Raw genomic sequence first — 127,957 nt, forward strand, 5'->3', positions numbered from 1 at the left:
TTGTAGGTGATTGCACAGGAGCAGTGAGGATTTAGTGGGAGTAGTAGAGTTGTAGGTGATTGCACAGGAGTCGTGAGGATTTAATGGGAGTAGTAGAGTAGTAGGTAATTGCACAGGAGCAGTGAGGATTTAGTGGGAGTAGTAGAGTAGTAGGTGATTGCACAGGAGTAGTGAGGATTTAGTGGGAGTAGTAGAGTTGTAGGTGATTGCACAGGAGTAGTGAGGATTTCGTGGGAGTAGTAGAGTTGTAGGTGATTGCACAGGAGCAGTGAGGATTTAGTGGGAGTAGTAGAGTTGTAGGTGATTGCACAGGAGCAGTGAGGATTTAGTGGGAGTAGTAGAGTAGTAGGTGATTGCACAGGAGTAGTGAGGATTTAGTGGGAGTAGTAGAGTTGTAGGTGATTGCACAGGAGTAGTGAGGATTTCGTGGGAGTAGTAGAGTTGTAGGTGATTGCACAGGAGTAGTTAGGGATTTAGTGGTAGTAGAGTTGTAGGTGATTGCACAGGAGTAGTGAGGATTTAGTGGGAGTTGTAGTGTTGTAGGTGATTGCACAGGAGTAGTGAGGATTTAGTGGGAGTACTAGAGTTGTAGGTGATTGCACAGGAGTAGTTAGGGATTTAGTGGGAGTAGTCGAGTTGTAGGTGATTGCACAGGAGCAGTGAGGATTTAGTGGGAGTAGTAGAGTTGTAGGTGATTGCACAGGAGCAGTGAGGATTTAGTGGGAGTAGTAGGGTTGTAGGTGATTGCACAGGAATAGTAAGGATTTAGTGGGAGTAGTAGAGTTGTAGGTGATTGCACAGGAATAGTAAGGATTTAGTGGGAGTCGTAGAGTTGTAGGTGATTGCACAGGAGCAGTGAGGATTTAGTGGGAGTAGTAGAGTTGTAGGTGATTGCACAGGAGCAGTGAGGATTTAGTGGGAGTCGTAGAGTTGTAGGTGATTGCACAGGAATAGTAAGGATTTAGTGGGAGTAGTAGAGTTGTAGGTGATTGCACAGGAATAGTAAGGATTTAGTGGGAGTCGTAGAGTTGCAGGTGATTGCACAGGAGCAGTGAGGATTTAGTGGGAGTAGTAGAGTTGTAGGTGATTGCACAGGAGCAGTGAGGATTTAGTGGGAGTAGTAGAGTTGTAGGTGATTGCACAGGAGCAGTGAGGATTTAGTGGGAGTAGTAGGGTTGTAGGTGATTGCACAGGAGCAGTGAGGATTCAGTGGGAGTAGTAGAGTTGTAGGTAATTGCACAGGAATAGTAAGGAATAGCACTCCCAATACACATGGTATGGTAGCCATATAACCAGATCAAGTTGATCACTACAACGTAATTGGTCACATGGTGTGGCAGCCATATTGGATTGAAGGAAAATATGAAATTATTATATCTCAGAAACAACTTACCCTTTCGATGTGAAACTTCACAAATGTCATCGAACACCATTGCTACATATACTTTGAAAATGACGACGCCGTAGCTCACGTGGTTTGCCAGCCATAGAAAACCGAACCTTCTTCGATCAACAAAAAACCTCACAAACGTTATCCCCTACTATACCCATAAATAGAGTACATTTTTGCTGTAATATGTCATGTGGCTTGCCAGCCATATTAGCTTGAAAGCAGATATTTAAAAACCCCACTTCTGCGAAACCGCTTTACTGATCGATGTGAAACCTGTCGTGGCTGGTAAAATCTGATACATGAGAGTAGCTGAAGGGATTTGAATCAAACTTGTTTATTTTTGGCAGTCAACGAGGGCATCTACCCAGTGTCACGGGCAGGGACTATGCGGAGACATATTGGCGACACAGTCGAATTGGTCGTTTTATAATTTAGGTATTTTTGAGATGACAATCCCATACACAAACAGACAGACAGGGGAGAAAACATAACCTCCATCCACATTCGGTACCGGAGATAATAAAATGGCAGACCAAAGTAACTTTGGGGTTGAAGAATGTGCAGGAATGAGCGTCGGCTCACAAACGACCTCGCAGAGGAAAGACAATGTAACGGCTATTCGAAAGAGACAATGCAATGCATGTATGTATGTATGTGTGTATGTATGTACGTATGATATGTTGGTATGTATGTACGAATGATATGTGTGTATGATATGTGTGTATGTATGTATGTATGTGTGTATGTATGTATGTACGTATGATATGTGTGTATGTATGTACGTATGATATGTGTGTATGATATGTGTGTATGTATGTATGTATGATATGTGTGCATGTATGTATATATGAATGTGTGTATGTATGTATGTATGTATGCGTGTATGTATGTATGTATGATATGTGTGTCTGATATGTGTGTATGTATGTATGTATGTATGATATGTGTGTATGTATGTGTGTATGTATGTATGTATGTATGATATGTGTGTATATGTATGTATGTATGATATGTGTATGTATGTATGTATGATATGTGTGTATGTATGTATGTATGATATGCGTGTATGTATGTATGTATGATATGTGTGTATGTATGTATATGTGTGTATGTATATATGTATGATATGTGTGTATGTATTGTTGTGGATATGAGAATGGTTTTTTTTTTTTGTTGTTGTTGTGTAAATTGTTGTAAAATATCGCCCTCCTTGCTCCAGTTATGTATAAAGGTCAAAGTGCGTCCCGTAATTAGTTCATAAACACCACACGTTAGCCAATCATAGATTTCCCCCCTTGTTGACAGTTATATCCTTATTATGTGTATTAGTGCAAGGCTGTGTCTTCCATTGATTGAAATACTCCATTGCACCAAGTGAAATAAGGTAGATTCCCTTCCAACCCCCCTTTCGTCTACTGCCAACTGCATTTGCCGCCATTACGGCGTGGTCAGCTCGGGGAAGAAGGGCGTGCCCGCCCATCGTCATCAAGGGCGGAGCCAGAGGGCCGTGCCGACCAATCAGGGCCGAGGCGAGCTGACCGATGGGCGTGTCCTGGACACTAGCGGCTTGATCGCCTGAGGCGCTATAAAAGCGCGCGCACAAAAGCCGAGAAGTTGTTGTTGGACTAAGCAAGAGAGGGAGAGGTGAATTAAAAGAGTTGCGCCAAAGGTTCCAAGAAGGAGTTGCGCCAGAGAGGATCCCTGAAAGAGCAGCGGCACGCAGCAGCTTCAGCCACAGCAGCTTCAGCCACAGCAGCTTCGGGGCTTTGACTGCAGTTTCGAGCGGGGCCGCGAAGGAACAGCGGCTGCTAAACGCGCCGATCGAGAAAGGGCGGTGGCTGCTCATCCCCGACCCGACCGTGCTGCGGTTCCAGCTGAACCTTCCGCTCCCTCCAGCCATCCACCTCCTGGCATTCCTGTCATCATCCCCCATGTAAGTGTGCTTGTAGTCTGTCTTTTGTCTTGTCCCTGGGTATAAGTAAGCTTGTATAAGTTAATATTTGCACTGTGCCTCCTTGATTCCTTCTGTCATTATTTTATTATCCTTCCTTCTTCCTTGGTTACTTTTGGTTGGAAATAGTAAATAAATTATATTCGTATTCCCTACTTCTGTCTTCTTCTCCTTCACATCCGTGTCACTTTTGTCTTTTCCATATTGAATATCTGTGGCGCGATTTTGGCCAACGTTCAGGAATCGGGATAGTCGGGGTAACTGTTAGGGCCGCGGCGCCATCCGCTCGGCAAATCAACATGTTATCCGCGGTCTGTAACAATTGGTGTCAGGAGTGGGATTGGACCCGAAGCGCGCTTAATGCGCTCAAAATTGCGAGCTGCCGAAATTTGTTTTGTTTAAAAAAAAAAAAACCCGAACTTTGAAATCGCGCCATGGCTAGTCGGGGCGGTCGGATGCCGGTGGGGGAGCTGGAGGAGGGGTTAGGGGTAACCCAGAATCAGAGGGAGGAGAACAATGAGGAGATGGTTGGGGGAGTTTCAGGCGCGCATGTGGCTGGAGAGGCACAAAATGGCGCCTCACACGAGGTTGCGGCAGCCGCGCCCGCAGCATTGGTGGATTCGAACCTTTTGCGACAAATGGAGGAACCTCATGCTAAAAATGGGTGAGCGAATAAGGGACGAAGCGAGGGCTAATAGTGAGCGAATGAGGGACGAAGCGAGGGCTAACAGTGAGCGCTTGGGGGACCAAATTAAAGAAATAACTGAGGAAATGGCGAGGGACAGAGTCGCATTTGAGGTAAGGGAAGCGGAGAGGGACAGAGACCGCGGGTTGAGCGAGCAGGTCCCAGGGGTGCACGAGGAGGTAACGCGGGTCGAGAAGCGCTGGTTGAGCGAGGCGGAGGAAAGCGCAGGTACAATGACGGGTATAGAGATCGCGACCTGGGGTATGGGGCAGCCGGCGACCGCTGAGGTAGGAGACGGAATTTTATTAAAGCCAGCGGTCGTTGAGGTGAATAAAGAAAAAGAAGTGCTGGGAATTAAAATTGAAGAGATGACGGAGGTAGCCCGGGAATTGCAGGGAGAAATGGAAAATGTGCAAAGTCCCTGCTCACATCACGTTGCTGTGCTTAATAACACCAATGAAAGTTTGCAGGTGGTGTTGGAGCGAAGGAGGAGGATCCCCCAGGTGAGTCGTGCTGTGTATTGTGCGGGGGGATTTGGTAGAAGGATGTTTGGCGACAAAAGGATTTTCGCGCGATTGGGGTCAATATGGCACCCGGGCGTTGGTGAAGGGTCCCGTGTGAGTGGAAATGGCACGCGTGTGAAAAAAAGTGTGCGTCGGCGAGTGAGCGTGTTATAAAGTGTGGGAGTGAAACCGAGTGCGAGCGAGAATGCACGTCGGGATGTATGGAGTGTGACACGAGGAGTGAGTTGGTGGTGGAGCGGGTGCGAGGATGCACGTATGGGATGAACGGCGAGGGTGTGCGAGAAAGCACACCTGAGTTGGTGGTAGCGCGAGTGCGAGGGAGCACATCGGAGCGCGGTAGTGGGTGGATGCAAGAGTGCACGCCCATGGTGAGTGTTACGGAGGACGTAACGGAGGAGAGGTGTGGACCGAGGTGTGCGAACGGCGAGTGTGCACAAGAGTGTGCGCGAGAGGTGTGGTGTGTAACAGGGAGTACGTTGGTGGAATGGACAGAGTGTGGGGGATGCACTGGAGGCGTTGGAACGCCGGGCTTTGTGAGTGTGAAACGGGTCGCGTGGTGTGAGCATGCAAGTAAAGCATCGACGTTGAACGGGGCAGCGTTTAGGGCGACGGATAGCCGATGCGAGCATTCGGGGCGCGGTGCGCTTTGTTGGATGCCAGGCCCGGCGCGGATCGATACTGCGTCGCTTCTCTTCGAAGCGTCGTTGCCGATTCGGGCTTGGCCCCGCCCCGCACGGTCGAGTCCGGGCCTTGTCGGGCGAGGCGACCGGTCCGGTTCAAGGGCGAGTGGGAGGAAGCGGCACGGTGCCCCCTCGCGGGGACGGGGTTCCGACCGGGCGAGCCTCAGTCATCGGGCCCGGGACCGCAAGGTACCGCGCCGAGATGGTGCGTGGAATCTCGGCCCGACCAAACCACCTCCCTTGAACCGAAAGCCGGACGGATTCAACCTGCAGGCGACCAAACCACCCACGTTCATTGCTCGGCTTTGCGAAGCCGAGTTTAATGAAGTCATGACGCACCGAGGCTAGGATATAGCGGGCTGTGATGATGGTGATACTGATAGTGTTTTTGGATTCGAAATTTTGGAATAGAAAATGTTTGATTGGTTGGAATTTGGAGAGCAAAATTGATAGTAGAAGATACCTGATGTGGTGGGATGGCAACTCTGCCATCTCTCACATCAGGGGCAAAGGAGCACTAGTTTTATGGGGTTGGCAGTTAAAACTAGCCCGGGAGGGTTAGGATATAGTGTGTAGGGACCTAGAAGATGACCTTAGGTAACGGTAAGATTAGGTAGTGACAATGATACCTGCAGTGGGGACGCAGGTAGATTAGTTTGGATGATAATGACGTGGTATGTGCTTAGTTTAAAGGGAAGATGGGGAGCACTAAGTTAGCAGGGCAACAGGTAGATGAGATGATGCCGTGTGTGTGAGGATCGAAAGTGTATTGAGCAGGGTATGAGTAAATGATTGTGATTGTGAGTTGTGTTGTGATTGCACAGGTGTGCAACTGAACAGGTGTATGGAGCAGTGTATGAGGGAGTGATAGTGATGTGTATTGTGCTGACCAAATGGTCCAGGAAGGAAGGAGGGTGCATGTGGCACCAGGTGTGATTGCACAGGTGTGCAACGACAGGTGTATGGAGAGCAGGTTGTATGGATTACATGGAGTGTGGAGTATTGGAATGGATGGTCGTGGAGTGAGTATGGGGGAAACTGTGGAGTGGAGTGGATGGTGCGAAGGTGTGAATGGGGGAAGAATGGACCCCCATCACGAATACCCGGGGAGGGTAGTGTAAGTGTTAGGTAGAGGGTACAGGTAAATTGTGGTTGGATATTGGCATCTGTGGTGCGAGGTGAAAGAATGGTATTTGGATGGGTGCATTAGTGACGTGGAAATGGCTGGGCGTGTAGCCTGTTAGTGTGTGTAGTTGGTTTGGGCACTCCACCACTGTGAGGATGTCGGCCAGGTGAGGCCGCAGGTGGGCTCTGGGAGCCGGTAGAGTTGTTGTGGATGGGGCCCGAGGATCCGGAGGACGGACCCGGGTAGCCCAGTGCCAGAGGGCACCAAGGGGTGACAGAGCCAGGAGGGGCCTTCCCCAATTAGATAGGTTAGGGTGAGGAGCTAGGTAAGCTCGGGTGGCAACTACAGTGGTGGAGGTGTGCAGGTGGGTAGACCTGCTGGGAGAGCTACACGCCCCAGTCCTGAAATTGTGCAAGGGCACAGGGAGTTGCATCGGGGGAGTGAGACCCCAAATTGAGAAGCACCACAGTTTGGTCAATGGGAATTGGTTTTTAGAACCCATAGTGTAAGTTGGCCAATGGATTGGCAGGGAAGACCCCGGGTAGTGTAAAGTGTGTTAATGTCACTTAGAGGATAGTTAGGATTGAAGTCTCCTCGCACCATCTGCATCCACTCACCTGAGGTGACAGGACTCCACACCATGCCATGTTTTTGTTATTTTGATGCAAATGTTTGGAATGTGAGACGCATCATGACGTGGGTGTGACATTGTGCTTTGTTGTTCCATCTCTCCCTCCTTATGAGGATTGATGATGAATTGGTGATGGCAAATTTTGGTTAGAGGGATTGTGGTAACGAATTTGGTGTAGGGGAAATATGGGGAGACGTGACAGTAGCGACGAATTTGTAAATGTGTAGATTTTTGTACATATGGGGTAAGGGCAAGGGTAGAGTAGGTGACAAGGGGGGTGACGTACGGTAGGGACGAGCTTTCTCACTTCGCTCTCCGTACGCACTTCGCCTTGCATTGCCTTGATTGATGTGTACCCTTGTGACCTTACCCCTCGCTCATGTCTTTTCCCCCCTTTGTCTCCCACATGAGGACCTGTGCGCCATGGGGCGCCGAGGGGAGCGTGCGTGAGTCCGCCATTGTGCGCCCGGAACTCCCAGAACCAGCTGTCTGCATCGATGCACCACATTATGGACCACATGTCTGTGGCTGAGCACCACTTATGGACCCCATGGGTTGGGGCATGGCCCCTCTGCTGGAACCGGCCATGAAAGCCCGAGATCTTGCTGGCGGACCTTGGCCACAGGGCACCGATGCCCCACAGGTGAACCACACTAGTCGGCCCTGGGGGCCATAAATAAATAAAAATGGACACGTTGGGTGCATTTTATTTCCACCAATAGGCCGCCAGTAAGAAAATGAAAGAAAGACAACTGGAAGAAAGCAAATAGCCAGCAGAGGGAGCCGAAGAGCAAGAGACCACCAGCAGGGTTAGGGGGTTGTTGTTTTTATTTTTTATTGAACAGTGATGACTGTGCACCGATTGGTGCTTGAGGGTGCGTTGGTGCGTTTTTGGGTGCTTTCATGGTGCATCGATGCAGGGCAGACTGTCCCCCCCCCCCCCCCCCCCCAAAAGAACGATCACAGGTCCTGGGTTGCGTTTTGTAAATAAAAGTAGAGCCATTGTAAATAACGCGCCCCCACCGTAAATGTATAGTTTGAAGACCATTCCGCAATTCGGTTAGCTGTGGGCGTGATTCTGTTAGGCAGGGTGCAATGGAGCAGCGGGACATATTTATTTATGTTTTAAAACTGTCGCACTCAGGGTCAGGTTAAATGTAGAGGGAACTACACCTTCGTGCCACACTAAAAGTTAAGGTAAGAGGCCCGGGACGTGCCTAAGAGGAGGAGGGTGCAGTGTTGTGGATATGAGAATGTTTTTTTGTTGTTGTTGTTGTTGTGTAAATTGTTGTAAAATATCGCCCTCCTTGCTCCAGTTATGTATAAAGGTCAAAGTGCGTCCCGTAATTAGTTCATAAACACCACACGTTAGCCAATCATAGATTTCCCCCCTTGTTGACAGTTATATCCTTATTATGTGTATTAGTGTAAGGCTGTGTCTTCCATTAATTGAAATACTCCATTGCACCAAGTGAAATAAGGTAGATTCCCTTTCAACCCCCCTTTTGTCTACTGCCAACTGCATTTGCCGCCATTACGGCGTGGTCAGCTCGGGGAAGAAGGGCGTGCCCGCCCATCGTCATCAAGGGCAGAGCCAGAGGGCCGTGCCGACCAATCAGGGCCGAGGCGAGCTGACCGATGGGCGTGTCCTGGACACTAGCGGCTTGATCGCCTGAGGCGCTATAAAAGCGCGCGCGCAAAAGCCGAGAAGTTGTTGTTGGACTAAGCAAGAGAGGGAGAGGTGAATTAAAAGAGTTGCGCCAAAGGTTCCAAGAAGGAGTTGCGCCAGAGAGGATCCCTGAAAGAGCAGCGGCACGCAGCAGCTTCAGCCACAGCAGCTTCAGCCACAGCAGCTTCGGGGCTTTGACGGCAGTTTCGAGCGGGGCCGCGAAGGAACGGCGGCTGCTAAACGCGCCGATCGAGAAAGGGCGGCGGCTGCTCATCCCCTACCCGACCGTGCTGCGGTACCAGCTGAACCTTCCGCTCCCTCCAGCCATCCACCTCCTGCCATTCCTGTCATCATCCCCCGTGTAAGTGTGCTTGTAGTCTGTCTTTTGTCTTGTCCCTGGGTATAAGTAAGCTTGTATAAGTTAATATTTGCACTGTGTCTCCTCGATTCCTTCTGTCATTATTTTATTATCCTTCCTTCTTCCTTGGTTACTTTTGGTTGTAAATAGTAAATAAATTATATTCGTATTCCCTACTTGTCTTCTTCTCCTTCACATCCATGTCGCTTTTGTCTTTTCCATATTGAATATCTGTGGCGCGATTTTGGCCAACGTTCAGGAATCGGGTTAGTCGGGGTAACTGTTAGGGCCGCGGCGCCATCCGCTCGGCAAATCAACATCTTATCCGCGGTCCGTAACAATTCGCAGTTCTCAGATCCGGATCTTGATCTTCACCAAAATGGAATCATTTCGTCCTCGTCACATACCCAACCTGTCCACCAAGTTTTGTTCGAATCCGTCCACAACTTTTTGAGATTTTCTATGCCTCTGCCTTTCTATGCCATTTTCAGGGTAGGCGCAGCATCCATGTCGAATGTTTTTTTTTAATGATAATTGTGACGTCATCGGTCACATGGTATGGTAGCCATCTTGGATTAAACACAAATAATTTAAAAATCTTTATTGAAAACCAGTGAATGGAAAAGTTTGAAACTTGGCACACTGTCAAGTATTCCCAATGGGGAACAAAGGCATGATAATGATGACTGACATTCGGTGAAGTGGTATACCAGCCGTAAATGTTTTAATCAAAATGTCTTCTCCTAAAAATCTGAAATTGCATGCACGTGATCTATAACCCATTTGTATTGAAATATTAAATGTATGACATCATAGGTCTCATGATTTGGCAGACTTACTGGATTTAACCGAGAACCTTAAAAAAAAAAACATTCTCCCAAATCACCAAAGTGATCGACTCGAAACTTTACGTGCGTCATCGACCAGACATGGCGATTAAAAGTTGATCACTACAACGTAATTGGTCACATGGTGTGGCAGCCATATTGGATTGAAGGAAAATATGAAATAATTATATCTCAGAAACAACTTACCCTTTCGATGTGAAACTTCACAAATGTCATCGAACACCATTGCTACATATACTTTGAAAATGACGACGCCGTAGCTCACGTGGTTTGCCAGCCATAGAAAACCGAACCTTCTTCGATCAACAAAAAACCTCACAAACGTTATCCCCTACTATACCCATAAATAGAGTACATTTTTGATGTAATATGTCATGTGGCTTGCCAGCCATATTAGCTTGAAAGCAGATATTTAAAAACCCCACTTCTCCAAAACCGCTTCACTGATCGATGTGAAACCTGTCGTGGCTGGTAAAATCTGATACATGAGAGTAGCTGAAGGGATTTGAATCAAACTTGTTTATTTTTGGCAGTCAACGAGGGCATCTACCCAGTGTCACGGGCAGGGACTATGCGGAGACATATTGGCGACACAGTCGAATTAGTCCAGTTTTATAATTTAGGTATTTTTGAGATGACAATCCCATACACAAACAGACAGACAGGGGAGAAAACATAACCTCCATCCACATTCGGTACCGGAGATAATAAAATGGCAGACCAAAGTAACTTTTGGGTTGAAGAATGTGCAGGAATGAGCGTCGGCTCACAAACGACCTCGCAGAGGAAAGACAATGTAACGGCTATTCGAAAGAGACAATGCAATGCATGCATGTATGTATGTGTGTATGTATGTATGTACGTATGATATGTGTGTTTGTATGTACGAATGATATGTGTGTATGATATGTGTGTATGTATGTATGTGTGTATGTATGTACGTATGATATGTGTGTATGTATGTACGTATGATATGTGTGTATGATATGTGTGTATGTATGTATGTATATGTGTGCATGTATGTATGTGTGTATGTGTGTATGTATGTATGTATGTATGCATGTATGCATGTATGTGTGTATGTATGTTTGTATGATATGTGTGTATGATATGTGTGCATGTATGTATGTGTGTATGCATGTATGTATGTATGTGTGTATGTATGTATGTATGATATGTGTGTATGATATGTGTGTATGTATGTATGTATGATATGTGTGTATGATATGTGTGTATGTATGTATGTATGATATGTGTGTATGTTTGTGTGTATTATATGTGTGTATGTATGTATGATATGTGTGATATGTGTGTATGTATGTATGTATGATATGTGTGTATGTATGTATGATATGTGTGTATGTATGTATGTATGATATGTGTGTATATATGTATGTATGATATGTGTGTATGATATGTGTGTATGTATGTATGTATGATATGTGTGTATGTATGTATGTATGATATGTGTGTATGTTTGTGTGTATTATATGTGTGTATGTATGTATGATATGTGTGTATGTATGTATGTATGATATGTGTGTATGTATGTATGTATGATATGTGTGTATGTATGTATGTATGATATGTGTGTATGTATGTATGTATGATATGTGTGATATGTGTGTATGTATGTATGTATGTATGATATGTGTGTATGTATGTATGTATGATATGTGTGTATCTATGATATGTATATATATATATATATATATATATATATATATATATATATATATATATATATATATATATATATATATATATATATATATATATGTGTATGGGTGCATGTATATGTATGTATATGTGTATGTCTGTATGTATGTATGTATGTATGTGTATGTGTATGTGTGTTATGTATGTATACAAGTATGTATGTGTCATCGAATCCTCCAAGAGGATTTTACTGAGGAAGCTGAAACTTTCAGGAATTAATGATGGCATGCTGAAGTTGTGCATGTGGAAGTTTCATTTGATCCCATCAAGTTTTGAAAGAAAACATTTTCTTCACCCATCTTGGCATTTTCTTCCTTTGGTGGTGTGGGTGTAATTATCTGAGTCATATAACCACGATGTATTATATATGAACAAAGACAGTATGCACGTTTTCACTTCATATACGTAACCCGGGTTACTTTTATTTTCGGGAGCAATCGATGCAGCAGTCTGTTGCCTATACACCTCCCAAATAAAGGAAAGTCAGAAGAACATGTTGCATGCTTGTAACAAGATCGCCTGTAGGGTGGGTACTCTGCTGTGGTATAAATAATCATAAAGATAACATGAATCCCCCATTCCCCCTGGCAGCTCCCACAGGGAGCATGTGCTTCTTGTACATGTAAATGACTAATGAAATAATCTTCTTTCATATGCAGCACAAGGCTGTGGGGTAGCATTATCGACTGGGGAGTGGCTGTGCCACCAATCCATTGCCCCCTGTAGGTTAGGGCAGCAATTTGGAATTGGCAATAGCTCGCCTAATCTTTGACCTAATGTAATTTAAAACGTTTATGGTCCAGCAATGGCTTTTTCCCCTTCACATGAGTGAATCTCATAGAAGAGAAAGGGAATGAGCGAACAGTAAAAGAGGAAAGGGTGGAGGAGAGGACACCCTGAAACCAGCAAGTAAGATGTTTGGGTTAGGAAAGGTTAATGAGGGTAATAAATATTATCCTACGTAAATATCATGGGTCAGAATTAGGGATGACAAGAGATGATGCTTGCATGAAGTTCTGGAGGGTAGAGCAAGACAGAACTGCAGCCTCTGGAAGGTAGTTCCAAAGACGGGACAATAGAGGAAAATGAGTTAAGGTGTGCCTTCAGCCTGGATTTTGGAAGATTTTGTCGACATGTCTATTCAACCTGTGGGTGTGTGGCCGGGTATGTGGAGGAGTGGGATTTTGCAGAGACTGTGGGAGTGTGGAGGGGTAGAAAGAAGATGGGGAAGTTGAAGGGTGGGCGAGTAGAGGCGGTGCGGAATGCGAGGGTAGGGGGAAGCTATATAACACAAGGAAAGCAATCATGTTGCACAGCACAATGCAATAACGGGTTTATTTGAACTGTAGTTCGGAGTTTATCCACAATCATCTCTGCGAGACAGAAGAGAAAGACACTATTGAGACACTGGAATGTTAAATTTACATTATAACATACTCGCCTAATGTACTTACAAACGCTTATAGTCTAGCAATGGCTTTCATATTTAATTTACCTGTCTATTTTTACCTGCAGCGAGCTGCTAAAAACTTGATGAGCTTTACCCTGTCAACAGCGTGTAATTCGAGCTAAGTAGTAGCTTTGAGGGGAATTCAAACCTCCAGCATGTGTACTGATGTCACGATTCCAATTCGACGTTATTCGACTAATTTATAACATCAGCCGAAAAATCAACCGTCAGGCATTCAGTGATGGTGTTGAGAACTTTGAGCTTTTGACATGATCTCTTCATACATGTTCATCAGCATGCAATGGAGAGGGTGACGGCGGACTGGGAGTTACTTCCACTGCCTGGGGATGAAAGGATAACCAGGTTGTCGGCAGATTTAACTTCGTCCACCCGTGGTGGGTTCTGCAAGAATCCCCGGACAGAAACATGGTCCCAGCCACCCTGTAAAAATTCGAGCAGTCAGGGCAAGCCCATACAACAGGAAGCTTTCCCACCTGGAATGGGAAGCTTTGGCATAACATAACTATCATTCCATTCACGTATTATCCAAGGAAAACAAAAGACATTTTCACCAATTTAACTTGAAAGAAAACCAAGAGGGGGAAACCCCAATACCACATTATCAGGGTTAAAGGTCAATGCTGCATAACACAAAGACTACGCTTGGCTGACAGCAGTGGTAGAGAGAACAAAATTGCAAAGCTGGAAGTCGGGCCTTCAATGCCGAGAAAACTGAAAATACATTTTGGTAAGAAATTGGGTAATTATTTAATCACCGTTTCAACTGACGAATGGTAAGCACGGCCCGTGAAACCCCAAACTTTACGAGTTTCTTCCTCAAATGCTCATTGGCGAACTCACCCCTATGCCATATTCCCAACGGGCTCCGGCCGGTGAAGCGGTCCCTGCCCCAGCGCGGTGTGCCACCGTTCCGCGACTCAAACTCATCGTGCCCTGCACATGGTCTGCAATGGCCCAAATCTAAGAGGAAACAACACAAGGGGATAATTTTGTCTTTCTGAGGTCACACTACAACAACTTCCTGGCACCACTCTTTTGTAAACAATTCCTTGACAATGGAAAATTCCTAAATTACATGATGTCATGGTCAAGTAACTCTCAGATATTTAATTAATACATTAAAAATATAGATCTGAAGACAAAAATAATTCTGAAGCGTTGATCTATGGCTCGTTGTGGAGCTTGTATGACGTATGTAAATCATATGCAGGACATGAGGATGTTCGTAGACAGAAAAGCATATGGGATCTGAACTTGAGTTTACCATATCATGAGCCATAGGTTCAAATGGGATTGCTAAACAGGGCAACATTTACCCATTTTTGCCTCAAGATATACGGTGCCGATAGAAAGTATAAACTCACTTTTAAAAATTCACCTTTTGTTGCCTTATAGCCTAGAATTAAATTGCATTAAATCAGGCTTTTCCACCTTTATTTACACATCGTAACCCACAACTTCCAGGTGATAAACAAATTCTACATATTTTAGAAAATTAATTTAAAATACAAAACTAGAATATCTTTGTTGGATAAGTGTTATAGCAAAGAAAACCCTTATAATAGCAATTGTAAATTAGCTCAGGTGTAAACAATCACCTTCAAAATCACACACCAGTTAATTGGCCTCCACCTGCATCAAATTGTAGTGATTCTGATTATTTCAGAATAAAATCAGCTCTTCCTGTAGGTTTCTTCTGCTGGGTAGTGCATTTTACAGCAAAGACACAACCATGAGCACCAAGGAGCTTTCAAAAGACGTCCGGGATAAAGTTGTGGAAAGGCACAGATCAGGGGATGGGTATAAAAAATATTTCAAAAGCCTTGACTATCCCTTGGAGCACAGTCAAGACAATCATTAAGAAGTGGAAGGCGTATGATACCACCAATACCCTGCCGAGATCAGGCCGTCCCTCCAAACTTGATGACCAAGCACGGAGGAGACTGATCAGAGGCCACCTCCCATCCATAGAAGGGAAAATGGATGGAGCCAAATAGAGAAAATCCGAGAGGAAAACCTGCTGCCCTCTGCAAGAAAGCTGAAATTGGGACAGAAGTTCACCTTTTAGCATGACAATGACCTGAGGTACACAGCTAAAGCTACACTGGAGGGGCTAAGGAACAAAAAGAGAAATGTACTTGAATGGCCCAGTCAGAGCCCCAACCTAAATCCAATTGAAAATCTGTGGCATGTATTGAAGATTGCTGTCCATCAACGCTCCCCATGCAACTAGACTGAACTTCAACAGTTTTGTGAAGAAGAATGGGCAAATATTGCCAAATCAAGGTGTGCAAAGTTGGTAGAAACCTATCCCAACAGATTTATAGCTGTAATTGCTGTCAAAGGTGCTTCCACCAAGTATTAATTCAGGGGGGTGGACACTTATCCAACCAAGATATTCTAGTTTTGTATTTTAATTAATTTCCTAAAATTTGTAGAATTTATTTTTCACCTGGAAGTTGTTGGTTACAATGTGTAAATAAAGGTGGAAAAAGTCTGATTTAATGCAATTTAATTCCAGGCTATAAGGCAACAAAAGGTGAAAATTTTGAAAGGGGGTGTAGACTTTATATAGGCACTGTAGCATTAACAAGATTATATATGCATGAGGATTCACAAGAGGTTACCTGATCGACGGGACCCACAGAGACTTTGCGAACATTGCCAGAGATTAGATTCCATCCATTGCCAGAGGTACCACCATTTTCCAGGCCTTCTCTCAGCCACAGGTTTCCTTAAGACCAGGAATGAGAGAAAACGATTATATGCAACTGCATCCTGAGTCAGTGTTTGGGTATTTTTGTTCCAACTCAAGGTAGTATATTTAAAAGGCTTACTTTTTCACTACCAGGTCTACCAGCATTTGAAATGAACAGTTGCTCAGGGTTATTGGTATACAAGCGTAAAAATGTGCTCCTGAATACTACACCTCGCCCTTCCATGAGGCCGAGATAAGTAAACAAAAACGTGAAAAAGTAAGTTATACAAATATATTGTCGTGCGACTCCCCCTTGGTTAAGACATGGGGAAATCGCGGATGGCCAAAATGAGCTTGAACTCCGAGGCGACGATCAAATATGGACTTCACTCTATGCGTGGGAGGAAGAAGGAAAGAGGAAGAAGCAGCGAGATTTACCTCACGGTCCGCGCGCGTCTTCAACCTGAGGGAAATAATTCAAACCGAACATGGATTTCGAATAGAAAGGGAAAATAATAAAAAGGTTTATTTACAAGAACTATTGGGACAAGGAAGCGCGACGATAAAGCTAAATGTTCTAAGTTGGGATCCCACACACCAGACACGTCAACAAAGGGGGGGGGGGGGGGGGGGGAAATAAACACCTTTAGAGGCCATTTTTCCCCGCAAGGCGGGGGTTGGCCTTTTTCGGGCACCGTGGTTGTTGTTGTTTTTGTTGGTCCCCTTTTTGAAGCAATGTTTTACGGCCGGATGCCCTTCCTGCCACCAACCCTTTTTGTCGCCTTTTACGACAAACAGGGAATTACCAGTGAACTGGTACTCAATTAGCCGACCTCGGAAGGATAAAGGAAGATATATCAAAAAGAACCGTTGCATTTGCGTTTGTGCTGGCTCATCTTTGTGCATCAGGAATCGTCCGGTCCCAGCACGTCTTCCGAACAAAGCTCCGGTTGGCGCGAACCGCTCGGTCGTTGGCGCGAACCGCTCGGTCATTGGCGAGAACCAGGCCCCGACACGCCCTTGCTCGCTCGGCCCCGATGAAGGCCTTCCGCGCGAGGCAAACGAGTGCGAAGCCCGCTACCCCAACCGTGCCTTTCCTCACGAACGCGGCACGGAAACCACGGCTCTTCGTTCTTGGGGCTCTGCCATTTTACGAACACCCCGCATGCAGTCTTTCCTCGGTTCGTAACCACAGGTCACGTCCTGCATACCGTCGCTCGCCAACGGCCGACACGAAGCGAGGAGAGTTGATTGCAGAGGAATACGCGAGGGCCAAGCGAGAGAAAGTATCCAACAACGAGACAGGAAGGAGAGCGACGTCAATGTTGACAGAGGCAAAATGTGACCGCTTGCTATGGGATCCAGCACAAGAAAGCGAAAATGTCAGCTCACGGTTCGTGGTGTGGCTTCTCCTCTGACGTCACCGGCCCTTCTTCGACCAATCCTTAGCAAGGTGGGCGTGGCCTCAGCCTGCCTGAACAATGAGTGTTGCTTTGTGGTGATGTAACTGGTGGTATCCCATCGGCAGTGCTCCGAACTGGCTTCCGGTGGGTTTTATGGTTATTGTGGTGGAGGGGGATTAATTAATGTGTGTGTTAATGGGAATGGAATCCTAATCTACGTGTCCATGTGTATTGCCATAAGACACAGGGATGACCACAGAGGGAACGACACACGGGGGCATTAACATATTCCCTACAACTACTTAACATGCCCCGCCCCATCGTGGCGGGGGCACTTTTTTTTTTTTTGCTTTTTTTTTGTATACAAGATCGAGGCTCGTGAAAGAGCTAACATTAATCACACAAAAAGTCAAACCGACAAATAAAACACAAAATAAGGTGAGTGGTCGACAAGATAGGGAGAGAGGGGGAAGGACACAAACACAACATTTGAGAGCAGGGACATCGAGAGAACTGTGGGAGGGAGAGGGCTTGGGGGGAGGTGGGAGAGGTATAAAACACAAGGACACTGCAAGGACTTCCAGGAAAGAAGTTGGAATTTCAAAAAAATGCATCTGGGGTGAATTAGCAGGGGTAGAAAAGATCAAGGTTTTAGATGGGGGAAGGTAAGAGATGGTGGTGAACAGCTGTTTTAAAGACCTGGAGGGAGGAGTGGGATTGAAGAGAGTGAGGGAGCTTGTTCCAGAGGCGGGAGAAAAGAGGAATGAAGGAGTGAAGGTGAGCAGAGAGCCTAGATTTTGGCAGTTTAACCATAAGAGGGTTGCTGGCAGATCTTGTGCGACCTGTAGGAATATTTGGGGGACAGAGCACAGAGAGAGCTGGCGGGGCAAGGCTGGAGAGGAGTCGGTAGAAGACAGAAAGACCACCAACCTGCCTGTGGTGAGTGAGTGAAAGGCCCTCGGAGTTAGGTTCATCGCAGGAGATTCCAATGATTCTGAAATCCAGGTGAATATGGTGAGGCGAGGGTGAGGGTAATGAATAAATATGTAATGGTGATGCAATATACAACTTAACATTTTGTTTTGAAGAATGGGAATAAAGCGGGAGGAGGGTGTTATGTCTGGTTGAGGACTTTGGGTGGTAAGAGGGCTTGAAGACAGATTTCTATCTTACGGCCACCATGTTGGTGCTCACTGCGATGTGAAGGCAAAGACGCCTCAGAGCTTTCATATTCACAATCACTATTCACTCCCAATATATATTCCCTTCATTGTAAAACTACCAAAGTGACAGTTAAAAGGATTTTGAGGCGATATGTGTTATGGCCTTGTGAAGATGGGCCTCAGCGATCAAGACACCTTTCTGTTAACTGATGCCCCACCCAAATAACTATGTGGCAGTCTCACAAGCAGAGATGAAACCCATGTCGTTTGAAATTTGCCGAATCATTATTTACTTTTAACGATGTGTGTATATACGAATCAGGAAGATAAATGGGTTTTGTGTCGTTTATCATTATGTATATGTTCCGCATATCTCGAGGGATTGACTTGGACAGGCGACCATGATGGGCCATGAACTGCTTATGGTTACATATATTTGCCGCATATCTCGTGGGATTGACTTGGACAGGCAACCATGATGGGCCATGAACTGCTTATGGTTACATATATTTTCCGCATATCTCGTGGGATTGACTTGGATAGGCGACCGTGATGGGTGGGGAAGGGGGTTGAAGGCTTGAAGTGTGCAGGGGATTGGCATTCTCTCAAACAGAGCTTAAACCCATGTCCTTATAAAAGGCCTTTGTCCAAGGTCATTATTTCCTTTTAACGATGTGTATACATGCATCAGGAAGAAGATAATTGGTTTCAGGTCATTTATTGTCACATATTTTCCGCATATCTCGCGGGATTATGAGTTGGACAAGGGAGCGTGAAGGGTGGGGAGGGGGTTTGAAGGCCTGGAACGGGGAGAGGATTGACACCTTTGGGTTGAGAAGGGGAAGGTGACGACTTGGTTTTGAGAAGTGGAGGTTGAGTACTTGGGGGATCGTGAATGAGGGGGAGGGAGGGAGGGAAGGGTGGGAATGGTGGGAGGAGTTGAGGGCTTGAAATTTCCACAGATCCATGCTGGTGTGTATATATACACAAAGAATTAAGTTAAGCACCCCCCCCCCCGTTTTTTTACAACCTCGCACATTACAAGTTTGTTGTCGTCAAAACAGTGTAATATACCCATGATATTGCTATATTTTCTGGAGAAGTGATATTATGGTCATATAAAAACATAACAATCATGCCGTTTTCAATATTTTATTCTGAATAATTTAAGGTGAAATTTTTTGGGAATTTTAGGCATATTTTCACCTCAATTTAAGTATGGAGCTATAGGTCCATCACGGACAGTGTGGATGACGTTTATGTTTTCTAACGTACAGTCATTGTTCTGAGAAGACCTCTAGCGATCTTTGCGTCAATAACGTGTGTAGGACCCACGTGATCGGATCACTGACTCAACCAATCACTTTTTTTCACTTTGATCACTCAATTTCATCAATGGATAATTGCTAATGTCATACCAATCATTATTTGATCTCACATACCTTAGAATATATGCCAATGTATACATATACACAAAGAATATATATTAGGGGGTGCTTACCTTAATTCGTTGTGTAGGGGTGCTTAACTTAATTCTTTGTGTATATATATATTTTTTGTTACAAAGTAGTAATATATCATTAAAGTGGTTGATCATATGGTTAGAGTTATAATGCAGTAAAACTATACTCTGATAAGTAAATTGTTAAAAGGGAGTCACTTGTGCCGAGGAGGTAAGTAATGTCAGGGCCGCTGATAAGAAGTAGTTGGGGGCTAGCGTCTGAATGACTAGGTGAATGTACTCCCACATGAAAGGGAAATAGACTGTATAAAGATTTGTTATGCGATACACCGAACTGAATCATGGCCACAGAGCTCTGCACTGGATCTTGGAATGCAAACATCTCGGCTAGACGGTGGCTCAGAGCGTTCATCGGCCTTGAAAACGCCATAAATTAGCCGCGGTGTGCAAAGCAGCTTCAGGAGAAAGGGAGGTGGACTGAGAGTGTGATCAGCTGTTCGCAGTTCATTCTGGCAAACTGCATTTTAAAACAGACTCCACCAGCAAAGAAGCAACTGGAAGTGTTTGATGAAAACCGAGACTGGTTCTGTGATTCCAAAGCCTTGACAAAACGCAGCTACTCCCCTGCAAGGCTGGCTACTCTTACCTGCTGGTCGGTGCTCGATGAATGCCGCCTTACTGATGCTGCGGGGACGACAAAGAAGCAAGAAACTCCTCTGGTCGCATCGATACAGGCAAAGAGCTTGGCCATCCACACTCTCTCTCCTTTCTTTAAAAGCACGCAGTTTCTGAATTCAATGTCGCTCAGCTTGATCTGGGGACTCGGATTCACCTGCTTGCTTCGGCGATACTAAGCTCACCAGGAGGACATTGAACGCAACTGGCATGGTCGGACTTCTACCTGTACAACCCAGCTGGACACGATCATTTGAACGTGTAAACCACCGACCTTTCCATCAAATTTATAACCTGCTGAAGTTTTATCAACTAATAACCGCATTGAGGTCTGTGATATACGTGCTTTATAATCTGGGGATTTTTAATCACTAAGTATTTCTTTTAATCAGTAGTAATTATTATAAGTATTTTAATTGCAGACAGTAGGGATTAATAAATATTGTTTTTAAATTAACCATCTGCCTCGTGTTGTATGTTGGTTTCACCAGTATAACAACAAAATGGGCATATTATTGTTTATAATTAATTAAAGCATTAATTAATAAGGCATTAATATAATAGGACCTCTACATATTTAAATAATAATTAACAAACAGTCACTCCTGATCTTTCTCATTCCACGCACTTACTGATATGGCTGATTACATTAAACTCAGGTTGATAGAAAGTAGTGCGAGAGCATAAGTACCCTGCTTGTCCACGCAGCAAACGGTGCAGTCACCGACAGACACCTGGCAGAACTGCTGCCTGGCAGGTGTACAAATCAATTCCCAATGAGTCCCTGCAGGGGCAGAAGGACAAGAAGCCACAAAACCATCTCCACACTCAACCAGAAGAAGACTGACCAACATGTTTTAGCCACTTCAAAATGTGCAGTATCGTATACAACTATCACATGATGTCAATGCTGCATGTGTCTGTCTGTCTGTCTGTCTGTCTCTCGCATCTAAAGAAACACGAACTCCTTTCCTAACCCCCTTGGCCCTCCCCATCCCTAAATCTCTCCTCATACCTGTGGAACAGTTGGCAGATAGACCTTGGCGCAGAAATGCTGCACCATTGCTCGACACTGCCCACACCTGACCTTTCCGTCCCACAGATAGTGAGATGAACGGCTGGTCGGTGGGCACGTGATGCCACGATTCGCCCTGCATGACACATCGTGCACCTCTGATGAGTATTTTTTTTAAAGTTTTAATCTTACTATTTCATGGAAACACATCACACGTACGAGTTTCTTCTGATCACGGATGAGACGTGGCTTCACACCTGCACTATGAAGAAGCACATACATTAGGAGGAAACCGAGGTTGAATTTACCACCTTAGAGAGCATTTTATGCCTTCCTTCAAATTATTATCTATATATATATATATATATATATATATATATAGAACAAATAAATATATATATATATCTATATTATTTTTTTTATCAATAAGGGTCAGATTGTAGTAATTCTCAGCTTTTGAAATTTGACTTTCACTCATATCAAGGGTGAAATCAAGAAACATATGAGTAGAGAAGACAAAGCTTTTGGTACGTTCTATTAAACTCGATGTGAATTGGAGTGAAAGGGTGAAGCTGCCATCTGTGGTTGGATTCCTAATGAATCTAACCGATATAACCACAATGCTTTGCTTCTGTGCAGTTTGTGAGACTGACCCAAGTGTGAATGGTAAAAAAATTAACAAAACAAAATGGCTACATCTTTTCTCCAAGGAATGCAGTCTATATTATACGAGACAATTCTATCGCCATTTTGGGATGAATAATTTATTTGCGTAAATGTTTCCAGGTTATTGGGAAAAATGAGCACTGGTACCGCCAAGAGCTTGAAAGAACAATCAGCGGCCTCGTGGTCATGTGACGAGGCCTGATAGATGTGGATTGGACCTGATTTTTAAAAAAATCCCTTTTTTAAGGCCATTTTTCCCTGCAAGAGCAGGGGTTAGCCTTGCGGGGCCCATGACAATCATGGTTCCCTTCTTGAGAGAATGTTTTTATGGCCGGATTCCCTTCCTGACGCCAACCCTTAGTCACCTCTTGCGACACCCAGGGATACAGTGTACCTATTCTAATTCGGGGTACATACAGGCACATTCATCCCAGCAAGCTGGTACTCAATTTGCCGACCTCGGAAGGATGACAGGCTGAGTCAACCCCCTTGGCGTTAATTCAATGATCGACCGGGATTCCAACTCAGGATCTTCGGATCCCAAGCCAGCACCCTAACCGCGAAGCCAACACTAGGCTCGGATTGGACCTGATTAATGGAACGTTTCCTTGTGAAAGTGAAAAAGTTTGTTCATACAGCCAATAAATCATCACTTTTGGACAATGTCCGATTTGTTTAATAATGCCAACATGCTCATAGGCCGGACAAAGGTAATGACTCTCAAAACGTACGATTGTGTTCTCTCGCGTCACTCCCAGACGGCAAAGAACGTCACCATTCACGCTGATGGCCCACAAAGCAATGGTGTCCGAGTTAGATCTGTGCTGAGACACGTGGCTTGGATCGGGCCTAATGGAGATATCCAAGAGAGGGAACGGAGGTACTTCTCGCCAGGGGCCACTCGTCACCAGCTTACAGTACCTGAAGAGGGTTTTCAAAAGCAGACACCAACAAGAAATGATCACAAATCATGCTAAGCCAAACGCAGGACAAACTTTAAGAACCTTCCCATCACAACATTCCGGCATCTCACCTCTCCCAACGGCGCCGTCGAACAAAGTCCTTGATGGTTTTACTGCCGTGGTAACTCCTGCAACAGAAACCGAGTTCCTTGAGAAGGTATTTACACTTAATAGTGTGTATCAAAAGCGATTACAAGGTGATAACAATGGAACTTATGAAGATTGTTATCATGTTATTTGCAATCTCCATGATCATTTTGATTCGATTAATAGAACATGTTTGTGTCTTTGTGAAAAGTTTCACACCTACTCTAACACAACTCACCTGAGATATAAGGTGATCCCTGACGCCTCACAAAAAGGAAATTAAATCGAGGCCTCAATTCAATATTAAAACGGATAAAATTCGACCTCTTTGTAGCTTCACATGTTCTAGAGAAAACCGGTGTCTCTAACCCGAATTAATGACATTATCGCAGAGTATCAAATGCAATTTAAAAAAAATTTCCTTTATCTTTGATCATAGTTGATCCGAAATCAATTCCTTAAATACCAACATCATTGAGCAATATATTAACGCTGTGTCTAGATGGTGCACAAACCACGTGGTTGGCACATCATAATCTACATGTAGTAACGATCATATTCGATATATGATACACAACAACAACAACAACATGCATTTTAAAGGCCATTTTCCCTACTAGAGTGGGGGTTAGCCAATATTCGATATATGATGTGAAGTCAATTTGAATATTTGGTTTTCTGGTTTATAGTGTTAAATAACATGCTTCTTGCTGGCAAAATAAACCGCACTTCCTTCAAGGCTTCGGACCGTACACAGCTCGGGAAGTTTTGTAACCAGGATTCAGGCTTGGGATAAAAACTTTCCCTCAAAGCTAAACAACTCCTGGATTGTTCATTTAAAACTTTCCCCAAAGTTTAATGACTTTCAGATTGTCTTTTTGAAACTTTTCCCCAAATCAAAGTGATTCCCGGATTGGGCTTTAAAACTTTCCGCCAAAGTTAATGATTCCTGGCTTTTTCTTGTAAAACTTTCCCCAAAAGTGAAAAGATTCCTGGATTTTCCGTTTAAAACTTCCACCAATATTAAACGATTCCCAGAGTGTCCTTTTAGTTCCGACTCCCAAGGTGGTAAGTTATGAATCATCGATAACCGACTAACTAGTGATTACTATTTGCTGACACCTGCACAAATTTTACCTCCTAATTAGATAATCGAATATTATTAATTGATCATTAATTTAGTTCTTGAGATCTTAATATTCCTGACATTCTGCAGCCTGGCGGCACCCCTCAACCCCTCCTCGCCACGCTATAGCTCATGTGTTACTGTCAAGGCCTTGCCCCCTGCCTGGAAGCAACTATTACAGTGCGAGGCAAATTAATAATTGCGGAGAGAAAAGTAGAGACGGATAATAATCAGTAGAGCAACAGAGGTCAAGGAGCGTGATGCAAGAAGCTTGCTCGTTACCGTACGCTGGGAAATCTGCTGCGTACTGCCATCCCTCTTTATCTGTGCCACCAGGAACAGCAAAATCCACACTCCAATCAGAGTCCTGGCAATACAAGGTTAGATAGAAGGATGAAGAACAACCAGAGTAAAGCTGTTCTAGCAATTAAGAAAAAGTGTATCATTTTCTCACTCCCATGAAGGAGGAACATGAGAATGAGATGACTTGCTGAAGACCTCGTTTATAATTGAAACAATCAAACCATGATAACCTATACACGTGTCCCATTCTCTTTTCATCAATTGCTACAATGCAGTCCGATGTCACTGGCAGTGTGTTGGGTTATGCAAAAAAGTACCCTTCATGCAATATGGAGTGAAACCATGTAGAGGCTTCGCTAAGAGCGTCGCATTGCAAAACTTTTCTTTATTTGTCTTGTTGATAAAGCCATTAAGGAAGAAACATGTTTATGAACAATTAAGTTTAAAATCTCATTCTTCCCTACAGGTCTTAAAGACAGCTGTTCACCAACATCTCAGATCGTCCCCAATCCAAAACCATGACCTGTTCAGCCATCATTAACCCTCCCTCCCCCACCCCAATCCATCCTCCTTCCATGTTTCCAGTTTTCCTCCTGAGAGTTTCCTTCTGTATCCATCTTATCCACCCTATGATTCATCTCCTGCCCCAATTCCTCCCCATGTTTGTCCAAATCTCACTCTATCTTGGCCTTCGACTATGCTGGTGGTGCTTCCTCTCCCCCTCTCTGCTGTTCCTTTTGTTCTGTTGCGTCCTGATCTGTTCAGTGTATGAGTACTAACTCTTCCACGAGCCTTGACTATGCATACGAAAAAAAAGATTCCACTTGCATACTGTTATCTCGGGGTTGTCGTTAACTTTTTGCAGACATCGTTCTGTTTAGAAAGCCTCTTTTTCTGCATTGGCCTAACTAACCCAGCACCAGAGAGGAGACGGTGGCCGGACACTGTCCTTATTTCGCTCAATCAGGCCTGACTTGTCACTCCACATATATCGATCAGTCAGGAGACCTCTGCATGACACACAAACACAGGGAGGGTAACTTAGCATAGTACAGCAGCAAATTGATTTCAAAAGGAAAAGCAACATTTCTTGCCACGGGGGTGAGGGGAGGTGAGAGGGTGGGTTAGAAAAAGCAGAGATGGCCAGGTTGAAGTCCAAGTGAGCTCAGCAGGCTGAGGTACACACCGTGCTGTATAGCCAGTGATTGGATTCCAGCGCTGGTTTTCATATAAATCCACCCGCATGTGGTCGGTCTGAATCCCCATGTCATCCAGGGATCCAAGTAGACCTACCAGGTCCCGACATTAATGAAAAAAGAAAAGGGAATGGCATGAGGAACTTCAGAGTTCATTGAACACGTTATCCCATGCAGGCTTGAGAAAAAGGTCATGGTAAGAGTCTTTCAAACTCTAGCTTTGCGTTTCTGAACACAGTTTATATTTCCTACGTGTATTTTGCCTTTCTGAACACAATCTACATTTCTTATAAGCCACCATTTTGTCTGAAATTGAGCGCGAACTGCAAATTTGATTTGTTGAGATGGTGTAAAATGCCATGGCGTACTATTTTGTCCAAATACTGCTAAAGTGGAGGTTTTTGGAAGTGGAAGGAAGGTGATTTGTGTTATATAATGTTCTAGTATACAATTTAATTCCCCTTTTAAGGCCATTTTCCCTGCTAGTGCGGGGGTTAGCCTTGCGGGCCCCATAACAATAATCATGGTTCCCTTTTTGAGGCGATGTTTTCATGGCCAGATGCCCTTCCTGATGCCAACCCTTTAGTCACCTCTTGCGACACGCAGGGATATGGTGTACATATTCTAATTCGGGGCACACACCGGCACATTAATCCCAGCAAGCGGGTACTCAATTTGCCGACCTTGGAAGGAAGACAGGCTGAGTCAACCGCCCGCAGTTAATTCAATGATCGACCGGGATTCAAACTCAAGATCCTAGGATCCCAAGCCAGCACCCTAACCGATAAGCCAACACCAGGCTTTTAGTATACAATGTAATTGAAATAAAATAGAGGTTTTAAAGGTTGTAGAAAAGAAAAACTTTTTGTACCGCCATTGATGCACCATCTTTTACACCACCTTATTTAACACGTTAAATTCGTTATTAATGCCTGGTATTTGTGTCTGTTATGCATCCCTAAAAACGGTAAGTTTTCTGTTTGGAATGATTTTCCATCTTGTTTGATTGCCAGACAAGCAGACAGACTAACACAATTACCTCACTCCTCTGTGCGTATGCGTGCTGAGGACGAGATTCAGTACAATGTTCCAAATTCAGAGCCAAACTCGTACTAACCTGCAGGCTTGTGTTCTGATTCATGTTTCGATTCGTGTTCCATTTGTTACGGATTTGGCCCTAATGATTGTTGTTATGATTATTGTTGTTGGTTCCAAGTATTCTGGTGATTGTGGTTGAAGGGAAAGGGTTATTATAGTTAAAAGATTTAAAAGCGCTCCAGGTAAAAATGTGGCCGGAAATCCGGATCGTGACCGGAAGAGGTGGAGCGAGGAAGAAAAGGCGGTAGGAGATCGTGAAGAGACGTGGTTGTTGAAGCTCCGGACCGAGCGGTCGACGTACAGTGCGAGTGAACTTTGCGTCCTTGAAGGGAAGTTCGGGCGATACGAGATATCGCCGGGGTGCGTGGAGCCTGTGTCGTCGGGTATCCTCATTGAGGTTCCGGAGGATCCTTGCCTCAAAGCCCGGGTTCGGGTGAAAGCCGTCCGCCATATTCGCCACGCGAGCAACCTGCAGTGAACCGGTTTTGGTCGTGTCGGCTGGGGATTATTCCCCGGTGGTTTGCCGGGGACAGCTGTGCAAGAAAGGGCGCTTGAGAATTATACGGAGGCTCGTGGATTGAACCGCAAACGTGTACGTCGGAGCGCGTCATTGTGAGGTTCCTTTCCACCGCTGTATTACCGGGTGCTGAACAACGTGACCTCGGGGTCGCCTCGATCACCTATGCCTCAATTGACTTTGATCGGGCCTTGACTCCCCGATCGCGGGAGCGCACAGAGACATTGGGACTTCGCCTTGGAGGGGTGCAGAGACATTGGGGAGGTGCCGTGAGTTTGGGGTTAAGGGGCTTGATAAGGTTACCATCATAAGATTTGATAGTAGGGGTGATTGCCCCCATTGTCATATGGCTTTTTGTGTGATTTCTAATATATTATTGTTTGTTCATAACCTGGTGTGGTTGCATTATTGATTTGACTGTTTCATTTGCTGGTCCCATTGAGGGTTTCATTAGTTGCTTGATTTCAACCAAGGATAACACATCTTTCTGCCGGGGACCCTCTCGGGGTTCGGAGGTCTACCGAGACCAGAGGTAAGGGGAGGCCCCCCGTAACAGAAATTGGGGCTCGTCCAATTGATATTCGTGGGCTCGCAATTGGGTCTGCATCCAGGATATAAAAATTCCTAAATTTAGTCCGGGAAAGAATTCCCTAACATTCCCAGAATTCCCAAATTTGGAACTTTTTCCAACATTCCCAAATTTTTTCCAAAAACAAACAACAAAAAAGAAAAGAATTTTTTTGTTGTTGTTTTGTTTGTTAAAAATTTCTTGTGTGAAGGTTAACAGGTGTTACCAGTAGTCACTATGGAGTTTGACGCAGAGAAGTTTACAGTGACCCCTGGTGAAGCACAGTTCAGAGCGTTAGTAAAATCGGACCTCTGGAAATTGGCCAAACATTTTAGCTTGGAGGTCCGAACTAATATGAAGAAGGCAGAGTTGCAGACAGTGGTGATACAATCTATGGTGTGATTAGAAGCATGGGAAGAGGTAGCCTGGGATTGGTTACCAGAAGAGCAAGAAAATGTGGAGCTCCGGAAACTGGAGATGCAATTACAGAGCCAGGAAAGGGAAAAAGCACAGGAACGAGAACTCCAGGAAAGGTTAAAAGTACAGGAAAGAGAACTCCAGGAAAGGTTAGAAGAGAAAAAAGCAGAGGAAAGGAGAGCTGCAAGAGAACTCGAAGCAGAGGAGTGAAGAGCCGAAAGGGAGTTAAAGGACCGTGAATTGGCGCGTCAGCAGGAAATTAAAGTCAAGGAGCTGGAGTTAATGAGAGAACGGGGAGAGGTACCATCCCTGCTGACTGGTTCGACACCTAGTCAGAACACCTGGGATGTTGGCAGACATGTGAGGCTGGTTCCACCCTTCAATGAAAAGGAGGTAGCCAAGTTTTTTCCACACTTTGAGAAAGTGGCTCGACAGTTAAACTGGCCTGAGGAGTACTGGTCCATACTAGTGCAAAGTGTTCTGGTGGGTAAAGCTCAAGAGATTTATTCGGCTTTACCGATTGACCAATGTGCAGATTACGAGGTATTGAAGAAACACATTCTCAAAGCCTATGAATTGGTCCCGGAAGCTTACCGGCAAAAATTCCGGAATGCCAGGAGGAGGGAGAGTGAGACCCATGTGGAATTTGCCAGAGTGAAGGAAACCATGTTTGATAGGTGGTGTGATTCAAAAGGAGTTGGGAAAGACTTCGAACTATTGCAACAATTGATCCTGGTGGAGGAATTCCAACAGTGTGTCCACGAGGACATTAAAGTTCATCTGGAGGAAAGGAAAGTACCAAAGCTGTATGAGGCAGCCACCATGGCAGATGACTATGCCTTAACACACAGGATGGGGTTCCACAAACCGAACTTCTCGCCCAGACCTAGCCAGGGGAGCTATGGTACATCAGGGGCGGAGAATGAAAATCCATGGGGGCGGCCTCGGGATGAAAATGAGGTCCACTTTGACACCACGACTTCTAGAAATCAGAAGACTGCGGTTCCAAGACAGACCTATCGTCCGGGGGGCTCAAGGCAGACCGCCGCCCCCATGCCTTGGCAGACCACGCGGTTCTCCTCCGGGCCTACTTGCACTTTTTTCCATAAACCTGGACACTGGATGTCCAACTGTTATGCTCTGGGAAAGGAAAATCAGGAGCGGAGTTCGACTAGTACGACTCCAAATGCGATGGCCATTGTGAGAAATCGCCCTCAAAAGGGTTACCAACCATTTATTTCCGAGGGGTTTGTGTCACTGGATGGAGCCTCGACTAACCGGAGACCGGTTAGGATATTGAGGGACACAGGAGCACATCAATCTTTAATGCTTGAAGGCATCTTGCCATGGTCCGAGGAGACGGCAACTGGGGATAGTGTTCGTTTACAGGGGATTGGTGGCTGTGTTAGTGCTCCACTTCATGTCATCTATTTGGAGTCCGATTTGGTGTCAGGACCGGTCACCGTCGGTTTACAAGCCACGCTTCCTGTAGTGTAGAGGGAGTATCGGTTGTTATCGGGAATGATTTGGCTGGTGGTCAAGTTTATGGTAACCCGATGGTTGTTAAAAAGCCCAGTAGGGAAAATAACACCACACCAGGTAGGGATGGCAACAAGTTTAGCAAGTTATTTGTAGGTGGACTGAACTTCAAAACAAAGGAAGATGTTTTGGAGTCTGCCTTCAGCAACTATGGACCGCTTTTGGAAGTGCTGCTGATAAAAGACAGGGAGACACGAAAGTCAAGAGGGTTTGGCTTTGTCACGTTTGAAAACTCAAAGGATGCCAGAGAGGCAGAAAAGGATCTGAATAGCAAGGAGTTGGAGGGTCGGACCATCACAGTAGGGAAGGCATTTCCTAGGGGTCAAGGGGGCTACAGAGGAGGACCACGGAGTAGTAGTGGTGGTGGCCGCAAGCGATATTATTATGGAGGCTTCCAGAGTTATGACAGCTCCCGAAGGAAGGATTATCAGAGCAGTGGCCGAGAAGGAGACCGCCAGTCAGGTGACTACTGTGACAAGTGGTCCCACCGTAATTATTAGGAGTCCGGAAAAGTTGAAGCACTGAATGCTGCGGAGCCGCCGAGCCAAGATTCCTACACGGACTAACCGTGAACGCCACGTTCCTAAAGGCGTCCAGGTAGTGAACTTTCCTGCACGGACTAACCGTGAACTCCACGTTCCTAAAGGCGTCCATGTAGTGAAATTTCCTCCCGGACTAACCGTGAACTCCACGTTCCTAAAGGCGTCCATGTAGTGAATACTTCCAGGCCTCACCACCCAACCACCATGAAACCTGGCTTTCAGCTCGGCCTCCCGGGGAAAGTGCTATAGACTTGCTGGCCTTTGGGTTTTTGATCACAACCCCATAACCTTCATTCAAGAGAAACTAGAAGTAAAAATCAGAGGGGCAGGGACAATGTCATTGTTGACGCTTGGTCCAGAGGGAATTAACTTTGGAAAGCTCTGGGGGTTGTGTAAAATTTTGTTGCTTTCTTTTTGGGGAAGGTTGAATATTGCTGCCCACGGGGATTGCTGATTTGGGTTGTGAATTTACTTTTGCTTGTTTAAAGAGGGCATGCAAAGAAAGTTTTCACTGTGTTCAAACTTTCTTTCTTGAGGGGAGGAAGTGTTAAGGATTCGGCCCTAATGATTGTGTTATGATTATTGTTGTTGGTTCCAAGTATTCTGGTGATTGTGGTTGAAGGGAATGGGTTATTATAGTTAAAAGATTTAAAAGCGCTCCTGGTAAAAATGTGGCCGGAAATCCAGATCGTGACCGGAAGAGGTGGAGCGAGGAAGAACAGGCGGTAGGAGATCGTGAAGAGACGTGGTTGTTGAAGCTCCGGACCGAGCGGTCGACGTACAGTGTGAGTGAACTTTGCGTCCTTGAAGGGAAGTTCGGGCGATACGAGATATCGCCTGAGTGCGTGGAGCCTGTGTCGTCGGGTAACCTCATTGAGGTTCTGGAGGATCCTTGCCTCAAAGCCCGGGTTCGAGTGAAAGCCGTCCGCCATCTTCGCCACGCGAGCAACCTGCAGCGAACCGGTTTTGGTCGTGTCGGCTGGGGATTATTCCCCGGTGGTTTGCCGGGGACAGCTTTTTTTTTTCTTTTTCTTTTTTTGTATACAGAGTCGAGGCTCGTGAAAGAGCTAACATTTATCAAACAAACAAATCAAACAAACAAGCAACCAAAGTATATAAAAAGGGGAGCGGTCGACAAGATGGGGAGAGAAGGGGAGGAAGCACACAAATACAACATTTGAGAGCAGGGACATCGGGAGATGTGTGAGAGGGAGAGGGCCTGGGGGGAGGCAGGAAGGGTATAAAACGCAAGGACACCAAGGACTTCCAGGAAAGAAGTCAAAAGTCACCTCAAAAAAGTGCATTTGGGGTGAAATTAGCAGGGGTAGAAAAGATCAAGGTTTTGGATTGGGGAAGATAAGAGATGGTGGTGAACAGCCGTTTTAAAGACCTGGAGGGAGGAGTGGGATTGAAGAGAGTGAGGGAGTTTGTTCCAGAGGCGGGAGAAAAGAGGAATGAAGGAGTGAAGGTGAGCAGAGAGTCTTGATTTTGGCAGTTTAACCATAAGAGGGTTGCAGGCAGATCTTGTGCGACCTGTAGGAATATTTGGGGGACAGAGCCCAGAAAGAGCTGGGGGAGAAAGGCCGGAGAGGTGTCGGTAGAAGACGGAAAGACCACCAACCTGCCTGCGGTGAGTAAGTGAAAGGCCCTCGGAGATAGCGTCATCGCAGGAGATTCCAATGATTCTGAACGCTTTGGTTTCAACAGCGTGAAGACGAGCTAGGTGTGAGACAGGAGCACCACCCCAAAGGGTAGAGCAGTACTCCATTGAGCTGTGGATGAAAGCCTTGTATGTGGTGAGGAGCTCAGGTGTGCCAAGGAAGGACCTCGCACGACGGAGGATGCCCAGTCGGTGACTGGCTTTGGAGGCCAGCTTGGAAATGTGGTTTTCCCAGGAAAGATCATAGCAGATAGTGAGACCCATAAGCTTGAGTGACAGAACTTCTTGGAGAGGATTATTCAGAAAGTAGATGGGAGGGTTGTCCAGTCGGTCTTTTCGGAGAGACATCGTAAGAGTGTGAGATTTGTCAGGATTGAAAGACATGTTCCACTTGTTTGCCCAGTCTGTGATTTTGTCCAGGTCTGCAGAGAGTGAGGAGGCTGCATACTGCCGATGTGAGGGATGAGGAATGGAGCGGCAGAGAGTGGAGTCATCAGCAAAGAGATAGAGAGGATTTTCAAGAGAGTCAGAGAGATCATTGATGAAGACCAGAAAAAGCACAGGGCCCAGAACACTGCCTTGGGGAACTCCAGCCTGAACAGGAAGAGGAGATGAGAGAAACCCATTCAGGGCCACACGTTGACTACGACTAGAGAGGAAGTCCGCCAGCCATGCGTGGAGATTTCCATGGATACCAAAGGAGGAGGGTTTGGTGAGCAGAGCGGGGTGCCAGACTGTATCGAAGGCACGTGATATGTCGAGGGAGACAGCTCTAATTTCCTGTTTGGCATTGAGGATCTCCATCCATTGTTGAGACAGCAGAAGCAGCATGTCCAGAGTAGAGTGACCTGGTCTGAAACCAAACTGATGATCAGAGATCAAGCCATTGGAGAAGAGGAAAGATTTCATATGAAATCTCTCGGCTGGGGATTATTGCAAGAAAGCTGTGCAAGAAAGGGCGCTTGAGAATTATACGGAGGCTCGCGGATTGAACCGCAAACGTGTACGTCGGAGCGCGTCTTTGTGAGGTTCCTTTCCACCACTGTATTGCCGGGTGCTGAACAACGTGACCTCGTGGTCGCCTCGATCGCCTACGCCTCAATTGACTTTGATCGGGCCTTGACTCCCCAATCGCGGGAGCGCACAGATACATTGGGACTTCGCCTTGGAGGGATGCAGAGACATTGGGGAGGTGCCGTGAGTTTGGGGTTAAGGGGCTTGATAAGGTTACCATCGTAAGATTTGATAGTAGGGGTGATTGCCCCCATTGTCGTATGGCTTTTTGTGTGATTTCTAATATATTATTGTTTGTTCATAACCTGGTGTGGTTGCATTATTGATTTCACTGTTTCATTTGCTGGTTCCATTGAGGGTTTCATTAGTTGCTTGATTTCAACCAAGGATAACACATCTTTCTGCCGGGGACCCTCTCGGGGTTCCGAGGTCTACCGAGACCAGAGGTAAGGGGAGGCCCCCCGTAACACATTTCAGGTTTCGATTCGTGTTCCATTTCAGGTTTCGATTCGTGTTCCAATTCATGTTCAAAATATAACATTCAATTGAAATTAAGTTGTTCCTCAATCATAGACAGACGTCTGTAGACAGACAGACAAAGTGAACCAATTGCTTCATCCCACTTTTTGCTTCGCACCTGGCGTAAGCAGCAGAACAGGTGTCATGCAACAGGTACAGGGCCAAACAAGAAATGCTGAGTGCCTAATTCAAGTCCCATAATGGCCTAGTACCTCAACTACAGTACACTGCGAGCAATGTCCTACAATCCAGAGGGGTTTTCATAACTTTTAACAATCCTCCAAGGACCCTCAAACTGTAAACAGGATTGAGTGATCTTATAGACCCCAAGTATATCCACAAACTTGCATAAAACCACCAGTAGAACAGGTTTGTACAATATGCTCTCAGAACCTTGCAGGAAACCTCCTCCGTATCCGCCAGTGTAAACCCAGGGTGTGTTGTCATAACCGAGACCCCAGACAACACCTCCTGCTCCAGTTTCTACCAGCCTGAGGTGGCCACCCACTTGTCTCCAGAATCTAGTGTTAGCAAAAAAAGTTACAGGTTAGCGACCGAACCATTTTTTCTTTTAATTTACAGGTGGCATGTGAAGTCACGTCTTCGCCAATGATATCTACCTTTTGCTTCATCCTCTTCATCTACTCATTAGCCTGGAGTTAATCATTCTCAACTCCTCTTAACCTTTCCAAAAGTAGAGCCACCATTTTTGCTCACTGTACCCAAATTACCCTCGGCACAAACTCACAGTTCATCTGCAGGTGGGGGTTTTTGAAGGTCTTCTTGATGAGTAGGTGGATCACACACAAACACATCTCCACAGCATGTCACCGACCAGAATGCGGAGGCCGAGGGTTGTTTAGACAGGCCGCGGGTTTGGCAAACCGCCAGTGTGAGCACCGCTAACTGATTCGAGTTGAGGTGGGGAGGATATGGAATTAAGGGGAGGGTTAATAAAAATTTACTGTTGCATAAATAGTCAAATATTTGACAATAAATCTTGGCTCCAAAGTGAAGCGACGCTTATTGATCAGGTCTCAGGGAAAGGTGTCCTACCCAGTCACGAAGCTCCTCTTCCGTACGAGTGGCGAGGCGTACAGGCCATCGGGCTCTTGTGCTCTCCGGGGTGTACACGGCGAATGTGTGCCGAGTGTGACTCAATATAGGCACGAAGATAGTGACGTCTCTCACAACCACGTGCAGGTACTATGGAAAGCAGAACATGTGTTGCAACCAAATAAACCCCTTTCTCCTCGAAGGAAGATTGAGGTCATGCAACTGACAATAAAGAAAACACTGGTGTGCAACATTGAGAGGGAGATCCTCACGTACATTCATTCAATGAGTACAAGTACCTTGGGTGTGCTGCCCATGCGGTAGTATAGGAAGAGTAGTGCTTCCTTTCTGCCTTCGTGACCTTTAACCTGCTCCAACTCGACCTCCACAGGTACCCACTTGTGGGGTGCCCAATCTCGCCACCATTGCAGAGAACCTTTCCGTACCCACATTTCCTGCTGCAGTGTGAACACACCAAGAACGGGCCTTTGTTTGTCATTCACGTTCAAGATTATCAAAGTAGCCTCCATCACGATTCAGGAAGTTTGTAACATGGCAATGAAAGCTCATAGCAAACCACAAAGGCACCAGCACACAATGACCCACTCGACTCGTAATGCATTGGCCTCGCCACTCAACTAGTACAATGTTTTTCAATCAAATCTATAATGAACGAGCAGCCAAGGGGTATAACCATAGATCATCAACAAATTACTATTGTCCATCATGAGAAAACTGATTATCCAGTCGACCTGATGAGGATAAGCCCATCAAAAACAAATAAATGGCGGAAAGCTTCTTCGAATTTTGCGAAAATATTCGAATTCCATCCAACCACTCTTGTTCCTCCTCCTCCATTGGAGTTCATCACATCCTCTCTGCGACCTTCCTCTCCATCCTCTTGATCCTGTTACACCGAATCCACATGGCATGGGGAGGTGGTTGCCCACAAGCAGCTTGCTTTCTCAGCATTGAAATCTAACCGACTGAGGGCAGGTTTCGCTCATTTCGTAAGGCTTGCAACAAGTCAGTGTCCATTCTGAGGAAAGCCAGCAAACATCTTTGAATCTAAAAGCTGAACTCCCCAACCAGTCTCTTTCCTCCAATTCATGGGAGGGCCTTGTCAAATGCATCTCTAGTGTTTGTTCGTCTTCCATCCACTTCCTTACCGCAAATGGTATTACTGCAGACTCCGCCTGAGACAGACAAGGAGAATGTCTAAACTCTGTTTTTGCCTCCAAATATTATGTAGCCAAACCATCATGTTAGCTCCCTATCTTATCCCAGTGTACCCAATGTCTACTGGTCTCTGTGTCCTTATCATTTGATGTGCGGCCTTGACTCTGCTTCGGCGACGGGTCCAGATGGCATCGATGCAAGAACGTGAAACTTCTCTTTCTTAGAACTTCTGTTCTTACTTCTCATCAGCCTGATCTCTTCAGCTTGTCAGCAAACATTACTGACATTCACAATAGGTGCAAAACCGACCCTACCAACTACAGGCCAATGAGCTTGCTTCCGATTACAAGGAAAGCCATGGAATCCATTATTGCTGCTGATGTCAAGTGTGTCTTGTTTTCAAACAACTTGATCTCTGCTCAGCAGATTGGATTCTGTCCCGATCACTAAAACATTTATATGCTTCTCCTCCTCTCTCAGAAATGGTTGGAGGCCTTAAATAATAAACAAAACGTTAGGACCGTCAGCCTGGATGCATCTTAGGCATTTGACACAGTCTAATATCCTACCCAGCTCTCTGTTTCTGGCCTTCAAGACAAGCATGCACAAATAACTTTGGTGCAGGAGGAGGCCATTTGGCCCATCATGCCTACACTGCACCAACCCCAGTACAACCACCCATCCACACACAAGCTACTGACAAATCCTGCCAATATCCCCATACCTCTCTATCTCCAATGCATCCAGGTACCTATCTAATTCCCATTTAAACCTATCTACCCCTCCACTCCCACCACCTTTCCGGGGAGATCATTCCATGTATTAACCACTCTCCGACTGAAAGACCCGTGCCTTAAAAGTGTCCTAGCTCTCACCTTCTTTATCCTCAAGCTATGGTCCCTCGCCCTAACACTGTCACTCTGACGAAAAACTCCACTGCACCTATCTTGTCCACATCCTTCATGATCTAAAGCACCTCTATTCTTGAATTCGTTCTCGTATTTCTGACTTCCTGCAACATATTTTATGTAGTAAATGCATTGCATCAATTGAACCCTCTCCTCTCCCAGTGGAGGCTATAGTCACCCAAAACATTTTCTCATCTACATAAACAACCTCTGATGCTTTGCAAAGCCTTTATTCCTTTCTGCATAAGACTCTAAATTGTGTCGTGCAGCACCCCTAGGGCCTAGGCAGACATCAGTGGCATTTCTATCTTGTGATCTGGCATTGATTAGATGTTCATCGAACAAAGGGAACATGTCCTTAAATCCAAAAAAAAAATCTCAATCTCACTCTGCGCTCTGGAAGGAGTACATCAAATGAACTAACTGTAAGGTGTTTAATATCCTGAACATGTAGGCCTCACCATCAGTCATGACCTCACCTCGGCCGACTGACCATATAGCAAAGCTGGCCTCCAATGTCAGCAGCAGTCTGAACATCTTCCTTCAATCCAAGTCTTTCCTTGTAAAATCAGAGCTTCTCATGCTTTATAAGGTCTTTATCCATTGTTCAATGGAGTACTGCTCTCTGCTATGGGCTGGCACTCCAGCATCACGTCTGTCTCTCCTGAAAAATGTATAGGTTCAAATCCAGTTGAAAGAAACACTGTTGATATGAATTCTAAGCTTTTGGAATTTGAGCCAATCTCCCAATGGCTGATTAATGCAACTTGATGAATAATCTTTGTGGAGGAAGAACCTGCCTGTCCTGTATAGTCTGATTTAACATACAACACCAGTTAACTTATAATGCTTAATCCTTGTTGTACTTTCATTCCGGTAGCAACAGAGGTGACTCGGTAAAGTGAAATTTAGGAACTTGTGGATGGATGTATAAATTTAGAAAAGAGGTGGGATAGGGTGGATAATGGTCACTGTGTGAGTTTTCCAAAAGTATGGAATAACTGCATATCAAAATATCGCATCTGAACAATTTTACATCAGAGCTGAGACAACACGATGTCATAGTGTGGACCCTACTATGCTTCCAAAAGCACTTTTGCAAAGCACTTTGATCCGGTAATAATCAAATTCATCTAAATGGTGAAATATGTCATGCTGGATCAGATACTTATTATTGGAATAAATGTATTCATTGGTTAATTTCCTGAAATTTCTGCACAGTACTGGCTCGATCCATACCCTGTCATCATGGCATGGTGTATTGTATTTAAAACAAAAAAAAAAACCACATTAAAGGTGTGAACTGAACCCACAATTAGGAGGAACAATTACAATTAACCCAATATGCTTAATCAGGATTTGACAATGGTATATATTATATCTATAAATTAGCAGAATCATGTCACTGATTTGAGTCGAGAGCTGATTAGCATAACACTATTAATTCATTTTGATGTGTTTAAGCACAATTAATATGAAAACAAGCTGTTTAATTAAACTGGTCAAATGAAATGAGTTGTTTAATTAAACTGGTCAAATAAAATGAGTTGTTTAATTGAACCAGTCAAATTAAACCAATCAAATTAACCAAGTTGTTTAAATCAAAACAGTCAAATGAACCAAGTTGTTCAAATACACCAGTCCAATTAAAGCAGTCAAACTAAACCAACTTTTTAATTAACCTAGTAAAATTAAACCAGATGTTTAATTAAACCAGTCAAATTAAACCAGCTTTTAAATTAAACCAGTCAAATTAAACTAACTTTTAAATTAACCCAGTCAAATTATACCAGATGTTTAATTAAACCAGCTTTTTAATTAAACCAGTCAAATTAAACCAGCTTTTAAGCCAGTCAAATTAAACCAACTTTTTAATTAACCCAGTCAAATTATACAATTCTTTAAACCAGTCAAATTAAACCAGCTGTTTAAATACACCAGTCAAATTAAACCAGCTTTTAAACCAGTCAAATTAAACCAGCCTTTAAACCAGTCAAAGTAAAGCAGTTTAAATAACCCAGTCAAATTAAACCAGCTGTTCCATAAAACCAGTCAAATTAAACCAGCTGTGTAAATACACCAGGCAAATTAAACCAGCTGTTTAAATACACTAGTAAATTTAACCAGTCAAATTAAACCAGTCGAGTTAAACCAGTCAAATTCAAAAGGTCAAATAAACCAGCTTTTTAATTAAAGCAGTCAAATTAAACCAGCTTTTAAACCAGCTGTTCAATTAAAGCAGTCATTTTAAACCAGTCAAATTCAACCAGCTTTTTAATTAAAGCAGTCAAATTAAACCAGCTTTTAAACCAGCTGTTCAATTAAAGCAGTCATTTTAAACCAGTCAAATTAAACCAGTCAAATTAAACCAGCTTTTTAATTAAACCAGTCAAATTAACCCATGTTTTTAATTAAACCAGTCAAATTAAACCAGCTTTTAAACATGTCAAATTCAACCAACCTTTCTAATTAACCCAGTCAAATTAAACCAGTAAAATTAAACCAACTTTAGAAATAACCCCATCAAATTAAACCAGCCTTTAAACCAGTTAAAGTAAAGCAGCTGTTTAAATACACCAGTCAAATTAAACCAGCTTTTTAATTAAACCATTCAAATTAAACCAGCTTTTAAACCAGTCAAATTAAACCAACTTTTTAATTAACCCAGTCAAATTAAACCAGCCTTTAAACCAGTTAAAGTAAAGCAGCTGTTTAAATACACCAGTCAAATTAAACCAGCTATTTAAATACACCAGTCAAATTAAACCAGCTTTTTAAATATACTAGTCAAATTAAACCAGTCAAATTAAACCAGTCAAATTAAACCAGTCAAATTAAATCAGTCAAATTAAATCAGTCAAGTTAAACCGGTCAAATTCAACAGGTCAAATTAAACCAGCCTTATAATTAAACTTGTCAAATGAAACCACTTTTAAACCAGCCAAATTAAACCAGCTGTTCAATTAAAGCAGTCAAATTAAACCAGTCAAATTAAACCAGCTTTTAAAAAATATTAAACGAGTCAAATTAAACAAAGTTTTTAATTAAACCAGTCAAATAAAACCAGCTTTTTAATTAAATCAGTCAAATTAAACCAGCTTTTAAACCAGCTGTTCAATTAAAGCAGTCATTTTAAACCAGTCAAATTAAACCAGCTTTTTAATTAAAGCAGTCAAATTAAACCAGCTTTTAAACCAGCTGTTCAATTAAAGCAGTCATTTTAAACCAGTCAAATTAAACCAGCTTTTTAATTGAACCAGTCAAATTAAACCAGCTTTTTAATTAAACCAGTCAAATTAACCCATGTTTTTAATTAAACCAGTCAAATTAAACCAGCTTTTAAACCAGTCAAATTAAACCAGCTTTTAAACATGTCAAATTAAACCAACTTTTCTAATTAACCCAGTCAAATGAAACCAGTAAAATTAAACCAACTTTAGAAATAACCCCATCAAATTAAACCAGCCTTTAAACCAGTTAAAGTAAAGCAGCTGTTTAAATACACCAGTCAAACTAAACCAGCTTTTTAATTAAACCAGTCAAATTAAACCAGCCTTTAAACCAGTTAAAGTAAAGCAGCTGTTTAAATACACCAGTCAAATTAAACCAGCTGTTCATTAAACCAGTCAAATTAAACCAGCTGTTTAAATACACCAGTCAAATTAAACCAGCTTTTTAAATATACTAGTCAAATTAAACCAGTCAAATTAAACCAGTCAAATTAAACCAGTCAAATTAAATCAGTCAAGTTAAACCGGTCAAATTCAACAGGTCAAATTAAACCAGCCTTATAATTAAACTTGTCAAATGAAACCACTTTTAAACCAGCCAAATTAAACCAGCTGTTCAATTAAAGCAGTCAAATTAAACCAGTCAAATTAAACCAGCTTTTAAAAAATATTAAACTAGTCAAATTAAACAAAGTTTTTAATTAAACCAGTCAAATTAAACCAGCTTTTAAACCAGTCAAATTAAACCAGGTTTTAAACATGTCAAATTAAACCAACTTTTTAATTAACCCAGTCAAATTAACCCAGTCAAATAAACGAACTTTTTAATTAACCCAGTCAAATTAAACCAGCCTTTAAACCAGTTAAATTAACCCAGTCAAATTAAACCAGCTTTTTAATTAAACCAGTCAAATTAAACCAGCTTTTACACTAGTCAAATTAAACCAACTTTCTAATTAACCCAGTCAAATTAAACCAGCCTTTAAACCAGTCAAATTAAGCCAAGTTGTTAATTAAACCAACTTTTTAATTAAACCAGTCAAATTAAACCAGCTGTTCAATTAAAGCAGTCAAATTAAACCAGTCAAATTAAACCAGCTTTTTAAAAATATTAAACTAGTCAAATTAAACAAAGTTTTTTATTAAACCAGTCAAATTAAACCAGCTTTTAAACCAGTCAAATTAAACCAGGTTTTAAACATGTCAAATTAAACCAACTTTTTAATTAACCCAGTCAAATTAACCCAGTCAAATAAACGAACTTTTTAATTAACCCAGTCAAATTAAACCAGCCTTTAAACCAGTCAAATTAACCCAGTCAAATTAAACCAGCTTTTTAATTAAACCAGTCAAATTAAACCAGCTTTTACACTAGTCAAATTAAACCAACTTTCTAATTAACCCAGTCAAATTAAACCAGCCTTTAAACCAGTCAAATTAAGCCAAGTTGTTAATTAAACCAACTTTTTAATTAAACCAGTCAAATTAAACCAACTTTTTAATTAAACCAGTCAAATTAAACCAACTTTTTAATTAAACCAGTCAAATTAAACCAGCTGTTTTAATACACCAGTCAAATTCAACCAGCTGTTTAAATACACCAGTCAAATTAAACCAGTCAAATTCAACCAGCTGTTTAAATACACCAGTCAAATTAAACCAGCTGTTTAAATACACCAGTCAAATTAAACCAGTCAAATTCAACCAGCTGTTTAATTAAACCAGTCAAATTCAACCAGCCCTCCATTTAAACCAGTCAAATTAAACCAGCCCTATATTTAAACCAGTCAAATTAAACCAACCATTTAAGTAAACCAACTATTTAATTAAACTGGTGAAAGTAAGTCAGCTTTTTAATTAAACCAGTCAAATTAAATCAGATGTTTAATTAAACCAGTTGTTCCATTAAACCAGTCAAATTAAACCAGCTTTTAAATTAAACCAGTCAAATTAAACCAGCTGTTCAATTAAGGCCGTCAAGTTAAACCAGTCAAATTAAACCAACTTTTTAATTAACCCAGTCAAATTAAACCAGCCTGTAGGTACCTGTTCTGTAGTGTGAGGGGACCTGCTCTGTAGCATGTGGTTACCTTCTCTGTAGCGTGTGGCTACCTGCTCTGAAACCTGTGAGTACCTGCTCAGTAGCATGTGGGTGCCTGCTCAGTAGCCTGTAGATACCTGCTCTGTAGTGTGGAGATACCTGCTCAGTAGTGTGTAGATACCTGCTCTGTAACGTATGCGTACCTGATCTGATCCATTTGGGTACCTGCTCAGTAGCCTTTAGATACCTGCTCTTTAGCATGTGGGTACCTGCTTTGTACCTTGTAGATACCTGCTATGTAGCATGTGGGTTCCTTCTCTGTAGCGTGTGGGTTCCTTCTCTGTAGCATGTGGGTACTTGCTCTGAAGTCTGTGGGCACCTGCTCTGAAGCCTGTGGGTACCTGATCTGTAGTGTGTGGGTACCTTCTCCGTAGCATGTGGTTACCTTCTCTGTAGCGTGTGATTTCCTTCTCTGTAGCATGTGGGTACCTGATCTGTATGTAGTGTGTGGGTATCTTCTCCGTAGCATGTGATTACCTTCTCTGTAGCCTGTGGTTACCTGCACTGTAGCGTGTGGGTAACTGCTCTGTAGCGTGTGGGTACCTTCCCTGTAGCGTGTAGGTACCTTCTCCGTAGCATGTGATTACCTTCTCTGTAGCCTGTGGTTACCTGCACTGTAGCGTGTGGGTAACTGCTCTGTAGCATGTGGGTACCTGCTCTGTAGCATGTGGGTAGTGTGGGTACCTTCTCCGTAGCATGTGATTACCTTCTCTGTAGCGTGTGATTACTTTCTCTGTGGCGTGTGATTACCTTCTCTGTAGCGTGTGGTTACTTTCTCTGTAGCGTGTGATTACCTTCTCTGTAGCGTGTGGTTACCTGATCTGTAGCTTGAGGGTAATGTTCAAATCCCTGCCTCTCTTTCTGTGCCAATTCCGCCAGTTGCCTGGCAATGTTACGATGCCAGGGGGACTCGCTGGCTGATTGGCGCATCATTTCTCGAGCAGTCTTCTTGTTCACACCTGAAAAGCACAACAATATAAATCACCCTATAATTGTATAAATAATTTAATAATAATAATAATAATAATAATAATAATAATAATAATAATAAAAATAAAAGAACGACCACCACTACCCATGTATACGAGCTTTCCATTCTGTCATTTCCGATTTCATAAAGTATTTCTTGTTTGTATTAAATGTTTTACCATCAGATCTGTCACGGCCAAATTCCATCACACGTATTCAGACAAGTTTCAAAACAATAATCGCTCTTAAAAGCTTTACCTATCATTGTTGAGCATCCGAGTTCATGTATTCAATCCAGGGATGGTGGGAAGTAAAAGAGTATGGTGATGGGAAGAATGTTCACAGAAATACTTTTATTTCTAGACGATGCAGTATGTTGTATTGTCAAAATGCGAAGGCATCGCCATATTTGGAAGTTCAACAGGACAGATGGGCGGCTAGATAATTTGCAGGATTGTTTGAAGACTTGGCTATGTATCACATCAGGTGCAGATGTAGACCGTGTTGGATTTATGTTCACAAGCGGCTGCTTTCTCGACTCCGTAAGCTAATTGCCTCATATTTCAAACTCTCCTGTATGATGTGCTGTCCCTGGTAAACGGAAGCACATGCGATGACGTAATAGCCAGAAGCATCGTGCTTTTCTACCGAGAGATACCATCCTTCTATCTAGTTACTTTTCAAGGCCCAAACTTGGTATTTATCTATCCTTAAAAGAGCTAGAGCCAAACTCCATTCTCGTCTGAAACCACATATTTTAGTCCTTTCTCCAAACTCAAAATCCTGGTGGTAACTCATGAAAACATGGCCCAGGTGTATAATCCAAATACAGACTTGGCACTTAATATGGAATATTTTTTTGTGGGGGTGAACTTACTTTTCAAGATGTCTTAGAACCAAAAGTTCATTGGAATTATGTTGAAATTATTCTAGATTTTGTTAATGTGACGTTTAAAAGAAACAAAAACCACATTTGACATTTCGAAACAAATAAATTGATCCTTGAAAATGATGTAAACTGATATCGAACTCAATTCATGGACAAAACTGTGTTAAACTTCTGTACGTTTTCCAGAAGTATCTCTTTATTTTGCACATTAGCCAAAACATTTTTTAACAAAAACAAAAGTTAAATTACGACTGGGATTACGGACAGTAAAATTACAGTTCAGTACTTTGTGTAACCCCCACGAGCATTCAGGAGAGCACGTACACGTTGAGGCATGCTGTTCACGAGATTTGCCAAGGTTTGGACAGGAATCGCTTGCCATGCAGTGACAATAGCCTGCTGCAATTCACACACAGAGGTCGGCTGCTGGTCCAAGTGGTCGATTTGACGCGTTAATTCTGCCCACAAGTTCTCTGTGGGATTCATATCCGGGGACATGGCAGGCCACTCCATATGCTCTACACCACGGTCAGCAAGAAAGTGTTGGATCATGCGAGCACGATGAGGCCGTGCATTGTCATATTGGAAGACAAAGTTTCCTCGAAAGGCTGCATGAGCCAAAGCCAGTGCAGCTGGAAGCAATGTTTCTTCCAGAATGGCCCTGTGCTTGAACTGGTTCAGGTTTCCATTCAGAACAACCAGGTCAGTTTTGCCCCCTGTATGAAAAGCAGCCCAAACGGTCACCCCACCACCTCCAGCTTGGACTCTTGGCACTATACAATCTTTGTTGTAGGCTTCATGCACTTGTCTGCACACTCGGACGCGACCATCTTGACGATAGACCAGAAATCTAGACTCATCACTGAAGATCACGTGATTCCAGTGTCCTGGCTGCCATTGACGGTGCTCTCTGGCCCACTGCAATCGGCGCTGGCGGTGTTGTCTGGTCAGGCGTGGCTTTCTCAGGGAACGCCTGGCAGGATAGCCTGCTTGAACCAGTCGTTGGTTGACTAGCCTTCTGGATACAGGCACATTTGTCAGTTGCTGCCACTCAGCCCTAAGCCGATTAGCTGACTTGATACGGCCATTGCGGACTAACCTGTGCAGCTGGCGATCATCCCTCCTTGTGGTTCTGCGGGGACGTCCTGGCCTTGGTATTGGAGTAGGGACACCCCTCTGAGCATTTCGTTTCAGGATCTTTGACACCTGACCTTGAGTGATGCCATACTGCCGAGCAATAGCACGCTGTTTCATGCCGTAATTTCGTAAAGCCACCACTCCATGACAAACAGCATTGTCGAGTTGACGGACCATCTCCAGAGGAAGCGGCAATAACTTTTGGAGACGTGCAGCAGTTGTTTTCCACTAATACAGAACGCAACAACCCTTGTATACCCGACTGTGAAGCCAATCATCAAATGCACCTGTCCGTACATTTTGCCACGCCACCTGTGATATAATCCTGTTGTTGACTTCTTGCTGCGACAGACAATCAGTGACATGGTTCTTTTAACAAATAAATCACCAAAGTGTAAAAGAAACTCACTAGATTGATATACTGAGTTAAGAAAGTAAACCCAAGTCAAAAAAAAAAAATTCCATTAAATGCCAAGTCTGTATATATTGTTGAATCCTCCTGCATCCATATTCCTTCAGGAGGAAAGCAGTGTCTGAATGGCCTATTTGCTGAAAAAGATCAGGTTTGAATTTTCTACTTCAGGTCACCTCAAGTCCCATCTCAGGTTACAGGTTTAGTTTTCATCCTTGCCATTTTATTCTCGACATAGTCCACCTGCTTACTCTGTGGAAGACTGATGGCCTTGAACTTCAAACAAGAGGTCCGGGCCACCTCACGTGACATTTCCCATTCATTTGACACTGCTTTGCATTCGGTCCTGCTTACGAAACCATCTGTCATAAAAACCTGTACTTGCACATCCTCTCTCTGCCCTTTTCACTCTGTCATTGGTGCCAGATCATCTTTCATCTCCTTGGAAGTCTGAGAACATCCCTGCATTACATAAAAAGGTTTAAAAGGATTCCCTTAACTACAGATCTATCAGCTTACTTCCAATAATCAGCAAGGTCATGGAATCCATCATTATAGTTGATATGAAATCCTTCCTTTTCTTCAACAAACTCATCTCAGATCATCAATTTGGATTAAGACCAGGTCACTCCACCTTAGACACGCTGCTTCTACTCTCCCAACAATGGATGGAGGGCCGCCTCTCTGGACATACCGTATCTCGTGCTTTCGATACAGTCTGGCATCCTGCCTTTCTCTTCAAACTGTCTGCTTATGGCATCCAAAGCCAACTCCACACATGGCTTACTGACTTCCTCCACTCTCAGAGCCAACGTGTGGTATTCAACAGAATCCTTTCATCTCCTCTCCCTATCAAGGTTGGAGTGAACCCAATGCAGTGTTTTGGGTCCGTCCTCTTCCTGATCTTCATCAATGATCTCTCCGACTCTCTGGAAAATTCTCTTTATCCATTTGCTGATGATTGCACACTCTGCTGTGTCATCCCTAATCCTTCAGACCGACAGGCTGCAGCCTCTTCCTTCAGAACATGATAAAAATCACAAGCCAGTCTAACACTTGGAACATGTCTTTCAATCCTGACAAATTTCACTCTCACTAGCTCTCTCCGAAAGGACCATCGAGTAAGCCCTTCTATATACCCTCTTAACAATCCTCTGGAGGAAGTTCAGTCATCAGCCATGATCTTTCTTGGGCAAACCACATATCAAAGTTGGCTTCCAAAGCCAGTCGCTGACTGGGTATCCTCTATCGTACAAAGTCTTTCATCGGCACACCTGAACTCCTATCCACCTACAAGGCTTTCATCTGCCGCCTAATGGAATACTGCTCCCCACTGGGCTGGCTCCCCTGCTTCACATCTTGCTAAGCTTGACACCATGAAAACCAAGGCTTTTAATATTATTGGAATCTCTCACAATGAATCTGTGTCTATGGGCCTATCACTTCACCATCACAGACAGGTCATGGTCTCTATCTTCTACCGCCTTCTTTCTGGTCTTGCACCCTCTGCTCATCCTACAGCTTTGTCCCCCCCAAGGTTTCTGCGGGGCTCACATGGTCCACCATGAACCCCCTTCTGGTGAAACTACCTAAATCCAAGATCACAGCTCACCTACACTCATTTGTTTCTCTTTTTTGCCACCTGTGGAACCAACCTCCACATCCTCTGCAATATCATTTTTCCCTACAGGTATTCAAGGCAGCTGTTCAGCACCATCTCATATCATTCCCAGTACAAAACCATGATATTTTCTACCCTCATTTACCCATCCAACAGCAACTATCAGGGATGCCTCTTCGTGTTGGTTGTACCCCGCAACGTAAGCCGGTGGTGAAATCTCACCCATTCTTCCCTGCTGCTCGGATTCGTCAGGGCAACGCGGTCATAGTCAGAGTGCCAATCGGTCCCCATGGACCGGCCCTTTCCCTCTTGTCTCTCCTCTCTCTCTAACGCTGCCGTGGCCCTGGCTTTGTGAAGGTGGGGGGTACACCATCCGGGATGTGGGGGAGATCTCTGGGTTACTCCTGGGAGATTGATCGGCTGTCTCCATGTTGTGCGCTTGTTCGAACGAACTGTCCGAGGCTATACAACAACAATAACAACAACAACACCCCCTCCACTCCCAATCCCTCCTCCTTCCAAATTTCCAGTTTTCCCTCCTAGAGTTTCCTTCTGTATCCATCTTGTCCACTCAATGCATCCACTCCTGGCCCCTATTCCTTCCCACACCCATTGTTTGTCTGCCTCCCCTTGTCTTGGCCTTCAGCTCTGCTGTTGGTGTTTCTCCCTCTGCTGTTCCTTGTGTTCTGTTGCTTCCTAATCCACGAGCCTCAACTATGTACACTTTATGGTCCTCTCTTCAAATAGCTGGCAGAATTCCTCCATGAAAGCAAGCAGCATGTGACTTGGACAATAATTGTTTCCCTGTGTCATCGTTTGAGGTCGGTGTCCCAAAAGGCAGTATCCCAGAATCCATCCTATTTCTCATTTTCATCAATGGTCTCACCACCTCTCTGCAAAGTCGTCTTTAGCATCCATGTACTGGACAGTTTTGTCGAAGAGACATGCCGGAACCGTACATCATGTGACAATCCGTTAATAAATAAGAGCCTGGTCAATCAACTCAAACACGACATTCATATCCGGGAAGTTCATACGTTTCGCGGTCTTTGCACAAAGATTATTTTGCAAACTCTAAAATTCGCTTCTTTAACCAAATTTAGGAAAAGAGCAATCCTTGGATACTATAGGCTTTGGCATTTGCATCAACTTGTCCAAAACAACGAGGATCATTACAATCTGAAGCTAATCTCACAAGCATCTTTTTTTACCGACGCTGACACCAACATGAAGATGCCATCGGAATCTTTATGGCGTTCAAAATAAAGCTAAGGCTGGAACAATGAGGGCCCACCAAGGGCTTTGAGGTTGCATTTAAGCTCCTTGTATAGAACCACTCATGACATGCACAGAACATCCCAAACCACCCAAGGGGTCTTGGAAATCTCCACTTGCAAGTGGAAAAGTATGGGAATACCGACACGTGATTTATCTTTAAAATAAAGCTTCCAAAGATGTCGAGAAGCACGCAATAGAGTGCATCGCCTTGAGTGACTGAAAAACCAGATGCTGCTTTCTGCTAAAGGTAGTTTGAGGGAAAATGTGAAAGTTTATTTCTGTAAAATCAAAATGTTTAAAATTCACTTTTAATGTGCTTTCCATTTAGTATTGGTAGAGCCTGGTGTTGGCTCAGCGGTTCGGGTGCCGGGTTGGGATCCTAAGATCCTGGGTTCGAATCCCGGTCGATCGCTGCATTAACGCCAGGGGGGTTGACTCAGCCTGTCATCCTTCCAAGGTCGGCAAATTGAGTACCAGTTCACTGGTAATAATTCCCTGTGTGTCGCAAGAGGCGACTAACAGGGATGGCGGCAGGAAGAGCATCCGGCCATAAAACATTGCTTCAAAAAGGGGACCACGGTGCCCGAAAAAGGCCAACCCCTGCTCTGCGGGGAAAAATGGCCTCTAAAGGTGGTTCTTCTTCTTTTCATTTAGTATTGGTAAATATTTGTGCGGTTGGAATGAAAAGATCATGTTTGCCGGCAATCGCGTTTCTGAAGAAATACCTTTCAGGTTAATGTTAGGTCTCTGGGTCTCAGCACTCACATGATGTAAGACAACGATGTGTTTTAACAAAATTTATCTTTCTTTCCTCCCATTCCTCACATATCTCCTTTTTTTAATCCCCAAAGCTTGGCATCAAGAATGGGCATATTCTACCAATTAGTTCTCAAATAAGCCCTTACCGCCACGACTTGAAGCAAGCCAGCTTGGGGGGTTGCTCCAGTCCACACAGCAAGCTCCTGCGCTCACCCAGGTCCACAACGAAACATCGCATTCAAAGCTATCGCCTCCATCCTCTCCGACCGAGCTGCTCAAACTGCTACTTTCATCCAACGGCCTCTCTCTTTGAGCCATTGCTTCCCTATTGTAGTCCTCTGCATCCCAGACCCCCACTTCCTTATATGCTTCTCTCATCATGCGACTCCCACCATATCCCTCTTTGCTCTCCAATTCCTCATCCATTTTACTCCACCCTTCTGCTTTTGCAATCATTGATTTTTCACTATCTTCGCTCTCCGTATCATGTCCACCAGACTCTCCATCTCTCCGTCCGTCATTTACTCTCAGGAAGTTTACCAGTTCTTCGACATTTTCTATTCCTCCATCTTGTTCCTGTGCTCCCACCATTTTCCGACCATCTACCTTCCTATCTGGTGTCAGAGCCACTAATTTCCAGCTTCGACCACCTAGTTCAGAAGAATCTATACCCTCCCGTATGTACAGACTCCGCCGTTGTCTCTCAATGGCCCACACCTGAAAGCAAAAAAAAATTGGGCAAATTATACATAAGCAGAAAAGACGAACCAATAAATGCTTTCTTTCAACAAACTCATGCAGATACAGTCAGGTGTGTTATTTATGTGAGCATATGTCTATGGGTAGGTACATGTTTGTGCAAATCGATTGGCCTGTGTACTCATGGAAATGATATAAGCGTTCATCGAGGTTGGCAAGATGGCCTAGAGGTATTCACACACCTCTGAACCGACTTGCTTGGGTTTGAATTCCGGCCCAGGTACAAACTGTCATCTAGATGCCTCACGGCCAGGGCGAGACATTAATGTGTGCCGTCCCTCGGATCGACGTTGAACGGGCGCCTCATCTGCCAGAATTAGTTGGTGAACATTAAATATCCCACGATGTCCTTTGCGAAGAGTAGGCTAGTTATCACCGGCACCCTAAACAAATTACAAATTCCAGGCCTAACTAACGAGAGGTGTTGCATCAGTGACACAGACACACCTCCAGCCAAAAATATTACTCGCAGCCAACAACTATCGGGGACGCCTCTACGTGATGGTTCAACAATCTCTCCAGGGATAAATGATATGTTGGGAACCTCTTGCCTAACATCCACAAAGCTTGGAGAAGGTGAAGAAGAATGTGTAGACCAGGTTTCTGATCAAAGCATACACCAATGTTTAACAGCAAGTATTTGTGGGCATGAAGGTCTGGAAATAAAATGTATAATTTCTCTATCAAAACATTCTTTTTGGAAACCCCTCTGTGAACTCAACATCCGACATCCACCTCAGATCATGGTGTAATGCTGTGAGATCCAGTCACAACCCAATTGAGATGGTGCAACTCAGTTCAGGGCTCAGTCAGGAAATAATCAGGTTTGATGCTCAAGGGCGTTCCCAGAGGAAAACAGGCCTTTTAGGGTGGCCTTTTTAAAGTCACATTTTAGATGTGATTCTATAATAACATACATGAAAACAAAAGGGTGTATTTTAGATGTGCCCCTACTCTTTCATTGAAATACATGAACGTTGTAACAGACAAACAAACTGTTCAATACAGAAGGAATCCTTTCTTACTACCACATCACCTGATCACCGTGAAATGGGATGAGCGGATGCTACATTGATAAATCTGTTCAATTCCTAAACCTCATCCAAATGAGGTGAAATGTTGTGCAGCTCTTCTCTCTGCTCATCTGGGCAGACTTCATGTGGGAATTACTCTTTATGACATTTCCAACCACTCACTGTTTGCGGCTGGCGTGATGGGGGATCTCCGCGAGAATCCCAAGAAACCCGTTCATTGTGAAATGTGCACAGTCCTTTGATTTGATGTGCCGAGCCTATGCCCATACAAAAATACGATATGAACACGAGATTAAACATATAATTACCCTCACCGGAAGAGAGGGTATTGCATTTGGGTCCATTTGTTTGTTTGTCTGTTTGTCTGCACTGAACGTGAGTATGCTGTTCTCTGCAATCGTTGGTCCGATTGACAAGAAATTTTCACCAGAGGAGCGCTTCCTCCTGAATAATTTTTTAAATGATAATTATGATGTCATAGATCACGTGGTATGGGCACCATTTTGGAAAAAACGAAAAACTGCACCTCTATATGTCCGAAACTGCTCTATGGAAAAAATTGAAACATGTCTCATTGTCAAGTACTCCCCTTGGGGAACAACATATATTCAGGATGATGTCATCAGTGCCTTCATTATGACATCATAATTAGACAAGTAGAACACTTGATCCAATTCGTTTGAAATTTCTTGAGCATGATCGACACAAAGATAGTACTGGAGAATGAAATTGACGACGTCATCAGTTACGTGGTTTGGCAGCCATATTGGAGTGAACATAAATCTAAGTCGTCAATAAACCACACAAACACAGCAGTTAATAAACACCACACAAATATGTCCTGGCGAGGGTCTGCAATCTCTGATTGCTCTTTCTTGCTGATATTTGTTAAAGTCCTGTAAACTAAACTATGAAACAAAACAAAATAAAACAAAATGGAAGTGCATTTTTCAACGTGTCAGAAGCACATAAAACTACGACTACTTCCTCAATGGCAGCCATTACATCGTCCTTGTGGGGTACAGCTGGGGAGAGTCTTTCACGGACTGGCTGGCCAGGACCGACATCATATAGTGACAATGACGGTAGTAACAAGTCATCAACTGGGTATATACTCAGTACCATTCCATCATTGTTGAACCAAATGAACTAATTAACTCCCCCGTTTCCAAGCCCACACATCCAGATATAGATTATTTCAAGCCACACAGATCCATTGTCAATTCACCCGTGCCCAAGTGATGTTGCCCGTTGAAATACACACAGACACCAACCTGATCATCAGGTGCTACACTCAGCATCATTAGGCGGACTGGCATCTCCACCCAGCTGACGCCAGCAGGACAAGAAGGAATTACGCCGGTACGAAACCACACCTGGCAAGAACAACCCACACAGACCGAAAGCATTTGAACACATGGTGATAGAAAATAAAAAGATACAATGTTGATAATAATAATAATAATAATGCATTTATTTTATATAGCGCAGATACAAGAAAATAAAATAAAATAAAATATTAATACAAAAAATAACATAGACATATATGGGAGCAGTAAAACTGCTTCTATGTGATGTGTGGTGATGTCACTGTCGAACCTTGCCATCGCTGGTCACTGTCCAGATGACACGAGTACCCACTGCCACCTGCACCACTCCAAATTCATGCTCTGGAGGGGAGACCTCACACCAGCCTCGGCCTCAAAATTTGTGAGAAAAGGAAGGGGTAATGATGAGGATGATAAAGGGTGGAAGTTACAAAAAAAACAGGGTTCCAAAGAACAGTTTAGTTTTATGTTTTTGTACACAGAAATATTGACTCATGAAAAGACTAAATGACATAAAGTAACAGGTTCACAGACTGATAATGTAGCAAAGGGGCATGGGAGGATAAAGGCACACATGGGCAAGACACGATACAACAGACACGAGTCAGTTCTCCAGATGGGATATTAGATGGGTGAAGGAATGGAGGCGAGCTATCAGCTTTTTGCGGAGAGTAATCAGGTATGGGATTCTGGAGAAACATTGTTGTGATCTGGCCAGGCTGGGGAGAACTATGGATTGAGAGGGCGAGATAATTGAGACAAGGCAAGGGAACACAGAGAGGCAACCAACCTGTTCGCTTTGGGTGACAAACAGACACGGGACTCAGCTTCATGCCGAGATATTCCAAAAAACACTGAGAGCCTTGCACAAGATCACCTCCGGGGAAGCAAGATCAGAAGACCACTGCCGCGTATCCCTCTAATAATGCAGCGCCGTTGAAGACCACTGGCCCGTACCCCTCTAATGCAGCGTCATAGACTGCAGGGCTTGCAATAGGTGACTTAATATCACAACTGGATGACAAATCATGAGTGCCATGGTCTCTTAACTGATGCATCTGGATTCTGCTTTTTTTTTGCTTTTTTGGCTTGCACAAGGAGGAAGCCCTAGCTTCATTAACGGATGTGCTCGAGTATGAAGCCGAGGTCGGGAGTGAGTCTCCAATCTGTTTGGAGAAGAGATAATTATTTCAATATTCTGAGGGGTTCTATATGACAGGTATCAAAAACAAGGATGGGATCATTACGCCTGTAGTCATACCTCTGACCGAAGAAGAAGATCCTGACTTAAACTTTATGGATGACAATGTTGTCGATGCTGCACTTCAGGATCATAACATCAATCACAAAGATTGGCATGCATAATCTCCAGACATAAATCAGATCGACTTTACTTGGGACATCCCATGAAGGTGTGTTTGTGGACACCTAATCCACCGACTTGCTTTTGATCAAATAGAAGAGGCCCTGATTGAAGAATGACAAAGTGTCTAATGGCAAGAGTCACATCATCTGATCTGGTCGAGGACAAGACATCTACAAGCTTGTAATGAGGTCATTAGTGGTCACAAACGTTACTAAAGCTATTCGTGCTCGTGAAAGCTTGCCTGTGATCTCTGGTAGACTGATGTCAGCCATGTTGTTTTCACATTCCAACTTCACTTTGCCTTCCACCAACATCATACTTGTTTATGGAGACTACATACACATCCATATGCTATTCCTCCTCAAAACATTGAACATCCCATTAATACGATACAAGGCTCAAAGTTTTTGGCATTTTATTTTTTTGTGATGAGTATATTTAACTAGTTTTGACCAGTATGGCCAAGTGCAAGCTCTGGGACAGCAGCCATTACCAATGCCAACTGCCCCTGACAACCTTGGTTCATGATGGAGGTCAGTGGTTCTTACTAAAACAAACAACAGGTTACTAGTGGTTCTTGATGCTCAATATTCTTCACGAGTCGTATTCACAGAAATAAGTACCAATCCCATTTGTCAATTAAGGCAAGGACGATGACTAGCGTTTCCTCAAGTCATCAAACCCAATGATCCGTTCTTTCAGCTCAGTGTGTGGGGAAACTGGCTTCCCATCTGCACAAGGATTCCAGTACAGTTAATCATGAGCCACCATGTCATGTCCAACATTTTATGGACATGGGGGAGTGGGTGCACTATGGCTAAAAGGAAGCCATCCCATCGAGCTGACCCTCCTTCCTCCCGTATTTTCAGATAAACAATTCCACATGATGTAGATTTTTAATTCTTCCTCAACTCGACTCCTGACAGGTTTCTCCCAATTCTAGTTCCTTAAAAAGTACCAGTCCCAGGAAAAAACATTTGAATATAGGGGAATGCATCCTTGTTTTAAAGGGTATTTTCCACATTTATTGATCGAAACAAATACACCAATGAATGGTACTTTGTATTAACGAACCACACACAACCATGGCCTACAAATACCTACCGCACATATTGTTGTGCTGTGCATGTGCATGATGTATACCTTGTGGGCAGCGCCTGTTGACCTCCAATCTCATGAGCAGTATCCCTTCCCACAGAACAGCCCAGACAAGAGATGAAGGGCCACAGCTCAGCTGCAGCACCTGGCTGGGAGTCTCCACGGTCTGCCAGCCATTTCCTTCAGGGTTATCCCGCATCACACCTAGTCGGAACATCATCTGTGGGAGTTGAACACGCCCAGCGAACAATCGTACATCCTGGTGCTGTGAACGTGCAACACATACGGAAGTGTTCAACAAAGAGCTCAACAGGACTGTAGACAGTCCTCTAACCAGACGGTGGTGAAATGGTTCAAGCATCTCCGAGTCTGGGAGGTCGGTGGTTCAAACCCCAGCCGAGTCATACCAAAGACTTTTAAAATGTTACGTGCTGCTTTCTTGCTTCACCATCAGCATTGAAAAGTTTAAAGAAGAAGAAGACGAAAAACCTCCATGAGCTGGCATGGCATCCATGAGGACGAGGAAATTCCTCCTGAGGAAAATGCCCCCAAGTGCAGTGAGAAAGGCGGCGTCATTGCCGTGGTATCGTCAGTACCCAGAGTACCCCAGGAATTGTCGGTACTTCCCCCAAGCTCAGTAGCAGTGTTTGTCTCGTCCAACAGTCTTGTGGTGTTGCGTATGTTCGTCTGCATGTCTGTGTGTATGTGTGTACATGCAACATCATGAGACTGTGTCTGAAGGTTCTGGGCTGAAAGGATCGAAGCCTCGAGGAAGAACGTTGCCCAGCTGATGATCCGCACGGTCGGGAAAACAGTTAATTGCTTACAGGTTGAGGTTATTACTTTCGGTGTGGGAACTATGTTTTGAGGTTTACAATTTAAATTTGAATATAGGATGTTGTGAAATTACCATCACTTACAATATAATCCAATAATCCTAAGCAACCGAAAGTTAATCCCTAATCCCTCTTTAACGGCACCAATGATTCCCACCTTCTTGTGGGATCAGCCGAGGAACGTTTATGACCCAAGTCTTTCACGAACCGGCAGGCCAGGCTTGAGGTTCGACTGAAAGAGATTTGAGCAGGAATTTGTAATCTGTCAAGGGTGTTGGCGATAACTCAACTACTCTTCATAAAGGACACCGTATTATCTTTAAAAATCCACCAACTAAGTCTCGCAGACTGACGCCCGGCTTAAGGTCCACCTGAGGGAAGGGGAGCCATGTGATGCAACACCCTGACTGTGTAGCTTCATCAAAAGTTTAGTCAGGTCGACAACAAACCAAGACTAGACAACTACAGGTGAGTGCACTACCTCTGCACATTCCTTTTGGGACAAAGTGCAAATTAACAACCCAGGTAAATGCTTCGTCCCAAATATCGTGAAAGGTACCAAACTGTTTTACCATAGTGTGACAAATTAGAATGCACCACATATCAAAATAACAAAATAATAATGGCAAAAATAAATAATTCTTAATCTTGATGAGGAAATTACCAGTGTACCACAATGTTCCTGAAAAGTGACCAACATCAAGGCCATTTTCTCAGATTCCTGATAATCCAAATGGAGATCAATGCGTGGTGCAGCATAAAAACTATAAATACAACTTAGCTGCTGATCCATGCACGTGTGTGTGCTGGGTCGGTGTTTCTATCCAGGGTGCAGCGATCTACACAATGTCACCAACTCACCATCCTGTGGATATCATACAGATGCGCTGTCCATTTTACGGATGTAAAAATTAATACGAGCTAAAACTGCAACAACACATGTGTGCAAAAATATCAAATTGTTATACACCTGAAAAAAGGCCAACCCCGGCCCGAGGGAAAATGGCATCTAAAGGTGGTTCATAATCGGGACATTATTGAAGATCTCTTCCATATGGACAGATGCGCACAGCTAGAGGAATATTAGCATGTCTATTTTTGGTCTCAAGGTTGTGGGGTATCTGGAACACACAAACACACACACACGCGACACCACCAGACTCGAATTCAGAGAAACAGCCAAAGAGCTTGGAGGAAGTGATGCTACTTCCTCGGGCATGATGGGTACAGGCAGCACCATGTTTATAACGTCGCATTTCTCTCCACACTCATTAACTCAATTAAGGATACATTTTCTCCCCCTCACGGTTGCCAACATATAGTAGGTGTTTGTCCATGCTCTATCCTTTTTAAACATATATATGTGTGTATATATATATATACACATATATATATATATATATAATGGTATCTGTAATCTGGTTCTCCAACCTAATGAGCGGACAACATGACGTCATCGCCATGCACGTCCGCCTTGCCTGCAAAGTTCCAGAGGAACCATCTAGCAGTGCGTCATTACGGATTATAAATACAGATACTGTCACAAGTGCATGCAAAACTCACAGTTACCGACCTGGTTTCGCCCTTGTTGGGGCTTCATCAGGGCAACGCAGTGAGGCTTTCCATACACTTGTAACTCTGTGACCCTTTCGGTTTTTATATCGGTCACTATGCGACCTTCATATCATCAGTGGAGAACCGCCAGCAAGGTGTCCCATACAGCTGCTGCTGCACCTTGCTGGGAGCGATAAGCACCGCCTGCCACGCGGCAACGTTATCTCTGGTATCCACTCATCATATGGAGCGACCTGGTTGCGGTTATATGACAACTCATCATATGGAGTCGACCCTTAATAACTCCCAACCGCAACCAGGTCGACTCCATATGATGAGTGGATACCGGAGATAACGTTGCCGCGTGGCAGGCGGTGCTTATCGCTCCCAGCAAGGTGCAGCAGCAGCTGTATGGGACACCTTGCTGGCGGTTCTCCACTGATGATATGAAGGTCGCATAGTGACTGATATATATATATATATATATATATATATATATATATATATATATATATATATATATATATATGTGTGTGTGTGTGTGTGTGTGTGTGTGTGTGTGTGTGTGTGTGTGTGTGTGTGTGTGTGTGTGTGTGCGCGCGCGCGCGCGCTGGATCAGCACGTCGCTGCGTCCTTGAACAACTCCTTAAATGCTGAACATGTCATTCAAGGACGACTCCTTAAATGCTGAACGTCAAGCAAGGAAACAGCACGTACCATTTTTAAAATCGATGTTATGACTCGGCCGGGGTTCGAGACACCAACCTCCCAGACTTAGAGTGGACGTTTCAAACATGACACCACCGACTCCGATTTGTTTTGGGAAATCTAAGTAGGACATACACCTTCTGTCCCACCACACCGTTATGCCCTCCCTACTTGTATACTGTACTTATTGGTTTACAATCAATCTTTTTCAGATCTATCAAATGTCAATTTGTTCTTCCACGAGCCTTGATCTTGTAAAGACAAAGCAAAAATGCACCACACTACAGGTGTTGTGATATGGTATATAAGGTTTTTGAGAGATATGGTTTTCTGAAGAACTTCATAAGAACCCAATAACAATCACTCGAGTTTGCCAGAAATGATTGTCCTGTTGTTTCACAGCTGAGTGATGGTATTCTGTGTGCTTACACTTGTAGATAATAGAGAATTTTTTCTTACAGTAAAGCAAGAAATAGAGTGTCTGCTATTTGAGCTATAAACCCAAGAATGACACCTGCGGACCTCATTTTGTAAGCAACTCCTTTGCTCTGATGATCTGGTGTTAATTTGATGGTTGGGCAGATTGTATGTAGTATGTACAATTGTACATATTAAAGCAATGTAAATGCCAATGTGTAGGAGGGGGCAGCGGAGTGAGGGGACAATGCTCCAATGCACCCTGCATCCTACTGTACCCCAGATTCCCCCGTGCGGCCTGCAGTGTATCACAAACACTAGTTTTGTCAAAGACTGGTGTATGGGTTCATTTGTTGTGTTTTTGTGTGTATTGCTCGTTTGGCCTGGTGGGTGCAATGCCCCTACATCTGTAACCCGGGAAGTTATTGTTACGTTTGTGGGGGGTAGGGATACCTTAGTTCAGGTAGAGTGTAGAGATTAGGGTGCTCCAACTGTCGTGAAGAAGAAGAACCACCTCAATGTACCATAAGTAGGGATCCGGTAGACCGTGTGTCGGGTTAAGCTTGTATATTCGTCCCCATCACGAGGAGTGGGGCTTGTTAATTAGCGAGGGATTATGGGTAAATTAACCCCCTGTGTGTCGTTACCTCTATAATTTATTCCTCTGTTTCTTATGACACCGCACTAGACACCTAGCCAGAATCCCGCATTTAAACACACCAACTAAATAAAAACCACCGGAAACCATGAATCAAGCACTTCCGCCAACAACCCCGACTTGGTAAGTGCACAGGACAGGCAGCTCCGTGGAGACACGCCCAAAGAGTGGTGATTGGGCGGGGATTTGATTGGCACCGAGGACTGGTAAGGTGGCATGTACTGATTGGGGAAGCACACAGATGACGTCAGAGCCTGGACGACAAAGAAAAGCGCCGGCGGACATTTTCTCTCTTCCTTGCCTCTCATTCTGGATGCCAGAATGGACAATTGTGTGCCGACATCTTCTCGCCCCTTCTGATTTGGACACCATCACGAGCAGCCATGTTGGGAGATCTTGCTGGTGGTCGTGAGGAAGACGAGCCACACACTGGGAACCGCGTGTTTCCAAGCGGGAACGGCGAGTGGACAGGCACAGCCCTTTCAATTTGCGCGCGAGGCCCGGAGTGAAAAGACGTGCAGTGAGGCCTAACCCGCGAGGACGAGCGCACTTTCCTGCCAAAGACAGAGACGATCTTTGGCGATTCCTGGCGACATACACCAGCCGAGTTGAGCTAAGTCCCCACAATAAATTGCACACATTTATTTTCGTTCTTTTATATTTCCCTTTGTCTGTGTGCAAGTCTGTGGGGAGGGTCCTTCAAATTTGGAATTTCGTTTTATCGTGCATTTCTTTGTTACCGGCATTTTCTTTAATAAACCTGTTTATTTTTGTACATTTTAAACGTGTGTTGTTTTAGTTCATTTATTGCAGGACATCGGGGGTCGAGGACATCGGCGGATCCGTGAAGGTAAGCTCTTCAGCATCCTCCCCTCCTTCTTCCCCCCCAGCATGTATTAACTCCGCCATTGAACTGAACGCCTCGGAGTTAAAGCTGGTTCGACAATCCGTTTCCTTCGACGATTTTAATCGCGAAGAACACGACATTATTTATGATCTCTCCACAATGTCTTTGTAGAGCTTTTATTGGCCATGGTGGTGTAGTTTGTCGGAGTATGTCTGGTGTTGGCCAACGTCTGAGCGTTGGGCTTCAACTTTTTTGTATTGGCCAAAATACATTCTGCAATTTATTCTTCAGCTGGACCAACCAGCTTAATGTCCCATCGGACAGACAATCCAATCTTTTATGCAACACCACTTGCTAAGCACCAATCTAACTTTATAGTCGGGTCAGGAATCGATCCCTGACTACACAACTTAAAGGAATGTGCACCACCTCTGGCCCATCCCGTCATACAATACGAGATGCAGTGCAATTCACTGGGTGTTAACCAGGAATCAGTTTAACAAGGACAAAGTGAAGCAATGTTTATAAAAGTGGACGGAGGACACACCTTTCCATCAACGGTGACAGCCCATACAGAATGGGTTCCTGAGTCGTTGTCCCACATCTGCCAGCCTCCCATTGTGATGTCACTGAATAAGACTTGAGCACCACCAGCATCCGTGTTCCCATCACAAATCTGCAGCAACAATGCATATGTGGTTTTGTTGCTGCCATTACCACTGCGTATAACCATACATTCACATAAACCTTTGCAACGCCGGTAAAAATCAAACTCATTGACAGTTTGAATTCCCTCGTTTTCTGTATTTTGTTTCCCCCATATTTGTTTGTGCATACATCACACGAAAGCCAAAGACAGGAGAAGAGCCCATTTTATACAACATTAGAATCTGGGATCGCAGGACCAAACAGTGGAGTTCTCTGAGCCGATATCATGAAGACCAATTGTCTGGCACAATACGGACTCCCTTTCCCAAAAGGTAAAGTTTCTGCAGTTTAAAAGGTAAACACAAACCCAAGGTGCTGCCACCCTGTAGAATGATGCCTCTCACACATCGCCGAACAAGATTTGTACTTAAAATGGAACACGTGACTTGCCATTGAGGGATGGCTCTGTCACACCCTCCTCCTGTGCTCTTCATATTGAAAAAGGCAAAACCTCAGTGACTCTTGCAGAAATGTCTGAGTCACGTGGTGTATTGGACACCTCCTCACGGTTGTTTTTTATCACCCTCTGGGAAAACCTCGTGTGCCGATTCATTTTGACGTTTATTGGTTTGTATCGTTTTACTGTCTGTGCATTTCATCTCCCCCGAAGTTTTGTCTCATTGGAAACCAATCATTTTCCTGGTTCTATCCATTCCCTGGTGTTGGGAATGGGCTAACTAATTAACTAACTAATTAACTAATTAACTAACTAACTAATTAACTAACTAACATAATTCCCTAGTGTTGGGCTAGCGGCTCGGGTGCCGGCTTAGGATCCTCGGATCCTGGGTTCGAATCCCGGTCGATCGCTGAATTAACGCCAGGGGGGTTGACTCAGCCTGTCATCCTTCCGAGGTCGGCTAATTGAGTACCAGTTCACTGGTAATTCCCTGTTTGTCGTTAAAGGCGGCAAAAAGGGTTGGCGTCAGGAAGGGCATCCGGCCGTAAAACATTGCTTCAAAAAGGGGACCGAAAAACAACAACAACCACGGTCCCCGAAAAAGGCCAACCCCCGCTTGCGGGGAAAAATGGCCTCTAAAGGTGGGTTTTTTTTTTTTTATCCATTCAGAGTGCTCCCTGAGTGGGGAGATGGCAGAAATACCAACCAATGGACAAAATAAATGGTGTAAAGGAGAATGGGAGCAGGGAAGGTGGGAGTTTTTAAATTTTGAGCCATTTTTGCGTACGTAATACATAGGTGAAAACTTAGGTAAAGGTGCTACCTAAACCCTCTATATGTGACCCCACTCCCCCAATGGGGACAATTGTTATGATCACACCTGGGCCCAACGATCACAAGACGCATAGCATCGATGGCAGATCCAGCGACGACGGCGAACGCAAGAATTCCAACGCTTGCCGGGGGTGTAGACAGCAGGAAAATCCACAGCATAAGTCCAACCCTAGAACAAGAATGACAAAGTGATTGTGAAATAAAAACAAACCCACGAACAAGGAAGGCCTGGTGGAGCTTCTGGTACGAGTAAAGATTATCGTGTTATTCGTACACAGAGAAATATTTTAGTAATGTTTTCATTAGTATTTCTTTAATTCCTCTTCACTACGCTCCCATTTTTCTCCCAAAACCTTGTCACCTGTCTCGATGACTTCCGCGTATTCTCCAACACAATCTTCCTCAGTCACACTACACCCAACTATCCTCCTAACCCTGACATTTCTTAATAATGTTGAAATGCCTAACTAAAGAAAAACGATGGCTCCGACGTTTCGACCGAGTTGTGTTCATTCTGGTATCGCGTGACCAGTGTTATCTACCCTTGAAAATCACGTGACGTGATGACGAAAACGATGTCGGGTCTCACCAACTGCAGTCACGTGATGCTTTCCTCCCCTTTGGAAGTTTAGCTATCACCTGGCACACCAATACCCCACACAAAGACCATTCGGTAGTCGCAACCTCAGACCAGTGCCTTGACCAATGGACAGCTATAATAGTTGGTGGTGCATTCATTTTTAGCTCATGTGACGCTTATGTATTTTAGCTCATGCATTGGCGGGTTGTCAGTCCGTCAGTCCATCAGTCCGTCCGTCCGTCCGTGCGTCAGTCCGTCCGTCCGTAAACACTTGCAACTTCTTCTCCGAAACCGCTGATGGGATTGTGACCAAATTTGGCACAAATTATATTTGTTATGTTATGACTAAAGCTTGTTCACGGCATTAAAAAAAACCATCGGGATCCAAGGGGGTCTACCGGCGGTCAAAGTAGATCCAGGTTTGACCCCACAAAATAGGAATTTACTTTTTTCTCTGAAACTACACACATTATTTCGATGAAACTTGACCACAACCTTCATCACCCATGATGTACCGAAAATTGTTCACAGCATTAAGAAAATCGAAGTCTGAGAGGGTCTATGGGGGGTCAAAGTGGGTCCAGGTTTGACCCCCCAAAATAGGATTTGCTTTCTTCTCTGAAACTACACACACTATTTTGATGAAAATTGGCCACAACCTTAACCATTTGTGATTTACCAAAGTTTGTTCAAGGCATTAAAAAAAAAATTGAGTCCTGAGGGGGTCTCACTGGGGGGTTGACCCCCAAAATAGGTATTTTTTTTCTTTGTTTGTTTAAAGTCTTACGATCATGTTCGTATGATTCTACATGCTGTCCTGTCTTCTAGCAACCATTGAAATTGGTTTAAAATACCTACAGTTAGTGTAGTACACTGTTTATTCTACAAGGTGAGCACCAAGGGCATTGCCCCTATGTTTTTTTTTTTGCTTAAAACAGTAGCTGTATTGTGCCTTCATAGTTCGCTGCCTGTGAAAGACCAAAAACAAAAATGCAATTGCTTAAACTTAAAATTGATTGCTTAAACGACCCGAAATCTATGAGTGAGATTGCTGGATTAATCAAGTTACCAATCCGGAGTTCCGCAACTTTTTTTTTGAAAAAAAAACTTGGAGTTGTATTTAATTCTGAAAATACATCACACGTCATATAATGCATCATTTGGGAGGGGTAAGGTGGGAGGGAGATGTTTGTACAAATAAATATGCAGTACCTTTTTGTATACAAAGTCGAGGCTCGGGGAAGAGCTCGAACAACGAACGGATCAGGATGCAACAGGACAAACGGAACAGTAGGTGGGGGCGCACACTAACAGCTTGAGTTAAAGGACAAAATAGAGGGAGACTTGGACAAACAATGGGTGTGGGGAGGACGAATGGGGTGGATGGAATCTCTCAGGATGGAAAAACTGTAAATTTGGAATGAGGGGGAGAGGTTTGGAGGTGGTGGTGTTAACGAGGGTAGAAAAGATCATGGTTAGATTCAGAAGTCTCACTCTGAAACAGACTTTAATTTCTGTTTCAGAGAGATACCTTATCGGTAATAGTGGTCTTTCATCATTTATTTTTACATTTTTCCAAGGAACATGGAGGAGCTTGTTCATCAACCACATGACAGACAAAGACAACAATAGACATCCATGTATTTTTACATTCATTACAAGGACATTGGGAGATAATGACCAAACACATATGGTATATTGGATTTGAACCTTGGTTCCCTACATCATGGGCCAGCTGTTCAGATGGGAAGAGTAACGGGACAACCCGATTTAGAATTTGATATCCAATGCAACTCGATTTTCAGAAGTGAAACGGGAAGAGACAATTGCACCGGTTTAATGACATTTCCAATGTCAGAGCTGGATATTTTGAGCAAAGGCCAAATATAATATTTTATTCCTCATAATACTATTACGTTTGTGGGGGTAGGTGATGAAATACTGTAGTGGAGATAGAACTGTGTAGGGTAGCATGGCCCATGTGTGAGTAGGAAGCCAATCTCTATGTATTTAAGTAGAAAAACTGTGAGCTTAACATCGTTTATGTGTCACCACATGGGGGTGGTGTTATGTTAACTAGGTAGGGTTTAAGATTAGTTTCCCTGGTATGTAATTGCCTCCTGTGGTTTTTTCCTAACGTTTTTACTACCACAAGGCCAGCCTTGCAAAGCTCACCATTAAACAACAACAACAACACCCGACAGAACTTCTGACAGAAACCCGAACATTCCCGAGCAGCCTAAACCCCACCTCCAAGGAATAGAAATAAACAATTAACCCCGCCCACCAATCAAATAAGGAAAAAGGCCATGCCCCGAAGTTCATCATTGGTCGAGCCCGACCATGGGGCGATTCAGTGGGACTCGGCAATTGGTCGGGGTGACGTCACAGGTAAGGTTCGAGCAGGAGAAGAGGAAGAATCGCTCAGTCTCTCGCTTGTGCTGGCTTCGTAGCGGGCAGTCACTTTGTCTCAGGTGCGCTCGTGCAGAGAACTGTCCGGAGCTCAGAGAACCTTTGCAACGTTGGAGCCAGTGGTGTGGATTGACGGTGTTGTTTTTCGGGGGAGCTGGAGCCCACAGTGGGCTGAGAGGGTGAAATATTGGAAATATCTCAATATCTTGGGTTAAAATAATCCCCTGATAGTGGTTGAGGGCTCGTTAGAAGCGTATTACTAAGCTTATTACAACGAGAAAAAATTTGTTTTTAAATTTTGATTTTGAGGGGTCTGGGCCCAAATTACCATATTTGGGCATTTCGGGCTCAAAACACATTTTCGGGTATATCTTGGCTTAAAAGAATCCCCTGATAGTGGTTGAGGGCTCGTTAGAAGCGTAGAACCCTAGAACCCTAGAACCCTAGAACTTGATTCAAACTCAAATTATTCAAGAAAATGTTAAAATGGAAATAGACGCCCCGGAAACGGCTTGCAATAGATTTTCGAAAATTGACTTTTGTGTGAAATTCATTTTTTCTAATTGCCACAAGTCAGATTTCACAATATATGCATTTTCTAAGGCACTGAGACCTATATTTTCAGAAAATATACACTGGAGTAAATCTGGCTTGTGGCATTTTGAAATTTTTACAGATATGCGGCAAATTTTGGGTGGAAAAAACATCGATTTTATGGGTAAATAATCAAAAATCGGCAAAAAATTTGACCGAAAACCTCAAATTTTTGGCACTTGAAGGCTGTACAGCCTAATATTTGATTAGATTCAGTGAACTTGGTACATTTATGGTTTAGTATGAAAGAATTAGGTTTAATGGGCATAATTTTGTCATTTTCTTAGCCTTTGACAGATTTATTGGCAAAATACAGTTTCCGCGAAACCATTGAGCTAAGGTTATCGCGAAATTGAAATATTGCCGATCTTCTAACGTTCACCATTTTTCTTGGAGTTGAGCTTTTGACTTACTTTTTTTTTTGTTAAACTGGATTTTTTTTCTAGTTTCTGAAGCACTCAGAGCCATTGATGCCTGATAAGAGTCCATTTTTGGTAATTTCCAGGCTCCAGCCCACTGTGGAGCCGTGTCACGTTTCGGTGGGAGACAAGAGCGAAATTCTCACGTTCGTGGCGACACGGAGAGGAACTTCGTGCCATCTTGTGCGTTTCCCGCACGAGTGGCTTCGGGTCGCCTTGGGCTGCCGACTTCATTCGGCGATCTCGATGGAGCAAAGCTGAGTGCCGGCCAGCTTTATAACATTTTATTTCCATTGTCTTTCCTCTTGTCTGTTTTCGTGTTTGAGTGGAGACGTCTCAAATTAGGATTTAGTTTACCTCACCTTTCATTTTTATTCCGTGCATCAATTTCATTAAATTTAATATTGTGGCTTTTTTTTGTTGTGTTGTTTATTCGTTTTTTGGGTTCGAGTATAGGCCCAGTGAGCTCCGTGCAGGTAAGCACCTCGCCCCTTCAGTCCCGTGCATGCCATAAAAAGTACCGCCAAGATTTTGGCCGTTTGCCTCGGCAATTCCTGACCGTCCGGCTATCCGTCCAAGGCTGATGTTCATCGGCCGCGGACTTGACAATACTGTTTCACTTGTCAAAAATAAACTCAACACCAACGCCCACAAAATAGACATTCTGGGATATTAAAAAATTATTGTCAAATAATCCATGGGAAGAGGTTCAGTCTCTTGAACTTTTTGGCCTCACAATCAGCCATGACCTCTCCCGGGCCTACAGTATACTGTATAGCAAAACTGGCCTCCAAATCCAGCCGGAGACAGTTCATCCTCCTTTGTTCCGAGTCATTACTTAAAAACAAATCACAACTAGATGGTAGTCGTAGAATACTGTCTTACCCTGCGCAGTCAACCTGGTGCGAGCCAACTCTTCTGTTTTTGAGCATTTTAAAAATTTGATCCAATATGGCTGCCAGACCATGCGAGCGATGACATCATAAATTTATATTCTCTAATATAATTGTTGTGTAGATCACGCTCAATAAATTTAAAACTAATCAGAAGAAGCATTGTCCCTGTCGAATTATGACGTTATAATTATGGCACCAATGACGTCATCGTTAACAACACTTATTCCCCATGCGGAGTTCTTCACTATGAGCCACATTTCAACTTTTTCCATGGAGCGGTTTTGGAAATATACAGGTGCAACGTTTTTCGGTTTTTCCAAGATGGCGCCTGTACCATGTGACATATGATGTCATAATTATCATTAAAATATTCTACAGGAGGCAGCGCTGCTCTGCTGAAAATTTCCTGTCCATCACACCAACAGTTGCAGGGGATTTATTTTTTTTCATACTGATCAGATCAAGCGTTATAATTGTCGAATTATGACGTCATAACGAAGGCACCAATGACATCATCATTGACAATTCTTATTCCCCATGGGGAGTACTTGACAATGAGCCAGGTCTCAATTTTTTTCCATGGAGTGGTTTCAGAGATATGGAGGTGCGAAGTTTTTCCAAGATGATGCCTGTAACACGTGGCATATGACGTCATCATTATGATTAAAATATTCTACAGGAGGAGGCGCTCCTATGGTCAACATTTCGTGTCAATCGGACCAAGAATTGCAGAGAAAAAAAAATTCATACTGATCGAATCAAGCATTGCACTTGTCGAATTAAGATGTCATAATTAAGGTACTGATGACATAATCATTAACATATCTTATTGAAGTACTTGACAATGAGCCTTGCTTCAACTTTTTCCATTGAGCGGTTTGGGAGATATAGAGGTGTAACGTTTTTCCAAGATGGCGTCCGTACCACCTAACCTGTGGCGTCATAATTATGAATTTTAAAAAATTATACAGGTGGAGGCACTACTATGGCAAGATTTTGTGTCAATCGGACCAACGGTTACCGAGAAAATGAATTTTAAAAATGCAGACACGTACGCACGTACGCCACACGTACGCAACCGAATGCCTAACCCTGCTTTTCGCTTCGCGAGCGTAGGGTAATTATTTACATCCAGTAAGGTCTTTGTCTGTAGCTCACTGGAATACTGCTCTTCCCTATAGGTTGGCACCCCACAATCACATCTGTCTGTCCTGGATTCTATAGACTCTAACACTCAACATTAGAGAGGTCTCTTGCAATGAGGCCGAAGGACGAGGCCCATTGTTCTCACATTACAGACAGGTGCATGACCTGTCTGATTTTCACCACCTCTACTCAGGTTTAGCTCCCATTGCTTTCAGTCCTCCAACCATACTCAGCAACTCAAGGATGTACGAACTGTTTCACCAAGTACAAGGCTACACCCCAAAAATCGAGGCCTACTCTACCGCACACCAACTATTTTGTTCCTATTTTCTGTGGTAAGCGGACTGCCATCCTGAAACGGGTCAATTCCACTCTTCCCTCTAGGGGAAGAATGCACGTGATGCTCATACAGCCTTTCACACCAGAGTGAAAAGTCTCACTCGACTTGACCCCACTCCCTCCCCCACCCCCCACGCCCCGCATTTATCCCCTCTGATCCCTCTCCCCCTCCAAGTAGTATATATAAGTGAGAGTTTACTTGCTTACTTGCTTTCTTGCTTGATCATCGCTCTATCAACTTAGTTATTTAGCTTCAGCAAATGCTGTACTCCACTTCTAATTATATAACCACATGTAATATGGGTTCAAAACAACACGTTGAATTATCAAATTTTCAATCACAAAATTAATGCAAATCTTTCAATTGCAAAATAACATAATCTATACTATGAATGTGCATTTGTATATTTTATTTGTTTTTGTTTATTTGTCTATATATGCTTAAAAAAAAAATCCAAACCAAATCCAACCAAATATCATATTGTTGCGAATATGGAATTTGGCCTCCATATCCGCTTGTAAATATTCCCCTATTTTCTCCAATACTCCCCAACTTTCCCCAATCCCCCATTCCCTAGTCCCATTGCATGTAAATAACAATCAGTAGAGCCGACCTTCCCCTTATTCCCCCATTAAATGTCGTGCCCAGGTCCACCGCACCACACGTAGACAACTTTCGGACATCTTCCTAGTTATTCTTAGTCTATGTCAGTTAAGGCCTCGTCTCCATTAATTATGACTCTTCGTTGCACCAGAATGTGATTATATGGCATCAGTAGTGAGTTTGGGACCTTTCCCATACCTCCTCCCATCTTCTTCACCAAACAACAACAATAACAACAACTACAACAACAATTACAACAACAATTACAACTACAACTACGACTACAACAACAGAGGGGCGGGGAGTGTGCGTCCTCACACCGGCTCGGTTACCCGCCATGACCATGCGCTCCACGGCGTTACCCCGAAGGGGCTGGCTGTCAGCTCCTCGTCAGGGGCGGAGCCAGTAACCCCCCCACGCACCCAATGAGAAGCAACGTGCCGATTCCATCTGGGGCGGAGCTAACGAGCCGAGGGCGTGTCACTCCCCGCCGGATATACGCGGCCCCGCGCCGGATGTGACGTCAGATGCGCCTCAGCTTGGAGAGAGAAGCCACCGCCACCCCCAGCGCGACGATACCTCCCCGCATCTTTGGACCGGACCGGACCGTACTGTACCCTGCCCCGAGCCCAGGAGGACCTGGAGCCATCGATACCCGCTTTCCTGCCATCAACCCCCGTGTGAGTCAGCCGTTGTCCCGTTTGTCTGTCGTCTGTCCGGGGTTAATATAAGAGTGTGTCTAAGTGCCTGTCTTTCTGTGATTATACCTCTAGCCCCTGTAATCTGACCTTTCCGTACGAATATAATCTCCTCCGGAGGTCTTGAGAATTGAAACATTGGTGTCGTATTGTGTTATTGTAATCCAGCCGGGTGTCTTCTTTTTCTTATTGAGCCAGCATCGCGCGACTAGTCAACGTTCGGGCACAATCGGGTAACTTGTGCAGACGTGGTCATACCATAAAACCGCTCGGTAAATAACATCCAAGCCACGTCTGTAACAATTGGTGTCGAGGAGTGGAATTCGAACCCGGGACTAAATTTATTAGGCCCAAATTGGTAACAAGTAGAATCGATTCGGAGCGCGTTTCCCGCGCGAAATTATAACGGCGAAATTTGAATTTGTTTTACGAAAATAAAATAAAAAACCGAATTTTGAAAGTCGCGCTATGGCGGGTCAAGACGGCTGGGGTCCGGTAGGGGAGAGTGAGGCAGGGTCGGTCCAGGACCAAATTGAGGGACATGAGGGACATGAGGAGAGCGAAACAGCTGGGGTAGCAGGTGCACAAAATGGCGCTCTCGCGCACGATGCTTCAGGTGCGCAAAAAGGCGCCTCGCTGGTCACCGTGCCCGCGACCGAAGTAGCGCCGCTGGGAAGATTGGAACTTTTTTTTATACAAATGACGGCCCTTATGGAAAAGAATAGTGAGCGATTGGAAAACCAAATGGGGGTAATGGGAAACCAAATGGGGGTAATGAGGGACGAAGCGAGGGGTACCGGTGAGAAGTTAGACAATAATTTTGAGGAGTTAGACAAGAAAATTGAGAAGTTAGACAATAATTTTGAGGAGTTAGACAAGAAAATTGAGAAGTTAGACAATAATTTTGAGGAGTTAGACAAGAAATTTGGGAAGTTAGACAATAATTTTGAGGGGTTAGACAACGGGATAAAAGAAGTGAAAAATGGGTTAATGGGGGTAGAAAATAGAATGGCCGCTCAAGAGAATCAAATGGAAGGGATGCAAAAAGGGTTAGAGGGGTTAGAAAACAGTATGGAAGGCAAATTGAGGGACATGAGGGACCAAGCGGAAAGGGAAGTTAACCAAATGGGGCAGCAGATAGAGGGGGTCAGAATGGGGGTAGAAGCCAAACTGGATGCTCACAGGGAGGAAATGGAGCAGATGAGGGTGGCATCTGGGCAGGAGATGCAAGTGATGGGAGAGGAGATCAGAAGAGGAGTGAGTGAGGAGGTCGGAGGAGTGCGCGAGGAGGTGAGGCACTGTAAGGAGCACATGGAGAAGGAGGTGAGAAAGGGGACTGTAAAATTGCAAGGGGGCATAGAGGACCTGACGCAGGAGGTGGAGCAGCTGACGGTGGGACAGACGGAGTTAGTGGAGCAGGTTCAAAGGAACACTGCGGTATTAGGAGGTTTAAAAGCGACACAAAACGACATAAAAAACGACCTGATAGCGACAAAGAGGGAATGTCAGATGGTACGTGAGGGACTGACAACGAGGTTGGACGAGGTGATAGAGGTAATGGAGACGAAGGACCGGCAGGTGAGGACGCACTTGGAAACGGTCAAGGTAGCCTTAGAGGATGAGCTTGAGGAGACGTACCGGGGAATAAAAGAGGTGAAGCACAAATTAGAAGAAGTGGAAGAAGGGATGAGCGAAATTAAGAAGCGACGGAGAGGGGATAAGAAAGAGATAAAAGAGGAGATAAAAGAATTGGTCCAAAGTCTGTGTTTGGATCGTGATGTGCTCGTTAACCGGATGAGGGATTCGCAGGTGATGGAGGAGAAGCGAAGAGGAAGAGGACCCGGTGTAAGTGGTGACCAATATGGTCGTGCGTATGATGCGCCAGGTGATTTAAGAGGCTTGGGGGTCGAGATAGACCCGGGTGTTCGTGAGAGGCCGTTGGTGAAGTGTGTGACAGGTCTGGTGTGCGAAAGAGGAGGTGTGCGAGAAAGTCCGACTCTGGGGTGTGTGAGGAAAAAGTGCACGCCGAGGAGTGAGTGTGCTGGCGAGAGTGAGTCGGTCGTAGCGCGTGTGCGAGGAAGCACGTGGAAGCGCGGTGTGGTGAGTGTTACAGAGGGTGTGACGGGAGAGTGTGCGCAAGAGTATGCGCGAGAAAGGTGTGTGACGGACAGGTGCATGAGGAAAGAGTGCGCTGTCAGAAGTAAGGAAGAGTGTCCACTTGTGGTGAGTGTTACAGAGGGTGTAACGGGAGAGTGTGCGCGAGAAAGGTGTGTGACGGACAGGTGCATGAGGAAAGAGTGCGCTGTCAAGAGTAAGGGTGAGTGCGCTGTCAAGAATGGAGGTGAGAGTAGTGAGAGTGACAAGGAGAGTGAGTTGGTTGTGACAGGTGAGCGAGGATGTACACCTGGGATGGAAGGATGCACACCTGGAATGGTAGAGCGTGAGTGGGAATGCACGCTGGAGTTGGTGGTGAGGCACATGGTTGGGTGTGCGAATGAGGGCACACCTGTGATTGTCACAGAGGAGGTGACCGAGGAGGGGGCGCGAAGCGGTGTATTGGTGAGGTGTGCGAGCAACGAATGTGTGCCAAAGTGTTCGGTGGTCAGGTGTGTGACCAAGGCTGTGAGTGGAATGGGTGTACCTGGGTGTGTAAGGAAGGGTACGAGGAGCATGGGCACAGCTGGACGTGTGAGCAAGGAACGGGCTGCGGGGTGTAAGCGTCCAGGTGAAGCATCGACGTTACACGGGTTAGAGGTTAGAGCGACTTTTAGCCGAAGCAGGCCCTCGGTGCGTGCCGGGCCTCGCTTTGAACGGCCGCGTCCAGGCTCCACTAGGCGGAGCTGGCAGCCCGATAGGAAGGGTCGTTATGGCGACCGCGTTTTGTTGAGACGTGCCGGCAGGTCGAGATCTGGACATTGGATGGCTCCACGCCGAGGTGGTGCGTGGGATCTCGGGCCGGGTAAGCCCCCGCCCCTGCCCCGAATGCGGGACGCATCCAGCCGCCAGCACAAAAGAATTCGCATTCATGGCTTGGCTGTACGAAGCCGGGCTGTAGATGTGAATTGGCGCACCGAGAGTACCTAATAAGTAGACGGGTGATGGTGATAGTGATAGTAGTGATTTGATACAAAATTTAGAAAAGTGAATAGAATTGGCACTAAATGGAAAATTTTTGATTGTTGGATTTGGACGAGCAAAATTGATAGTGAAAGACCCCCGATGTGGTGGGATGGCAAATCCACCATCCTTCCCATGTGGGGGGCAAAGGAGCAATAGTTTATGGGGTGTATGGCAGTGAAAACTAGCCCGGGTGGGTTAGGTTATATTGATAGGGATCTAGAGAAGATGACCTTAGGTAACGTTAAGTTTAGTTAGTGACTGATACCTGTAGTAGGGACGCAGGTAGATTAGTATGGATGATAATGACGAGGGAGCGCAATAGTTTAAAGGGACGACTGGGAAGCGCAAGTTTCAGAAGGGAGTAGTTAGCTGAGATGATGCCGCGTGTGTGTGAGGATTGAACAGGTGTGATTGCACAGGTGTGCAACTGGACAGGTGTGTGGAGCAGTGTGTGAGTAGTGAGTGTGTGGATCAGCGCGAATGCGCTTGGGGAGAGAAGGGTGCAGGTGGCACCAGGTGTGAGAGCACAGGTGTGCAAATACAGGTGTGTGGAGAGAGTTGGAGTAAGTGGTACGGAGTGGTGTGCATGGTGCGAAGGTGTGGATGGGGGAAGAGTGGACCCCTTTCACGAGTACCCGGGGCGGGTAGTGTAAGTGTTAGGTAGAGGCTACAGGTAAATTGTGGTTGGATATTGGCATCTGTGGTGCGGTTGCAGAATGGTGTTGTGGATGGGTGCATTAGTGTTGTGGAAATGGCTGGGCGTGTAGCCTGTTAGTGTGTGTAGTTGGTTGGGCACTCCACCACTGTGAGGATGTCGGCCAGGTGAGGCCGCAGGTGGGCTCTGGGAGCCGGTAGAGTTGTGGATGGGGCCCGAGGATCCGGAGGATGGACCCGGGTAGCCCAGTGCCAGAGAGGGCACCGAGTGGGGAGAGTGCCAGAGGGCCTTCCCCAGGTAGTTAGGTTAGGGTAAGGAGCAGGTAAGCTCGGAGGCAACCGCAGTGGTGGAGGTGTGCAGGTGGGTAGACCCACTGGGAGAGGTACACGCCGCAGCCCAGAAATTGTGCGAGGGCACCGGGAGATGAATCGGGGGAGTGAGACCCCAAATTGAAAAGCACCACAGTTTGGCCAATGGGAATTGGTTTTTAGAACCCATAGTGTAAGAGGGCCAATGGTTTGGCCGGAGAGAGACCCCGGGTAGTGTAAAGTTGTTAAAGTCATTTAGGAAATAGTTAGGATTAATGAACCTGTCGCACCATACGCAGCCACTTACCTGTGGTGATGATGATGACTCCACACCTGTGTTTTCTTTGTTTGTGTTGCAGAAATGAGAATTGCTGTTGGATTTGTGAGACGCATCACGACGTGGATGAGACATTGGGGTGATTCCATCTCTCCCTCCCTAGGAGGGACTGATGATGAATTGGTGATGGCAAATTTTGATGTTGAGTTGGAGATGGCAAATTTTGATGAGAGTTGAAAATGGCAAATTTGATTGGTTAGGAGGGAGAGAAGACGAATTTGGTTTATGGGAGGAACGGGGAAGACAGTAGGGATGTTTGTTGATTTGTAAAGTAGATGTTTATGGGTAGTGTTGTGTTTTGTGGATACAGTAAGGGGTAAGGGAGGGGCCATGTAGGTTACCTGGTGGGGGGGGGGGGGGGCGTACGATAGGAACGTACCTGTCTCACCTGGTTCCCATGTGCCCCCAGTGTGCATCACCTTACATTGCGTGCACTTTTGCGCCCTTACCACCTTACTCACTTGTCTGCTTCTTTTGTCTCCCACCTCCGAGGATCTGGCTTTGGGGTAGAGAGAGGAGAGAGAGGTGCTGGCTGCGCAGTTGTGGGCCTGCACTTTCGCTGTTTGCTGCCGGGATCGATACACCATATGGACCGCAATGTTTGTGGCCACCCACAATGGACCGCAGTTCGTTTGCGGCCAAGCACCACCCGGGGATGGACCTATGGGTCAACGTGGCACCTATGCCATAAAGGTGAACCACTGTTAATTAACACCACTGAAGGCCACACGAAGAGCAAGAGACACCTGCAGGGTTAGGGGTTGTCGAATTTATTTTTATTCCAATGAACAATGGTGACTGCACCGATTGGTGGTGGGGTGGTGCTGTTGATGCTCGGGAAGGGTGCTCTGCACGTTATTAAAGGCCGTCGGCCACAGAGCACTCGTGGGTTGGTGTATCGATGTTGGCAAGCGCGCTCTCTCTATGCATAACATCTGCATGTGTTCCTCCAAAAACAGGTCCTGGATCGTAGTGTAAATAGCAGCGTAGTCTTGTAAATAATGCTCCCTACCGGCTGTATGTTTAGTTTGAGGATTCTTTCCGGATTCGGTTATCCTGTGGGTGTGTTTCTGTGAGGAGAAGGGTGCAACGTCGCAGGGGGACATATTTACTCATTTGTGAATATCTGTAAAACTGTCGCACTCAGGGTAGAGTTAATAGTAGAGGGAACTACATTGCGTGCCACACTAAAGTAGGTAACAATTTATCGGGTCGGGACGCCCCGAGGGTAGAGAAGGGTGCAATGTTGCGAATATGGAATTTGGCCTCCATATCCGCTTGTAAATATTCCCCTATTTTCTCCAATACTCCCCAACTTTCCCCAATCCCCCATTCCCTAGTCCCATTGCATGTAAATAACAATCAGTAGAGCCGACCTTCCCCTTATTCCCCCATTAAATGTCGTGCCCAGGTCCACCGCACCACACGTAGACAACTTTCGGACATCTTCCTAGTTATTCTTAGTCTATGTCAGTTAAGGCCTCGTCTCCATTAATTATGACTCTTCGTTGCACCAGAATGTGATTATATGGCATCAGTAGTGAGTTTGGGACCTTTCCCATACCTCCTCCCATCTTCTTCCCCAAACAACAACAATAACAACAACTACAACAACAATTACAACTACAACTACGACTACAACAACAGAGGGGCGGGGAGTGTGCGTCCTCACACCGGCTCGGTTACCCGCCATGACCATGCGCTCCACGGCGTTACCCCGAAGGGGCTGGCTGTCAGCTCCTCGTCAGGGGCGGAGCCAGTAACCCCCCCACGCACCCAATGAGAAGCAACGTGCCGATTCCATCTGGGGCGGAGCTAACGAGCCGAGGGCGTGTCACTCCCCGCCGGATATACGCGGCCCCGCGCCGGATGTGACGTCAGATGCGCCTCAGCTTGGAGAGAGAAGCCACCGCCACCCCCAGCGCGACGATACCTCCCCGCATCTTTGGACCGGACCGGACCGTACTGTACCCTGCCCCGAGCCCAGGAGGACCTGGAGCCATCGATACCCGCTTTCCTGCCATCAACCCCCGTGTGAGTCAGCCGTTGTCCCGTTTGTCTGTCGTCTGTCCGGGGTTAATATAAGAGTGTGTCTAAGTGCCTGTCTTTCTGTGATTATACCTCTAGCCCCTGTAATCTGACCTTTCCGTACGAATATAATCTCCTCCGGAGGTCTTGAGAATTGAAACATTGGTGTCGTATTGTGTTATTGTAATCCAGCCGGGTGTCTTCTTTTTCTTATTGAGCCAGCATCGCGCGACTAGTCAACGTTCGGGCACAATCGGGTAACTTGTGCAGACGTGGTCATACCATAAAACCGCTCGGTAAATAACATCCAAGCCACGTCTGTAACAATATGTTGCCCAAGGGTAACCAAGTATGGTTTCAAGTAAGGTTTCAAGTATGTTGCCCAAGTATGGTTTCTATCAGGGTAGCATATCTGGGAGAGGGGGTTGAAGGTAGGGGGACGACCCCAATTATATCTATGCAAATGTTTATCATATAGTGCCACGTATAGTGCCACCGTACCATCGTATCGTATAGTGATACAGGTGGTATCAGGTATTACAAATCTTTTTCTTTTTTTAAGGGTTAAACACCATTACGGTGATGATGAAATCTGAGTGAGAATAATTCGAAATTTTCAAAATGTTTAATTTCACTCATTTTAAGTGGAGGTTCAAACCAAAGCCAACAAAATGAGCTTCGTAGCGAAGTGGACGCGATTTCCTTTTTCTACCGCTATATGTAAGTACTGCAAGGATGGCTGATGAAGATCAGTCGTAGGATAGCGTAGAGGTATGCATGCTCGACTCTAAACTGTCTCACCTGGGTTTGAATCTCAGCCCAGCTATAAACTGCCATCTGGGTAATTCACATGTACGCGAGGCATCAATGTGTGCACTCTTTCTAAATGCTGAGCGTCAAACAAGGAAGCAGCACATACCATTTTAATTCGGACTGTTGTTATAACTCGGACGGCGTTCACAAAGACCTCCCAGAAACGGAGTAGATGCTCTGACCTTTACTCTACCGAAGCCTTATAACATTAATTTACTGATTTTGTGTAAAGGAACATTTTCACGAAGCAATTGGCCTACACCAAGGGCTATCTCATCCAGCTGGTACAGTGCAATGGTTGCTGAAATCAGTCCAAAGGAAGAAGACAATGTTAAGGTGATCTGTATACCAAAGGACAGTACCAATCCATGGTGAAATGGGGCTGTCAGGGTGGCCTCGAAGTACGTACACTCGCCTCTAAGCTGTCTAGCCTGGTGTTTCACAGGCACGGTGATTCATCAATGTGTTCCGTCCTTCAGATGGACAACTGGGAGTCCCATCTGCCTGCGTTCGTTGATGGACGTTAAAGATCCCACAGAGCCCTAAGCGAAGAGTAGGCAAAATATTGCCAGAATCCTGGCCAAATTACATATTCCTGCCCTAACCATTGTTGTATGTCAGGCTTGGCCAGCCGGTTCGTGAAAGGCTTGAGCCAAACCTCCCCTGGCCAAATGCGCGAGAACGTAGAAATAATTGTAGCCCTTAAGAAGAAAAAGTTGGCTGATGAAGATGATGTTATCTGACTTCCAAGCAGATGGAAGATATCCTCAGGTAAATGATAGGGTGAAAATCCATAAGCAACGTGCTGGGTAAAAATGCCGAGTACGGTATCCTTACTATAATTATTCATGGACCGGTATGTGTGTGCGTCATGCTACTCCTCCTACAGTTCTGGGCCGATTACATGCAAAATTTCTACACAGGATCAGCATGTCCCCAATTAGTGCATGTGTTTTTATATTTGCCGATGGTCTTCGGGGGGAGGGGGGAGGGGAAGCTGAGGGGCTGAGGTGGTGGGGAGGGGAGGGGGAGAGGGAAAGGAGGATAGGGAACGCAAATTTTCTATGTAAATAATTATATCGTGGAGCGCCGCCTCCAGATGGGAGAGGGTATTACAAGTTCACACCCTTTAAAGTTCAGTATTCCTGTCCTGTGTTTTGAATTACAAGTAGTAGGCATGTTTTTGCTTCATGCATGTAACCCGGGTTATTGTTTTTATTTTTGGGTGTGATTGATGCAGCTGTCAGTTACCTGTACACCACCCAATAAAGGTATGTGTCAAAAGAATGTGTTGCACAGTTTGGACAAGATCGCCTGTTCGGCAGGTAATCTGCTAGTATTTATAAATATGGAAATAGATCAAGGTATATAAAGATCAAGATCAAGATATATGATAGATCAATGAAGGTATAGCTTCAGAGTATATGCTCCAAAATTGAGTGACAGTTAAACCTCAGAAACCAACACTGAAAATTACCTCTGTGCCAGCGTATTCGCCGTCGATCGTCGAGTCAATGTGCCAGTCGTATTCCCATGCCCAGTGGACGGAAGGAAGCTTGATTTCTGGAATTTGACGCAACTTTAGCCCGTTCTTCGAACTCCATGCCCAGCGATCACTGGGTAGCAGCCTTGCACAGAATCCATTCTTTGGGTTCCAGCGCTACACTCCACACATAGGAATGAACAAGTGGAAATTACAGCTTGCATTTCACATCAAATTAAAATAATCATACTCTATATTCTGACAGAGAAAAATGCCATAGTGTAGGTATTGTGTTTAAACAAGTGCCATTATTGTGTAACTTTCTGCATCTCAGGCTTATCAAATTACACACATGTACAGCACCAACTACAACTCGGAGAACAAGCACCGAATTATCAAGAGTTATCAATTATTTAATTTAATAATATTAATTTAATAATAATATTAATAATATTAATTTAATATTTAATTTAATAATATTAATTTAATAGTTAGTTATCAATTATTATCAATTTATCAAACTATGGCAATTTTTTAATCGTTCACCCATAAGCATGTTATTGTTACTCCTCTGGGACAGAACGTTCCCATGTGACATCCATTGAGTCATTCATTTTGCTGCACCCAATAGTGCAAGTATTGTCATCACACTGCATCACGTTAAAAAAAAATAATAAAAAAGCCACCTTTAGAGGCCATTTTTCCCCGCAAGCGGGGGTTGGCCTTTTTCGGGAACTGTGGTTATTGTTGTTTTTCGGTCCCCTTTTTGAAGCAATGTTTTACGGCCGGATGCCCTTCCTGACGCCAACCCTTTTTGCCGCCTTTAACGACAAACAGGGAATTACCAGTCAACTGGTACTCAATTTGCCGACCTCGGAAGGATGACAGGCTGAGTCAACCCCCCTGGCGTTAATTCAGCGATTGACCGGGATTCGAACCCAGGATCCTAGGATCCTAAGCCGGCACCCTAGCCGCTAGCCCAACACCAGGGACAGTTTGCGAGATCAAATTTACTTTAGGATCAAAAAGTCTTTCTTTGATGATCGAGGGGCGAGGGGAGGCATCAAGTCATGAGGGGAAGAGCAAGCATAGAACATAGAATGTGCCGGAGGGATGGAAGATCACAATTCACCACAAGTTGTTCAGGTGAGTTGGATACAAACTGTCTCTCTGGTCAACAGGACTCAATCCCTTTAACCAATATCACATCACCATTTTTGTGTTTCGTGACGGCTGTTGTTCAGGCCACCTATAAACATATTTAATGGTGAACCTAAATATGGCACAAGGGCAACGGGTGATCAAAATCCTCGATAGGCCTCAAACGATGGAAGACAAAAATGACCAGGGATTATAAGGGAAGAACCATGCCTCAATATTGATATCGCAGGGTTCGATAGAGGAGAATTCGACAGAGCGAACAAGCAGAATAACATCTTCAAAGGCACTCAATTTCACAGGTAGGTAGGCCCTCATCAGCAACACATGCGACCACATCTGCTGTGCCAGATTTGGTCTCACAAGTCACCTGAGAGCTTATTCAAAGGACAATGATGGATGTTGCTGTTATATTTACAGTAAACGATGATAATTGTCATGTAGAAAAGATAAAAATAAAAATCAGCAACGTTTTATGAAGAATGGGTCTTTGTTCGTAACTCCCCATGTCCAGCTCTTTCCAGCTTTCTTGTTTTCCTTCCTGAGAGCTTGCTTCTTCATCCATATTGTCCACCCTCTGTGTCCTCCACTGGTATTCATTCTTCCTTGCATCCCTTATCTTTGAAGCCTCTCTCCATTTTATCCTTCAACCCCACTGTTGTGTGTTTCCTCCTCCCCCCCCCATCTTCTGCTGTTCGTCTTGTTCTGTTGCGTCCAGATCGGTTCTATGTTCTAGCTCCTCCACGAGCCTAAGCTTGTGAATGCAAAACAATGATTAAAGTTTGTACAACACAAATTTGTTTTGGTATAGTTTAATTGTAATATATGAGTTTTAAAACTATAATGCGTCACATGGCCTTTAAAGGGCTAAATTGTCAAAGTCTCCACCTGATTCCTGCAAGGCTCAGATAAGCAGAAACTCTGAAGGTACCAAGCAAGCATGGTGTGAACTTGCTCGTGGAGAAAGGGCCTTGGTTACAAATGTTTGCAATGAGGAATGCGCTCATTGAACCTAAAGTAAAGGCATCATTAAACAATTTGCATACCTGGTTTTCATAGGTTTCCTCAATATTTCTAATGGGAATATCACTGGAATGAACGAAAATGTAGACTTGATGATCGTATCCAACACCCCAGACACTGCCTTGTCCCGCGGAGAGTCGTTTCAACTGCAGGTTGCCAGTTCCAGCATAATTGTCTCGCAGTTGCCACCCTGCGGTGGATCTAGAATGGGTGCTGAGTGAGTAGGCGCAGCCATAACTATCCACCATCCATAGCTCATTACTTGCCATGAGCTACACGTGACACGACCTGCCTGTAACAAAACAGACGCAATGAATGAAAAATATGGCAAGGGTTCCAGTAATGCCGGCTCGCACATTCCGATTCACGACAGGAATCTAACCTCCACCGTAACCTTAATAATATGTTTTTCAACCAAGTCACAAATCGCTGAACTGAGACTATCGTTTTGTTAAATCAAAACAATTTAATTGCACATTAAAACTTACGACATGACTTAATTATATATCAATCAATCGAATACCTGTGGCACGATGACTTTAAGGGTACACCTGCCTGTGTGAGAAATCTTCTTCATAGTGTTTAAAAGGTACTGAGTCCCAAATGGACATGCAGTCCTCGACCCCTGATGGAGTCCTCTTCCTCAATGCCGATGTGTCCAACATGCTTGTGTCAGGGATGACCAGATGGGTAGTTGTGAGGGTTCAGTGCATTATTTGACCTCTACAAAGTTTCTAGTGTACAGATGGTCTGTATATGACAGCCTTTGCAAATTGGTAGCTTTTTGCTTTTTTGTATATACAATCGAAGCTCGTGGAAGAGCTAGTACACTGAACGGATCAGGAGGGCGAAACAGGGAGTGCTAAACAGATCAGGAGAATTCAAGTAACAGGACACAAAAGGAATACGGTAGTAGAGAGAGAGTGGGGGACACCAGCAGCAGAGTAGAAGGCCAATATAGAGGGAGACTGGGGCAAACAAAGGGTGTGAGGAGCAATGGGGGTAGAAGAGGATGCATAGAGGAGCCAACACGGATACAGAAGGAAACTCCAAGGAGGAAAACCTGGAAATATGGATGGAAGAGGGATTGGGGTGGGGGGTTCATTGACTAAATTAATGTTAGATAATGTTTACATTCACAAATTTGGGAAGCAAAAGAAGAATATCTTCACTGGTATTAATTAAATTAAAATTTTGAAATGGAAAATGAAAAAAAAAATGTTAAATGTAAAAAAAACAAACAAAAAAAACACCTAATTTGTTCATGAGAAATGCCAAATAGATTAATATATGGCTTGAGGTATCGTAAAACTTAAGAAAACTTTTAAGGAGCATAAAACAATATTTTATTAAAGGAGTCAAGGTTATCATGAACAACAATGGAAGATATCACAAAATCTTCCAACCAAAATTTTACAGACTGTAAAAACAACATTCCGGAAATAGGAAGTTCCTCCTCCACTGAGAGTTTTTCCAGTCCCTCAATGTTATCCCAACCCACGGTTGTACAAATATATGCATTAACAGACAACTTCTGGTAGATTGTAACACTTTCATTTGTTTGAGCTGCCAGTTTCTGCAAACAAAGGGCAGTATCGACCTCTTTTTTTTATTTTCTTTTTTGACACAGAATCGAGGCTCGTGTAAAAGCTAACACATTGAACATGAAAACAAGCACAGACACATAAAACATACAATGAAGGGAGCGGGAGACAAGGGGGGGTAGGGGTGGGGGGGGGAGGGAAGCACACAAGCACAACAACAGTAGAGAACAAGGACGTCGGAAGATCTGTGGAAGGGGGAGGACTGGGAAGGAGGGAGGAGAACACGGTATAAAAGCAAATGAACACTACTAGGAATTTCACTTCTAGGAATTTCAGGAAAGAAGTTGGGGATTGAAATATGCGGATTTGGGGTGTTTTAAAGGGGGTAGAAAAGTTAAAGGTTTTGGATGGGCGAAGACATGAGATGGTGGTGAACAGCTGTTTTAAAGACCCGGAGGGAGGAGAGGGATTGAGGAGAGTGTGGAAGTTTGTTCCAGAGGCGAGAGTAAAGAGGAATGAAGGAGTGAAGGTGAGCAGAGAGTCTTGATTTTGGCAGTTTCACCAGAAGAGGGTTGCTGGCAGATGTTGTGCGTCCTGCAGGAATATTTTGGGGACAGAGCACAGATAGAGCTGGGGGAGCAAGGCCGGAGAGGAGTCAGTAGAAGACAGAAAGACCACCAACCTGCCTGCAGTGAGAGAGTGAAAGGCCCTCAGAGTTAGCTTCATCATGGGAGATTCCAATGATTCTGAAAGCTTTGGTTTCAACTGCATGAAACCCAGGTAGGTGTGAGGCAGGAGCACCAGCCCAGAGGGGAGAGAAGTATTCCATTGAGCTGCGGATGAAAGCTTTGTATGTGGTGAGGAGCTCAGAAGTGCCCAGAAACGACTTAGCACGATGGAGGATGCCCAGTCGGCGACTCGCTTTGGAGGCCAGCTTGGAAATGTGATCCCAGGAAAGATCATGGCAGATAGTGAGACCAAAAAGCTTGAGTGACAGAACTTCTTCAAGAGGATTGTTCAGAAAGTAGATGGGAGGGTTATCCAGGCAGTCTTTTCGAAGAGACAAAATGAGAGTGTGAGATTTGTCAGGATTGAAAGACATGTTCCACTTGTTTGACCAGTTTGTAATTTTGTCCAGTTCTGCAGAGAGTGAAGAGGCTGCTGCCTGCCGATCTGATGGTTGGGATATTGAGCGGCAGAGAGTGGAGTCATCAGAAAAGAGATAGAGAGTATTTTCCAGAGAGTCGGAGAGATCATTAATGAAGACCAGAAAAAGCACAAGGCCCAGAGCACTGCCTTGAGGAACTCCAGCCTGAACAGGAAGGGGAGAAGATAAAATTCCATTCAGGGCCACACATTGACTGCGACCAGAAAGGAAGTCTTGCAAGCCATGCGTGGAAGTTTCCATGGATACCATACGAGGAGAGTTTGATGAGCAGGGTGGGGTGCCAGACCGTATCGAAGGCACAAGATATGTCAAGGAAGATAGCTCTGATTTCCTGTTTAGCATCGAGGGCCTCCATCCATTGTTGAGACAGCAGAAGCAACATGTCCAGAGTAGAATGACCTGGTCTGAATCCAAATTGATGATCCGAGATCAAGCCATTGGAGAAGAGGAAGGATTTGATGTCAGAAGTGATGATCGATTCCATGACCTTGCTGATTATTGGAAGCAGGCTAATTGGTCTGTAGTTGCAAGGATCTGTTTTTGCACCTTTCTTGTGCAAAGCGGTAATGTTTGCTGATTTACAAACTGATGGCAAATGGCATTGAGCAAAAGAGAGGGTGAAGAGAACAGAGAGAAGGTGTGAAAGAGCGGCAGAGCAGGATTTTAGGACCTGTGGGCTGATGCCGTCTGGTCCAGTTGCAGAATCAGAGTCGAGGTTTGACAAGGCCTTGTCACCTGAGGCTTCCCCCATCGAAGTTTGTTCACTTAAGTTCCTTACTTCGCGGTTTTGCTTGGTTCTTAGATTTTTCCCTTCTCCCCCGAACATTTACTTTGTCTAACATTTTAAATCCCCCCCCCCCCCCCCCAAAAAGAAAAAAAAAGAAAAGAAAAAAACATTTTTTCATTGTGTGCTATGTGTGCTTTCTCCACGTGTGCTGTTGTCTCATCATGTGCTTCTGTCCACATGCGCTGTCTCGCCCCGCCTCCATTACCTCCTTGCCTTCCACCTTTTGCCCTGTTCACATGACTCGTGGTTGTCCCTCGAGGCCAGGGGTTCTTAACCTGTGGTCCATGGACCCCTTTGGGGTCCGTGGATGGGCTTCAGGGGGCCCGTGAACCAGGCGCAAAAAAATTATTTTAAATTTTTTTTGCTAGCTTTTTATTAAAAGTTTTATTTTTTGTCTATGTACAGGATGTTATGTACATATTCTTGCTTACTGAAGACGAGAAGATCTGTAAGGTAGGTTGAAATGGGATGATACTGAGTGTACAGTCAGGTAACATACAGTCGTCATCGTCCTCAAGTTGTGACTTCTAGAATAGTTCCCGTCGATAGAAATTGAAGAAAATATACCCTGCCCCAGATTTATTGCGCTGGCCGCTAGACCTCGTGTTTACAGTTTGGTATCGTCGTTTGCACGACCGCCACCCAGTGCCACTCCATAATTAAGCGAGCTGTGGGAGCTCTGATTCTGTTTGCAACCACATATCTTTGCGAGTCAGGATTTTCAGCACTTGTTACCATCAAAACGAAAAGTAGAAATCGATTGGATGTCAAACATGACATGCGTGTTGCCTTGTTAAAGACCACTCCCAAATTTCATCTTCTTATTGAAGCCAAACAACAACAGCCTTCTCACTGAAATGTACTTTGGAGCAGAATTGAAGTTAATTTTTTTGTTTAATTTGCACAATTTGGATATATTTCATTTTATTCAGGGAATGGTCATTGATGTTTGCATGAAAAAAGTGAGATATATTCTTTGTAAAGATTGTTTTTTTATTCGGATTATGACGGTATGTGAAGGAAAAAATTTTCCTATGCAATAAAATTTATTCATTGTATGCAAAATTTTGTGTTTATGTGCTTATGTGCATTTTTCTGGGGAGGGGTCCGTAGCTTTCACCAGATTCTCAAAGGGGTCCATGACTCAAAAAAGGTTAAAAAAAAAAAACCCTGCTCTAGGCCCTCTCCCCATTGGTGTTTTGTGAATAAAAGATTGTTCTTCACGGTTCTGTTTAAATATGTTTATACTTGCCCCTGCAGTGTTTTATTCAGTGGTATATTATAACATGCTGTTTTTCTTCCTATTTAAAAGGCTCTTTTCAATTTCCTCTTCAAGTCATTCCACTTCAAAAAAAAATTCAATCTCTCATAATTCTTCCTCACTACATGCTCTAAATTCTCATTCATTCCACCCCTCCTCCATCGTTCTTAAACGGATCTCCAACTTGAAAATCACAACAAACCCAATTTGTTATCAATGTTCGTCTTTCATTAATGAATCGTCTTGGCCTCGTCCTCGTCCCCTTCGCTCCTGCCCGGCATGGCTCTAAGGTACTCCGCCGCAAGGCTTCTTCTGCTCAACACTCACTCCACCCCATCATGCATCTCTGCAATTAAATACCACGGACTCCTGCAACGACCCAGCTACATTCATAGAGGCTCCGGTCGCAAGTTTGTTTACTTACAAACAGGTCACTCCATTCCCGTACTCTGGTCAGCTCAGCGCACTCCCACTCATCGACTACGTCATCACAGCAATGCACACGATCGCGCCTCCTGTCTGCAAACCCTGGCCAAAATCACCTGAGTTCATCCCCACCGTACAAAGCAACATGAAGCTCACTGTTTAATACCCGGTCCCTCAACAACAAAAGCCACATCCTGAACGACTACATTCTGGACAATAAACTGGACTTTCTCTGTCTCACTGAAACCTGGCAACAACCTCTGGACTACTTCTCACTCAACCTCACTCCACCCAATGGATATTCATACATCAATAAACCACGCTCGGAGGGCCGAGGTGGTGGAATTGCCGTAATTCAACGACAGGACATCAAGACCAGCCTCATCTCCATCTCATCTACTCCATCATTTGAACACCTGGCTTTTAAACTCTCTGGTCACACAGTCAGTCATGGCAGTCGTCTACCGCCCTCCCAAACCACACCCATCATTCCTGTCTGACTTCTCTTACTTTCTGACCCAGCTCTGTTCCTTCTCCCCCTCAATCCTCCTCCTCGGTGATTTCAATATCCACATGGACTCCACTGACTCCACAATAACCAATGACTTCACTGATTTACTCACCTGCTTTAACCTCACTCAACATGTCAACTTTCCTACCCATAACCGTGGTCACATTCTCGACCTTGTCTGCTCTACTGGACTAATTTTGCACCATCTCTCTAGCTCCGACCTCACCCTCTCTGACCACTTAGCCATCACTATGACCATCAACATCCCCACCCCAGCACCAAGGCATTATCGCATTATCAACTTCCGAAAGCGAAACTCTCTTTCACCTACCTCATTCTCATCCACCCTCTCTGAAAAAATATCCACTTCTCCCTTCGTTGACCTCCACACCCCTTCTGACCTCACTGACTACTACAACCACACTCTCTCCTTCTGCCTCGACCAGCTTGTGCCGATAAAAACCAAAACAGTTTCTTTCACCCATTCTGCTCCCTGGTTTACCCCTGAACTCCGCCTGATGAAAACTCGTGCTCGCCAACTTGAAAGACTCCGCAATAAAACAGGTCTCACAATTCACTCCCAAACCTACAAGGACCACCTGCAGCACGACAAAGATGCCCTCTCCCGTGCCCGCTCCGCCTACTACTCTCAAATTATCCACTCTGGCTCCGGAAACCCAAAAGCACTCTTCTCTACAATAAACAAACTCCTCAGCCCCCTGGACACCACCACCCAGTCATTCACAGTAGACAACTGCAACTCCTTCCTTTCATTCTTCCAAATCAAAATTGACAACATCTACAACAGCTTAACCACCACCGCACCTGCTCCCCCTCAAAGCACCTGCCCCCCCTTATCCTGCCAACCCCTGTCTCCGTTCTCCCCAACTGACCTCTCTGAACTCCTCATAGGAATGAAAACTGCCACCTGCACTCTGGACCCCATCCCCTCCAGCTTTGTCAAGGCCTCCCTTCCTGCTCTCTCTCCACTTATCACTGCAACATTAAACTCCTCCTTGTCTACAGGCATCGTCCCACCATCCCTCAAAATTGCTGCTGTTACCCCCATTCTGAAAAAACCTGGACTCAACCCTGACACCCTAAATAACTTCAGACCCATCTCCAACCTACCCTTTCTGTCAAAAGTTTTGGAACGTGCTGTAGCCACTCAACTCAAACATCACCTCTCTGCCAATAACCTGTATGAAACATTCCAATCCGGATTCCGCTCCAACCACAGTGCTGAAACTGCTCTCCTCAAAATCACCAACGACCTTCTCCTCTCCTCTGACGCCGGCAACCTCAACATTCTCATCCTCCTCGACCTCAGCGCCGCCTTTGACACCATCAATCACACCATCCTCCTCACCCGACTTGAAACCACCTTTAACATTACCGGCACTGCCCTCTCTTGGATCAAATCTTACCTCTCTGACAGACGCCAGTTCATCTCCATCAATAACTGCAAATCCCCCACTGCGCCCCTCCCCCAAGGTGTCCCCCAAGGTTCAGTTCTCGGCCCCCTTCTCTTCATCCTGTACCTGTCCCCCCTTAGTCACTTAATCCGCCGTCATGGTCTCCAATTCCACTGCTTCGCCGATGACATCCAGCTTTTCATCTCCACCAAGTCAATCTCCACCGCCACCCACTCTATCCTGACAAACTGCATCACTGAAATAAAATCCTGGCTTCAAATCAACTTCCTCAAACTTAACTATGATAAATCTGAAATAATCATCATTGGCCCAAAAACGCTCACCAAATCCACCCATAACGTCGCCCTCAACATTGACGGTTTCCCAGTATCCACCTCCCCCCACATCCGGAATCTTGGCATCATCTTTGACCAAACCCTCTCCTTCGAAAAATACACTAAACAAATCACAAAGACAGCCTTCGTTCACCTGAAAAACATCGCCCGTCTCCGTCCATCCCTCTCCTCCATGGCTGCAGAAACCCTCATCCACGCCTTCATCACCTCCCGTCTGGACTACTGCAACAGCCTCCTCTATGGTTCACCCTCAATAATCATCAATAAACTCCAATACATTCAAAACTCCGCTGCCCGTCTACTCACCCATTCCCAGACCCGTGACCACATCACCCCCGTCCTTTATAAGCTTCACTGGCTCCCCATCCCCCAGAGAATCCAGTACAAAATCCTCCTCTTGACCTACAAAGCCCTCCATAACCTGGCCCCATCCTACCTGACTGACCTCCTCTCCAGACACACTCCCACCCGCAACCTCCGCTCTGCTGGCACCAACCTCCTGTCCCCCCCCCATCCAGACCAAATTGAGATCCTGGGGGGACAGGGCCTTCTCCATCGCTGCTCCCACCCTCTGGAACTCACTACCTCACACCATCAGAGACTCCTCCTCACTCACCACATTCAAAACATCACTCAAGACCCACCTGTTCAACACTGCATTTAACATTTAACCCACAGCATTTAACCCCTGACTATCTCTTCTCCTTCTCCTTCCTTTTGCTTTGATAATTATTTACCTATTTATTTTTGTCTTTTTGCACTTGTTTTTTGTACTCTGTCAAAGCGTCTTTGGGCTTCTTGAAAAGTGCTATATAAAATAAATGTATTATTATTATTATTATTAATATTATTAATCATCCACTTTCTAAACTCCCCCCTCACCCCTCCCCTTCAAATCTCCCCCCTTTCCCCTCCCCTCCTAAACTCCCCCCTTGCCCCCTCCCCTCCTAAACTCCCCCCTTGCCCCTCCCCTCATAAACTCCCCCCTAACGCCTCCCCTTCAAAACTCCCCCCTGACCCCTCCCCTTCAAATCTCCCCCCCCTACCATCCCTCTCCAATTCTCCCCCCTATCCCTCCTTCTCAAAGCTGCCTCCTCCCCACTTCGACTCCCTTCTATCTCATACCTCCTCCAACCTTCTATTTTCCTCTGCCCCACCTCAAACAACCCCTCATTGTGCCTCTTCCCATTACCATCAAACCTTTCATCCTCCCCATCCTTCCCTTTCTTGTAACTCTTCTGTAATCTCTGACACACTGTCAACTGCTCTCCCTACACCCCCCTCTTGCTCCTGAAGATCCTTCATCTGACCCTACCCCTCCCCTCCCCTCTCCTCTCCTGCACCCGATGCTCCCCCTCTCTCCTCATTAACGGTATGGACCTCAAACATCCGGGACCTTCACTCAAACCTGATTGAGATCTCCATTCAGGTTACTTCTGACAATCCCGACTTGATCTGCTTCACAGAAACTTTCCTCCTTCAAGATGTCTCTGATTCCTTAATATCTCTTCACTGGTTACTCCCTCCTCCGGGATGATAGACCTGAGCCTCGTCCTGGTGGTGGGTGGCTATCTTTATCAAAAACTCTCTTCCTCACTCTCCTTGCACTGCTCTCTCTCCACCCCACCCCCAGGAGTACCTCTGGCTACGGCTTCCTCTCCGCTCCCACCTTTTGTTCATATATGTTCTGTACCGTCCTCCAAACAGTGATGACTCCATTTACATTTCGCTGTCTGACAACATGGACCAACTTCTATCAACTCATCCCAACTCTCTCTTCCTCATATGTGGCGACTTGAAATGTCATCATGCCAGCTGGCTGGGTGTGGGTTCATCTCTCACCAGCCATGGCACCTCAGCAAAGGACTTCTGCGACTCATTGGGACCGACACAATCTGTCAATTTCCCGACCCGGATCTCAGTCAATGGAGTATCTTCAGACCCGGATCTCAGACTTTTTGTGTGATTGATGTTAGCTCTTTCACGAGCCTCGATCGTGTATACAAAAAAAAAAATCCTACGATTTTTAATTATTGTCAATTAATTTGTTCTTGTCATTCAAGATATAAAATGTTGTTCTTGTCAATGTGTAGTTTATATTCCATGGCTTTGATTTCAGTTGTTGGAGGAGTTCCTTTATTCCGATGTTGTTTGTTGCCAGATCAGAATATCACGATTTGTTATGTCCTATTTAAAATGTGGGCAGACCTGGTGGTGTAATGGTTGCAGAGTACGCAGTGAGTCTGCGAGGTCAGTCGTTCAAACCCTGTCCAAATCATCCAAAATAATTTTTTAAAGGTACGTGCTGCTTCCTTGCTTCATGTTCAGCATTTAAAAGGATAGAGCACGGGACAGCCAATGGTGGGAAGGCAATGGCAAACCACCTAGTGCAACCTTTGCCAAGAAACTGCTTCGGCAGTACCAACGCTCTGTTTAAGAGTACGGTACCTCAAAATCAAAATCAGTTGAAATGTGAGTTGTATATTAATTACATACTATTGGAAGTAGACATTGACATTTAGCTCTTCAGACTGTCCATTTGCAATAACCTTTCATTTATTTGTAAATTATTTTTATCCCTGGTGTTGGGCTAGCGGCTAGGGTGCCGGCTTAGGATCCTAGGATCCTGGGTTCGAATCCCGGTCGATCGCTGAATTAACGCCAGGGGGGTTGACTCAGCCTGTCATCCTTCCGAGGTCGGCTAATTGAGTACCAGTTCACTGGTAATTCCCTGTTTGTCGTTAAAGGCGGCAAAAAGGGTTGGCGTCAGGAAGGGCATCCGGCCGTAAAACATTGCTTCAAAAAGGGGACCGAAAAACAACAACAACCACGGTTCCCGAAAAAGGCCAACCCCCGCTTTGCGGGGAAAAATGGCCTCGAAAGGTGGGTTTATTTTTATTTTTATTTTTTTTTGTTGTAAATTACATCCCGTACTAGATCACAAATATCTGCCAGACCAGGTTATTACATCCACCACCGAAGATGGACGGAGATTATGTTTTCACCCTTGTCTGCATTGCTGTCTGCTTGTCTGTGAACAGGGTGTGTCAAAACGTTATGGACAGATTCGGACGACATTTGGTGGACACTTTGGGTTTGTGACAAGGCCAAAATAATTCAATTTTGGTGAAGATCGGGATGTGGATCCAGATACTGGAATTTTTTAAAGTGATTCTTTCTTGACCATTGAGAAATAACCATTATATATATAACGGGATATCTCAAAAATTTGTGCACACCTTATGACAATACTAGGTGGATGAGGTGGGCAGGTGACAAGAACAAGCCCATTAGATTTTGGTTAAGGTCCAGATCTGGCCTATCGGTGGATCCAAAACGTAAACTGTTCAGCCTGGTGGAAGTTTGCGCTCTACCAAGTGCCAATCTGATTTTACATGTGCCGATGTTGGTTGTGTCATGTGAAAAACATATTTTGTACGGATCAACATAACAAAGGGGATACACTTTTTATGGAGATTTGTTTTGATTTGCAGAGAGCTAATGTTACAACAATCAAAATGGTTGTTAAAATGCGATTTTCCTGCACTGCTCTGAGGGCTTGCCCCATATCCATGCCAAGACCTCCACCACACAATGAGAAAACTACCTAATATAGTACAGTACTGAGTGCACTACCTGATATAGCACAGTACTGAGTACACTACCTGATATAGCACAGTACTGAGTACACTGCCTGATATAATACAGTACCGAGTACACTGCCTGATATAGTACAGTACCGAGTACACTGCCTGATATAGTACAGTACTGAATACACTACCTGATATAAATACAGTACAGAGTGCACTACCTGATATAGTAGCCGGCGAAGACGGTGTTGTGAATGAACGCGTACGTATTATGTTGAAAAAACAGATTTTGCTGGATCCTTTGAGAATTCCGAGCTTTGACGCACCAAATCGCTCAAGGGAGGCCGCCATCTTGCGGATGCGGAAGTATGCATAAAAATTGCGATAAAGTTCAATAGGAGTTTGTTTCACCCGTCTTTTTTTGATTCACAATCTTATGCACCTCTAATTTGTAATTAAAATACTTTAAGACCAACCTCGTTCCCCGGGCCCACATGGGCCCTGGTTATCCTCAACGAAAATCGTCACCAAACACCGGAACCAATGAGATTCAAGCATTTGAAAAAATATTTCAAAAACCAAATCGCTCAATGGAGGTCGCCATCTTCCGGATGCGGAAGTATGCCTAAAAAAATTGAGAAAAAGTTCAATAGGAGTTTGTTTCACCCATCTTTGTTTGATTCACAATCTTATGCACCTCTAATTTGTAATTAAAATACTTTAAGACCAACCTCGTTCCCCGGGCCCACATGGGCCCTGGTTATCCTCAACGAAAATCGTCACCAAACACCGGAACCAATGAGATTCAAGCATTTGAAAAAATATTTCAAAAACCAAATCGCTCAATGGAGGTCGCCATCTTCCGGATGCGGAAGTATGCCTAAAAAAATTGAGAAAAAGTTCAATAGGAGTTTGTTTCACCCATCTTTGTTTGATTCACAATCTTATGCACCTCTAATTTGTAATTAAAATACTTTAAGACCAACCTCGTTCCCCGGGCCCACATGGGCCCTGGTTATCCTCAACGAAAATCGTCACCAAACACCGGAACCAATGAGATTCAAGCATTTGAAAAAATATTTCAAAAACCAAATCGCTCAATGGAGGTCGCCATCTTCCGGATGCGGAAGTATGCCTAAAAAAATTGAGAAAAAGTTCAATAGGAGTTTGTTTCACCCATCTTTGTTTGATTCACAATCTTATGCACCTCTAATTTGTAATTAAAATACTTTAAGACCAACCTCGTTCCCCGGGCCCACATGGGCCCTGGTTATCCTCAACGAAAATCGTCACCAAACACCGGAACCAATGAGATTCAAGCATTTGAAAAAATATTTCAAAAACCAAATCGCTCAATGGAGGTCGCCATCTTCCGGATGCGGAAGTATGCCTAAAAAAATTGAGAAAAAGTTCAATAGGAGTTTGTTTCACCCATCTTTGTTTGATTCACAATCTTATGCACCTCTAATTTGTAATTAAAATACTTTAAGACCAACCTCGTTCCCCGGGCCCACATGGGCCCTGGTTATCTTCAACGAAAATCGTCACCAAACACCAGAACCAATGAGAATCGAGTATTTGAAAAACTATTTCAAAAAAGCTTTTTACCACATTTCGGACGCTGAAAACAGCATCAAATATTCTAAAATTGACGAAGAATTATTTTTTAGAAATCACGCAGCCGTCGGGGATAGTTTTTCACGGCCGGAAATATCCGAAGTTGAGACGGAATTCACGGAATTAATCAAGGAGGAAATTTTATAAATTTTAAACTCATGCAGAATGCAAATGGTGTCATTTTGAACTAGGTACGGTACCCTACTACACCTACCTACTACCAACTACCTAACCTACTGATGCCATAATGATGGGTAAAATAGTGGCAAGAGGCTTTGGCTTCGCCGGCTCATTGTGGCTTTGCAGTCGGGTACTAGTAGCCGGCGAAGCCGGTGTTGTGAATGAACGCGTACGTATTATGTTGAAAAGCCAGATTTTGCTGGATCCCTTGAGAATTTCGAAGCTTGACGCACCAAATCGCTCAATGGAGGCCGCCATCTTGCGGATGCGGAAGTATGCATGACAAATTGAAAAAAGTTCAATAGGAGTTCGTTTCACCCGTTTTTTTTTTATTCACATTCTTATGCACCTCTAATTTGTAATTAAAATACTTTAAGACCAACCGCGTTCCCCGGGCCCACACGGGCCCTGGTTATCTTCAACGAAAATCGTCACCAAACACCGGAACCAATGAGATTCGAGCATTTGAAAAAATATTTAAAAAACCAAATCACTCAATGGAGGCCGCCATCTTCTGGATGCGGAAGTCTGCATAAAAAAATTGCGAAAAAGTTCAATAGGAGTTTGTTTCATCCGTCTTTGTTTGATTCACAATCTTAGGCACCTCTAATTTGTAATTAAAATACTTTAAGACCAACCTCGTTCCCCGGGCCCACACGGGCCCTGGTTGTCTTCAACGAAAATCGTCACCAATTACTGGAACCAATGAGATTCGAGCATTTGAAAAAAAAATTCAAAAAAGCTTTTTACCACATTTCGGACGCTGAAAACGGCGTCAAATATTCTAAAATTGACGAAGAATTATTTTTTAGAAATCTCGCGGCCGTCGGGCATAGTTTTTCACGGCTGGAAATATCCGAAGTTGAGACGGAATTCACCGAATTAATCAAGAAGGAAATTTTATAAACTTTAATCTCATCCAGAATGCAAATGGTGTCATTTTGAACTAGCTACGGTACCTACTCCACCTACCTACTACCAACTACCTCACCTACTGATGCCATAGTGATGGGTAAAATAGTGGCAAGAGGCTTTGGCTTCGCTGGCTCATTGCGGCTTTGCAGTCGGGTACTAGTACAGTACTGAGTACACTACCTGATATAATACAGTACTGAGTGCACTTGATATAGTACAGTACCGCCCGATATAGTACAGTACCGAGTACACTGCCTGATATAGTACAGTACTGAGTGCACTTGATATAGTACAGTACCGAGTACACTACCTGATATAGTACAGTACTGAGTGCACTTGATATAGTACAGTACCGAGTACACTACCTGATATAATATAGTACTGAGTACACTTGATATAGTACAGTACCGAGTACACTGCCTGATATAGTACAGTACCGAGTACACTGCCTGATATAGTACAGTACCGAGTACACTGCCTGATATAGTACAGTTTAGCTCTTTCACGAGCCTCGATTCAGTGTGGAAAAAAAAAAAAAAAAGTACCGAGTACACTACCTGATATAATACAGTACTGAGTACACCACCTGATATAATACAGTACTGAGTACACCACCTGATATAATACAGTACTGAGTGCACTACCTGATATAGTACAGTACTGAGTGCACTACCTGATATAATACAGTACTGGGTGCACTACCTGACATAGTACAGTACTGAGTACACCACCTGATATAATACAGTACTGAGTGCACTACCTGATATAGTACAGTGCTGAGTGCACGACCTGATATAATACAGTACAGAGTGCACTACCTGATATAGTACAGTGCTGAGTGCACTACCTGATATAGTACAGTGCTGAGTGCACTACCTGATATAGTACAGTGCTGAGTGCACTACCTGATATAGTACAGTACTGAGTGCACGACCTGATATAGTACAGTACTGAGTACACCACCTGATATAATACAGTACTGAGTGCACCACCTGATATAGTACAGTACTGAGTGCACTACCTGATATAATACAGTACTGAGTGCACTACCTGATATAATACAGTACTGAGTGCACTAACTGATATAGTACAGTACTGAGTACACCACCTGATATAATACAGTACTGAGTGCACTACCTGATATAGTACAGTGCTGAGTGCACAACCTGATATAGTACAGTACTGAGTGCACTACCTGATATAGTACAGTAATGAGTACACCACTTGATATAGTAATATAATACAGTACTGAGTATACTACCTGATATAATACAGTACAGAGTGCACTACCTGATATAGTACAGTGCTGAGTGCACTACCTGATATAGTACAGTACTGAGTGCACTACCTGATATAGTACAGTACTGAGTGCACTACCTGATATAGTACAGTACTGAGTGCACTACCTGATATAGTACAGTGCTGAGTGCACTACCTGATATAGTACAGTGCTGAGTGCACTACCTGATATAGTACAGTGCTGAGTGCACTACCTGATATAGTACAGTAATGAGTGCACTACCTGATATAGTACAGTACTGAGTGCACTACCTGATATAGTACAGTAATGAGTGCACTACCTGATATAGTACAGTGCTGAGTGCACTACCTGATATAGTACAGTACTGAGTGCACTACCTGATATAGTACAGTAATGAGTACACCACTTGATATAGTACAGTACTGAATACATTATACCTCATATAATACAGTACAGAGTGCACTACCTGATATCGTACTGTACTCTGTATAGTATAGACAGTACTGTACAGTACTGTATAGTATAGTACATTATAGTACATGTACATTGATTGTACACCCACAGAACAAACACACATTTCTATTTGACGTGAGTAGTTTCTAAGGCCTACTTCTAGCTTTAAAAAACTGCCTGTCTGATTTTGCCGAATGATGAAAAGAAGAGAAGCACTTATGAGGCCCGCACGAAGGCCTGCCTTTTTACAAAGAAAAAAGGTAAAAAAGTCCAAACATTCGAACAGCCTTGGACGTGCACCTTGACCCCAAGGCCAAGGCACAACGTCTATCAAGGCTGTCCCCATAACATTACACATGCGCCTCAACCCCAAGGCCTCAAAGCACATGGTCATTCAAACACATGCATCCTGACCCCGAAGGGCCGCAATGCATGGTCATACCATTGGACCACTCCTCTCAATAGGAGTGAGTCCACTGACAAGGCTTTACTCCTGTCAGGTAACCAACGTAGGTCAGGTAAGCAACGTGAAAAGAAGAGAAGCGAAGACTGTTCTTACTCACTCATCCACCCATTCACAAACCGCAAACCGCATCCGCAATCCGCATTCCGCACTTCCACTTCGCCGTTGGCGTTGTAAGGGCGGAGCAATCACTTAGCAGAAAGCAACCAATCAGGAACAGCGATCATTGCAGAAAGCAACCAATCAGGAACAGCGATCATTGCAGAAAGCAACCAATCAGGAAACGGCGTTAAGAGAAGACTTTATGAGCATCATTCCCCAAAATGTTACACAGTATAATTAATTATATACACAAAAGTATATAATTACACAGACAGCAAAGAGAGACAGCAACACAAAAGGAGAAGAGAGAAGGAAACAGCAACAGGTAACCCGAGGTGTAACGATGGAATATCAGAATCACCGCCAAAATAATCCCACAAAGGAAGTTTTAAAATGGAATTGTAAAACAAAACAAGTATAATTATGTTAAAAACAATCAAAGTTTTGAAAGTGTAAAACACATTTTAAGAGTTTTTGGTTTATTTACCTCACCTTTGGCACTCATTACCTTCTCTCCCGTGTGATCGATGACAAAACGAGCATCAAGATATTTCATTTGGATTCCTCCTCATTCCTGATCGATCAGCGTCTCGTGATCTAATCCGCGACTTACAATATTGTCTCTTCATTGTGATGAGGTTAAATCTTGTACACGTCACTACGAAAGAGGTGAAATAAAGATGTTTTACACGTCACTACGAAAGAGGTGAAATAAAGATGTTTTACACGTCACTACGAAAGAGGTGAAATAAAGATGTTTTACACGTCACTACGAAAGAGGTGAAATAAAGATGTTTTACACGTCACTACGAAAGAGGTGAAATAAAGATGTTTTACACGTCACTACGAAAGAGGTGAAATAAAGATGTTTTACACGTCACTACGAAAGAGGTGAAATAAAGATGTTTTACACGTCACTACGAAAGAGGTGAAATAAAGATGTTTTACACGTCACTACGAAAGAGGTGAAATAAAGATGTTTTACACGTCACTACGAAAGAGGTGAAATAAAGATGTTTTACACGTCACTACGAAAGAGGTGAAATAAAGATGTTTTACACGTCACTACGAAAGAGGTGAAATAAAGATGTTTTACACGTCACTACGAAAGAGGTGAAATAAAGATGTTTTACACGTCACTACGAAAGAGGTGAAATAAAGATGTTTTATACGTCACTACGAAAGAGGTGAAATAAAGATGTTTTACATGTCACGACGAAAGAGGTGAAATAAAGATGTTTTACACGTCACGACTAAAGAGGTGAAATAAAGATGTTTTACACGTCACGACTAAAGAGGTGAAATAAAGATGTTTTACACGTCACGACTAAAGAGGTGAAATAAAGATGTTTTACACGTCACGACTAAAGAGGTGAAATAAAGATGTTTTACACGTCACGACTAAAGAGGTGAAATAAAGATGTTTTACACGTCACGACTAAAGAGGTGAAATAAAGATGTTTTACAAGTCACGACTAAAGAGGTGAAATAAAGATGTTTTACATGTCACGACTAAAGAGGTGAAATAAAGATGTTTTACACGTCACGACTAAAGAGGTGAAATAAAGATGTTTTACACGTCACGACTAAAGAGGTGAAATAAAGATGTTTTACATGTCACGACTAAAGAGGTGAAATAAAGATGTTTTACACGTCACGACTAAAGAGGTGAAATAAAGATGTTTTACACGTCACTACGAAAGAGGTGAAATAAAGATGTTTTACACGTCACTACGAAAGAGGTGAAATAAAGATGTTTTACACGTCACTACGAAAGAGGTGAAATAAAGATGTTTTACACGTCACTACCAAAGAGGTGAAATAAAGATGTTTTACACGTCACTACGAAAGAGGTGAAATAAAGATGTTTTACACGTCACTACCAAAGAGGTGAAATAAAGATGTTTTACACGTTACTACGAAAGAGGTGAAATAAAGATGTTTTACACGTCACTACGAAAGAGGTGAAATAAAGATGTTTTATACATCACTACGAAAGAGGTGAAATGAGGATGTTTTACACGTCATTAAGAAAGAGGTGAAATAAAGATGTTTTAAACGTCATTACGAAAGAGGTGAAATGAGGATGTTTTACACGAAATACTCTCCTCAATTACAATACTCTATGCGATACGGTAAATATATGTATATGTGTGTGTTTGTGCATGCTTTGTGTGTGGTGTGTGTGTGTGTGTGTGTGTGTGTGTGTGTGTGTGTGTGTGTGTGTGTGTGTGTGTGTGTCAGGGGGGGGTTGGTGGGAGGGAGTTGGTTATACTGCTTGATTTGGTCATGATAGGTGGTTTGCTTATGGTGGGCGGTTTGGCCATGATAGGTGGTTTGTTAATGGTGGGTGGTTTGGCCATGATAGATGGTTTGGTTTGGTGGATAGTTTGGTTACGGTGGTTGGTTTAGTCATGGTGGTTGGTTTGGTTTGGTGGGTGGTTTGGTTATGGTGGTTGGTTTGGTTGGGTGGGTGGTTTGGCCATGATAGATGGTTTGTTTATGGTGGGCGGTTTGGCCATGATAGGTGGTTTGTTAATGGTGGGTGGTTTGGCCATGATAGATGGTTTGTTTATGGTGGGTGGTTTGGTTACGGTGGTTGGTTTGGTCATGGTGGTTGGTTTGGTTTGGTGGATAGTTTGGTTACGGTGGTTGGTTTAGTCATGGTGGTTGGTTTGGTTTGGTGGGTGGTTTGGTTATGGTGGTTGGTTTGGTTGGGTGGGTGGTTTGGTCATGGTGGTTGGTTTGGTTTGGTGGATCGTTTGCTCATGGTGGTTGGTTTGGTTTGGTGGTTGGTTTGGTCATGATGGTTGGTTTGGTTACGGTGGTTGGTTTGGTTATGGTGTTGGTTTGGTTATGCCAGTTGGTTTGGCTGCAGTTGCTGGTTTGGCGATGTCAGGTGGTTTGGTTATGGTGGTTGGTTTGGTTACGGTGGTTGGTTTGGTCATGGTGGTTGGTTTGGTTATGCCAGTTGGTTTGGCTGCAGTTGCTGGTTTGGCTATGTCAGGTGGTTTGGTTATGGTGGTTGGTTTGGTTACGGTGCTTGGTTTGGTTATGGTGTTGTTTTTGTCATGGTGGTTGGTTTGATGTGGTGGGTGGTTTGGTTTGCTGGGTGGTTTGGTCACAGTGGTTGGTTTGGTCATGGTGGTTGGATTGATCATGGTGGTTGGTTTGGTTTGGTTTGGTGGTTGGTTTGGTTATGGTGGTTGGTTTGGTTGGGTGGGTGGTTTGGTCATGGTGGTTGGTTTGGTTTGGTGGATCGTTTGCTCATGGTGGTTGGTTTGGTGGGTGGTTGGTTTGGTCATGATGGTTGGTTTGGTTATGGTGGTTGGTTTGGTTATGGTGGTTGGTTTGGTTGGGTGGGTGGTTTGGTCATGGTGGTTGGTTTGGTTTGGTGGATCGTTTGCTCATGGTGGTTGGTTTGGTGGGTGGTTGGTTTGGTCATGATGGTTGGTTTGGTTATGGTGGTTGGTTTGGTTATGGTGTTGGTTTGGTTATGCCAGTTGGTTTGGCTGCAGTTGCTGGTTTGGCTATGTCAGGTGGTTTGGTTATGATGGTTGGTTTGGTTACGGTGGTTGGTTTGGTCATGGTGGTTGGTTTGGTTATGCCAGTTGGTTTGGCTGCAGTTGCTGGTTTGGCTATGTCAGGTGGTTTGGTTATGGTGGTTGGTTTGGTTACAGTGCTTGGTTTGGTTATGGTGTTGTTTTTGTCATGGTGGTTGGTTTGATGTGGTGGGTGGTTTGGTTTGCTGGGTGGTTTGGTCACAGTGGTTGGTTTGGTCATGGTGGTTGGATTGATCATGGTGGTTGGTTTGGTTTGGTGGGTGGTTTGGTCATGGTGGTTGGTTTGGTTTGGTGGGTGGTTTGGTCATGGTGGTTGGTTTGGTTTGGTTGGTCGTTTGGTCATGATGGTTGGTTTGGTCATGGTGGTTGGTTTGGTTATGGTGGTTGGTTTGGTCATGGTGGTTGGTTTTGTCAGGGTGGTTTGTTTGGTCATGGTGATTGGTTTGGTTTGGTGGTTGGTTTGGTCATGATGGTTGGTTTGGTTACGGTGGTTGGTTTGGTTATTGTGTTGGTTTGGTTATGCCAGGTGGTTTGGCTACAGTTGGTGGTTTGGCTATGTCGGGTGGTTTGGTAATTGTGGATGGTTTGGTTATGGTGGGTGGTTTGGTTATGGTGGGTGGTTTGGATATGGTGGGTGGTTTGGTTACGGTGGTTGGTTTGGTTATGGTGGGTGGTTTGATTACGGTGGTTGGTTTGGTTACGGTGGGTGGTTTGGTTTTGATGGGTGGTTTCGTTATGGTCGGTGGTTTGGTTATGGTGGGTGGTTTGGTTATGGTGGTTGGTTTGGTTATGGTGGGTGGTTTGGTTATGGTGGGTGGTTTAGTTATGGTGGGTGGTTTTGTTATGATGGGTGGTTTAGTTATGATGGGTGGTTTAGTTATGGTGGGTTTTTGGTTATGGTGGGTGGTTTGCCTTTGCCTTTCCAGCAGTCAGTCAGAGCAGGAATAAATAATTTGTTCATGGTGCTTGTGATAACTCGTCACAGTCACTTTCATCCTTCCTCAACACATGACCAAACCATCTCAACCAGTTTCTCTTCACAGCATCAATCACAGGCTCTATTCCCATAATCTTTCACAATTCATCATTTCTCTGCCTCTCTCTCAACGATACTCTGCACCTCCACCGAACCATTCGCATTTCCACCCTTTCCAGCCTTCGTTGCTGCTCTACGTTCATTACCCATGTCTCGCTCCCATAAATCATAACACTTCTCACACATGCAGCATACACCTTTCCCTTCAGCTTCAACGACACTCCCCTCCTCGGCAGCACGCCACTCAGTTCCCGAAACTTCTTCCATGCACATCTCACTCCAGCAACCGTTGCCGAGTCGGATCCACCTTCTCCATTCAGCATGTCTCCGAGGTAGCAAAATGTTTTCACACTTTCCAGCTTCACGCCGTCTCCAAGATCCAACTCAACATTTCCTCCATCTGCAGCTCCCTCCGTGCACACCTTACACTTGAATGTAGCTGCCACACTGGTTAATGCCCTCTCAAACCACTACATTTTTTATGAATCCACTCAGCGCACATTGTACATTGAATGGAGTTCACTCCGACACCCTTCCTGCACACAGCACAGGGCCACTTCCCAGTTCTTTCCACCTCACCACATGCTTTACCACTTGCCATCACCGTCGTCTTTCCGATATTCACCTTCAGACCTTTTGTCTCCATACATTCCTTCCACTTGTTCATCTTCTCCTTTAGTCCATCCATACTTTCCGCAATCAACATCAGATCATCTGCATACAACAACTCCCACGGTAGACCCTCATTTACGTTCTGAGCCAGCACCTCCATCACAGCTACAAATAGTAGTGGACTTAGTACCGACCCCTGATGCACTCCCACCTTCACCTCAAACTCACCACTGTTCCCGTCCTTCGTCCTTACAGCTGTGCGCGCTCTTTTGTACATTGCCATCACAACTCTGATCAACCATTCCTCCACTCCTAACTTCCTCAATGCCCATGTCAATACTTGGTCATGGTGGTTGGATTGATAATGGTGGTTGGTTTGGTTTGGTGGGTGGTTTGGTTTGGTGGTTGGATTGATAATGGTGGTTGGTTTGGTCATGGTGGTTGGTTTGGTTTGGTGGGTGGTTTGGTCATGGTGGTTGGAACCCAATCGAATGCTTTCTCCAGATCAACAAACCCAAGAAATAACCTCTTCGTTGCATACCGTTAGGATATCCTGTTTGCCCTTTTTGCTAATATAGATGGAATGTAATGAGTGTTGAGATGAACAAATGAGGTTAGATGGTTAGAGAATAAAAAGGTTAGAGATATCAGCAAAAACAAAGCACCAAAAACAAATGAAGTATCCATATGAAAGAGGCAGAGTCTTTCACAAATACAAACAACTAAAAAGGCGGTTAAAGCGAAAAAAATATGAGCTGGGCCAGACTGTTATGTTCTTGACTCCTGGTCCAGGTCACTTGCGCGTATCGATTGATATATCCATGTATGTTCTTTTTACACAGTCTTGGCATATGCTTTCACATCAACGATCACGGAAAGTACTCGCACTACCAAAAAGAGGAAAATGTGGGATGTGTAAATATGGAAAGGGTAGGAAATGGATGGGGATTCCACAACCGGCCATTTTGAGGAACTAAGTAAACAAAGCATTGGCACATGAACTGCCATGACTAATACCATCTGTCTAAATGCTGCTTGGACCTCAACTGGTGAGAGTTTATATTTTAATCAAGGAAAAAGGCCGTGTCACCACCACTGTCCATCACTAACCAAGTAAGGGACATCATGTGTGTCTGCTGTCGTTATACAGATATCTATCTTCACTGGTTTTCATGAAATGGAAGGTCTCTGATATCCTATATTTGACTTATCACCAGAGGTTTACCTGCTATAAAATCAAAAAGCACTCGAGTGCACATTGAAACAAAAGGGGCATTGATTGCTACGGTAAGTCATGTTTAAACTTCCCTACCTTGGTTAAGCATTCCTTTCAAGATTTTGAAAGCTTGCCACTGCACTCCGTTTAAAATATGCACCGTTATTGAATTGAAGTTCTTCTAGATCTAGCAGGTTTACAAAATATTTTGAGAAGAGCAATCAAATCAAAGATAGAAACTGTTGAGGGAGATGAGAAACTCTTGAGGATTGGTTGTGAAAATTAATCCATAAATGCTAAGAAGTATAAATACTTAAATTTATTGATCTGGAAATCAATATTTTTTTCAATGGGCTGGTAATAAGTATATCAACATGTTTTAGATATGTGAGAAAATTAAGCACTCAGAGCAGGTATTGAAGCCAAATATAATAAGTATATTTAATTTTAAAGCGATAACTGTGAACCATCAGACAAGTCATCATTATGTGAATTCTCAGACAAGTCATGATGTAAACTATCAGACAAGTCATTAATAAATATATTACATTTTAAAAGATATAACTGTGAACTAAGAGACAAGTCATCATTATGTGAATTCTCAGACAAGTCATTATGTAAACTATCAGACAAGTCATAAATAAATATATTACATTTTAAAAGATATAACTGTGAACTAACAGACAGTTCATTAATGAATATATTACATTTTTAAAGATATAACTGTGAATAATCAGACAAGTCATCAATATGTGAACGATCAGCCAAGCCATTATTAATAAGTGTATTTAATTTTTTAAGTTATAAATGTGAACTATCAGACAAGTCATTAATATGTATATTTAATTTTTTTTAATGTACATTAATATGTACATTTAATCAGACAAGTCACAAATACATATATTTAATTTTTAAAGCTATAATTGTGAACTATCAGACAAGTCATTAATATGTACATTTCATTTTTTTTAAAATTATAACTGTGAACTATCACACAAGTTATTAATACATATTTACTTTTTAAAATATAACTGTGAACTATCAGACAAGTCATAAATACATATATTTATTTTTTAAAGATATAACTGTGAACGATCAGACAAGTCATTAAAATGTATATTGTTATGTCGGTTGGGGTAGCAATATCTAGAGCCAGATATATCTGAATAGGTAACGTGCTTCGTCTGTCGCGGTAAGGAATTCCACTTGTAATAAGTTCTGTTTGTCCGCTTTGTCGGTTAAGATGTATACTTGTGAACATACCAGGATGTTCGAGTGATAAATAGAGTAGGGATTAAAGAATAACGCCCCTGTGTGTCACACCTGGTAGCCAAACCTTTGTCCTGTATGGCAATGCACTCATTTAGACACGTAGTTAGGTCCCTAGCGCAACATTAAATAATTCCCTTCCCTGACATGACTTTGGAAGATGAACAGGCAAGGGGGGGCCGGCTCGGGGCGCCGCCGCATGGACCACGGCCAGCTGCACCTACGAGCTATGATCATGCTACACGCACGTGCTATGCCCACGCTACATGCACAAGCTACAGCCATGCCCATGAGGACTGTGATTGGTTAACGCGGAAGGCGCGAATCAACGCAGAAGGCGTGAGGAGGGTCGGCAAACGGCGGGAGGCTGCAAGGCTCTGGTTGGGTGCCGCGCCAAGGCTGACATCACCGCCAGAGGTTATAAAAAGAGTGTGCCGAATTCTGCGCGGAGATTCCTGGCCCTGGCAGTCCCGGTGCGATCCTGAGTTGAGTAGCGTCCTGTCCCTGGTTGAGTTGGCTGGTGAGTTGGCTCATGAGTAGCAGCGCGAACACTAAGCGCAGTTCGCAGTCCTGTCCCTGGTCGAGTGGAGAGTTACAGCTTCAGCAGCTTTAGTCCCGGCCGGCAGCCCGCGTTGAGTCCGACCCCGAGTTGAGTCCGATCCCGAGTTGAGTTGAGTCCGAGCCCGAGTGGAGTTTGCTTGCTTCGTGTAACCCTGCGTTGGACCTTCGGTGCACGGACCTCGTGGGGGGGGGAGGTGGGGTGTGGGGGGGGGGGGGTCGATGAGGAGCCTGGAGTGGGCGCTGGGCCGGGCCTTCGCGGTGCTGTGGTGCTGGAGCGAGGGGCCTCTTAGTGTGCAGCGGAGATTGAAGACGACAAGACCAGATAAGACCGAGCTCCACATTTCACAATTACATAACGGACGTGTTATTTTGGTTATTCTTTTCCCTCGCCTGTATTCGAAGTCGGTGTGTGGGATCCCAATCTAGGATTTAGTACATTTTGTTATCGGCGTGTGCTTTTCTTGTCCTTGCCTTTATTTGTAATAAACCCTTATATTATTTTCCATTCCCTGTTAGACCGGAGTTCGCTTGAGATCATTAATTCCCTGCAGGATCGAAGCCGCGGTCGGCGCGCTCCAGGTAAGCTTTTACCGCAGCTCCCACTTTCCTTCTTCCTCCCGCGCGACCATAGCAAAATCCGTATTGGCCGTCGCCTCAATTAAGGCCGTTTTTGGTCCATCCGCGAGCCTCTGGTATTAACTGGAGGCTACGCACAACAATATTTAATTTTTAAGGATACAACTGTAAACTATCAGACCAGTCATTAATACACATTTATTTTTTAAAGATATAACTGTGAACGATCAGACAAGTCATTAATATGTATATTTAATTTTTAAAGATATAAGTTCATTAATAAAAATATGAATGAATGAATGAATGAATGATCGTTTTAAGGCCATTTCCCCCACTAGAGTGGGGGTTAGCCTTGCAGGCCCCATGACAATCATGGTTCCCTGTTTGAGGCAATGTTTTTATGGCCGGATGCCCTTCCTGACGCCAACACTTAGTCGCCTCTTACAATGCGCAGGGATACGGTGTACCTATTTTAAATCGGGGTACACACCGGGATCATTCATCCCAGCAAGCTGGTGCTCAATTTGCCGACCTCGGAAGGATGAACAGGCTGAGTCAACCCCCCTGGCGTTAATTCAGCGATCGACCGGGATTATGAACTCAGTATCCTAGGATCCCAAGCTGGCACCTTAACCGCTAAGCCAACACCAGGCTTCATTAATAAAAAAATAAATAATAAAAATCTTTAAAAGATATATATCTTTAAAATATATCTTTAAAATATATCGTATATCTTTAAAAATTAATATATATATATACATTTTTTTTTTTTTCATTAATAAAAATATATTAAGTTTTAAAGATATAACTGTGCACCATCAGACAGTTCATTAATACATATATTTAATTTTTTAAGATATAACTGAATGATCAGACAAGTCATTAAAATGTATATTTAATTTTTAAGGATATAACTATGAACTATCAGACCAGTCACAAATACATATATTTAATTTTTTAAGATATAACTGTGAACTAACAGACAGTTCATTAATAAATATATTTAATTTTTAAACATATAACTGTGAACTATCAGACAGTTCATTAATAAATATATTTAATTTTTAAAGATATAACTGTGAACTATCAGACAAGTCATTATCAGCCTGGTGTTGGTGAATCTGGTGAACTATCAGCCTGGTGTTGGGCTAGCGGCTAGAGTGCCAGCTTAGGATCGTAGGATCCTGGGTTTGAATCCCGGTTGATCGCTGAATTAACGCCAGGGGGGTTGACTCAGCCTGTTCATTCCTTCCGAGGTCAGCAAATTGAGTACCAGTTCACTGGTAATTCCCTGTTTGTCATAAAAAGGCGACAAAAAGGGTTGGCAGCAGGAAGGGCATCCGGCCGTAAAACACTGCTTCAAAAAGGGGACCAAAAAACAACAACAACCACAGTCCCCGAAAAAGGCCAATCCCTGCTTGTGGGGAAAAATGGCCTCTAAAGGTGGTTTTTATCAGACAAGTCATTAATAAATATATTTAATTTTTAAAGATATAACTATGAACTATCAGACAAGTCATTAACATGTATATTTAATTTTTAAAGAGATAAGTGCGAACTATCAGACAGTTCATTAATGAAAATATATTAATTTTTAAATATATTGTTGCTGTTTTGTAAATAAAGGCAATAGTTAGTTACCCATAGTTAGTTAGTTACCCCCCCATAGTTAGTTACACCACAACATGTAGCCTCACATAGTTAGTTATTTCTTATTAAATGTGAAGTATAGTCTCTTTCCCAGTGTTAGTATGCGTTGAGGCAGACAGGGTAATGGTAGGCCTCATTGCAGCCTAAAGTGCCTCGTCATGGGCCTAGGCCAGGCCTTGCTGGCCTGAGGGAGGAGCTGGAGGGCGTGGCCGGTGAGCAGCAAGCAGCGAATTGGAGCTGAAGGGAGTGGCCAAGGGTGACCAATAAGGGGCTGTCACGACACGTGACCCCAGCGGTCAATGGAGGCCCATGGAACGTTCAAATGGGGTGTCGGGGGAGGGGGGGCTATAAAACCCGGCCCGGACCCCCCGCTCGCTCTCGCTTGCAGGCGCTCCGATCTCTCTCTGCCTCGCTGATCCTGAGATACGCTGCTCTTCTTGTCGGGTTCCTGCTACGTGCACGTCCTTGATCAACGCCCCTGCCGCGAACATCTCCAGCCGTGGTGTCCTGGGGTGGAGCGATCCTTGGGGGTTTCCATCCCATGAGCCCATCCAGGCAGACTGCACGAAGTGGCCACGCTTTGTGCGCATTACCCTCTTTCTTCCCTTCCCCGAACGAATCTGAGGGCCCTTGTCTGGGACCTAGGTAAGGCCGCTAAGATTCTTCGCTGTGTCCCTTTTCTGTAAATACTGTACATTGTAAATAAATCCTGTGGTTTGGTTTCCAACCTGGCCGTCATTGTCCTTTCAACATTGGCCTAGCATTGCCCGAATTAAAACCGCTTGATCGGGTTTAATAGTGTTAACGGCACGAGTTACGCGACGCACAACCGCTCGGGCATCCAGTACCAGCGTGACTCGTGCGAGGTTCAGTCCCCGTTCTCACAGCTGCGTGTGTCGAAGGTACTCAGGTCGTGACCGTTAACCCTTCCATGCGTAGCTGCGGGCTCGGCGGCTGGAATTGCTTAGCAATCCGTCCACCACGAGTGTAGTGTGGGTGGCGGCCTCGTGCACTCGGAGTTCGAGGGGGAGTAGGGCTTAACCACCCCTTAGTACGTTGACGAACCCGAGATCCACAACAATATAACTGTGAACGTTCAGACAGTTCATTAATACGTATATTTAATTTTTAAATATAAAAGTCAGGAGACAATGATGGTTCACGAGCGAGCGGTATTCAATGACAAAGGACGGACTATAACCGAAACAGGCCTGGACAGGCCAGGCCCGGAAATGTCAAAACGAAGGTTACTGACCTTGGAATAAGATAGAAAAGAATGTATAATCAGTTATGAAGTTAGTTAGCTGTACAATACAGAAAATTCCGGTGAAAAAAAAAAAAAGGATAAAAAAAAATGAAAAATCGAGCTCCGCCATGGGACTAGACACATGACATTGGCCGAACCAAATATCGAAACCCCTGTCAGATTCCACCAAACCCCTCGGAGAAGATGTAGCTTGAAATCGATTACCCCTAAAAAGACATCTTTTTCGGGCGTGGCTCCGCCCACAATGGGCGCAATACGCCCACTCTAGGCAGGACACAACTAGATCATGATATCACCCTCCCACCCAAGTTTCATCAAGATCGGATGATATCATCGGGTAGTTATGCTGCGGACAGACAGATACACACAGACACACACAGACAGACGCACACACATGACGAATATAGTGGTCACTTGATAACTCGGTAACCAATATCAGACAGTTCATTAAAACATATATTTCATTTTAAAAGATATAATTGTGAATAATCAGACAAGTCATCAATATGTGAACTATCAGCCAAGCCATTATTAATAAGTGTATTTAATTTTTAGAGCTATAACTGTGAACTATCAGCCAAGCCTGTTCTTATTCTCTGTTCTTATTCATTGTTCTTATTCGTTTAATCGTTGTTCTTATTTGTTCGTTCGTTCTTCGACCACATGTTTCTCCCCCATTTCCCCAGATAGTTTTCACTGTTAAACTTTAAAATGTTTCAACTTTCCCCTGAAGTACTGTATTCTGTCGTATATTATAACACCTTTTTCTTCTTCCTCTTTAAAAGGTTGCTTTCGACTTTATCACCAAATCTATTCATCCCAAAAAAAAAAATCCATGTCTTACAGTTCCTCTTTTCTATATTCCTGAAACTCCCCTGCACTCCACCCCTCCTTCAGCATCCTCAAACTCGAAGGTCACAAGAAACTCATTTTGCAACAAATGTTCGTTTCCCATTAATCGTACACTTTCCAAAATCCAATCTCACCCCTCCCCTCCAAATCTTCCCCATCACCCCTCCCCTCCAAAACTTCCCCATCACCCCTCCCCTCCAAATCTTCCCCATCACCCATCCCTTTCAAATCTTCCCCCTTGCCCCTCTCCTCCAAATCCTCCCCATCACCCATTCCTTTCAAAACTCCCCCCTTGCCCCTTCCCTCCTAAACTGCCCCCACACCCCTTCCCTCCTGGACTCCCCCTCGCCCCTCCCCTCCTAGACTCCCCCCTCACCCCTCCCCTCCAAATCTCCCCCATCTCCCATCCCTTTCAAATCCCTCCCCTTGTCCCTTCCCTCCTAAACTCCCCCCTCCCCTCATAAACCCCTCCCCTCATAAACTCCCCCCTCCCCTTCAAATCTCCCCACCCTCATTTCTTCTCCATTTCCTCCCTCTCACCCCTCCTCCTCATAGCGTCCTCCCCGCTTCTTCCCCCTTCCAACTCTCACCTCCATCTCCCCCAACCTTCTGCCTCGCTCCTCCCCCGCCTCAAATAACACCTCATTGTGCCTCACCCAATCACCCTCAAACCTTTTGTCCACCCCATCCTTCCCTTTCTCCGAGCTATTCTCAAATCTCTGACACACCTTCAACAGCTCTCCCTACCTCTTCCTCCTCTTCCACATCTTACCCTACCCCTCCTCCCCCCTGTTATGTATCCGATGCTCCCCCTTCCTCTTCGTTAACGGTATGGATCTCAAACATCCGGGGCCTTCGTTCAAACTTAACTGATCTCTCCATACAGGTTGCTTCTGACAAACCAGACGTGATCTGCTTAACAGAAACTTTCCTCCTTCATGATGTCTCTGATTCCTTAGTATCTCTCCCGGGTTACTCTCTCCTCTGGTATGATAGACCTGAACCTCGTCCTGGAGGTGGGGTTGCTATCTTTATCAAAAACTCTCTTTCTCACTCGCCCTGCACTGCCCTCTCTCCACCTCACTCCCAGGAATACCTCTGGCTATGGCTTCCCCTTCGCTCCCACCTCTTGTTCATATGTGTGTTGTACCGTCCACCAAACAGTGATGACTCCATCTACATCTCGATGTCTGATAATATGGACCAACTTCTATCTACTCATCCCAACTCTCTCTTCCTCATATGTGGTGATTTCAATTGTCACCATGCCAGTTGTCTGGGTGTGGGTACCTCTCTCACCAGCCATGGCTCCTCAGCAAAGGACTTCTGCGACTCACTGGGACTGACACAATCTGTCAATTTCCCGACCCGGATCTCAGTCAACGGAGCATCTTCTCTTCTGGACTTGGTTATGACTAACTTCCCTGAAAATGTCTGCTGCTCTTCTTCTGCTCCAATCGGCTCATCTGATCATGTGCTTGTTAAAGTGGACATCTCTCTGACCATTCTCAGGGAGCCTCCTCTGCGTCGACGAGTCTGGCATTTCACTCAGGCCAACTGGCACGGTCTTTAAGCAGCCATCTATCATCTGGACTGGTCTCCCATCTCTACCACCTCTGACATCAACTCATCCTGGGAATTCTTCCAAAGTAAATTGCTCTCTCTCATGCACAGATTTATCCCATCTCGTCTTCAGTTGTCATACCCTTCCTCCCATCCATGGTACACGGAATCTTGTGGTGAGGCTGTTGCGCAGAAACAACTTGCCTTCGTCTCCTGGAAAGCAAATCCAACGTAAGGAAATCTCATTTCCTTTCACAAAGCCCGAAACAAGTGTGTGTCCACCCTCAGGAGAGCCAGGAAACAATATCTCTCCGTTCTCAAAACCGAACTCTCTTATCTGTCTCCCTCTTCCAAATCCTGGTGGCATCTGGTCAAATCTGTTTCTGGTGTTTGATCCCCCTCCATCCCCTCCCTTACCTCAAACAGCTACACAGCTGACTCCGCACGTGAAAAAGCTGAATGCCTCAACTCTGTGTTTGCCTCTAAATCTTATGTCCCAAACCCATCCCTCTCTCTACCCACCATATGCAGTCGTACCCAGCTGCTCCTGGACTCTTTGTCCTTTCCTCCTGACAAGGTGGAAAAGTTTCTGTCAACCCTCAACTCTGATTCTGCAACTGGACCTGACGGCATCAGCCCACGGGTCCTAAAATCCTGTTCTTCGGCTCTTTCACTCCCTCTCTCAGTTCTCTTCACCCTCTCTTTTGCTCAAGGTCATCTGCCATCTGCTGGGAAATCAGCCAACATCAATGCTTTACACAAAAAATGTGCAAAAACAGATCCTAGCAACTACAGACCAACCAGCCTTCTCCCAATTATCAGCAAAGTCATGGAATCCATCATTGCTTCGGATATGAAATCTTTCCTCTTCTCCAATGGCTTGATCTCTGATCATCAATTTGGTTTCAGACCAGGTCACTCTACTCTGGACATGCTGCTTCTGCTGTCTCAACAATGGATGGATTTCCTCAATGCCAAACAGGAAATTAGAGCTGTCTCCCTCGACATATCACGTGCCTTCGATACGGTCTGGCACCCCTTTCTGCTCACCAAACTCTCCTCCTTTGGTATCCATGGAAATCTCCACGCATGGCTGGCGGACTTCCTCTCTAGTCGTAGTCAACGTGTGGCCTTGAATGGGTTTCTCTCATCTCCTCTTCCTGTTCAGGTTCCCCAAGGCAGTGTTCTAGGCCCTGTGCTTTTTCTGGTCTTCATCAAGGATCTCTCCAACTCTCTTGAAAATCCTCTCTTTCTCTTTGCTGATGACTCCACTCTCTGCTGCTCCATTCCTCATCCCTCAGATCGGCAGTCTGCAGCCTCCTCACTCTCTGCAGACCTGGACAAAATCACAGACTGGGCAAACAAGTGGAACATGTCTTTCAATCCTGACAAATCTCACACTCTTACGATGTCTCTCCGAAAAGACCGTCTGGACAACCCTCTCATCCACTTTCTGAATAACCCTCTCCAAGAAGTTCTGTCACTCAAGCTTTTGGATCTCACTATCTGCCATGATCTTTCCTGGGAAAACCACATTTCAAATCTGGCCTCCAAAGCCAGTCACCGACTGGGCATCCTCCGTCGTGCGAAGTCCTTCCTTGGCACATCTGAGCTCCTCACCACATACAAGGCTTTTATCCACAGCTCAATGGAATACTGCTCTCCCGTCTGGGCTGGTGCTCCTGCCTCACACCTAGCTCGTCTTCACGCTGTTGAAACCAAAGCGTTCAAAATCATTGGAATCTCCCGTGATGAAGCTACCTCTGAGGGCCTTTCACTTACTCACCGCAGGCAGGTTGGTGGTCTTTCTGTCTTCTACCGACTCCTCTCCGGCCTTGCTCCTCCAGCTCTCTCTGGGCTCTGTCCCCCAAATATTCCTACAGGTCACACAAGATCCGCCTGCAACCCTCACATGGTTAAACTGCCAAATTCAAGACTCTCTGCTCACCTTCACTCTTTCATTTCTCTTTTCTGCCGCCTCTGGAACAAACTCCCTCACTCTCTTCAATCCCACTCCTCCCTCCAGGTCTTTAAAACAGCTGTTCACCACCATCTCTTATCTTCCCCCATCCAAAACCTTGATCTTTTCTACCCCCGTTAATTCACCCCAGATCCACTTTTCTGAAATTCCAACTTCTTTCCTGGAAGTCCTACCTGTGGCCATGTGTTTTTTGTTTTTTTACTCCATGTGTTTTTTTTATATTCCATGTGTTTTTTTTGCCTCCACCACCCCCCACACTCCTTCCCACGCCTCCCCCACACTCCTTCCCACGCCTCCTCCCCTCAAGCCTTCTCCCTCCCACAGATCGCCCGATGTCCCTGCTCCCAAATGTTGTACTTGTGTGCTTCCCCCTCTCCCCATCTGGTCTTCTGCTCCCTTTATTTTGTCTTATGTTTCCGTTTGTTTGTTTTTTGTCATGAATGTTAGCTCTTAGACGAGCCTCGATCTTGTATCCCAAAAAAAAAAAAGATTCACAAAAAAATGTATAATCTGATAATGGAATGAAATAATTTCACATTTCAAACAGACTTGCATCCACTATCACCTATTGAGCTAGTCACCTGCACCTTTTTTTTTTTTTTTTTTTTTTGTTGTATACAAGATCGAGGCTCGTGAAAGAGCGAACATTAATCACACAGAAAGACAAACCGACACATAAAACAAATAACATCGGGAGCGGTAGACAAGATGGGGAGAGAGGGGGAAGGACACAAACACAACATTTGAGAGCAGGGACCGAGAGACATGGAGACATCGAGAGATCTGTGGGAGGGAGAGGGCTTTGGGGGGGGGGGGGGGAGGCATGGGAAGGGAGGGTGGGAGAGGTATAAAACATATGGACACTGCCAGGTCAATGAAAGTGTGCAGTTTTGGTCTCAAGGGGGATGTGGGGTGGGGGAGGAGTGGGTTACCTCTTTACCATTATTTATTTATTTATTGGCACATTTTAACCTCATGCAAGTGAATTATTATTATTATTATTTAAGAAATTTTTCATCCAAGGGTTGAAGTGTTAAAAGAAAGCTTTTGTAAACATCGACATTGTTGCACCCCCCCCCCCCCCCCCTTAACATGTCATTACCCTGTCTAGAAAGAAGACACAATGAAACAACAAGTCCTTCTGCTGTTGCTCCTGCCAATGGCGATAAGAGGCTACGCATTGAGGAAATGTGTCCAGTACTACGGGAATTCCTCGATTGTAAATTGCGAAACGAAAGGCTTGGAGCACATCAACGTGACTTTAGAAAACCTGCCAAACAATTCAACCGTCCATGCTGTCAGCTACGCTTACAATGACATAGAGGAAGTTGAGGGTTACATTTTCTCGAAGCTGACGGCATTGCACAACTTGACTCTGCATAACAACAAAATCGCAAACATCTCTTTGAACGCATTCCACGGCCTTTCCAACCTCGTCTTTCTGGACATCTCTGTGAATAAACTGACTCGTATTCTACGTGGGACGTTCAAAAACCTGAACAACCTGATGACGTTGGATTTATCGAGGAACAAAATTCTGTTGCCAGACACCTTCCGGGACCTCAGCAGCCTTCGCATGTTGGACATTTCTGAGAACAAGCTTGAAAACTTCACCGAAGTTACAGACTCCATCCGGTCACTTTCTTCTCTGTCGATTCTGAACGTCCAAAAGAACAATTTCCCAACATTTAAACTGTCGTGCAGTTTCCCAAGCCAACTTGTTTACCTTATCCTGGCTAATTGTCACATCAAAATAGTGAATGTTAGTCATACAGACCTCAAAAATATACAATTTCTGGATCTCTCCGGAAATAGTATTTCAAACATGTCCTGGATGAGTCACTTGGACCTTAGCAACCTTGCAGTGCTCAACGTGTCTGGTAATCCATTGCAAGTCAGAGACTTTCTCAACCTGCCAAATGTTAAACCACATACACTAAATGTCTCCAAATTACACGTCAATGCAAGTTCAGCAAAAATTATGTGCACAGCTCCTGTGGCTAAGCAAGCCCAAGCAATAATAATGCAAGAAAATCACTTCAACAATGAAACGGATATCGACCTGACGATGTGTCAAGATATGAAATCCCTCGACTTGTCACACAACCAAATGAACTGGAGTAAGAAAAAGATCATCATTCCACCAAATCTTCTCAATCTCACCGTCGACTACAACTACTTGAGAACGCTGTCAATTATAAAGGGCGATAGCAATTTGTCTCTTCAGCATCTGAGCGTCAAATTCAACTTGATCGAAGAAGTCGGGAAATTGCCAGACTTCCCCAATCTTCGTAACCTGTGGCTACATATCAACCACATTTCCGTGATTACATTTGGGGCTTTTAGGAAATTCAAGCGGCTGGAGAACCTTCGTATCGATAACAACCTCATCACCGACTTCACGGAGCACATGCTCGATGGCCTTGAGAATTTGAAAACGCTAAATTGCCGGAATAACAAAATAGCGTTGCTGAGGGAGAACAGGTTTTCTTCAATGAAGTCCCTCAGCATCCTCGATCTCGGAGGCAACCGTGTAAAGGAAATCAAAATGAAGGCCTTCCATGGACTTGCAAATCTCAAGAACCTGTACCTCGATCGGAATAGACTCACAAGACTGGATTATCGATGGTTCGCACATCTGAAGAATCTGCACGTACTGGATTTGGCAATGAATGAGTTGCACTTCCACTACGGCGAAGGGATATCGCCTTTCGTGCACCTCAGGAATCTCAAGATGCTCAAGCTTTATTCTCAGCAAAAAGAAGGAATGGAGGTCATTCCAGCAAACTTCTTCAACGGTCTGCACTTTTTACGCAGCCTGTACATCCAAAACAACAAGTTGACAGCCCTACAAGCCAATACGTTGGCACCGCTGACTTCCCTCCAATCTCTTTACATCAGTGAGGAGTGCACTGGTCTACGGGCTCTTAGTGTTGACTTCTTCAGACCACTGGCAAAGCTTCATTACCTGGACCTGAGCAACATTGGACTCAGTAGGATTCAAGATGAACAGTTCCAGAACAACACTGCTCTTCGTACACTTTTCCTGGACAAGAACGCACTGAGCTTTGTGTATGAAGGTTCTTTGGATTCTCTCAAAAGCCTTCGATACATCGATCTAAGTAGAAACCAGCTCCGCTGCACCTGTGCCAACGCATGGTTCAAAAACTGGGCAATAAATAACAAAACAGTGCAGGTCGTTGACCTATATGAGTACCGCTGCGATACGCCCGGTGCACCAGAACGTCCATATTTTGTGGACTTTGACATTTCAATTTGCTACGAGAGTCTGCTTGGGGTCAAACTCTTGGAGTTTACTGGAGTTGCAGTGCTTTTCACACTCCTGTCTCCTCTGGCCTACATAAAGGGACATTGGCATCTTAAGTACAACTACTACTTGTTTCGTGCACGGTTTCGCCAGTTCCGCAAAAAAGATTGCGAGACCTTGCAACGCTACGATGCTTTTGTATCCTACAACTCTAGCGACGAGGATTGGGTCATGAACTACCTCCGGCCCAACTTGGAGCAACATGGACCACCCTTTTACAAGCTCTGCCTCCATCACCGTGACTTTGAACTTGGCCGATACATCATCGACAACATCATCGACGGTATCTACAGCAGTCGCAAGACCATTTGTTTGCTCAGCGAAAGTTACCTCCGCAGCGATTGGTGTTCGATGGAGGTGCAAATGGCAATGCATCGGCTTTTCAATGAGCACAAGGATGTTCTTATCATGGTTTTGCTCGAGGACCTTCCCGGATACCGGCTAAGGACAGCTGGAAGACTAAGCAGAGTTCTCGGCCAGCGGACTTACATTGTCTGGCCTGAGGATGAGACTGCCCAGCAACTGTTTTGGGCGAAGCTCAGAAGTGCACTCCGAGACCCCAGCACTTCCTGTTATGCTGAGCAATAGTGACTACATGATTCCAAGATTTAAAATTCCTTCTAAATGAATGTATAAAACAAGTGATTTATCATTATAATATGATTGACTAAGATATACAGTAAACATAAGCTGCATTTCCACTTACAAGGCCTGCCATACACTAGCCCAAGCAACGCAACAAGACCGTCCGAGACGGATTAGTCTGTGCGGCGGTTGATGACTCTCATCAACAAGGTTTTCAGGCACCTTGGCAATCACTGTAAAAGTTGAACATGTTCAAATTTATGACGAATTGTCAGCATCAGTCATGCTCAGAGCAGTCGCCGACACAACACAACATGTTGACCAAATGAACTTCAGATTTGAGTAACTTTCTTGTTCCAAAGTAAAAACAAAACAAAAAAAACAAGCATTGCTTTTTAATGGTTGTAGTTTATGTGAACTGTGAAGGCCGAAATGGTATTATGAAAGTTGAATGTATTAGCCTGCCTGAGCTTGACCTGTGTTTCCTTGCAAAGTTTTCCGACAAAGTGCAGCCGACAGTCTTGTTGCGTCGCGCAACATCGCCTAGTGTGCGGTGGTCTTTAGACATGACACATCAGGGTTAGCATGGGGACCCTTGCATTCTGGAGGTACTGTTACATTGTCAGAAGTGATACAATGTCATCATGGTCATCAGACATTTTTGAAATACAAGTATAATAACAAGAATTGTAATATTCCTTGCTATATGTGTCAACTATTGCATGGAAATATAAAGGTTAAAACAATCAAATTTTAATGAGAAATGAATATATTGCAATAGTCAAACGTCAATGTCCAGCTTCGCGGAACAATGAGCAAGATGCTTAAACTTCCACAATCTCCAAATTATCTTTGAAGATCTGGATATGGAGCAACACTTCAATATGTTTGCATTGTGTAAACATGAAATTGATCTTTAATGTCCACCAACTAATGCTGGCAGATGAGATGTCCGGTTTAACGTCCGTCCGAGGGACGGCACACACATCGTCCTGCCTGTGAAACACCAGCATGGTAGTTTATACCTGGGACAGGATTCAAACCCAGGCTAGATGGCTCGAGGCATGTGCATACCTATCTCTAGGCTATCTCTCTACTTCAAATAAATTCTAAAATTTTTTACACTTGCCTCCTCAACAGACAGAGAATTTTATCATGAGTACAATCATCATCACAACAATAATTTTGAAAACCACGATGATACATGTAACAGTGTGAATTAGAATGAATGAAACTGACCGTTAAATGTAGACTCTGGGAGGGTATCAACGTAAAGATATCTGATAGGATGCATGTTGCATGGAGGGACAGGTGTTTGGTTGGGCAGATCCCAGGATGATCCAGACCAGAATAATATGCCAATCAAAGACTGCAAGACTAACAAACCTGCCTGGGATAAGCAAGAAATAGACTCTGAGACAGTCTCATGTAAAAATATGTTAATGACACAGAGTGAGTTCCAAGGACACAAGGGGATGAGATGAGTATCAGCAACTCCAATCGACAATGGGAGGCCATATTCTGTATTCCAAGGCATTTTTACCCTCGCCTGAGGAGAGGGTATTGCATTGAGTCTGTTTGTCTGTTTGTCCGCACAGAATAAATATGATTTTCTCTGCAACCGTTGGTCTGATCAACAACAACATGCATTTTAAGGCCATTTGCCCTGCTGGGGCGGGGGTTAGCCTTGTGGTCCCCATGACAATCTTCTCCATTTTGCCCTATTTTCTGCATCTCTCCTTGTTAAGCCCCTTGCTCGCATTTCTTCTTCCACCATCTTCAGCCAAGTCTTTCCCGGTCTTCCCCATCCTCTACTTCCTTCCACATTCATTTCCATCACTCTTCTCAACCAGTCACTTTCATCCTTCCTCAACACATGACCAAACCATCTCAACCTGTTCCTCTTCACACCATCAATCACAGGCTCTATTCCCATCATCTTTCGCAATTTATCATTTGTCTTCCTCTCTCTCAATGACACTCCGCACATCCACTGAACCATTCACATTTCCACCCTTTCCAGCCTTCGTTGCTGCTCCACGTTCATTACCCATGTCTCGCTCCCATAAATCATAGCACTTCTCACACATGCAGCATACACCTTTCCCTTCAGCTTCAACGACACTCCCCTCCTCATGAGCACGCCACTCAGTTCCCGAAACTTCTTCCATGCACATCTCACTCCAGGAACCGTGGCCGAGTCTGATCCACCTTCTCCATTCAGCATGTCTCCGAGGTAGCAAAATGTTTTCACACCTTCCAGCTTCATGCCGTCTCCAAGATCCAACTCAACATTTCCTCCATCTGCAGCTCCCTCTGTGCACACCTTACATTTGAATGTAGCTGCCACACTGGTTAATGACCCTCTCAGACCACTGCATTTTTGATGAACCCACTCAGCGCACATTGTACATTGAAAGAAGTTCACTCCGACACCCTTCATGCACACAAAACACATGGCCACTTCCCAGTTCTTTCCACCTCACCACAAGCTTTACCACTTGACATCACCTTCGTCTTTCCGATATTCACCTTCAGACCTTTTGTCTCCATACATTCCTTCCACTTGTTCATCTTTTCCTTCAGTCCATCCATACTTTCCGCAATCAACACCAGATCATCTGCATACAACAACTCCCACGGTAAACCCTCCTTTACGTTCTGAGCCAGCACCTCCATCACAGCTACAAATGGTAGTGGACTTAGTACCGACCCCTGATGCACTCCCACCTTCACCTCAAACTCACCACTGTTTCCGTCCTTCGTCCTTACAGCTGTGCGCGCTCTTTTGTACATTGCCATCACTACTCTGATCAACCATTCCTCCACTCCTAACTTCCTAAATGCCCATGTCAATACTTCGCGTGGAACCCTATCGAATGCTTTCTCCAGATCAACAAACCCAATAAACAACCTCTTCCTCTTCTCCATGTACTTCTCCTGCAACTGCCTCACAATAAAGAGCGCGTCTGTCGTTCCTCTTCCTGGCATAAATCCAAATTCCATTTCGTCGATCTTCACCTTCTTCCTTATCCTCCTCTCCAACACCCTTTCCAATACCTTCATTCCATGCTCCAATAACCTTATCACTCGGTATGAGCCACACTCCAGAGGGTCACCTTTCCCCTTGTATAGAGGGACGAGGGTACTCAGTTCCCAATCCACTGGAATGCGGCCTTCTTTCACCACCAGATTACAGGTCTCTGTCATTCTCTTCACACCCCAACTTCCTGCTGCCTTCAACATATCTCCCACAACTCCCGTCGGCCCTCCCGCTTTTCCACTCTTCATTGTTTTTATAGCTTCCTCAACTTCCTTCTCAGTTATCTTCTCTGTCGGTCCTAAAACTGGGTTACTCTCTTTGTTGCCATCCCATTCATTCTCTGTATTCAACAGCATTTCCATATATCTTTTCCATCTTCCTTTAATTCTATCTGGGTACACAACGATTTGTCCCACTTCATTCTTCAAGCAACTCACCCCCATCACATCACACCTCTCTTTCGCGATCTGCTTTGCAATCCTGAATACCACTGACCCTCTTCTGACCCTCTTCCGAATCCAAGCGTTCTCTGAACATTTTCCTACATGCCTCCTGCGCCTTTGCTACCTCTTTCTTTGCAGCCTTCTTGGCTGCCTCATAACTTTCATGCTCTGCTTTTTCTGCTCCCGTACCCTTCGCCTTCTGCCACTCCTTGAACTTCCTCTTCTCATCAATCCTCTTTCCAACTTCATCATCCCACCACCATGGTTCTGAGTGCCTCGGTGGTCCTTTTGTCCATCCACATACCTCACCAACGGCTCCCAACAGACTATCTTTCATTGACATCCAACCACTTTCAAGCTCAACCACATCATCCTCTACCCAACTCAGCCTCTCTTTTAATGCCTCCCTCACTGTCACCTCTTTCAACCTCCACACCTTCATTCTCGGTTGGTACTTCACCCGCCGAGCTCTCCTCGCACCTTTCACCCTTATGTCACAGACAACCAAGTGGTGCTGTGAAACAGCCTCCCCCCCCCAACCCCCCCCCCCCCCTGGGATCACCTTTGTGTCCCGGAGGTGCCCCCTATCTCACCTACGCACCATCAGGTAGTCAACGGTTGTCGTCGACCCACCTGACGTGTGTGTAACAAGCTTATTATCATCTTTCTGGAACCTGAGTATTACAAATCAACAAATCAGCTCCATCAGCAAACTCAAAAATCCTTTCACCTTCTCCATTTCTCACACCATATCCGTAACCCCCATGAACTCCCTCAAAACCGTCCATACTCCTTCCCACATGTCCATTTAGGTCTCCTCCTACCACAACAACTTCCTCATCTTTCACGTTTTCCATCAGCTTCCCTATAGACATGCGGAGCATATCCCGAGATGACGTTCACCAAGAGCTTTCCAATCATCATTTTCACCATCATCAACCGTTCACTCACTCTCGTCACACTCACCACACTGTCTACAAACTCCTCAGAAAACAGGACACCAACACCATTCACGCCCTCCGGGCACCCTTGCCACGCAAACTTGTATTTCTGTCCCTGCCTACCCTTCACCATTCTCACACCACTTCCCTTCCATCTCGTCTCTTGCACACAACATATGTCCACTCTTCTTCTGATCAATACTTCCACCACTTCTCCTGATCTCCCTGTCATTGTCCCTACATTCCATGTCCCAAACCTCAGAAACCGATCTCCACTTCGGGCTGTACCCTGCCCACATGTAGTTGTAATTGTCATGGTTCTCTTTTTGAGGCAATGTTTTTATGGCCGGATGCCCTTCCTGACGCCAACTCTCTTCGTCGCCTCTTACGACATGCAGGGATACGGTGTACCTATTCTAAACCAGGGTACACACCGGGTAGTTGGTCCGATCGACAGGAAATTCTCACCATATGTTCAACTCCACCTATAGAATGTTCTAATGATAATTATGACGACATAGGTCACGTGGTTCGGCCGCCATCTTGGAAAAACCGAAAAAATTTGCACCCCTATATCTCCGAAAGCGCTGAATAGAAAAAATTGAGACATGGCTCATTGTAAAGAACTCTCCATGGGGAATAAAATATGTTAATGATGATGTCATAGGTGCCTCAATTATGACGTCATAATTCGACAAGTACCAAACTTCATCCGATCAAGATGAAATTTCTTGAGCGTCATGTAGGCATAAATTGGTGGAGAAAAAAAAAATGACGTCATCGGTCACGTGGTTCGGCCGCCATATTTGTTTTAACACAAAAGCCTTAAAAACCACTGAAAATACAACCTGGTGAGGGTTTGCAATCTCTGATTGCTCTTTCTCTTGTGTTCTTGGTTTCAAGCTGGTGATAGAGGAAAGACTTAGACCTGAAGATAACAGTGGTGGCAGCAGACTTTGAAGGTCACCTGGGCAAAGCAGCATGACTCCGATACATTTGAACGATAGGAAGATATACAGTCACGTGAAAAAGAAAGTACACCCCTTGTGAAGTTTTGACTTTTTCAACATATTTCAACATACAGCTATTTGATCTTCATTTCAACAATATTGATAGATAAAGGTGATATAATATTACAAATATCATGAAACATTTACATTTTGTCGTCCATTGTATAATTTAAATAAACATAAATGCACATTTCGCATGTGGAAAAAGTAAGTACACCCCTATATTTATCACTACTTCAAATACCTAAAATTAGAATCAGGTGCACCAGCTCAGGTGCAAATGATTAGAACATCATTAGAGAAGATCTTGGAGGAACCTGTCTTATTTAAACCTCAGACATTTAGTTTGGTTTGCTCTTTGTTGTTGAAGTGTGCAGCGTCACCATGCCTAGATCAAAAGAACTCTCTGAGGCCTTCAGAAAGAAGGTTATAGATGCCTACGAGTCTGGGAAGGGATTTAAAACGATCTCCAAACAAGTTGAAATCAATCATTCAACTGTCCGTAAGATCATCTAAAAGTGGAGAAGATTCCAAACAACTGCCAACTTGTTCAGGCCCCCAGCAAGTTCAGCCCGAGAGCAGACCGCAAGATGCTGAAAGAAGTCTCTAAGAACCCCAGAATGTCATCACGGGACCTACAGGTAGCTCTTGCCACTGTTGATGTGAAATGCACGAGTCTACCATGAGAAAGAGGCTGCACAAATTTGATCTACATGTGAGGTGTGCCGGGAGGAAACCTTTGCTGTCCGGAAAGAACATCAGGGCAAGACTAAAGTTTGCCAATGAACACAGAGGCAAAGACCAGCACTTCTGGAACAATGTTCTCTGGACAGATGAGTCAAAGGTAGAGCTATTTGGCCACAGTACCAGAAGACATGTTTGGCGAAAACCAAAGACAGCATTTGACCACAAGAACCTGATACCAACTGTAAAGCATGGTGGTGGAAATATTATGGTTTGGGGCAGCTTTGCTGCATCAGGGCCTGGGCAGCTCACCATCATAGAATCCACTATGAATTCTTCATTGTACCAGAGGGTGCTTGAGGATAATGTGAAGCCATCTGTCAGAAAGTTGAAGCTCAACCGAAGATGGACCTTACAACATGAGAATGACCCTAAACATACCAGTAAATCCACCAAGGAATGGCTGAAAAGAAAGAAATGGAGGGTTCTGGAATGGCCAAGTCAAAGCCTGGATCTAAATCCCATCGAGATGTTGTGGGGGGATTTGAAACGAGCTGTGCATGCAAGAAACCCCTCAAACATCGCACGGCTGAAAGAATTCTGCACGGAGGAGTGGGCAAAAATTTCTCCCAGTCGATGTCAGAGACTGGTAGACAGTTATAAGAAACGCCTACTTGAGGTTGTTTCTGCCAAAGGGGGCAATACCACCGATTAGAGCCAAGGGTGTACTTACTTTTTCCACATTTGAAATTTGCATTTATGATGATTTAAATTATACAATGGACTACAAAATGTAAATGTTTCATGATATTTGTTGTATTATATGACCTTTATCTATCAATATTGTTGAAATGAAGATCAAATAGCTGTATGTTGAAATATGTTGAAAAAGTCAAAACTTTACATGGGGTGTACTTACTTTTTCACGTGACTGTAGCAAGTGAAAGTGATAAGTTCAGGACAGTGGTTATAAATATCCAGCATGGGGGATGAAAGTGTATTTTATCTAAATAAGGGGTCACAAGAGCATGTATTTGAGGAAGACATATAGAGAATGAAGATGGGGGAAGAGAAGAGGGGGCAGAAGACTGTCATATGGCATGCTCAACTATACTGTCCGGATAAGAAAAGCAAAACCAGAAAGAAAATGATATGCATGAGCTCAATGTACAGCAATAAACGATGATTCAACAAACAGGAACAACACTTGGACACAATCCTCTCGGCAGAACTGGCAGATGGAGGAGTGCAGATATGCTGTCCATTTAGGCCCGTGAAGGAGCTTGTAGATAATTTACATTCAGGACAAGGACATTATGAGACACCGAGACAGTGTGAATGTACTTTCACATGATTTATGAGGGTTATTTAGTAAATAAACGAGGAATAAATCAACAATGTGGGATTTGAACCTTGGATCCCAGCATCGTGAGCTATGAGCTCAGATGGGAATGCCTCACAAGGCCAACACCAATGATGGCAGGTATTACAATTAAGGAAGATTTTGTTTTAGTAGTTAGGGGTTTACTTCTTTACGAACCTACTACCAAAATCTCTTCATCATCCGCAACATACTTTTTGTCCAAATCTGTTTCTGTCCTTTCCATTTATTCATTAGTAAAAGCTGCATTTCATGCCACTCTCTAATCAACAGTTGTGTCTTTGTTTGCTTGTTCATTACCTCCACCACCAAAGATGGGCGTACGTTATGTTTTCACCCCTGTCTGTCTGTCTGTCTGTCTGTCGGTGAGCACGATATCTCAAAAAGTTGTGGCCGAGTTATAACAAAACTAGGCGGATGAGTTGGGTAGGTGCCAATAACAAGCAGGTTAGATTTTGGTTCAAGTCCAGATGCAGATCCGGCCTAACAGTGGGATCCAAAACGTAAACTGTTCAGTCTGACATAGGTATGTGCTCTACCGAGTAGACTTCTATTTCGTGTTACCCCTGTTATCTCTTCCACTGATCCATATCCTTTAAGTTTTGTTTCTAACCACACATGACTTGGAAGAAACAACACTTGGGAACTGCCACAAACTGCACCAAGCATTAGATTTTTCAGTTTCCTTGTTCTGATATTAGTTGCGTAACTTCTCTATTTTGTGCATGCAACACATTGCTTCCATAACCACATATGCTTCTGCAATTTTGACCTGCAATGGGGAAGCAAAACACTTGACTTCGTGCATAACTGCCTTGCATTGGAGTCTGCATTCGTTATATTCTTTGTATTTTCATGGAACACAACTAGGATATCCTAATATAGAACACCTTACCCCATTCAGTCTGGAGGAAAAGGACATAGAACCTTATTGGAAGAAGAAGAAGAAGAGGAAGAAAAAGAATCTCGATGTTCACCTGCCCCGAGAGCACGAGTAGCAAATTTGATTGGTTTTGACAGTGTTCAATTCTGTGAAAGTACTGCTAAACGGAAGGTTTTGGAAGTGCAAACAACGAAATTTGTGTTCTAGTGTTCAAGTATGCAATTCAATTGAAAAAAAAATAAAAGTTTTAAAGGATGTAGAAAAAAATATATAGATTTCAAAAGTTTTCGCCGTTGATGCACCCACCGTCTTTTACACCACCTTATCTAACTCGTTAAATTAGTTATTCATGCCTGTTGTTTGCATCCTTTATGGAGTCCTTAAAAAGAATAAGTTTTTAAGATTTTCAACTTTTTGACAGGCAGATAAAACAAACAATTATGTCATTGTGCTCATGCGTGATTGGGATGAGATTTCGTACAACTTGCCAAATTTAGAGCCAAAGTACTGCTAAATTGCAGGTTCATGTTCTACAATTTTCAAAATATTTAATTAAACTGAAATCAAGTTGTTCCTCGATCATATTCCGATGTCTGTACAAATAAACGTTTTATGTCAAATAAAAGAAATAAAAGATGTCTGTCACAAAGACAGACAGAGTCCCGCTCTGCACTTGCGGGGAAATAAGGCAATTCTCGGTGTGTTTGTGTATGTGCGTCTGACAATTAAAGAATTGAAAACAGCTCGGCCAATCTGCACCAAACCTTGCGTACGTGCTCGGGGTACCCAGAGTTAGGTCACGGGCACCAAATGCATCCCCCTTGCTCCCGCGAGTGCGGGGAGATGACTTGCGATTTTAACCTGTACATGTGGAACAGTGCAAGTGGTTTACTGACCCCTGCTGTAAAGATTTGGTATTGAGGGCTGAGAAACGATGTCAATTCTGAAAATAATTTAATAAATACTCTGTGGAGGAAGTAGAACAAATAAACAATTGGTCCTGTACCTGTAACATGTCCTTTAGTGCAAGAAAGATTTGCGTTCTTACTTCGTCCCTCCGTAAGGAATCCACCAATGTCTGTCTTTATGTGGCCAACCTCTGGTAGAGGGACAGTTTCTGGTAGATCACAAATGTGGTGACATCACATGTCGATTCTTAACTTTATCCCCTTGAGATTGTATAATCAAACTCCCTGCATATTGTCATGTCATTGGCATATTGGTGGGGTAAGACGTATCTGTGCATAAGACTTATCTTTGCAGTTGTCATCCATATAATACGCTTGTCACGTCTGTCACATTAAATATCGCGAGATAATGGAATCTCGTGAGAGTGTGAATATAAATTTTTTTTCCTCATTTAATTTTAGTTATATTTATGCCTCACAAAGATTATTCATTTTGTATCATTTATTAACACAATTCGGCTTCTCACAATCACTTGAGAGGTGAAATTCCACATATCTCGCGCGATTGGACGTTTTGACTGTGACTTCACCTCCGGCATACACTGCCAAAAGTAATTGATGGAGTCAAATAATGTCTGAGGGACGGCAGGGTGTCACATGGCATTTCCACGGGTACCTGCAAGTAGTGCATACTTTTATTGATATATGATACACATTTACAAAGTGAGAATTGGGGTCTTCCCCCCACCTTGAACTCCCTCTCCCAGATATGCTACCCCACCTGAAACCATACTGTGGGTACCCTGAAGCAGCATGCAAAATTTGGTTTGATCTGGTTTAGTAGTTTTTGAATCATAGATAAACAAATAAACAAACACGAATCGAGCTTTATATACAGACTTGGCATTTAATATGGAATATATTTTTTGTGGGGGTGAACTTACTTTTCAAGATGTCTTAGAACCAAAAGTTCATTGGAATTGTGTTGAAATTATTCTAGATTTTGTTAATGTGACCTTCAAAAGAAACAAAAACCACATTTGACATTTCGAAACAAATAAATTGATCCTTGAAAGTGATGTAAACTGATATCGAACTCAATTCATGGACAGTACTGTGTTAAACTTCTGTACGTTTTCCAGAAGTATCTCTTTATTTTGCACATTAGCCAATATTTTTTTAAACAAAAACAAAAGTTAAATTACGACTGGGATTACGGACAGTAAAATTACAGTTCACTACTTCGTGTAACCCCCACGAGCATTCAGGGGAGCACGTACATGTTGAGGCATGCTGTTCACGAGATTTGCCAAGGTTTGGACAGGAATCACTTGCCATGCAGTGACAATAGCCTGCTGCAATTCACGCACAGAGGTCGGCTGCTGGTCCAAGTGGTCGATTTGACGCGTTCATTCTGCCCACAAGTTCTCTATCGGATTCATATCCGGGGACATGGCAGGCCACTCCATATGCTCTAGACCATGGTCAGCAAGAAAGTGTTGGATCATGCGAGCACGATGAGGCCGTGCATTGTCATCTTCGAAGACAAAGTTTCCTCGAAAGGCTGCACGAGCAAATGGAAGCAATTTTTCTTCCAGAATGGCCCTGTACTTGAACTGGTTCAGGTTTCCATTCAGAACAACCAGGTCAGTTTTGCCCCCTGCATGAAAAGCAGCCCAAACGGTCACCCCACCACCTCCAGCTTGGACTCTTGGCACTATACAATCTTTGTTGTAGGCTTCATGCACTTGTCTGCGCACTCGGACGCGGCCATCTTGACGATAGACCAGAAATCTAGACTCGTCACTGAAGATCACGTGATTCCAGTGTCCTAGCTGCCATTGACGGTGCTCTCTGGCCCACTGCAATCGGCACTGGCGGTGTTGTCTGGTCAGGCATGGTTTTCTCAGGGGACGCCTGGCACGATAGCCTGCTTGAACCAGTCGTTGGTTGACTAGCCTTCTGGATACAGGCACATTTGTCAGTTGCTGCCACTCAGCCCTAAGCCGATTAGCTGACTTGGTACGGCCATTGCGGACTAACCGGTGCAGCTGTCGATCATCCCTCCTTGTGGGTCTGCGGGGACGTCCTGGCCTCGGTATTGGAGTAGGGACACCCCTCTGAGCATTTCGTTTCAGGATCTTTGACACCTGACCTTGAGTGATGCCATAC

At 44.3% G+C, this 127,957-nt stretch overlaps 2 protein-coding genes across 7 annotated transcripts; one reads left to right on the top strand and one right to left on the bottom strand.

Annotated features, from left to right (window-relative positions):
- Nucleotides 1–12,900: 12,900 nt before the first annotated feature.
- On the bottom strand, nucleotides 12,901–96,507 carry TECPR1 (tectonin beta-propeller repeat containing 1). Of its 2 annotated transcripts, none has more exons than XM_068126843.2 (24): nucleotides 96,432–96,507; nucleotides 80,408–80,676; nucleotides 78,198–78,380; nucleotides 61,818–61,940; nucleotides 60,377–60,505; nucleotides 54,855–55,029; nucleotides 52,617–52,717; nucleotides 52,292–52,393; nucleotides 49,371–49,941; nucleotides 42,976–43,118; nucleotides 35,041–35,199; nucleotides 34,742–34,891; nucleotides 34,434–34,591; nucleotides 34,079–34,206; nucleotides 25,802–25,904; nucleotides 25,529–25,625; nucleotides 24,600–24,679; nucleotides 23,171–23,227; nucleotides 22,869–23,058; nucleotides 21,472–21,607; nucleotides 21,148–21,240; nucleotides 15,683–15,789; nucleotides 13,896–14,015; nucleotides 12,901–13,475 (listed from the first exon to the last, which is right to left on the bottom strand). In XM_068126843.2, exons 2-24 carry the CDS (start codon nucleotides 80,651–80,653, stop codon nucleotides 13,326–13,328), a joined length of 3,501 nt encoding a protein of 1,166 aa, XP_067982944.2. In that variant the 5' UTR covers nucleotides 80,654–80,676; nucleotides 96,432–96,507; the 3' UTR covers nucleotides 12,901–13,325. The 2 variants fall into 2 exon arrangements, with proteins under 2 accessions (XP_067982944.2, XP_067982945.2); XM_068126844.2 differs by having other exon boundaries at nucleotides 96,428–96,492.
- Nucleotides 96,508–102,635: 6,128 nt separating this feature from the next.
- On the top strand, nucleotides 102,636–117,614 carry LOC137434138 (uncharacterized). 5 transcript variants are annotated; one of them, XM_078785730.1, is made up of 4 exons: nucleotides 102,645–102,693; nucleotides 102,795–102,931; nucleotides 105,207–105,269; nucleotides 113,691–117,614. In XM_078785730.1, the coding sequence occupies exon 4, from the start codon at nucleotides 113,703–113,705 to the stop codon at nucleotides 116,493–116,495; it is 2,793 nt and encodes a 930-aa protein (XP_078641856.1). In that variant the 5' UTR covers nucleotides 102,645–102,693; nucleotides 102,795–102,931; nucleotides 105,207–105,269; nucleotides 113,691–113,702; the 3' UTR covers nucleotides 116,496–117,614. The 5 variants fall into 5 exon arrangements, with proteins under 5 accessions (XP_078641854.1, XP_078641856.1, XP_078641855.1 ...); XM_078785728.1 differs by lacking the exon at nucleotides 105,207–105,269 and having other exon boundaries at nucleotides 102,636–102,693; XM_078785731.1 differs by lacking the exon at nucleotides 102,645–102,693 and having other exon boundaries at nucleotides 102,736–102,931.
- Nucleotides 117,615–127,957: the final 10,343 nt, after the last annotated feature.

Source organism: Myxine glutinosa, chromosome 10 (genome assembly GCF_964187855.1).
Source record: "Myxine glutinosa chromosome 10, kmMyxGlut1.1, whole genome shotgun sequence".
NCBI classification, from domain to species: Eukaryota; Metazoa; Chordata; class Myxini; order Myxiniformes; family Myxinidae; genus Myxine; species Myxine glutinosa.

Coding starts and splice junctions, on each gene's coding strand:
- TECPR1 (XM_068126843.2), bottom strand. CDS start 80,653: ATGGCAAGTAATGAGCTATGGATGGTGGATAGTTATGGCTGCGCCTAC. Junction 21,608..22,868: donor TGACGCGAGAGAACACAATC/GTACGTTTTGAG, acceptor TGTGTCATGCAG/GGCGAATCGTGGCATCACGT. Junction 21,241..21,471: donor ATCTGCCAACTGTTCCACAG/GTATGAGGAGAG, acceptor CTGCCCCTGCAG/GGACTCATTGGGAATTGATT.
- LOC137434138 (XM_078785728.1), top strand. CDS start 113,703: ATGAAACAACAAGTCCTTCTGCTGTTGCTCCTGCCAATGGCGATAAGA.